This window comes from Diuraphis noxia, unplaced genomic scaffold (assembly GCF_037042655.1).
Source record: "Diuraphis noxia isolate RWA-SAM2 unplaced genomic scaffold, SU_Dnox_SAM2 contig0005, whole genome shotgun sequence".
In the NCBI taxonomy this organism is placed as follows: domain Eukaryota; kingdom Metazoa; phylum Arthropoda; class Insecta; order Hemiptera; family Aphididae; genus Diuraphis; species Diuraphis noxia.
The window spans coordinates 14,339,797-14,475,395 of record NW_028301715.1 but is presented as its reverse complement, the minus strand read 5'-3'; the positions used below and the strand labels follow the sequence as shown (position 1 = coordinate 14,475,395).

Genomic DNA, 135,599 nt, shown 5'->3' with positions numbered 1-135,599 from the left:
AAAACTTTGGTTCATTTGAATGTTACATGCCAACACGTCATGTCGCCCAGTATAGTAATCGCCAGAAGTGAACTGCAATCAAACTCTAAAATTATTTAATTTCTGCAGTTTTCTTCTTTTCTTTCTTTTGTTATAGGTAGGTGCAATGCAAATTACTGCAAAAAACGCCACATAAAATGTACCTCCATACCTAATTTCATTTATTTATCTATTTTTTTTTTCAATTCACCAGCACATATAATGTTATGAATATACAATTGTAAAATTATTTAAATCTCAATATCTTATGCACCGCGGATCACAATATGTAAAAAAAAATACATAATATTTTGTATAACCTATTTGCGAATCTCTGCCACGATGGAGTTTGCGGTGGTCGAGACGCACGCTGAGGTTTTTTGTAACCCATTATTATTGATATGCACGTACGTACAAAAAATGTAGATCATATATAACGTAATAATATAACATTTTACCTTTTCCGATATAATAATATTCAAAAATGTTAAGCAAAAATCCTTTTGCTACTACTATATACATATACTGATTTTGTCGTTTTCAGTTTCTGTAATTTTGGTAACGAGGTTCGTGTATGAGTTTGTCACGCACTAAATTGATTTCTCAGAAGTATTCCTATTAGGTATAGTAAATATTATTAAACATCATAAATTGTTTATTGCCTATATTATATGCACTGCAGATGTACAACGCAATAACTATAGGTATATATAAGTACTATTTATATAGTTTATATGATGTCATATATAGTATATCTATGTGGTTCGAAACCTAACTGTGTTCATCGCATTCGATGGCACTTGCGTGATCTTTACTCATCAATAAAATAATATAAACAATAAACGCATTTCTCGCGTGTCTCGGCTTGTCGGCTCGGATATTACGGCCGAGTGCGGTTTACCTCCACATCGAATACAATATGTAATTATTATGATTGGCTTATGATTTTTTTTCTCTTTCACTACAATATTTATTCTCTTCTAACTGCAGTAGATACTCGTTGTTCAGACAAAATGCGTGTACCTACCTATATACACGCTTGTGTAAGCACAAAACCTGTGTGGGACCATAATACGCAATGTCCCCGAATTGTTATTGCCAAATGTCAGACTTACACTGCAGCAGCGTGTTACTATATTACTGCATTTTACAACTGCTGCAGCTGTACACCTGCAGCTATTGCGCTTTAGCAATATTATACATACATTATAATGTTACTATATATGGTATATTATGTTACGAGTGAACTATACATGCAAATTACAATCGTCGATACGTTTGGTATTTATATATACTAAAATATTATCTTATACCCGAATCGCATTATTAGATCAATAACAATTATAACGTCATAATATAATTATATGATAATCATATTATAATTTGTACATTGTATACAGGAATTCGACGACTTTTACTCGGCGAATTTTTTATTTTTTTACGTACTCGATTTTATGTGTATATGAACGATGTACCTATGGTATAGTGTATATACGTTGTTTAATATATACCTATAATAGTTTTGTTTACGATAATATAATTTTTTAATGCTCAGATACTGCAACACGTACCTGCAGCAGTTCCGAACGCATATTAGTATAATAGAATATTTCTTAATGACAATAGACTCCGAGAGAAGTGATTACAAAAATAAAAAACCTCCAATACTTAAAATACGCGACCGCAAACTGTGCTGCACAAGCACGATATTATATTTAATATGCGAAATGATGCAAAAGTGTGCAACAAATTGAGAATTTGCTGGTGCATGACGAGACTTTGTGGGATTTTCTGCGCTGAAGAGGCAAAACGTACGTATGTTGGGCCGGATAAAAGGGTTTCTTGCACGCTGCTCCGGGAATGCATCAGCCAGCAGATTTTATTTATCCCGATATATACGTACAACATACACACATATTATAATACGAGTGTAGGTAATATAATGGCCGGGGACACCTGCAGTTGCGTGACGGTATATATAAGTACGTCGTTTTGGTTATATATACATTGTAATCATTCGTCCGCCACCACCACCCGTCGTCTTCCTGCGAAGGATACGTAAAATATTACATTGTCGTACATTATACAATTCGTACGCAGTGTATTCCTTAAACCTCATCACTATTGTAGTATATATGGTATACTATTATATATTTTATACTGCACAATATATGCGTTTACGGTTTTTTTTCGAAAACGGCCGGGTATATTATATAGTTACGGACAATATACGTAATTGCTGGATCGACGTTTTTGAATTCCAAAATTTCCGAAGTAAAAAAAAAAAATATAAATATAGTGATATATAACGCGGGGTATCTGAAAATAATCGATGACGTCTTCAAAGACTTTTGCATATTGAATTATTCCCGGTGCGGCGGTGCTTATAACGTTAACGTATAATACTTCCAAAGGTGATCTTTATTATATTATTATGTGAAATATAAATGTAACATGTGCGATGACGAGTTAAATAACACGATAATATAACGACGACCTGACCAGGTGGCTCATAATATCATTAGTGTTGTAGGACCTATTCGAATAATGGTGATATTAATAACAATAATAATAATAAAGAACTGTAGGCGCGCGACGTCAATAAGATACTGCGGAGACGCTCGATTAGAATAGATGAGGTGATGAATCTCGAACATAATAATATATGTGTGCGCGTGTTCAACTATATTACCTATGTATAAATCATGATAATAATAATAATATTATGATACTGCAGTGTAGTGTATAATATGGTCGGACATCATTAATTCAATAGCACGTCCTGTGGGTAATAACAATATTGCTTTTTTACTAGCCTGGCATATATTATATTATATATATATACACATCGCAGTACCTACTAATGAACTGTATATTATAATATTAATTATTTACGCGTTGTATGAGGGTCAACCGCAACACGCGCACTGCATTCAATAATTATTATATTATACAATATAAGTATTATAGTAGATGCGTTTTATATACCTATATACGCAAAACGTATAAACTAATATACTATATATTATATACAGTGTGTTTCCTTTTAAAGGTAACACTAAATAATTCTGTCCAGTGACATCGGATTAATATGCGGATTTCGGGAGGCGATAGGGAATACATAAATACACATTTCTTGATGATTTTTACATTTTTAGATCTATCTGTGTGCGCATGCGCAATACAACTTGCATTTTTTTAAATGGAAACAGGTGTTTTGAATACCGAATTCGGATAGACCGAATTTTTTAAAGTCGATTTGGTCCTTTTTACCATAGCTTTAAAATCAAAATTGACTAAATGACAACCAGTCAAAGTTTCGATTAATATTATTGAATTTTTCACCAATCATACTAGAATTTTATGAATTATTATGAAATTGTATTTATTATTTTTGTATCCGTAATAGGTTTGCAGATATGATTAAATCATTTTAATCATTTTAATTAATTTCTCAGATTTAAATATATATATATATATATATATATATATATATAAGTATATGCACATTGGAGACGTCCGTGATTAAATGTTCGTGTATTGTTTTTTGTTCCGACTCAAAAACGGATTTTTGTTTTAGAAATGGCCGACGGCAATTACGCATTATCGGTCACAGATTAAACGAAAGGATCGACGGACGAGCAGGATCGCGCTATGTATAATATACAATAACTTTGAGCATGCAGAACTCTCGAGGGGGAAGGGATCTGACGTTTATATATTATATTATTATAAGTTATGATTTTCAATTTTATCCATCATATATGTTGGGGGTGACAACCGCGTCGTACAATCTAGTTGTACCACATACACTATATGAAATCAAATAGTCTGTGATTACACCCCTAGACATGCATTTTATGATGATAAGATACTACGGACAATAGACTATAGGGATATTACGCTGCAGCTCGAGACGCGTTCTCCGCGGGTCGGATTATCTGGACAGTATACATATCATCAATCAGCGCATAATAATATAATTATTGTGATCGCGTGCGATGTCGACACTTTACAGTGTACAGAATAAGAGACACAGACACGCGCAACCCGTTTCCGAGATGTATTATTTTGCTATACGTACCTATATACGCTGCACATGACGTGCGTTGCACGCGAACTGCAAAATAAGTGCATGCGTGCAACTGTCACTGTGTATACGCATGCACTTGCATCCTGAAGAGCCCACGAACTTACATAACCTATATATGTATATGTATATTATGTATACAGCATCGAGAAGAGACTCTCTCGTGGACGTAAATAGGGAGGCTTAGGGGGTATTAGCACCCCCAATTTTAAAAATAATGTTCGTGTTTATGAATCAAAAACTTCTTCCTACAAAAAAAAAAAAAACCAAAATAAGAAAATGCATAGCTTAAGTACCCTTAGATTTTTTTTTATTTATTAAAATTGCGCCTACATGGTGTCTCCTTACCAGGTATAGGCGACTAAAAACGGTCCATAAGACCCCGTACGGAACGTGTTTGTGTTCTTTAGCTTGGTTAGGCTTAGCACCCTAGAGGCCTAGAGAATCACCTCCTCCCCAAATTTCCATATATATCATAAACATTGAAATGCATGCACATAACTACAGCGTATGCACAATACAGAACGAAAAGTATAGTTGATAACTTTTAAATTTCTTACACCCGTCCGCGAGTAGCTATTTGTACAAACGGGTTTTCGGATAAACGTTCGATTTTCAATTTATTATATTTTTTTCAACTTTGAACGTTATATATTTTACCCACATTTAAAATCGAAGGTTATGCAAACGTTAATGCGAACTAATAAAAAATTTAGACGGTGTATAACAGTGTTAAACTACTTGATTATCGGATTATAAATATCAGGACATCAAACTTTTCAGAAAAAATAGTCCACTGTATATGATATTAAATGGAATAGAATAAGACGAATCTGTAGAAATTGTTCGAAAACTGATAACATCTCAGTTTGTTGTGTTTTACGGTTTTATATAATATCTAAATCAATATAAATATTATATATTCGAAGTTGGGTCATATGAATCGTAATTATTAAAATATTCCAAACGCTTTGTTTTGTGTTAGTTTTTATATCTTTTACATTGTGTTGTTATATACAATACACCTACATATATAATTATTATAATTTTCCAATTGGTTTTAATTATATAAGGCCAGCAAAGATAACCGGTTTGTTCTACTTATTATTAACTTCACGAGTTCAAAAACCGTATTAGTAATAATTAGAATTTAGAATGCTATTAGAAACAACAAAAATCGAATACCAAAAAGTACGATCCTTCTAAGTGATGGGTTCTATTATACGTATTGTAACAGTATAGATACAGTAATAGTAGGACAATTGTTTATATCGTCTGTCTGACAAAAAAATAAATAATAAATAGTTTTTCTTCTTCATAATTTTCTCATGGAATATATACATAAAATATAACAATGTCTTCAAAGTTTCGTTATGATGGCCTGCACATTTATCCAATACCCACCTATTTATGCATAATATGACACTCGGCGAGATAATTGCCTATATTACACCCCTTAAAAACTGTTCGACGTTGCGGCACGTGGCGCATTCGAGTTTCGACGTCTATCGAAGAGAAAACGAACAACATTGTTCGCGGTGGGCCACGGCACTTCGAATCCGAATAAATAATAATAAATGAAACCTGTCACGTACGTTTGACCGACGGCTCGCTAGGGAGTGGGACGATGGAGATGGTGGGAATAGACGACCGAACGAACTTATATATCGTAATTCCGACATCTCCGTGGCAAATACTGAAATATGCACATCAAATGTATACATATACATAAACGCAATAGCATAACAACGGAGTGCATAACTGCATATATAATTGGCCGTATAGCATTCGTATAATATGTGTCGTAAGCTTATAACAATTAAACAATACCTACTACAACTTTGATTTCGGTTCGGGTTTGCCTATGATGTACTGCTGTTACAATATTGTTGTGTATTTGTTTACTTTTCCTTCGAAAAATCGGTCACGGAGATGAGCGCTCGCCACGTGGGCTGAAAACGCTTCTTTTTCTGACACTATAGCGGTTAGGTTAGGTAAGCAATTTGGATTAAAAAAAACATATCTTTCAAGTATTCACATTTTTATATGAAAAGTCGCTTAGCTAAAAATCTTATTTTACTTGGTAATTTTCCATAATTTTCTTGTAATACGTTTGTTCATAGAGAATATTTCCCCACAGAGTTTAGTGAAACTATAAATTAGACGACTGTTTTCCTTATCCAAAAGTTCCGCAGAGTCTGTAAACGTAAAAAAACAATACATTTTAATCTCGAGAAAGAATCAAAAAATCTCCATAAAAGTATTTGAGTATTTCCAATTTTATTGTAAAATCAATGAGTGATAGAAATTATTTGTATACTATATTGTGTATAGTAAATATTATTTATTATAGTTCGTACTATAGTACTATAATACTACCACTACTACTACTTAGCTGGGTGTGTTCCTCTGATAGATTTATTTCAAACCATTATTCATTATTTATTTATTTATAAATAAAAATTAAGTTTCTGGCAAATTTTATATTTATGTGGATAGTATTTTATTATGACTTATATCTCCATTTATATATTTAATTTCTTGGCAACTCCAATACTTGTCACCTTAAACGTTTTTGGTATGTTATTCTTCTGTCTTCTCATTGTAAATAATATTAGTAAGTATTACATAATAATAATTGAAATTTAAAAATAGAAAAAGTATTCGAAAATTCGTCGTTGAATTTTAAATACGGATAGGTACTTAGAGAAAATATTTAAAACACGTAGGCGAGTACTCAAGTAGGTACTCAACAATTATTTCAACACTTACACCTACAAATTTGTATATAATATTATTATTATTACATATAGTTAAGTATAGCAGTTGCATCACTTTTTTTTTTAGAGAGATTTGGGTAACGGGCCATCTAAAGAAGTACCTATACACGGCTATACTGTTATAATATAATATTTGATTTTAACTCGTATAAATTACACACACACATATATATATACATATTATTATTTATTTAGTCACACACTTGTAATATCGGGTAAATTCCAGATACGCGGTCCAGCACCTCAACCGGTCGACCTTCGAATGGGCCCCGGATGACGCAGTGCGGGGGCTCATAATATTATAATATATATGTGAGTTGGACCAAACGCGCTTCGATTACATTCGCTGTTGGCATCATGTATAATATAACCCCACGCTCTGTTTTTTTGCATACGTGGATCTCGAAAATGGTAAAAAAACAAAAAAACAAAAAAAAATACAGAGAATCGAAGGATAAAAATACAAACAATCCTGCGAGAAAATTTGAAATATCAATTATACATATTATAATACGTGGTCATATTGGTGTTAAATGATAATAAATAATAATATATCATTGTATTAAATAAATTACAATTTACCAAATTACATATCCGGTTATACAATGTACCTATACCCAATACCTATTATGGCAGTATAGCATGTCATATTATGTTATGGTTACGGCTTATGATATTAAGATCATCGATCATCATTATTTATTTATTTGTCTCAAAAAGAATTGATATTTTTTAAGAAAAAAAGTGTTGGTTTTTTTTTTACTTCATCAAATGCATATTATAATATATAATATATGAATATATTATTTTTCTCCTATTCATCAAGGCAGAATATTTTTCTGAGAATTTTAACTTATGATAATCTATTTTTGAACAAACAACAAAACAGTTAATTTCCATAATAGTTATAACTTAAAAATTATAACCACTTAACTATATTTATAAAGTTTGGATTAGCGAAATGGTTTGGCACAGATATACTCGAATATTGAATAATTAAATGAGTGGGTTGGTGAATATGTTGTACATATATACAAGCAGAGCAAAACATTATTTTGTAACACTTAAATTTGAAGAAATGTTTTTGTATACCTAAAAATATTGTTGACAACAAATCGTAAGCTCTATAACTGACATTTTTTTTTATACATTACATACAAGATGATAAGATACACGCGTTCCAGAAACAAGATGGGAGCGCAGAAAAAGCTGTAGCAGTATGGAGTTTATAGGCACTTGGTGCTCCACTACTCTCAAGGGCCTCGATATTATTTAAATACTATACATTATTATATTATACGAAAAAGGTTGTAAAAAGTACCTATTTATGTCATTATATGGTATATGCACTCGTACATAATACATATTACACGTAACGTCATACCTTCCATTGTGTTTTATTATCACATCATGCTGCAGAATTTGGGAGTACCTACCTCTATACAATTATTATATTAGACACTTTATGTGTGTTGTGCGCGTAGCGTGGAACGAGATCTTACTCGGCTTTCTCGGGAAGAAATGTGCGCATCGGCGTAATAAACCAGTTTCGGAATTCACCGAGTCCGCTCGATTCGCCTATACCACCTACACACACTCGCTCACTCAGCAAATACAACAATAAGAAATAATCGAAGGGAGCGAAAAAAAAACCGACGTACAACGCGACAGGTGCAAAAATTGATGATGGGACCATGCGAGTGCGTACACACTGCAGCGACATATATATATAACATATATATAACACATTACACACCATCACACACACCTTGCAGCACCCTGAGGAATTCGTCGACATATTATATACAATGCAGTCGAAGAGCGTCTCTCGTGCTCGACGCCCTAGTCCTTAGGGGTCTATTCTCGGAGGAATCGAAAACAAGTTTCGTGTGCAAAAACCGATTGAAAATAATATAGTCTAATTCGATTTTGCCGAACATGCTATTCTGCCATACAGTTTCCAAACAGAGGCGATTTGAGTATAATGTTTCTGGTGCACTGCACCGCCAATGTTAGGGGGGCGGGTGGTCTTAGTTAAGCATGTGCGCAATGTTTAATTTTAATGTTCAATAAATGAAAAAAATAATTAAGTACCTAATCGTGGCTGAAACTGTTGAAAGCGTCGAGTTAAGAATATAAGGACCTTGTAATATTATAAACTATAAGCTTATAAAAAAATATTTATTTGTCATTTCTATGATGAAGGGGGGAGGGGGTTGGTGAGTGGGTGTCTATATATTGTCTTGCACCACTATAAATATAATACATTCAAACCGCCTCTGTTTCCAAATGTTCAAAATAGTATAGTAGATATAACGTGTTATATTTTTTGGTAATTTATAAGTTATAACATTTGCAGCAATAATGTACTGTCTATATAAAACACGGTTTTTGACATACGATACGTCATGCTATTATTTTACTACCGCATATTTCAATAATGTTGATGCCTTTAAAATAACAATGTAATAATACGCGACGTGTATGTAACATCATGGGTATACGTACTGTTGTGTGCAGTTTGTAGCAGGTTAACGCGTATCATATAACATTCGATTCTGTCCCCGCATTGTATGTCGAGACGATAGAATGTGAGAGATATATGTTATAGAGAAGAGAGACGGAGAGATGGACAGAAAATAACTCGTACACGGGACGACGTCGACGAAAAACCAGGAGACGCGACGACCCAAGGTCGGATGATCATCTCCGGGTGGGTGTGCGTATACACGCGTGTAAGATACTCAAATAGTTTTCTTCTCTCTTTTTACATTATATACCTATATACTTATAAATATATATATATATAGACACACATATACGAACACACACACACACACACATGGTATATATGTACAAAACCCATCAGTCATCCCGGTTGTCGGCCGCCTCGTCAGTGATGGTCCACACAGACCCTATATATTATAGTATATATAAGTTTCCTCTCCCGTCATGACTCACGGCGCACACACATCTACAATAACATCATCGTGTAGTATAAAGCAATGTCAAAAAAAAAAAAAAAAAAAAGACATAAGACATAAGCCCAAATAACGGAGTATTTTATACAAAAAATTGTTCATTACAATAGACGAATATATATGGGTAAAGATATAATTGACGCTAATCCGCCTCAAAGTTTGTCAAAAAAAGTGGTTGAAATATTTTTCATATCTTTTCCACATAATTCCAACGATACTAACGCGATTTTAAATTAAATATATTATCATGGCGATGATCGATAAATTCAATTCTAATTAATATTGATAATAATATACATCCAATAACGAAAAGTCATTTTCTATAAACGCTCCTGTATTATTATTATTATCTATATAATTTTGTGTAGATCGTAAGGGTAGGACGAACTGTCGAAGGATAGGCGACGTAAACAAGCCACGAGGAGATAACGATGATAAAAAAATGAAAAAAAAAGCAAACTCTGAAACAACAATATTTTAAACAAAAATAATAATAATCGTGTACATATATTATATACAACGTTATGTACACATTTATTTATATATAGTTAATCAACATAGGTGTGCGCAGGCTTTATGCAAAAGAAAAATAGTGGCCCTCAAAAAAAAAAATCATTTTATTACATCTAAGATACACAACATAATTTTATTGAATTTAAAAAATAATTTATTCTAAAAAACGATTCTGAGCCGTTTAACATTTTCTTTTACTACATATAGGATTCAATCTACAATCCAAGTTTTTACAAATATACTACTTAGCTTCTTTGCTCTCTCAGAATCTAAAACTGAAAATAGTTTTACATAGTAGAATATTAAACAATGCATTGTATAGAAATGAGTAGTTTGAAATTTGAATTATATTTATTAAAATAAAACGAATTATTTCTCAAAGATTAAGTATAGTTACTTACATATATATTGTGCTGTATTGAATGTGTTTAAATAATGATAAAATATTTATAAAGTTGTTACGTCTATAGTTTGGATTATCTTGCTGGTAAGTGGTCGCGAGTAAATTTACAACTAAAAAAACATTTTTTAAATACTATAATATAAGATATTACCAAAAATGCTTTGGTATGATAAACATGGGCATGTCGGGTGAAGCCGCAGACTATAATGCAGCGGCATATCCTCTGCATACCCCGTGCGCGCGCCTATGTTAATCAATGATTTAGGTAAATATACGTACATAAAGCCATAGAGAGGCAGAGCTTACTTCGTTCTACAGCTATACGGAAGACGTAATACCAACCGACTGTTGCAGGTTAATCACAGCACTGCACTCGCAGAAAAGTTGCCCTCGGTCCAGACGGTATGACGCGAATGAATTTTTCTAAATAAAATATTAAATAGGTACGCATACATACGTGAGACCGATATCATTTCGCTACAGTAATAGTAGCCATCGGGCACCTGTAGGTACCTACTACCTACACATGTGTGTGCGTGATATGCATCACGACCAGCTCGGGTGACCGATTTCGACGGTTTCTTGCCATCGCGATATTATCAAGCCCTTAAAATATGATTGTATCTCAAAGAGGAAGAGGAATTATAGTTTTATCGTTTCAAGAGATTTTTTTTACAACCAGAATCGGAATTATAAGGGAAAAAATTCTAGCGACGTGTCTCTGTGCTATAACACCAGATAATAATAACATGACTGTCCGAGAGCGTGCGGCATAATTCTTGACACGGTAGACTTGAGAAGAGTCGAAAACATTTTTAAATAACGAGTTTTCTTTAACCTTCACCACGGCATACCATACGATATGTACACTCTGCAGCAGTCTCTATAATGATATATCCTCTGCTTGGAATGTCTGTGTTCTAAACAAATATAATACAATTATACATAATCGAGTAGTTAATATACAGTCAAACATATTTTTTCAACGATCCACCACCTATGGAGAAAATCATATTTTAGGCAAATGAGTGCCATGCACGTGCCTAACTAATATTTAAAACTAGTCAGTCCAGACTCCAGAGTGTTTAATTTCCATATAAAGTTTCAGTACGAAACAAAATATCCAATAAAAGATTAAGCTTGGTTTTTACTTTACGGTTTATCTATATAACAATATAGTTCTTATATACTTACTGTCCTACTGCAACTGCACTGCTCTAAATCTAATAGTTTATAGACAAATAAATCCAAAACTACTTTATAGCGCATCCTGCACAGTATAATAATAAATTTCCTCACGTTGCTGCTTAGGATTAGGTGGTTAAAAGATATGGGTGAATATCGATTTCTGTAGAGTGCCAATAACTGCCATCATTTATATTATATTTATATAGATCGTTGTTGGACGACAATGTAACATTTTAATTCGATATCGTTTCTATACCTACCTATGTAGCTGGTAGCGTTCCACTATCATGATCCAATAATTCTTAATCGGTTATGTGTAATATATAATTATTATTTATTTATTTATTACACGGTACGCATAATTTTAACTTTAAAACAGTAACCTACGTCCTACACTAATACACCTTCAGGCTACAATCCTTATAAGCTTGGTCAATATTAAAGGACATTTGAAAGTCAGTCGTTTCAATAAAAAAAAATAAAAAATGAATTCGAGCGTCACGTTTCAAGTAGATATACCTACATAGTTATATACGATTTTGGTTTAACGAAGTAATCTGATTACTCTTGGTAAAAAAATTTAAAAAATACCTATACTGTGATGTGTTTAAATTTCAAAGTTCAATAAAATATATCTAGTCGTGATACGTATTTCAGTAGCTACCTATATTTTATATACATATACATGATAATATGTTAATATTTTATATGCACTAAACAAAAATATTATCAGACGTCGCACTGGAATTAAATCATCGGCATAAATTTGCTTCAGAACGAGGAAGAAATATCAATTGACACGTATCAATTATTTCTTATGCCTACGAGATCAAGTTAAGAAATACTTGGGGGGGGGGTAAGTTTCATTAGGTGACCTGACCTATGGGCTAAATTTTCGTACATACAACTGTATATTTATAATTAGGCCCCATTAACCCCCATGTTGCATTCTTAGTAAAAAATTTACATTTAATACCAACGCAAACGCATAATAATATTAACATTAATACTAATACCTATTAGATACATTATTGAAAAATGTCGGTAAGAGCAGTTTCCCGCCCTATACACACGCCAGAACAGTCACGGAATAATATTGATTTTAAAATATAGAGCTACAGATGAATTTATTACCAATGATTAAGTATAGTTGTGTAAGGTTTTGTTCAGTTTTGTCGCTAGACACGGTGTAACGGTGTATGAAAGACAATAATTTTTATCCACAAGGTTGTCACTTGTCGCTCACGATATCAGCTGCGTGGCTATGGTACTTGCACGATTTTTTCTGTAAATACTAAATATTAGATTAGATAGAAATTATTTGCAACGAGCCTTGACCGATTTATAGGTTACATCGATGGATAAATAATGTGTACCTATATGGTATCTAAATGATATTGTGACTTTCGGTTTATTAAACGTTATGGACGTCCTCAGGTTGTGAGACGAAGAAGGGAGGACATGGGTACAATACACAACTTAAAGTCAAGTTCATTCATGTAGGATATAAACACACTTTTTCTAGGTCAACATCTAAAAAACTGCACAACTATTTATATCAAATGTTGGATTACTATAATATGTTTAACATATTATTATATGGACAGTTCCCTCTCTAAGTCAACCCAATGAACTGAGTTAATGAAGAAATCAAAAAAAAAAAATCAACTCAAGAGACAAGGGGTACTTTATTTATTAAGGTAGATGATAGTTGATGACTATTATAATGATTAATATACACATTTCACATATATATTATTATAATCATGGAACTACTATGACTGATAACAACCATTTAATAAAATTATCATCAAGGGGCAAGAAGATACTTATTGGCTATTTTATATTAGGTATATTTTAAAATATTTTGTATGGAATTGGTGAGCAGATTTTATTATTAGTAATTAAACAACAAGAGAGGTATAAAATATATATAATGCATTCAAATATTCTTATATTGTAGGTATTATGATTTATGAAAATACAATATAAAATTGCTAACTGATGTTTACATAATGATTTAATTTTTAATCGGTTTTTAAAAGATTCTACAAGAATCATTCCACCAAAATGTTGCACAATCATGGAAAGCTTCTCTGATGTTACTAATATTAAATATGCTTACGCAGCCAACAACAAAAAAAAAAAAAAAAAAAAAAAAAAAAAAAAACAATTAATTTGATCATAATTAATTTTTCTTTTATTTAGTTATTATTATTCTTTGGTTTGTAAAACAATATTGCAATGGACATAATATGTCATTGGCTGTTTCTATGAGTCAATACACATGTCAAAATTGTTTTGGTGCAACATATAAATTGAATCGTTCATCTTCTAATCAACTATACTGTATTGTATACACACATTGTACGTTTGAACACACATTGTTGTTATGACAAAAAACCATCAAACTGCTATACCCAAATAATTTTACAATACATTAGTTAGTCACAATATTTATTTGAAAATTAGTTTGAGCACATAATCTGGAAGCTAATAGTTATTGATTTATACGGTTTCTGAACAAGGACGTTAAATGGGCTAGATATTGTTATGTATTTGTAAAAATGTTTATTAAAGTTATACCACACAAAAGCTATAAATAATATGAATAAAAATTGTAATAAGTTTACAATATTTTAATGAGAAATAGGATACAAAATGTCTATATTCTTAGGTAAAATAAAGACTGCAGATTTGACTATAATATAAAATATTTCTTATTCAAAATCCAATTACCATGTATATAAATGCAGATATTGGACCATTTAAAACATTAAAATTTGATAATAGCATTTTATGTTTTATCTGCTAGGTAGATACAAAGGTAAAAAATTTAATTTAAAACCAAAATACACAATTTATTACAATCTTAGTTTTCCCAATACTGCAGTTAACACAAACAATTGAAGAAAAAAAATTGTACACAATAATAAACGCACAACATTAAAAAAAATCAATTACAAAAAAAAATTCTAGGAATAATATAACTACGATTAAAAATTAATCTATATAAAATTTGTAGTTAATATTTTTAATTAATTATTTCTAGGGAAAAAAATATTTAGGAAGACAAACATTTACTATTCTTATTTGACTGAATTTAAAATTTGGCACAAACAAAAGTAGTTGTGATGTCCACAATATATTTTATCATAAGAATAAAAATTATATATAATGGATTTTGATTTATTAGTATTAATTTTTATAAAGGAATAAATAATAACAAATAAAGAAGTATAAAAATAATTGGATATAGCCATTGGGAGGTTTATGTTCAATAACCTCTATTCATATTCTAATACAGGAAATAGTATATTTTAAGAATTGGATACAATAATAGCATTTAACACTATTATATACAATATACTTATTGTGAATAAAACATTATAATAGCAAATAATAATAACTATAAAATAGTTTTTTAAGTATGCATTCAATTTTATAATATTGGAATGTTAAAAATCTACAATTTGTTTATTAATTTATTAATGACATTGATTAATCTCATACAAAATAGTAAGTATAAATTCATTTCTTACTATCTGAATAGAATAGATAAATGAATAAGTGCATTAGTTTAATAAATAAATGTAAAATAATTTATGATAATATATATTATCAAAATCTCATAAAATTAAAATTACAATAATTTATCATATTTGTCTTAAAAGAATACCGTTTATTTCTTTTTACTCTTGCCTAATGTGAGAGTATGATGTCCCATGCTAGAATACTGTTGCTTTCTTTTGCTGAACTCCATAAGATCATCTTCATACTTTCTTCGCTGTTCTTCCAACCTTTTCTTTTGGTCATCTTGATCACGTTTCAGTTTATCAAATTTGGCATGTAACTGCAATTCATACATTTGTATTAATAAAATTAAAAATGTTTGAACAGAAATACATATATATTAATAGTGTAATTTATATAATGACATACAAAAATATAGGATAAATAAACATTTTCTATTAAACAGCATTGCATACTTGGTAGTTATAAAGTTATAATGTTTTATAATTTGTATCTATGAAATATTTTTTTCATAAGTCATTAAATTATCATAAAAAAAATAGACATTCTTTTTTTAAAACAAAGAATATGAAATATTGATCAAAGATAATTAATGCATACAATAGAGAATTTTTAATTAAAGCTGGATATAATGCGAGACCCTTCTAAAAATCAAACAATTATTATTATTCAATTATTATTCAGAGCATGAAGGAAGAACAATCGAAAGTTAATTTTTTATACAGTAAGTTATGACATTATGTACATTAAACAGTTATATATCGTAGTAACATTTAACTATATATTGTAACATAATTAAGAATGAACTAAGCTAACTAAATATAACTAGAAAATTCCCTATTACTTAATTTAAAATTAGCATAATGCAAAAAACTAATAAATGATTATAAAATGATTTTGAAAAAGACTAATATCCATAACAAAAATGTTAATAAATGTATTAAGTTATTATATCAGGGCCAGTGTATGCTGATTGTTGGAAATAGCTTTTTCATTGAAAAAATTTGCAAAAATACAGGCAACTTATGTTAAGTTATGTACCTATTGAGAAAGCCAAACAATAAATTGTACAGAAAATTAAATCAAACCATTTTAACCATTGACAAAATTATCTCGACTGATTTTGATTTTATTGTTTTTAGGGAAAAACTTTACATTAGCTGCAATAGAATTCTATATTCTCAAATAAACTTTAAACAATGTCAGGAAAATACATTTCAAAATACTCTACGTAAAACAGTGACAGCATTTAAATTTTTAATAGAGGGAGGGACAAATTTTGACCAGTCCAAATAGGATCTTAAAAACGCACTCTCAAGCCCATAATATTTCATATTATATATTCCTTATTGCTTTCATGAAACACACATATAAATACATAACAAGTCTTCTAAATGTATGGCATGTGTAACAATATATAGCTCGACTGACTGCTATAACTTACAAGGATAGCAAAAACTGCATAATTAATTAATTTAAGTTATCAGTAAGAAACCTAGCAAAATAATTGATTGAATGAAAATCACCAAAATTTTTTGAGTTTTATCATTCTGAATTTCATGTTATTAAATTTATCAAAATACAGAAATATATAGTGTGTCAATACCTATTGCCCCATTCTAACATTAAGTATTTTATGAAGTAATAAAATATTTTAAGATTCATAGAGAATGATTAGTTAACTATTAATGTAAATGCTATTATATTAATAATTACATTTTAAATAACAATAATAATTAATTTTATTTGAATCATGAACAAAGATGCTAAAACATAGTACAATTTTTTTAGAAATATTAAATGTTATATACTTACGTTGAACAACCAAGACAGGAAAAATCTAACCAACCTAAAAATATATATTTTTATATTCTGACCTAAAAAAAAACTTTAATTTATGTTTATAGTTTGCCAAAATAAATATACATTCTTAAATAACTGGCTAGTAATAGAAAGGAATTACAGAATAAAGTGATTGTAATTTATAATACATTTACTAGCACTCATAATTTGTTTTTATTATTTTTAACAGATAAAGCAATTTATATCTTTTTCAATATTAATAGTATTTTTCCTGTTATCTCTTATCAGTCATATAGAATTTTTTTATGTATTGTTAGTATATTTTTTAATTTACTGATACATTATATGATTATTTATTCACATTGGATATAATTTAATTAAATAGATAGCAGTTGATTTATAAATTGTAATATAATGTTGAATTTGTTGAACGACATGGTCTTGAAGGCATAAGTTACGAAAGAAAAAAAATATAACGTAATATATAATAAATTTAAACTAAATGTTTCATGAAACATTGTACCATCACAATGACATGGACAAAATGTATTGGAGCCATATTGTATCATCTAGTTAAACTAACAATCTTGATCATACACAATAAATATTTTAAGTTACCTCTTTTTCAGCTTCTTTTAATTCTGCTTCTTTTTCTTTTACTCTAACAACAAACATTTGTCTCATTTCATCTTCACGGTTTTGCAGCTCTTGTAAATGATGACTACGCTTTGCTTCAAAAGATTCCTGGAAACTTAGTGGCTTATTTTCATTGTCCACATCACTAAAGCCCATCTATAAAATATGTAATACAGTTTACAAGATGCATTGATTCATTTAATTTAATTTAAATTTACTTGTTCCAAACGCATTTTTCGATACAATTCGTAGTGTTTTTCGTGAGTTTTTTCTCGCAAATCTTCCATGTTAGTTCTAATTAACATCTCTCTCAATTTAACAAAATCACAATGTGATTCATTTTCAACTGTTAATATAATTTAAACAAGTTAGTATAACAGTAAAAAAAAATACAAATTATGTTAAAATTATTCTTTTAACCTTGAACTGTTCCCCATGGATACTGACGAGCACGCACCATTTTGTTAGCAACTTTGGCAAAATCTGTGCTTCCAACAACAGCAAATGGTACATGAGAATTCATATTAGAGTTAACATCAGCTATAGTCTCATCTTCAGTAGGGCACTCATAGATTTGTACTCCATTTGATCGTAATTCAGTGATTATTTTTGTCTGATTTATGTAAGTTTAAAAGAAATGTATTAAATTTTAATAATAATAATAATATTTAAAGAGGTACACAATCACAACATATTTTCTTAAAAATAAGGTACAGATTCAGTATACTATCTATTAATTATTGCATATTGCATTGTTTAGTATGATATCTACCAAAATAAAACTATAAAGATTTAATTCCACCTTTGTGGCTGTATAATAATATTTAACCAGTAAATATATTTTATCACTACGCAATTAAAAAAATGCTAAAAACTCATGATATTTCATCTCAGCCTTACAAATATATAACATAACAAATTTTATATTCACAATGTCCATCTAACCTTTTTATTTTTTAAATTAGAGTAAATTGACTTCTTATACAACTTAAAGACAAGATTATTAGGGGTATCTCAAAGAATTTTATCAATATTTTAAATACAAAGCAAGTTTAGTTAAAATTTAAAACTGTAATTTATTTATAAATTATTATTATTAAATACTCGATTCAAAATTAAAATATTAATAAAAGTCTCAGAGATACTCTAAACAATAATCTCAAAAGGATGTTATGCCTACATGTGTTATCTCCATCTTACAAGTGCGTAACATTCCAAATTTTACACTCAGAAGATCACATTAGGCTCCGTGAATTTAAAATTTAGAGTGAATTAATAATCTCTTAGGCTTTTTATTATATTTTAATTTGAAAGCGAGTTATGAGTATTTTAAGATTTACAAACAATTTACAATTTTAAAATACTTATAACTTGCTTTAAAATTAAAATATAATAAAAAGCCTACAAGAAGCCCTCAATATTAATGTTACCTTTAATTTTTTATAATAGGGCAATTCACTTTAAATTTTAAACTCACGGAGCTAAACGTGATCTGCTCAACATAAAATTTGTTATGTTATGGACTTGTTAGACGAAGACAACACATGTGGGTATAATGTCTTCTTAACCTAACAAGAATGTAAAATTTGTTGTATTTTGAGTTTCTGAGAAGGAAACACCGCAAGCAGCTGTGGTGTCCTCTTAAGATGACTAATAAACAAGTTACTATTTAATGTCGTAAGTCAGAAAAAATAACTATGGTAGATATTGAACAATGTTTTGTACTAAAAATAATTTACCTTAAACTTTTGTAGTTCAGATTTGGAGATAGTGTCTGCTTTAGCAATAATTGGAATCACATTCACCTTGGTGTCAAGTTTTTTCATACACACTAAATCAATTGATTTTAATCTATAAAATATACAAAATAACATTATAAATTAAATAGTTTACTAAACCAAATTCTAAACTAAGTGAATCAACTATTATATTGTATTTAAATTTTTATTTTCAGAACATTTGGAGTATAAAATATGAAATTAAAAATAATATTAATAAAAAATGAGAATAGCACCTATCATGATAAAATAATAGGTAATAACCACTAAAATATTGTTAATTCCTTTTGCCATAATAATGTGGTTGCACACAAACCAAAACACATACCGGCCTCAACAACCCAAATCTCACTACTAATCAGTGCCAGTAAAACACGCAAAGTAACCATATTCTCTCCACGGACCAAGTATAGGTTAATGACATAGGTATATATATTAAACATGAATCTACGAACAAAAGTCCGGTTTATATATTATACATATGTCGTACAAGAAAACATTAATGTTATTAAAAATAATAGCAATAATTTATAATACAATTATTACAATCAATATTATAGGTAGGTACTATAAAAATTAAAACATTACATACAATATGACATTATAACTTTTTGGTCAGATTGATTGTTACTTTTAAAGAAAAAGAAAATTTCATGTCATATAAGAAAACATTAATCACCTAGGCCGTGTCCTAATATTATGTCCCACTTGTGTTAAAAACTCTTCAACACTTAGTTCGGAGTTATGAATTCCTAACCAAAAAATTATAATGTCATATTTTATGTAACATTTTTATTTTTATTGTACCTACCTATAACATTGATTGTAATAATTGTATTATAAATTATTGCTATTATTTTTAATAACATTAATGTTTTCTTGTACGATATATGTATAATAAATAAACCGGACTTTTTTTCACGGGTCTTTTTTTGTCGGACTTTTAGGTAGAATACCATTAAACACTGTGTTACTCATTTAAACATAATATTAAACATCCAGTAGAAACAAAATAAATTTTGAGTTAAGATTATTATAAGTTATAACATACCCATGTCCAGTAGGACAGATAAAATACAAACAGGTATGAACTCTTGTGTCGTGATATGTAGACAGCAAACGCTTTACTTTCAGTTCTTCTTGTAAATAATATTCAAATTGTGTATCAATGTAATCTACAATAGATTTGAAACTGTCTTCTTTATTTATTTGATCACCATAACCCACTGTCTCAACAAGCGTCAACTAAATAAATAAAATATAGTTAAAACACCATTAATAATAATATGATAATAATAATTGTTTTTATGCTTGATACATTTAACATTAATATTATATTTGTTAATGTTAGATAATTTGCTTGATTACAATTTAATGAAATAACTAAATTGACGTTGATATTTGTTATTTATATGATTATAAATTGAAAACCTTGTAAACTATCACATTAATAGAAATAAAAAAATAACTTAAATCAGTTGATGAGGTGAAATTTTTTCCCCTATTTCCTTTTATGGTTAATGCACCAGATTGAAGTATTTGTTTACTATGCAACTAGACAAAATTTAGAAATTAAATATTCTACCTAAGTTTTTGTTTTTGTACCTAGTGCATTTTTAGTTTTGATAAACATCCAAATTTTGAACATTGACAAAACTATTGGACAAATAGTTTTACTAGATTTATGTTTAGAATTTTAAAAAAAACATCAAAATCAGTTTTATTTTGATTATTAAAATTATGGCAGTAGATTGTTGTTAGGCTTATATATGAACTACATTTAAACGTCTAAAACCAAGTGTGTTATAACACTATTGAAAATAACTAAAATTAAAGCTAACCATAAAACGTTTTCTCTTTAAGATTATAATAAAACCATTTCAGTAAATAGTTAATAACCAAATGTGTTACAAAGTGAGTCTATAGATGTTTAATATTTTGATTTGTGGAGAATAATAATACCCAAAATGTTTACCTTAAGTTGAACATTGCTCTCTTGCAATTCATAAGTGTGAGCCTTGAGTTTTACATTTGGCAAATTGTGTGTGGATGGAGTGGATTCAAAATTGGTATTAAATAATGAGTCCATAAGAGTCGATTTTCCTAGACCTGTTTCACCTGAAAACATAACAAAAAATCCATGTCAAACCTACGATTAAGCTGTCTGATCGTGTATTAATCCAACTCACCAATGCACAGTATGTTAAACACGAAGCCGTTTTGAGCAGACTTATGTGTTAGCTGGTCGGGCATGCTATCAAACCCTACATGTCCGTTCAGATTGAGGGTGCGCATTGTCGACTTGTTGGTCTCTTCAACCTGTAACACAATTAGTAAAATAGAATTTACTGCCCAGGCAAAACTAAAAACACACACAACACATACCTTCGGTCTGTTCATTACTGCGGCCATGATCCTGAAGAAATGGCGTGTGTCCGCTTCAAACGATCAACGTCTGATGTCGACGTGAAAAAAATCTCGTTACTTGTTGAACGATTTCTTCGACAACGCCTATTAATTAAATTAATTACAAAAGTACAAGGCAATGTTTACTAATTTAAATGTTATTCTTATTTTTTAATTTTTTTTTTTTATCGTCAAATTCCGTCTTGATAGCGTTCGCAATGACTCATTCTCATTGGATATTTGGATGACTAAAGTAGTCGAACGCCGTCTTATCAAAAGTAATCAACCTCCCCACCTTACGTAGCTTACCGGCAGATGGCGCGACGGTGTCACCGCCATCCATTATAATATCCACGGTTAATTTTTTCATCTATACAAAATGTTATTATTATATTATTATTATGCGTTATTGTACATTATTGTAACCAGTACTAACCACTACAATAATTCGTTGATCGTCCATTCGTCCGTACACTAGAGATCATCAATCAGTGACGTGTTCGGAGGTCATTAATGAATAAAATAAAAATTACAACTACAATTTATGGTGATACGCATAGCCGTATAAGCTGTACCTATTACAGCAAGCTGTCCATATTTTATCACCGTGATCAAAGCATATTAATATATTATTATCCGGTGGCCGTTGCTCGTACAAAAATTTCTGAACCATGGTTCAGATCAGTGGCGAAACGACCGTGGTCTTTGAGAAGCGATTGCTTCTGGATTTTTTTTAAGGTTTGGAGGTAAATGTTTATTGAAAAAAAAATACTTTAAATATATATATTTAAAGTATATATATATATATATATATATATACCTATAGCCTACAGTCGGTGAGTGGGTGTGTAAATTGTAAGTTTGCTTATGGGTTATTTTAGGTTCGTTTCGCCACTGCAGGTTCAGATATTGGAACATTGTGTGCATACACAAAATATTTATTTTTATTGATGTCATGAAACTTCTATACTCAAAAATATCAACTAAATTTATGTTAAACTATAATACACTTAGTCGTTTTCGTAAAAAATGTACGTAGGTATTTATATGATTAATTATTATACATTTTATCATTATTATACACATTTTATTATTTCAAAATTGCATCATAAATTGTAAGTACTTAACGATTTTTTACGTCGTTAGTTACATATCGATGTAATATAATACATATAAATGGTTGTTGTTTGTTATATTAATCGCCTAGTGGTACGAATGTATATATATTATATATAGTAGATTTTTCACGTAAAAAAACTGTAGAATCAATGTATTATCAATAAAATTGTTTTCGTTTCAACTATTATACCTAGTTAGTCGTTCCCGTCGATAGCCGTGTCAAAAAAGAATATAATATAAGTTATACATTATTTACAGTGATGTACTGATGTTTCTATCGTGAACAAAAAAATCATCTATCATCTATATATTACCCGTGAGTTGTACGAATTCATAATTTTTTTAAAACTTTTAATGGTGAAACTATTAATAAAAAAATGTATAAAAGTGTACTCTTATAGTCTTATATTACGTTCACATAGAAATTAAAATTATTCAATGCTTATGCTTGGACAAGATATTGTGAGGTTTCAGGTGTCCAGTTGTGTGAAAAAAATAGTAAACATCGACTTGTATACAGCGCAACTAAATAAACTTGTATAAATGTATAATAATAACATTGTGCGCAACATCGTTGCATATAATATATATAATGAAATCAATTTGCATATTATAAATAAATACATAGGTATAACCATATAAATAAAGGGTTCACATAACACATAAGTAGGTACTGCATAATAACATAACCGTTGTTGTTATTTGTTATTTTTACCAAAGACAATATCATTTAAAAAAACCAATATCTCGTTTAAAATTAAAATTATAAAAATTAAAATTAAAAAGTTTTTTCATTCTGATTATTTAATATAATTTTAAGCTATTAACTACCAGTTATATTTTTCTGGCCAAATGCTAGTCTATGAATATTTAACAATTAATTAACTATTATTGAAATTAATTAATAGGAATACCAACTTGTAACCTGACTGTTATAGGACATTTTTGTATTAGGTACATTATTTTTTTACCCGAGAAACCTACTGTGATGTACTACCAACTAATTTAAAAAAATTATATTTTTAAAGTGTTTAGGTATAATTTTCATTGAATTCCGTTCCATAAAAGGACTGTGTGGAACTTTTTGGTATTTTCCAGCTCATAAAAAGTTTTTAGAAGAAGTTAATTAATTATAAAATGTTAGATTACAAAAACCTGCAGCTTCTTTCAGTATCTAAAATATATAACACTGATACAGTAAGCATAGAATGCAAGCACACAGTATAATTAGGTCAATGTCATAACAATATTAGAATTTTCGTCTTTAACTTATTTTAGATATAATTTAGATTGTACCTGGAGAAGAAAACGTAAAGTGTTTTCCATCGTATTTAAATGATATAGGTTGTTAAAGCCTATTGAATGTGCGTGTCAAAGTTAGTATAAACAAAAAAAAAACCACTCGTAACAACACAATTAATTTTACGGACAGGTCTAAGTCTTTTTACATTAATTATATGACGTATATTATATCCATGCAAGAAATAATAACTCTCGTTTAAAATTTAATCGGTGAATTAAATATTTAATTTACTTAATTAATTATATTTTTTGTTACCACCAATTTTAGTAATTCTACAATATATGCAGATGTATACAGAGTGATTATTTTAATACGAATAATTATATTACACTTCTCTATATTTAAATTATTTACGAGTAGATTTGAAATATAAAACCTAGTTTTTTGCATATTTCTCAAAATATTTCATACTTATAATATAATATTTACACTTTATATGATTGAGTATAGCATTCTTATGAACTTCAAAAATTTTTACATATTCCTATCAATTATCAAGTTATAATTCATTACATATTATTATATAATAGAGTTGGTATAGACATATAGTTAATTTATTACAAAGAATATTTTTAATTTTATATCTTGAAATTATTTAAATAATTAAATGTTAACAGAAACAAGTGATATTGGCCGATCGTACGTTTAAAGAATTGGCAAGCTGTACCTGTATAAATATATCAAATCATCAATATTATGAATTATCAAGTTTATAAAAATCAAGTTTCATAAAAGAAACTCGCAGCATAACAATCGGGTACCTACTACAAAATAGTAGTTACTACCTATTCATAATTCATTCAAACTCAGCCAAATCACTTGTACGAGTTGTACGTAACACTTACAATTAAACAGCACAGTGGCTTATAAGCGATCAAATGATTGTTATTTTATTTGTTTAGGTAAATATTTAATTCTACTATTAATTATAAAAAACAACAAATTATAAATAGGTACTACAAATTGTATACATTGATACAGCAAACGTCAAACACAAATGGCGTTGTTTGTGTCTACATGCTTTGATGGCGTTGCATAAAAACACTGTTAAGAGTTGGTACGTGTACAAAAAAAACTACCTACCTGCATTTACTATTATTTAAAAGTTTAAATTTTTAAAACGTTTATACTAATGTACGATATTGTGATCAAATATAAACACAATATTTAGATAATTAAATTTTGTTTAATTAGTTGATTAACGGAAATACAACCATACTTTTAATTAGTCCTGTGTTAATTACCAATTATTATTGATTAGAATAATTTTAAAAACTAGTGCATTTTAAAATATAAATTAAAACTATTTATTATTATTTTATTATTTTCACAGAAAATTGTTAGATAATCATTTTTAGAAATAATTGTTATTAAATTTAAGTTCATAACAATTCAATTTTATAATATAAGTACGACTGTACGAGATAAATTTGTATGTCTATTGTTTTTAAATTATTATTTTTTTTATTGAGTATAAATTACAGGTTAGATGTACTTACACGACATACGTTTTACTGTAAAACAATTCATATATATATATATATATATATTATGTATCATAATATGTTATACCGTAATTCATAATATGTCTTGTCTCTTTACCTTGTTTCATACATAGTAAAAACGAATAAATCATTATAATATTTAAAATTATAATAAATTATGATATTTGAACATTTTCATCGCTAATAGTAATAAATAATAAGAATGTAACTAATGGTTAAAATTTGCTACTTATACAATCTAGAAAAATTGCCAACACGTGACCCATATATTAAAACATTACCTAGATACTCGTAGTTACGTACTATAGTCATAATATATTAATAGTTATCGTGAATCACATTTTTGAGTTTATAAGTTTAGTTAGCTAATAATAAATGATATATAATATACATGATACACACCACAAAAATACCTAAATTACTAATATTTCTCAGTCCTTTAAAAATTCAAAAAAGCTATATAAGATTAATTTAATGTTTCAAATAAGAATAGTTTTGTTTAGAAGTTTACTCACAAGTCATTATCAAATGTAAAACAAATTTTAATTATTGATAAATTATGCCTATGAATTATATAAAAGTCAGTGAGGTTTTAGAACAAAAACATGTCTTTCAGGAAAAACTCACGCCCCGTAATAGAGTAGGTAGTTGGATTTTATTAACTTTTATTACATTTAAAAGAAAAGAACATTTTGGAATTAGGACCAAAGCCTGATTTTAATAATTATAACTTTGCAAGCTAAATATTTAGTATTTTTCAAAAGTATCTATCTAACACTATTTAAAGTAAATCAATCAAAAATCTTGGTTTTGATCCTACTTGTAAAAAGTCATCATCTTTCAGTTAAAAATAAAATAATTAAAGTCTGACATATCAACTATATAAGCGTGAGAGTTTTTCATGTGAAGTAATTTTTTTTATTTTTTATATAATATGTGTACATCGTATCAATCACTCTAAAATATATTATGTATCAGATAGTGGATAGGTGGATAAGAGAGAAAATATTTTAAGTATTATTTTAATAATTTAAATATTGTGGACAATTTGAAAAGTCAGCTCTGACACCCTGAAAATCATAAATTCTCCAAAACAATAGATATAGTTTAGTTAATCATTTAATCATTATTTTTAATTTGGATTATTAAAATAACTTCTACAAAATAATAATAAAAATACATGTTTTGCGGATAAATATTTGAAGAAAAGCTATGTTAACGTTTAAAAACCATTTCCGCAGTGATTTAATTTTTTTTCTGCGGTATAACGTTATTATATTTAATTTCATTTTAATGTAGAAATAATGCACAAACGTGCTGTGTGAAGATAATAATAACAATAAAGATCATTATGTTTTAAATTTATTTATGTATCCTGTATGGTTATTACAGGATTATATTTTATATTTTAATATTTTATCAAATAAATATATAAATCTTATCAAGTATAATACTTAACAACAATAATAATGTAATATATTTTCTAAGCTACAGAAAGCACAAATTACTTCCTAATATAATTTTAAACTGACAATATCAACACTTTGCCCCTAATATGGAGCACATGCATAATATGAGGCTGCTGAAGACATATTACAACTCATTCGGGCCTGTATAATATAAAATACATGAAGTAAATACGTCTTTTCTCAAAAATTTTTGTAATGTATCGTATAATTTGTAACATATAAGTACATGTTTCGTTTCATTATCTTTTATTAGTTACCACGACATAATTTTAAAGAGTAGAAATATATTAACTTTTTTTCCAAACTTTAAAACACATGTAATGTATTATTATTAAATAAAAAACGTATATAGTCTCATACTCTCATATATCAATATTCAATATGTGTAAACAATGAAGTACTAACGATGCGCATGTCCTACCTCTTCATAGTATAATATACAAATGAGTTATTTACGTCAATTAATTGTAAAATTAAAAACTATTAAACATGTTTGTAGTATAAGAAACATATATGGACTGAAATAGTGAATTGTATTAAATAATAATTTTTACAAAATTGTTGATTTATCTTTATACCTATAATCTTCTTTATAAACAAAATAGTTTTCAATTATTGTGGATTTAAAAATCACAAAACAAAAGTCACACAATCTATACAGAAACTACAAATATTATTACAAATTCTTACAAAGATTATAAGTTGTTTAGCTTATATTCTAAACTAAAATTCATAGGTACCAAGAGTCTGAAATATTGTAAAAATCCAACGAGAGAACATAGATGACGATTCTTATACCTATATGCTTCATAATAAGTCAATTTACTTTATAAATTAATGCTAAAAACAAATTTGAAATGCTGCACTTGCATGTATATATTGTTATCTACTTGTTATGCATTAATCAAACGGCGATAACACATTCAAGTACGACGCACGACGTCATTTTAACACATTAAGATATAGACATTAACCATTTGATTAATCAGTGATGAGTACTTATTAAGTTATATAAAGTAATGAACAAACAATTAATCGATTACGCAGATTAAACCAATTTATCGATGTAACATTCGATTGATTCAAATAACTATTAAACAAACTTATGTGTATATACCTATATTTAAAAAACGGAACTTGTAATATACCTTAAGCATAAACATATAATTTTCAAATATACAAGTATTACCTCTGGTTTATAGTGATTAAATATATTTAATACTTAAATAAGAGCATAATGTATATAGTTAAGTGGAATATTAAAAAAAATTCTGTTCGTGATTGTGAATCTAAACGCGTAAACGAATATTGAATATAAATTGAATAATTCATTGAAACATATTATGCTTCAAAACAGTTCCTCATTGCTTAAATTACAATTACGATCAAGTTTATTCGTGTAAATATATTTTGAAATAATATTGTCGTTGTATACCTATAACATGTAAGGAACTTCTTGTTTTAAATATTTTTTGTCGATTAAGTGTTGATTTAAATATTGTGATGTACGTAATGCGAACAGTGGTCATGGCGGTAGTTCAAAAGTTAAATGTGTATAAATCGTAAAAAAATAAATCATAGAGTCATGAGTTTTTCATCTATGAATATTTTATTTCGATTCATTCATAATTTACGATTTAATCGGAAAAGTAATACATTAATGAGCACCGACGCCATGGTCGTTACTACACAGGGCCACAGGAGCGTTGAATTAAAGTAAAATAATATGTAAAAATCGTCTACCTTATTATAATGTGCGTTGCAAAAACTCTACGACAAGGAGAACTTTATTGTCGATTTGACGATGATCACTTATCTGATATTCTTCTCTCCGGATCTAGCCAGCGGTATAGACAACTATTACAGACGAACATGATAATGCACTATACTGCCGAAAACGTTACGGATTTTACGAAATCTTTTTGTCGTCAGCGTCGCAACTCACAATCAACGACTAACAACGGAATTGTGTCGAAGAGCGCTCGCACACACTACACGTTGATGTTTTATAAACTTTTAAACCTGATACGCGGTTACAAAATATCCACTAAAAATTTTATAGGTTAGGTCAAGGTGGGTTTCCAGTGTTTTCACTCGCGGAAATCCATTGCTGTGATTGGTTGGTTGGGTTAGGCTACCACACGATTAACCACGTTACCGTGTTGTTATATAGCTGAAAATTGTACGCGTATTGCGTGGAAACCCGCCTTAAGCGCTCAAGCTACACCACTGACTCGTTGTGTGTGAAGTTTATTTAATTTTTATTTAAATCTATGAGATTACTGGTAGGTACCCCTATATGTCGAAAAAATCGAACTGGACCGCGCGATTGTAAGTCAAAGATCTCCATTTGTAAGTATTGTAAGTGTAGTAAACTAATAAGTAAGTATAAGTATAGTCTAAAAACCAAAATGTTGTTACGCCTGCAAACACGACTTGGGGCGCATTGAAGTTTTCCATGAACTTGCCAATGACGACGAAGGGACCGTGATAACATTATATAAACAATATAAACTATGATCGATATTAATACACGGAAAAGGAATAAATAAAAATAAAAATATAATTATATAATATAATATTATTTACTGTCGTATAATAGGTATACTGTACTGATTGTGACTACACCGCGTAAGACCTATATATGATTACTATTTATACTAATTCGTATAATATTGCGATCAGTTTTCATCCATGTTCCCTGTACAGTTTAGGTACCGATAATATAACCGTTTATATATGATGGATGTTATTTATATAGTAATAATTATATATTAATAAATGATATAGCGTGACATCCTTATAGGGTACATTTCAAAGGGTTCGCTGTATAGGTTATAAACTATTATAAAATTATAAAGTGAAGCCCACCCACTTCTATGACCATTGACCATACATTTATACGCGGTCGTATCGACATCAGAATATTGTAATGCAACGTTTATACTGCAATAAACGTACCTGCAACAGGCCTGTGCTAAGATTTTTGGCGCCCAGGGGCACAAATATAAGTTGAGGATTCACCAACAGCGATTTCTCAAGCTCGATGCGCCCCTTGATTTTGCCAAGCTGTGGCGCCCGGGGGCGAATGTCCCCTTTGCCCACCCCCTTTAACACGACCCTGCCTACTCATTAACCCTCTAACTCTAAATTGTGATACATGTATTTATAGTATTTATATTGTCATATAATTATCATGTTCAGTTCACATATAAAGCTATAATAAACAATAACCAAATATTATCGACTAATCGAATAATTTATCACACTTACGGCTCGAGATGGTCAATTATTTAATTACGCCTGTAATATACGATCGACAGCACACATAATACATCACAGTAATATTACGTTTCAGCGTGTTCGTTTGCCTAATCGGTAGGTACCTACGTCAAATATAAAATATAATATATAATATTATGTAAGTTTTATTAAAATATTATATATTCTTTATTATTGTATGGATAACACTACCTTTGAAAAAAATTTAGTTGCTCTACTGTCGTGGTTGTGGTACGTGGTCTCAAGTACACAATCGCATGCAGCAATGACACGATTTATCATAAACACGGTCGTACGTTTTTAAGTAAGCATATCACAATATATCAATTATCAATATGGTTATATTGATATACCTATTAAAACATATTATAGTTTGTTTTTAAATATGTAATAAAATTATATATTATATATTATGAAAGTATGAAACATAAATATAATGAAATAATTACATAAAAATATATCGAAATAATCTTCACTGATATGATATTTATATGATGTATACTCATCGCATGTGGAGACGACCAAGGCCAAAACCAATATCGATGTCAAATATTTGTAATTTAAAAAAATCCAGAGTTCAATAATATTTGGTTTCCACTTTAATAAATTTAATTTCAATTAGTATATCCTTACAATAGACAGAGTGGTTTTAGAACTTGATTTCGTACAGTTGGCCATAATATATTATATTTATAACCTATATTAACGCACCTCAATTCCTGAATTTTTTCCATCCAATATTCCACTTTCAATTTTCTTTGATTTTTATAAACTCGAATAATAATATCCATTTTTTCTGTTTTACTACAAAAATTGCATACACAATACCCATCATATATATGCCATAACATACCACAAATGAAGTTAAAACTAATCACACTACTGCAGATTGAAGTTATCGCAGTCATTATCTTATAGTTATATTTATATTGTATATTATGAATTTAGGTGAGTACTCTAACAGTAAACTAATTAATTATAAATATTAAAATAACCTTACATATTATATAATACTTAGTTACATATAAATATTAGGTATGTAAAAAAAATGGTCTCTTGAAAAATATGGTAAATTTATTTTTAATGTTACATGAAATTTTTAATATAACATTGTTAACAGTTGGGCACCAAAAAATGTTTTGGTACCCACTGCTGCCCATGTTTAGGTCAGACCCACATCCCTTTCTACTGGCCGTACGCTATAATCGCTACTGAATAACAGACCGGCACTGAACAGAAGATTGATTTTATATAAAACAACAACAAATGAAAAATAAATAAATCGCACCACCGCAATAAAACATTAATTTGACGAGTGAGTTTCTTTAGCTTCTTCTGTCATTATTACGAGTTACGACTTCTGTCTTACCTTTATACATCGCATTAAACTCAACATACCCTATACCATATAATATCGAAGTAAATAGAGACACATCGGACTTTGAAACTTAAACAAGATAGTAGAAAAACAGTTATGTATGTTATATACACTGAGGACGAGGATAAACAAATTAAAAAACACACAACTCGTTTGTTTTTTTTTACATTTTTATTTTCAACACAACTTTTGTTTAAAAATTAAGTATACATGCATACAAACGAAAATTATTGATAAAAAGTCACTTATAATTAATGTATGCCTGAGTACACGAACTATAAAGACTAATCACACAACATAATAATAATAATTAATAATAATAATAATATAATAATAATAATAATAATAATAATAATAATAATGATAATAATAATAATAAATAATTAATATTTTAATTTAAACAAATTATGTATTATTGTATTGTAGATTTTTTTTTATTTATTAGGTGTTTTGATAAGATCAGCTCTAGTACAACCTATATCATATTATTATATATTTTATTGAGCGGCGACCATCGATATTTCACCGTTGTACATTAATTAGATATTATTCGGATAAGAACAATAATATAATGCTGTTTGAAACCATCTCGAAGGTTACACAATAATTAATACATAATATAGGAAATCATTAGAGGGATACAATAAAGCAATTATTTATAAAATCGTTTATGATTATACACTATATAATATAGATATGGTCTCCTATTACAACACAGAGAAGTAAAAATAGGTATTCAAGAAAACAGTTGGTCCTTAATAGCGTAGTTTCAACCCCATTTTTAAATTTTTTTTTTTTATACAAGTAGTAAAACGTTTTTTGCAATAACTTAATATTTATTATTTTTTATTTTTGATCAACAACAACAAAAATGTTCAAATATTATCTGAGCACTAATATAAGCAAATACCGATTATTTAACTCCTTTTATACAATTCTCAAATAGTTTTAATGAAAAAATAGACTTTTTTGCCAAAACAACATCATCAGTCTTTGTTCAAGTACTTTTATTTTAACATTTAAAAAATTCTTAATTTATTTTTCTTGGCGCTACCGTATATTATAATGTCTACAAGTGCGTTTCGATGTAAAACATTGAGTGTTGATTTTATTACATCGCATTGATTGTTAGTATTATAATATTATTATATATATATTTTTTTTATCATTCGTTATTTGTGAATCGAAAGTTTATTCGATTTATCTGTAATTATTATATAAATACATTAATCGGTTTTCCTGAACAACACCCAGTTAGACTTCCACGCGAACAAGAAAGAGTTGTGTCTGAAGGATACAAAAAATGACGATTGTCCTAACAAAAACAACGCTTATACATAATAAAACAGTTGTGAGGCACCTAAATATTAAATACGATACAATATATGAACTTTGTTTTTGTTTTAGTCTACATAGTATTAATAATAATAAATGTATCATTTCATATTTTTTAAACTTTTTTTCACTTATGTTTACGTTTCACAAATAATAATTTAATAATAATAGTAGGTAATAATATAATATATAAAATGCACTAGCGTACACGTGCGCTTAAAATACTAACAACGCGCCTTATTTTTTAAACTTAATGTCTTATTAAATAAATAGCTAGTCTATATAATATATATATATATATAATATGTATATATATATTGTATAATATAATATACCTATTAAATAGAAATTCAAAAAAAAAAATTACAATGATAAAAAAAATTCTACCAACACACTGCAGGTGTATTATAGTATTCCACCGCAAGATATGTATACATAAAGTATATAATAATGTTGTGTTTTACAAGTACCTATAAATTATAACATAAATATGCATGTTTTCGTTCTCCGAGCTTTTGTGGGAAAAACCTTAGCGTCACGACGAAACATATATCATAGAAAATATATCGCTTCTATAGTATAAAATAAATCGTCCGGGGGACTATAGAAGTGTATAATATTTGGGTATGCATGTATAGTGTGGCTAATTAGGTTTGTTTGCTTTCTATAAGTAGGTATTATCGATTTACACGGATCGCGAAATCGCGCCAGTTTTTTCGCCTCGGATGGTCGTCCGCAAAAAGAATTTACCGAAAACACATAATATACAGGTATAATGTCAAACGGCATACCATTTCTACGCGAAACACCATAATTATTATCAATATATTTCTATGCAAAACAATTACACTAAAAAACCTACATAAATATAATATAATATATATATACCTTTAAATATATATATATATATATATATATATAACATGCACGCGCACACACACGATTATATACATATACATATATAGGTATATTGATACATACGAATAGTAATACATGTATTATTGTATGCTATATAGATAGTTATTATATGTACTATAATATAATATGTTGTCGATAATATATAAAAAAGTATAAAAATATTTACATAAAGTAGACTACACGAACAAGTAGTGTAGGTATATTATGCATAGTTATTAAAAAGAGTCCGACAGACATGTTTTTTTTTTCTTCGACCCGTTCAAAATATTTATTATTATTATCATTTTTTTTTTCAATTTTTATATTTTTAACAAGTGGTAGAGTAATAATGTGATTCGTTTGTTTGAAAATTATTAAAAAATTAAAATCGTGAGCGAAAAACAGAAAATTACATTCAACTTCCATAATAATAGGTATATATGTATAAAATTGACATACGTTTTTATCCTATATGTATACTATTAAATACCTTTATCGAACACCATCGAAGCAGTGGTTTTCACAATCGTTTCGACTAGATAGATAGATAATATATATATATATACTGTGGACATATTTTTTCATCTAAATAGGTACGTACCGTAGTAACACAATAATTTATTATAAAATATAATAATAATAATAATAATGATAGTAGTGTTAATAATAATAAATAGGTAACGAAAAAAATAGAGAAATGAAAATAAAAATTGTACGCATTGAGAATTGACACGAAATATGTTTACATAGAGAAATGCACATGTGGTATATTATAATTATTGTCATAATAATATAATATGCACGTATATAATATTATTATAATGTAAAGGTACCCGAAAGGGATGGAGTTGGACCCTGATGTGGCACATACGTAATACAATATAAACCGCTTTATTGAAGACCCGACATCGGGGAAGACCTAATATATATGTAGAAAAATCTATATTTAATTAACGGCTATCATTATTAATTAAGGGTAGTTCATTTATTCGATTTGTATATATATAGTTTTTGGTGCTTTGCCACAGATTTTTCACATTTGATTATCATAAGCTTGGCCGACACAATATATAGGTACTACAACACCCCTAAAACTACGAAGTGATAAGAAAAATAAACACGTCAGCGACGGTGAAATATTATTATAATTTATAGGTATGGAATACGAAATATATAGTATAATATAATATAATATATAATAATACGTCGATTTATCTCTCCTCTCTAACGCATTATTGTGAAGTATCATATTAATTTATTACAGTAATTTAGATGCCGTGATAGTATTATACTGTTTACACGTTTAACGATTGTATATTATGTATTGTTCTAAACGCGGGTGAGGTATATGTTCTACTTAAATAGTATATATTATTATTGTTTTTGGGTCCGCGAAGTAGACGACGACGGTCGATTATGTTCCAACGCCACGTGTATTAAAAAGCTGCAAACGCGATTTATTCTCACAACCATTTTCGCGAGGGCAAAATTTTTTTCGAAACTGGCAGACGATCCCGATTGGGTGTATTATCATGTTAACGCGTCGCGTATCATAAAAACCGCTACGATCGTGTGTGCGTGTGTGATAAATAACGATCATCAACCGGTCATGTAATGTTTAAGTGGGCGCTGGCAAGTGGTCGATATCGAACTCTATAAATGTGGTAAAATACATAACAATATAATGAAACATTATTGTGTAATACGAACAGCTACCTCCTACACGATAATTGACATGGGTTTTTTTTTTTTAAATTAATTATTATTTTAAGAATACGGTTAGAAAAAAAAAAAAGACTGTTTTAAAATATTATATACAATACTACGTCGTTATGCTGTCGAGTATACATTGTACGAAATATATTTTAAAAAAAAATACCTATAAACATTTTGTGGCGAGGTAATATAATGTTGACGATTACTATATGTTGAGCTACGGCGACGCAGCGTACCTCAATCTATATACAGCTATTGCGGCAGGTGTGCGGTCAAAACGTATGAAATAGGATACGGCAAGGTGGGTAGGTGTGTGTACGGCGCTGGAATCCATCGGCGGGGGAAGAGAGTGAAAAAGGTCCGTCGCAAAGACCGCGCATGGCATGGATAGCTTTTGTCACGGACATTGCGAGCGATACGTATGCGTGAGCCCGTTGATTTCGGCCGGATGGTTGCACTAATTATCATCATCACGGTCGGTATTGTTAATAATAATAATGATAATGGCACGTGATCAAAAATATTAAATTTTATTGATGACATCAGGTGGGGAGAGGGGATATATAATTGAATAGCAAAATTAACTGAAAATAGTAATTTATTACCACTGCAGTCTAAAATAGTAAAATATATAAAATATAATCAATCGTAAATATTATGTCAAACAAAACTTAACACGGTCGAAAAATACGCACCCTGATTAAATAGTTTTGAGTTCGGGAACCTATATTATATGATTACGTTGTATTTTAATAATTAGTGTTTGTAACCGTTACAAATCGGAAACGCTCCCGACTTGATGGTGAGCGATGATTAATGAAAACTAACAAAAATCACTTTACACGTCATCGGTGGTGGTGATGATAATAATAATATAGTAGATATATTCCGGGGGGGGGGGGAGGGTGGAGATTTCTCCTCTTGTTCCCGATGTAATATTTTTATAATTATTATTCTATTGCTATAAAAGTTACGTTGGCACGATCATTATTAGATAGTAATAATATTTTTAACTATCATTTAATATAATACATGTTGCTTACCAAGTCTAAAACATTAATAATAATAATAATAATAATAATAATAATAATAATAGTAATGATAATAATAAATTATACATAGTGTACGATTAAAATGGAAAAAAAATGCACTATTTCAACCTTAATAATACAATATTATAAGCCATTCGTCGTACATGTCAATAGTGTACTAGCTGTTCCAATGACGACTCTATATGGACATATATATATATGATAAAACGATACATAGGAAACGTGAAACCAGTGTACAAATACAGGCGGGGCGAACACTAACCTTACGCTACTAAGAATGATTATTAGTTATTACCAATATGAAAAGGCACGGTTTGTTTGTTTTCACACACACGCCGTGCCGATGTCATTACCATATTATTTATTATTATAAAATATGTCGTAATATTGTGCGACGTTTCTAATAACTACGGAATAAAATTTAAAAAATTAAACCAAAATATAAAATATATCATACAAACGTAAGGTACACATACATACTTACTTAATAATATCATCTAATATCAAGCGAATAAAATCTACGTAAAGAAAAAATAAAATAAAAATAATTCAAAACCACACGAAAAACACTGACTAGACAAAATATTTTTTTATTTTTTTATTTTTTTTTTTTAAACCTTATTAAGATATACGAAAAATAAAGTAATCGTGGAATGTATATACGCATATAATGAACGTAAGCACATAAAAAAATATATACCTAACGTATATAGGTACAAAATGCATTAGGAAGTAATAAAAATGTTAGTAGGACGTTTGGAAGAACTTACACGTAATATAAATATAGTAATAGTATGTTACTGATTGGAAAGCGACATCGCTTGGAAAGTAAAAAAATAAAATATTTTTGGAAATATGTTTTCGAAATTAATTATCATGTATTATAAAAATTATATTAAAAAAAATGTATAACAAGTTTTAATTATCTTTAAACAAAAAAAAAAATAAAAATAAATAATAAGAAATAAATAAAACAAAAATGCGCATTGCCGTATAAAAAATAATTATAGGAGACAATAATATAATGTGTTATTATTCACTGTTAAACATAATAATATTTGATAGTGTTCATATTATTGAACTTATAATATTAAGATGACGAGGACATTACGATATTACTTATTATGTTTTCTATTTTAATTTGTTTTCAAATCGAGATAACACGAACTTCAGCAACTAAACATGTAACTTAAATGGAGGGACAAGCGCAAGTTTACAAAACTATTATTAGCTAACTAAATGCCTCATTATTAATTAATATTATAATCGTCAATAATAAGTAATAATAAATTCGAAAATATCATTAAAAATGCAAAAATAATAATAATAATAATAATAATAATGATAATAATAATAATAATAATAATAATAATAAAAAATAATAATAATAATAAACGCGTAAAACACAAACACAAACACTACATTAAAGCTACATTATCATATTAATTTTATTTCTTGGTGCATAAAAAAAAAATTAAGAAAAAAATTAAATACTGTGAAGACACTATTATCCTTAACTATAAGAATACGAAAGTACAAAAAATCAATTAAGAATAAAAAGTCTAATGGAATACCGCACATTTTATTTTTTTTTTATATATAAAAAGATGAAAATTAACTAAAATTAAACTCAACAATAATAATATCCAATAACTACTTAGACAAAGAAAAACAAAAACTAGTGAGCAATCCCACTATAACAATTATTACTCCCAATTAAAAAAATTATACATTTTTGTTGATTTCGTACTTTTTGTTTGTAGGTACGTTTTATAATTAAGATTTCGTTTTCAACGCTTGATTATTAATATAAAATAACAACGCAAAATATGAGAGTTACACACAAAAATTGATTTAGTAATTATTATAATTCTAGTATAAGTTATTATATATAATAAATGTATAATTAGGACAAAAAATATTGTAAACCTGTACACGTACTAAAATATTTTTGAGTTCGAATATATAGAAATGAACGAAAAATAAAGGATAAACAACTTAAATAATATATTTTTAGGTAGGTATTTTTTCAAATAATACAGGTTAAAAAAAATATGGTGCGAGTATCCGTACATTAAGTGGCGAAAAAAAATAGGAGACTCGGAATCCGAAATTTGACTAGCAAAGTCCCATGGAAAGGAACGCTTCAACAAATCAGAGCAGATACTTTGATGTAATAACAAAAATATTAAAATTAAAACAATTAAACAAAATTAAAATTAATTTAGTTTAAAGGCATATTGGTAAGAAAACTATCCTGGGATTTCAGTACATTTTAATGAATACAAAAATAATAACAAAAATAAGTAAGTTTCGCGCACTAAAGAGAACAAAGACACTCGCTAGCCTAATTATTTTTTTCATCAACTACTTTTTAAAAGTTATGTTTAATAATAATTAATTCACATAATAATAATACAAAATAACAGTCCTTAAGTTACAAATTACAAGTCTCAGAATTTCAATCTAACCTGGTTACAATAAAATATGTATTTAAAAAAACATCCAAAGAATAAAACCCCGCAAAGTTAAAATATTAAAAACGTTAAAAGTTAGAGGTAAAAAAACACAAAAAAAAAAATCATAATTAAACAAACATGTACTGTAGATGGTTTTTTTTTTGTTTTTTTTTTTTTAACTGGCATTAATTTTTTTGTGGGTTTTAAGTACTCAAAATGTAACAGGTTTACACTGTGAATTTGCTAAAATGAAACAATAATAATTTACTCAATTAATAAAAACATAATTATGTAACTGTCCTCCTGACAGGCATTAAACGTTCAGGACATAATGATAATATATGTATGTAATGTATATAATAAACGCGCACAAACCTGCGACATTTTTTTTTTTTTTTTTTGCATAACAAAATAATGTGTGATGAGCAGTGGACACAAAGAGAGCAAACAACTTTTTTCGGGTGGGGAGGGGGAAGGAGAAGAAAAGAAAAAATGTTAACAGATTCTTTTTTTTTTGCCGAAAAAAAAAATACCGTTGACATTTTTTTTTCCCATGGCGACATGATTCGATTTAATTTTTAGGAATGCTTAATAATGAGATCTACATTAACATCGGAGGTATTTGAATGTAACGGTAGATGTACAGCCGATAGTCCTTGCTGGCCAGCACGACGGAGCCGTCGTCCATGAGGGCGACGTCGAAGCACTGAGCGTGCTTGACCTTGGACTCGAGGGCGGACACCAGCTGGCCCTCCTGCGTGAATATGGTCAGATTGAAATTGTTGTGGTTGTCGGCGATGAGTATCTCGCCCGAGGCGTTTATGCCCACGCCGATCGGATAGTTGGTGATGCCCTGGCTGCCAATCTGCCGCAGGTACTGGCCCTCGTAGTTGAACACCTTGACGCAGTGCGCCCGGTTGTCGGATATGAATATCTCCTGTTTGTCGTTGACCACCACGCCGTTGGGGAACTCCAAGTGCTTGGAGCATCCGAACTTGACCAGCACGTTGCCGGCCTGGTCGAAGATGATGACGCGCATCACCTTGCACTCGACCACCACGATGCGGCCCTTGTTGTCGACGGTGATGCCGCGCGGGTGCTGCAGTATGTTGGCGCCGAACTTGCGGACGAACTGCCCGTACTGGTTGTAGATCTGGATCTGGTGCGTGGGCGACCGCTCGGTGACGATTATGTCGCCGGACGGCTTCACCACGGCCACGCGGTTCGGGTACAGCAGCTGTCCGTCCCGTTTGCCGCACTCGCCGAACTGGAACTTGAACCGGCCCTCCTTGTCGAATATCTGGATACGGTGGTTGTTGGTGTCCGCCACGATGATGTCGTTCTGCGCGTTCACCGCCACGCCGCTGGGCTCGGTGAACTGGCCCTCCATGGCGCCAAACTCGCCGAACTTGCAGTGGTAGATCATCTTGTGCCGCTTGATCTGCGACTTGGGCGGGAATATGGACGCGGTGAACAATTTGCTGGACAGGTCCAGTATGGAGTCATTGTTGTCGATGGTTAGCGGGAAGTCCGCGCTGCCGTTCTGGAATATGTCGCCACTGCCGCCGTTGGACCACTTCTCGTACGGGTTAATGCTGTTCATACCATTACCGTTGCCACCGCCGTTGCCCCCGCCCATACCGTTCATGCCGTTCATGTTGCCGATGGCGTTCAGGTTCAGGTCGCCGATCGAGCTGGCCGAGAACGGTCCAAGGCTGTTGACGCTGTTGAACCGCTTGGACAGTATGTTGTTAGTGTCGTACTGGCCGGACGAAAGTGGGCTGGTGGACGTCAGCCCGTTGGAGTACGGACGTTCGATGATGCCTCCACCACCGCCACCGCCTCCTCCGTTTGTGCAGGCGCCATTGTTGTGCTGTTGCAGCAAGTCCGCGGGGACGCCACCGCCGTTCATGCAACCGTTGGAGATGATCGCAGAGTTGCCGTTCATCAGCGACCCGTTCGTCGGACGGGCAATCGGCGGCTGCTTGCCTGGCCCGATCACTCCCAACTCGGTGCTGGACCGCACGTACCCGAACGTGTTCCTCACGCCCACTTGTATGGCCTGGTAGTTGGACACGAACTCCAGGTCACAGATGTTCTGCACGCTGTTATCGGGCTCGTAACTCATCAGCGACTGTAGCTTGGAGTCCAGCAGTTTCTTGAACAGCAGGCACTCGACAACGTTGGCGTTTTTGGTCAGACGGTCGACGAACTCGCCGGTCTGATAGATCTTGTCCACCACCTCCAAGCCCTTCTGCGACGCCTCGTTCAGCGTCAGCTGTTTGGCGCTGTACACGCTCTCCACCTCCTTGAGCAACTCCTGTTTGCGTTCCTCGAGCATGGACCGGTAGAACGCGAATGTCTCGTTGATCTCGTTCTGCGCCTTGTGGTACTGCACCTGCAGCTTGTTCGACGTGTGTTCGATGTTCTTGACCATATTGCGGATGTCGGTCGCCTTAACCTTGCTCTCCTGCACCGTGCCGTTGAGTATGTCCAGCAGCTTGACGCCAATGTCACTCAGATGCTCCACGTCGTGCATGCTGAACTGATGGTCGCTGAGCGTGCACTCCTTGCAAACGGGCACGTTGCACGTGCGGCAAAAGTACTTCAGCGACTCGTTCTTGTGACGGGAACAGAACACGACGCGGTCGCCCACGCTGGTCGGTATGAATGCATTCTTCGTGTCGTCGCCGTTCTCGAACGTCAGACCGTGTAGGCGGTGATCTTCGAAACAGTTCATGAATTGGTGAGCCATCATGCAGTTTGCGCACAACGTTTGCTGGCAGTCGTAACAGTATGCCACCACGTTTGTGTTGAGATTCTTGCAGCCCTTGCACACGCCCGCGAACTTGTCAGGGTTGACTTCGATCGAACCGTTCACGGTAAAGTCGGGCAACAGACCGGATATTCCGCGGTTTGTAAGGATGCACTCCTGGTGACAGTTGGGGCAAGTGATTTTCTCCGGTTGATCTTGGTTATTTTCTAAGCAGGCGTGACAGAACGTATGCAGACAAGGAAGCACTCGCGGGTTTGAGAATATCTCATGGCACAACTGGCATTTGCGGGGACCAGTGTTGTTGCTAGTTCCACTGCCACCTGTGGATACGCCCGAGCCGCTGCTGTCTGAGTCGGTTGGCGAGTGGCTAGATGACAACGATCTATTGTAGTCCGGGCCGAATGTGTTGAATCCGGATAGCGAATCTAGAGACGGCGTAGGAGAAGCCATCATTTAATCCAACGGGTTTAAATCTGTAACAGAATCCAAACCGACGGGTCAATAAAATTATCAAACTATTAAAACCAAAAACGATAGATGTAATATTAATAATATAATATTTGCTTGTATTATATTACGCTTATGAGTAATCAGTCACGTAATACAATTAAAAACAACAAACAACAATAATAATATACATCTTTTCAATTAAATTTGTTTGTTTATATTTTGTGTATAGAATAAAGGTGGAAAATATAAGGCCTATACGTTTGGTGTATTTCTGAATTTTCAAACTATGAGTCATTGCGACCGATGACTATATTGCCGGTGCGGGATTGCCATGGTTACCGACGCCGCAGCATCGTCGGCACGATTCCACGGGGAGAAAACGCACACTTCCGCCATTGACCTCTCTGCCATCACCTGCGTCCACCCACCCACTGGCCCTAACTATGCAGCGCACGCGCATCCTATAGCTTTTGTGTTGACACTCGGTTCGTGACTACACACCGCCACAAGGGTCAATGAACCAAAAACATTTCCGACCGTTAAACTTCTGATGTTGTTAAAATAATACCAAAACGTTTTACTGTTTAAGCTTGTAAACAACATTATTTAAGCATATGATATATACGTACATTATACACCAATCTTTTAAGTTCAAATATAGTTCATACATTTAAATTTAAACAAATAAATAATAATCAGAAAAAAATGTATCTATTAATTGGTGATATAATTTATTATGTTATTTGTATTTTGATTATATGTAAATACAAACGGTTTTGAGAAATTAATAATAATAAATAAATTAGTATTATTTCGCCATTTCAGTAGACTGACACAAAAAGCGGTCAAGATGTTTATTTAAACACAAAAAGGTTAAGCATCTCCGCTGAAGTTCAGTTTAATTTAATTATCTACTTCAGATATTTATCTTTGAAAAGAAAACATGGAATTCTTGACACCCCCGATTCCCGAGAATATTAAAATATTAAAACAACAATTTTAAACACGAAAAACACCACTCGAGGTGGCCCGTTTGTTGGTTTTGCCGTTATTTGTCTGTTTCGCACAACAATAGCTTGAACACGTTTGTCAAGGGGCCACGAAAAAATATAAACGGCTCACCTACCTGAGAAGAAAAAAAAAATGCTTTTGTTAATACGTCGATTAACGTTATATAAGGATTAACATAATTTTTCGGACACACACATGACTGACATGGGTTTCTATACAACTAAGAAAACTATATACACAAACTTGTACCGCCGTGTATGAGAACCAAACAATTTGTAGGGTAATGAGACCGCTTATGCGTTTGTGTGGCGGTGAGGACGCGACATATAAACACATAATATGGCGGGACTTGTGAGAAATAACGTGACAACGGGGGGGCCATCTTCTGAAAGGTGGTTCCCTTGTGCACATTTTCTCCCTATCCTTTTATATTTATTAACTAAAAATATTTTAAAAGGATCCACGCCCCGCAGATTTTTAACTAAGCGGTTTTATTGCTATTTTTCCCTCCACTGCTAATTTTTGTTCTTCGAAAACCTCCCTATCCGTGGTTGTTCGCACGTCTTCCTGCAAACCAGATTCAGTTGCTGAACTACGCCGATATTATATTTATTTACCGGCCAAAAACCGTACGAATATTATTTATTATTGGTCGGCGAGGGTAGTTCAAGAATAAAACGCTTTATAATACGGGCAATACGGCGCAGCAATGCGGGGGAGCGAGTAATACGGAATACTAGGGGTCGATCGCTTTCGTTTCCACGGCAACTAGTTGTTGCTCCAGCATACGAGTATACAAAAGACCAAAACAATGGCATTACATGCTCGGTGTATATACATAGTCTACGTTCACCAAATGGCAAATATCGAGTATAATAATAATATAATGACGGGACGCGCATTTTCATACAAATACATATAATACATGCATTGTACACGCATATAGCTAATCGTATGCATATTGAAAATATTTTCAAAAATTAAATTTATATAGGTACATTTAAATATATTGTTGCACAAAAATGTTCAATATTGCTCAATATAGAGACCTTTTAGTCACGAACTTACAGATTTCCAATAATCTCAAGTAGGTAGTACCTATTTACAATATTCATAAATGACCACACTCGCTATGTAACAAATGATAATTTGATGTTTTTCGCATCGAAATAACATTTAAAAACGTAAAATGTTCGGGATCAACTTTAAAGAAGAGTAGGCAATATAATAAATAATATAGCAATCGCCCTAAATGTCGACACAAAACATTTTTTTATTTTACTGCGGGTGGTCCAAAATCTGAAGGCTTTTTAATACGTTTTATAACGACAACGGAGAAAAATACACACTCACACGCACATTCGACCTTGGCGGAATGTCTAGACGTTATGTTCTTTTGGCTCCTCTAGTCCAGCTGCAATGTACAAAACGTAGGCGGGCGGGGTTATCCTCGCACATATTATTATTTAGCCGTATAACTCGTTGTTCTTTGATTCTTTTTTATTATTGCTGGTTTTTATTGTTGTCTGGCGCGCGATTCTTGGAAAATATTTACCTGCACACATAAACTGCACGTTCTCTTAGGCGATTAATAGTGTGAGTACTTAATACAATATTATAGTGAACACCTACCTAATAGAATACAACCGAAATCATCACTATAGTATATAATTTTCGAAACAATTTAATCAAATTTGGAGGAGTACCTTAGGTATTATATCATTTTTATATTTTAATGCGGTAAGTCGGATTCGTATATAAGCAACAGGGAGAAATAATGTGGATTATTGATTCGCCTTGGGGGAGGACCTTGAGCTCGGGCGCTCGTGTGGACAACTGGGGTCGGCGACCGCTGTTCCTGACAAAAAAATAAACTTCTCGTTTCCCCTAAAAAAACACGGCAACGCGAATTGTTGAAGGGGGAGTGAGCGAAAAAAAATCAATTTTTACTTTTCAAAATCAGAAAGAACGTAAACTCTGTTCACGCGTTCACATGATTACTTCTTTTATGCTCTGATACGACCTATCGAAAGTTATGATAAACATAAAAACTACTATTATTACAGTTATGATTATTTCGTTCAAATAATCTACCTCTGAGACTTATTGTAACTCTGATGGCCGATGGGTAAATACTAGTTGTAAATTATTTATACCGCTGTTAAGTACACGCGATCGCAAAACGTTTCCGGATATAACTTATATTTTTAGTACCAAGACTTCGAAAAATCGGAACCTTTATGTTCGGAAAAAATCATTATATTTTAATAATACAGTCTTGTAATTATTATTGGCAGAAGCATTCGGTGAAACCAATGATTAAAAAAAATTTTAAAAAATGACTACTAGCTGTTAAGAGGACGTCGCACCCGCATATGTTTTCTCCGTCTTACACGCGTACGATATAGCAAAATGTGCGCTCAGCAGAATACGTGTAGCTCCGTTAGTTTAAAAATTAGAGTGAATTTATCTCTTATAAAATCTAAAGGTAAGATTGTTATCTAGACAACCTTATAGGCTTTTTATTATATTTTATTTCAAAGTGAGTTATGAGTATTTCAAGATGTACAAACAATTTATAATGTTAAAATGCTCATAACTCACTTTAAAATAAAAATATAATAAAAAGCGTATGAGGTTGTCTAAATAACAATCTTACCTTTAGATTTTATAAGAGGTAAATTCACTCCAATTTTTAAACTAACGGAGCTACACGTGTTCTGCTGAGCGTACAATTTGATATGTCGTACGCGTGTAAGACGGAGACAACATATGCGGGTGAGAGACGTCCTCTAGAAGTAACCACATTTCATTATAATAGTAAACTATTATATTGACACAGCTAATCAACTAGAGAACCGATCACATTATGTGTAGGTATAGGTACACCGAATACGTTACTAAACAATACATCTTCTCATTTTATACCCATGTTTTGAACCGGATTTTGGGTTTGTATTGTTTTCTTCAAAATCTATCATACTTCGATACCGTGTATACAATGGGAGAGGCGTCGCATAAAAGCAAACAAAAATAACGACAACATTATAGCAGTATTATGTGCCATACTGCCGTCTATAAAAAACATCAACTCAAAAACGAGAAAGAAGAAAACGCGGGGCGACGTGCCCGCTGGTAGTGGTGGAGCGGCGCCGGAATACAGTGTGACCAACAGTGTTTGTCGACTACCAGCACCTCCACGCAAACCTTAACCTTGGTGCGCGTAAATGTTGTGGTAGGTCGAAAATGAGAAAATTCGTGCATATACACGACGGCCAGTATGGTGTTAATCCGGTTTTATACTTCGCGTTTACGCCAGCGGCTACACACACACAGAGAACTTTGCCATAAATATTACATGCATTATAGTACATAAAATTATACTACATAATACCACATTATATTATTGAATAACGTTTTATGGTAGTTGGGGGTCTTCGTTTACAAACCAATACGACGAATCGTGTACACCGCACACACGTGGTCGTAGTCACGGCGGCAGTGGCGTACGTGCACACCGTGTGTGTAAATTCAAATGACTATTACACAGCAGTATAATATAATAACATAAAAACATATACATATATAAATCGATACACCATGCGCACGACCGGCTATGGAGGCGAGTTATTGTGAGTCAGTTGGTGAAAACATCACAATACTATTACATTTTAATATGATTCTAACGAAACGATGATATTATTATAAAATAATGCGAACCGCGCGGGTCTATTACGTAATCCCCGCATGGTAATCGACACGATCTGACGATCATCTTCGTGCGCGAAAAAGCAACACCGATGAACGTGCGCGGATGAGGGGATGAGCCTTTAAATATTGAGTATTATCAGAATATTAATCCGAGTGCCAAACATAATACGGGCACAGGGCAATCGTCGGAGAAGAAAGAGCGTCATATAAAACAAAACTTAATGAGCGACGGCGGCGGTGGTGAGAGTAAAAGAGAAGGATAAAACCTTTTTTATTCTTTTGTCCCGCGTGGCGCCAAATCGAGAATACGACACACGAAAACCACTGCTAAAACAACAACGGGGTAATTGTTGTACGAAAAAAACACGCATGTAAGTCTTTTGTCGGCAGCGAGTGCCGTAGAGCACCTGGCGGCGGCTGTGGTGGCCGGGCGAGCATAACAGTCACCTGCTCGGTCGTCGGTCTTTTGTTGGGTTTCGCGCGGTGAAAGGCGGCGCGCAAACTTCGAAAAAACGGTTTCAGGGCGTCGGCCGACATACACACACACACACACACACACACACACACACACATGTTTGGTCACAAAATAATAAAATTAATATTAATGTAGAAAATGCGATTCAGGTCGTCGTCGCCATAGTCGATGTATGAAATTATATTTATTTATTTATTTATTATACTTGACGGCCGGCGTCCTCCCAATTACCGCCCGAAGCTCGCTTGCGTTTTTATAAACTGCACCCCTACTATGATATTAACGATATTAACAACGTAAGTACACGCGAGTTTTGAGACGCTATAGACAGGGACAAACACATACACACGCGCGATCGTGGTGTGGTGGGAGAAAATACTTACACGCGCGATAAATGGGGTTCAGATCCGGTCTGGTATATATTATTATGATATTACACAACGCACACACGGCACACGCACACAAACCGATGACCTAACACGGCTGACAATGTTCATAAAATAATAACGCACAGTATAAACGTATAATATTATGTCCTTTTTAGTAGAAAAACACGCATTATTTACTGCCGCGTGCTTATGTATACGAAACAAAACGACATTGTAAATTATCGACGATTGCACGTCTAAAAAACCGAACGCACCAAAAGATATTATATACTATCGGCTTTAGGAAAGTACCTATAGGTGATTAACGTTTTACGACTGAAATTATTACATAAACCGATCGCTTTACATTTCTCAGTGTACGGTTCGGCGCCACACGTCAATGTGCACGAAATTATGAGCGAATTGGGTTACTGGGTCGCGTCGGGCGTTATTTCGCGCGTCCGATAAACAATCGTAAGTGTCCTCGGCCGACTGTCGACGCGTATGTCAAGGCCCAAAAGCAAAAAAAAACCACGCGAAATTCGGTGCAAAACCGAGGGGAAAAAGCCTCATCCAATGACACTCGACAATGATTATGCGGGGCGGATGCGAGGACGGCGTAAAATTATAATACCGGAGTGGAAATCGCAAAAAAACCGACCGAGGTCGTAGTGATCGCGTAGTATTCGCAGCTGCGTATGGACCACGGCAATCCTGCAGGGTGTAAAATGTCAATTTGTTGATTGCGATTTTTGGTAACCCGACTGGGAAGCGTCCGAAACTCGCGTGGCAGACGACCGATCGTGCACTAGTTACTCAACCATTCAACCAATATATTATGCTTCATCGTCGTAATGTGCGTGTATAGAGTGTAATATTATTATTATTATTATTATTATTATGTTGGGACCAACCTTCGACGGACGATGATAATACAACATAACATGACCTATTGGCACAGATAAGTCTCAAGCGCACATACAATACTATACATACATAATAATAATAATAATAATATGAGAATGATAATAAGACGCGCGTGCGATCGGACTACTTTCTAACAAAATACAAGTCGTCGCCTATGGTTACGTATTGTGTGCGGCGGCGACAACGACGGGCGTATGCGCCACACGACATAATATTATTATTTTTCTCCATTCGGTCAGATATAATATTAATACGTTTTACAGAGTTACGTGTATGCCGTGTGGTGTGTATTTGACTTGGCATGACGACGATACTATACGTGGTAGTGGAAAAAATCGAAATTAAACGACGAAAAAAAAAATGAGATTTCCGAAGAGCCATGCGACCGTCGGTCCGTGAAGGTCATCGTCGTCGAGGCGACAACGGCGTGAAAACACGCGTACCTACGATACATGTTGTGTGCACGCCGCGGTGGTGCGATCGACCGGGCCGTGGCGGCAACTAGTGGGAAATCGCGTATTAGTCACGCGAAGCGCAAGGTCTTCGGCCGGAAAACCGCGCCGCCCAGACCTGCTCGCAGCCGCCCGACGACTTTTCCTTTCTACAAGACGACTACCATAATACGCATCCACCCTTCACGCGCCTTCAACAGCCTTCACGGATCGCATGTAATCCATCATCTTCGCGTCGTCTTTGTAATTATTATTATTCAACGTGGCGTTACAGGTTTAAAAAATTACATATACCACGGGATTCTATTATCATGCAACACTAACTATTTCAAAAACAACTAAGGTTTTGAAAATATTTCATTTACATGATTTTATTAAGTCGTTACACAAATCAACAACTTTTTGTAACTTGTATTTTATATAGACTTAAAACATGAAACGATAAAAATATTTTATTTTTTAAATCTAGATTTGAAGAAATTAACTACAAGATGATTAAAAAAAACATTATAAAAACAGTTTCAATATAGTTTAAGGACATAATAAAATACCTAATACTAAATAGAGATATGCCATACGTGGTCGTTGTGTGATATGATTATTTGTATACGGTTATGAACTAACCATCGTAGTTTGTTTTAAGTTTAAACGAAAACGATTTCGAAATTATAACGCGCGCACGCGAAAATATAATAATCGCAAATACGATTAGTGTATTACGCGAGCAGTGTAACGTGCGGAAGATTTGGGTCGTTCGAGAACGAGTTGCGAAAACATTCCTACTATTGGACTACTCAGAGTGACGTAGTCGCACGCCTCGAACGTATTATTATGCGAATCGACCACACCGCTTCGTGACAATCCACACGAACGTTTAAATTATTATTATTATTTATATTATATTTCTACCATTTTTTTCTTCATTGACCGCTTCATCGATATAGCTGCCACTGTACTGTTGCCCACGTATGAAATCATCGTCGAAGACGACATAGTACGAATAATCATTATCATAATAACGAGCGCATTAAAAATTACTTGTGTGTCTATTAGAGGACCACGTTCCAATATTGTTAGCTGGACGCTCGTGTCAAATTTTAAAAACGAACACGGCGGTCGTCACCGAAGGTCTCGTGTAGGAGACGCGTGTAATAGATAAAAGGAAACAATAAAAATGATGATAATAATAATAATATAAATAATTAGACGATATAATTGTGTATTCGCGACGACGCATTTCCGCCACGTGCTTGTTGCCGCATTGGTTCTCGAAACATTGATATAATATGCTATTCATAATGAAATATAAATTATAAATATTTTTGTATGTCGTGTGAGAGGAGCAGGGGTGGCGGTGAGAACATTTGTTTCTCGAACACACGCGTCGAAATAAACGGTGTCGTCGTCGAGACGAAATGACGTAATCCGAAGCAAAATAAATGCCGTTCTCGTTATAAGTCATCCTCTCGGTATATCTCGAAGTCTAAAAAAACCATAGTCTAACGCGAATTTTTTCGTCACATAACTGATTGCGCAATTTTAGTTTTTGGCACACACACACTACTCTACTTCTGCACCGTCGTCGCCTCTTCGTTCGGTTAATATAACACACAGTACTATAGTACTATCCCCAATAATATAACATTTAATACCATAACAATAATATAGTGAAAATGTCATAACCACGCGTTGCAAGAACGGCGGATGGTAGAGAGGTCGAAATTAAACCTAACTCTGCGTAATCGTTACGCAATAATATGTTTTAGTGTAATATTATAATGCGTACAATAGCATTATACCGGAGTCCCCCTTTAAGACGTGGGCGAAAATTATTATTATTGCACGGCTAACAAAAAACACATTTTGTTTAATATCATTATTGCAATAATGATTATTGAATAATGGCATTACTTTACGACGACAACACCCGCCAAGTAGTAGAAATACTGGTTGCGGCGGCCACTACCCTGACCAGGCGGTTAACGCGCGGAAAAAAAAAATAAAAGTGGTCTGGCAGCCCTACCGAGTGCGCATTGTTTATGGACCGCGTGCGAACGACGAAGAAATAATAAAACCGGCGGTCGCGCGCGCGCACAGCGCACCACACGGTGCAAGTCGCACAACAAGCGTTGTCTGTGGAAAAAAAAATATGAACGAGCTGGAGATTCGACATATTATTATTATTGTGATAAATACCAAGCGTGTGCGTATAAATACAATATATTATTAAAATAAATATAATATAATATAATAATAATATTTTGTGTGTCGTAACACAACGATCGCGATCGATGACGTCTATCAAGAGTTCGAAATAATTCGAAAATTTTAACGTTCTTTAGAATAATCGCAATCGTGATCGAGCGATCCATAAACCTGATATTATTTATATTATTATTGAAAAGCCTTAATGATAATATTATGTACGAGCCTATTAATTTTTACGTAATTGCGTACAACAACACGTGCCGCCGTCGAGTACCTATTACTGATACGAGGAGGCGCACGCGCGTAGGAGTAAGTAACGAGACAACACGCTCGGCTAGCCCGCCGGTGAGTCACCGGCGCGACTAACACATGCGCGCCGGAGTGATCTTAAGGAAAACAACAATCGCGTGTGACCTAACGGCGGCGGTGGACGCGAAGGGGTTAGATAATAATATTACATGTGCATCGGCGGAGCATAATAATAATATATATTAGCATTAATTTAAAACGACGCCGTCACGAAAGTTTCCGCCCTGTATGCGCGACGACGGTTGAAAACTACACAACTACTATAATATTAAATAAAATTATGTGCACCTCGGATATTTGTGTATGTGCATGTGTGTGTCACCGGCAGGAAAAGTATATAAATAAACAAAATAAACCCACTAACAGGAGTAGACGTGAAAGATAACATTTAACGTATCCGGCGGACAGGTCGGGTGGATAATCCAGATTAATTAGTCGAGCGAAACGTCCGAAGCTAAAGTACCCAGGGCTAGATGGTTTTTACAGATAACGTCGACGACGCAATGGGAGGAAAAACATTCGTGTATTAGCGGCGCTATCGTCAGAGGATCGCGATAATGTGCACGCGGAGCGTAATAGGTATATTATTATGGTTTGGGCCGTTTGGAGGGACGTGGAGGTCGTGTGCGATTTTTTTTTAAATTTAAAATCAACAACTAGGAAAACGAATTATTTTTATGTAAAGCACGCTATTAAACGTTCAGAAAACACTCTTGAGTCATCAGATGATGTCATTGAACGCCACACACGCATCGCTAGACATATTAATGCTAATTAATAATTTTAATTGCACAAACATATAAATAAATCATTGGTTATATATCCGTTGAGGCGTTGAGCAATATATCATTATTTTCTAAAAGACAAAAATATCGAACGGAAATATGACGATAACACGATTTGAATTTCCGACATTACAAAAAAAATTTAGATCGACATAATGTTTACCACGTTTCTTTGCTATGGACTCAATTGCATAAAAAAAAAAACGGTACTACTATACTACAACAGTGCGTACTATACATACAACTTGAACGCCGTAGAAGATATATTTACGAGTGTTGAGCATTGGATTGAGTTTATTACTCACCAGTTTTAATGACGATCATCTGGATCAACACCAGCTGCAGCAGCAGAGACCGGTGTGTTCGACTAGTTTTCAAATATTCAGAAGGGTTATAGAATAGACATGTTTTACGGCTGCTACGAGGGTATGTACGGAATATCAAGTAAATAATCATAATATTATCGTAATATTCGTAATAGCTAAGCTAATATCTTTGAAGTAATTCGTTATAATTATAAATTAAGATTTGTATGCATTCGTTAAGCTTAAAATACTGAATGCAAACCGCAAGTCAAGCCACCAGCAACAGTTCGAATATTATTTACAACGACGACGATGAAATCGAAACAACTGTAAACAAAATCGGGTTTTGAGAACCCCTAGAGTATTTTGAGAACACGCGCCAGCCAGGTCCTCTGTGCAGACGCGCCGCATATTATTATTATATATTGCTGCGACGACGACGCAAGGGATCAATAAAACGAGACGGAGAGAAACGACATCGTCGTAGTCCGTCGAACATAACATGTGTGGAATATTATGTGTGAGTGCCATCGTGCCCCGTCATTCCAAAACACACACGAAAACACTCGCAGACGATATATACGTGTATAATTATAATAATAAATGCGACGGCGGTGATCAGAAACGCACAACCGACACAGGTCTAGCACACACACACACGCACGGTCGTCGCAGTGGTTCCAAATCTCCCCTTCATCGCCCCACCAACACCACACGACTATTACACGCCATGGAAACCACCGGCGCCGGACAAACAATTGAGTAACATATTTCATCATGGAAAATTTTCGTAAACAAAACGGAAAAGAATTCCGGGGCAAAACATGACGACGGAGTGAAAAAAAAAGTCCAATTAACGGCATTTTGGACCGCAACGTAAACATACGACACGAAATGGACCTCGTGTGTTGCCGGAGTATGATGCACAAGACGACGGCGACGACCGTGTGTGCGTCTATAAAAATAGCTATGGGTAAAATAAAAATAAAAAATAAATAAATAAAAAGGAAGGAAAACTGGTGTACCACCCGGTAGCTGATGCTTGGCACACCAGCTGGTTTTTGGCCCAAAGAAGAATATAATATGTGTTTGGATTAACTCACCGCCGCCGCCGCGTATGTATCGTGGTAATTTTCTCTCCTTTTTCTCTCTCTGTCACTCTCATCGCAACGACCACCCCTCCAGGCACGAAAAAGAATAATATACCCGACGGATTACACAGTACACACATGTGGCCCCGGCACGTAATTGTCGCTCTATTTATTAAACACGCACACGGCCGTAACCAGGGCCACCTCGAGTAGAGGAGTTTACAAAATATACAATATACGTATGTGCTGTGTGTGTAGTGTGTACCTATTTCTTATTTACCATACGATTACTTAAAAATTTACGTGAAAAAAAACATAATAACGAGTACAACTCCTAGGCAGACGACGACGATGATGATATTATACAATGTCGTTAAAGATATTATGATGAAATATACGCGCTCGTTATTATTACGATTGTGTTTCGAATAAGAAATCCAATACGTCTTTATTGTAGTACTACTACAGACTGCCAGCAACTAATATTACACCGCGGCAGCATACCTCTCTAATGTATTATGTTATTGCTTATTAAACAACGAATGTAACAAGTACAGACGAAGAATCATAACGATAAATTATTATTATTTTAATGCCTATGTTGGACTTAACGAATTCTACGGAAAAAATCTTAATTATATTCTGCGTCTATTAGTTAAGTAGTGTGTGAATCATACTACGTTGGTCCGAAAAACTTCGTAAAATAGAAATCAGTGAACGATGTATAACACAAAACGCGTGTTCGACTATAATATTATAAGAGTTTGGTCTGGTCGAATAATAAAATATAATAATAACACGCCTAAAAGGGAAGATTACAAATGACACAATGAATACCCACATAATAATCATAATCATCATAATAATAATAATATTATGTACATAGTAACGTGTATAAATCGTCCGTAGTGCGTTACTCAACAACGGGAGAAAGTCTAGTCGTCCTTGAAAACAAAAACATTGCTATGACCCTAACCTCCAAGCCGGCGGCGGGTCATTTAAAGTCCGCCCCCTACTACTACACTACTACTACTACTAATACTCTTCAACCGTCACGGACGGTTCTCGTATATTTTCGTTCCATTTTGAAAAATACGATCATACCTAAAGACATCGTCCGTTTCTCACGACCGATGTGTGTGGGTGTGTGGGAGTACCCAGTACCTGATGTGATATATACATAATATATCGTTATTACCTGTACCGCGCTTATGGTATGTACAAATAAATATATAGATATAAACGTGGGGGTAGTCGACCTGTTGGAAGGACAAAGGTATATATCTTCGGCAGAGATGGACCGTGACGTCGACGTCGACGGCAGAGGCTCTCCGTGCCGGTCGGCTGTAACAATAATTGGTGTGGGACGACGGTCGGCGGGCGGAGGAGAGCATCCGTCCGAAACAAAGAACCTCGGTCGACCGTCGCCGCCGCCTTACCCCTACCCCATCCATGAACGGGCCATGTCGGTCGGTCGGCCGGCTATGTTGTCGCGTCTGCAAGCCGCCGCCGCCGCTATTACGAGTTACGACAAAAGAAAAAAAGCGCGCGATCGTTCTTGGCGAAAAACTGGTCGCACGCGACCCCGTCCGATCGGCGCGCCGCTCAAAGGTTGTCGACCGGTCGTACACGAGTTATATTTTTCTACAACACACGACCGAGTTGAGCACTTAAAATAGTATAAGTTAATGATTATAGAATTATTACGTTCAGTACGGGTGCCTCGCTAACAAGGCTACCGTCAGACAAGACCACGTGTATCTCGCCCACGCCATGCGGTATTCCCCACGACAAAGAACTGCCTTCTTCCTCTCTTCTTTTGCCCTACTACGAGTGATAGACTTAACGCTTTTCTCTCACCCGGAATGAACACGAACGAATCAAACTCTCCAAAAAAATAACATAATTTAAATAAATTAAATAATATAGTTTCAAAACTTATTTTAAGAGAATAGTAATAATGGAGTGTGTCGTGATGGCGCGCGTGGAGTGCAAACGTTGCAATCATTTAAATCGTTTTTTATTTTGTCATTTTTCAGTTTTTATTGTTTGGAATTTAGCATTTTGGGAGAATAAAAATTGAATGCTTAACGACGACGAGTGACTTAAATTGTGAGTACTTATGATGAGTTCTCGAAAATCAGGGAACACGCGCAGCGATTATGTGTTGCGTCATCGGTTTGAAAATTTGAAAAAGAGAGGGGAAGCAACTAAAAACGACGGATTCGACAGAAACGATTTAATACCATTTCAAAAACAACGCATAGTATGATAGATTTTTATTTGTTGAAACACACGTTTTATCGAAATTCAGCAGATTATTATTTTTTCAATATTCTAAATGTGTTCATTATTTTGATTTTTTTTGTTCTTATCATATCTGTCGACGTCCGAGTCACAATTATAACAAAACGTGCTCGCTATCGCCGTCGTCGTCGTCCGACAACGATATCGTATTATATTATTATTATCATAATGTACAAGTTATAACCATTAACCACAGTATTTAAACATGAATTTACTTCCTCGGCGGCGACGGCGATGCAAGGGCACCACTACGGCTATATAATCATAATAGTAATAATATGATGGCCAACTGTGCAAAACCCCACGAGAGTTGGTAACGTGTCAAGGGCCATACACGCTGCTCCGTCGTTGCCGAGTAGGAGGACGTGAACAACATAACGCGCACAAAGGACCAGCTGATTTTTACCTGCCAACGACTGAAACTACCCCCTAAACCGACGACAACAATACACCTTGTGTGGAATGCACACCGGGAGGGTTGAAATCCGTCGTCGTGGTCAAAAGAAAGAAAATATAGGTAACCTACCAACGAATATTTTTTCGGCCGTGGAATACCATCATGCTTATACCTATATGGCTTATATATTATGTATTTATAATATTACCTATATAAAAAAAAAAAGAGACGCCAAACCGAAATTGGACGTGGACAAATTTCTATTAGGCACTAATAATAACTAAAAACTAGGTAATAATATCATTTTATCGTGTGCGTCTCTTACCTTCGACAGTGTTCAACAAATTACAGCAATTCGGTCGTCTCAATTCCATTCTGAAACACGAACAAAAAAAAAATTTTCCACATTAGTCGGGCTAAAAATAATATATTTGCGGTACACAATATCATGGAATAAGATAATAATAATAATAGTACTAACAACACCCGTGACAATATTATCGTCGTGTATAGACAAGCGCGATATATATATATATATTTTATATAAAATAACGTCAAAATACGTACACACACACATGCACATGGACGTCGCGAATTTAAGCGGAATACAAGGAAATTCCGTTTTCGCGATAAAAACGTGGGAATAATAAATGTGTGCGTGCGAGTGTGAACGGCGGGCGCGCGCGACTGACGCGACGGCGAGTCGGTGACGATTGGCGACGACAACTTACCACCAAAGTCCTGTTGTGTAGTGGTGCGCGATTGTACAGCGTGCGCGCGTGTATTATTCTTATATTATTCTGCTCTGTGTGTGATTTTTATTTTCCTTCTTTCTCTCTCTCTCTCACCGATCGGAAACGAACGCACTTGCGGGTCTTCAATGAATGATAAAAAGAAAAAAATCTAGTAGTAGTGGTAGTAATAATAATGATAATAATAATAACACTTTTAACACTTATAAAATAAAATAAAAATATTTAATAATAATAAAACAAACAAACAAACGAGCGAGGAAAAATTATTAACAAAATATAACAACTACTATACTGTAGCACACGCGCGCGTGCCAGTCGTGACGATTTTGTTATTAATGAAAATCTCCTTTTTTTTCCATTCGTTTTTGTTTCACTCGAACATTTTTTATTTCATTTTTTTTTTTGTTCTTAAAACACGAGGAAAATCAAAAAAAAAAATCAATTATAATGAAAAAAAAAACTTAACAGCGGACTAACATACACGTACGGAATTTAAAAGTAAAAATTATTATTTCCATCAACAAAACATAAACGTGAATTTTTTTTTTTAACCGGCTCGCGCACTTAAGCGACGTCTGCATGAATGACGGTATTGGAACCGGCCGATCAACTAAACTGCGTGATCGTCTGCCGCGGCGCGGTGGTGACGGCGGCGACCCGGTAGCCCAGGTGATGGGACCGAGTGCGCGTCACCGGCAGCGCGCTCTACCGGCACACGCGTTTGCGTTCGCTCACCGTCCCCACCGCGCCGGTGCCCGGTGTAACCGCCGTACCGACGGACCATCGGCTGTCCGACCGCGCTTGACCGACCATTGATTACGCGTCGTAGTTCCTTCTTTTTTTTTAATTTTGTCATTTCCACGCCGACGATAACACCATATAGGAGTCAAGTGTGCTCACCCGGCGCACTAGACGCACGGGTCCGTCGGTCGTGGAGTTCACGGAAACTCCTACGAGTGACTCGTTTTTATGGTACCTAAGTGTGAATTTGAGGGTGTTGAGCAAACAGTAATCCCCCTCCCCCTCGTTGGTAAAAAAAAACAAAGATATTAAGTTGGATAATTCAAAACCGACACCATCTTAACATGATTGATGTACGGGATTTAATTATTTCGATTCGTAGTGTACGGTTGCCAATGCAGCGTTCCGAACGTCAATGCTTTTTTACTTTTATTTTCGACGCATTCTAAATTTATTTTGATAATTATTATTAATCGCGCGAGTACGAGCTGTATCTTTACAAGCGCGGGATACGTGGGTATCGATAAAATAAAATATCTCGAAAATAACATCAAAACTTTTAATCGAGAAAAAATTTCAATTATTTTAATCGATAATATTTTACATTCAATGATTATTTTGTAAGCTGTCGAAACCGAAGAATATTTTTATTTGGGATTTAACACAACCACGTTAAATGTTTTATAAATATCATGTGCATTATTTATTAAAGGTATTTCGTTTTATCCGAAAATGAGATTAAATACCTACCTACCTAATACACTGTTGGTTATATTTATTCGTTGATTTACGTTGTTTCTGCATGTTATCTGAATGTCTTTTAGATTTATTTCCCGTGTTTATAAAATAAATATCATGTGAATATATTTTGTTATTCATTTGACATTTCAACTTTTATCGAATGGGTGAGTAATACCGAGCGCATACGCGACTACGGGATTGTACATATTTTTATCATCGCGGAACAAGAGTCTTTAATTCGTGCATGTACACTGTAAACATGATATTAAAATACGTAGAATAAAAGTATTTATATTTCTGAGCCATAAGACGGATAAACACGAACATAATATCGATAATATAATACAATGATTAATATTTAATACTGTCTACAACGTTTCAAAAGTCGTTTAATACACGCGTATAGTATCATAGTATTTCATCGTGTTTCGTGTTTGTAGTGTTTGTACAGGTTTGGTCTAAAAAGTTACTGCCGAAAGGACAAGTAATAAAAACGTACGGTGTAGATAGCAACACGTACGGTAAAAAAAGAACCAGCGCTAATGACATTATTGTATAACAAAATAATATTATAAATTATAATACATAGCCAAATGGGTATACAATATATATATATAGGTACTGCGTTAGTGAAATAAAACAGTGACAAATAACATGAAAAGCGCACATATTGTTTAATAAATTATAATATAGAAAAGCAACGAAACAACGAGGAATGAGGATGACGAATGAACATTGAACGCGCGCACGCTGCCATAGTAACTTTTAAGTGTATAAGAAAATAAGATATAGTACCGACTACACTGTTATTGTAATAACACATAAACAATATAATTGCCGTGTTTGTACACGTACAAATATTATCATGTTGAATAAAATGTACGCAACGAAAACCGGAAAGAGTCGAAGAGAGAGAGAAGTTTTTCGTGACAATAATATTATATTATTATATAGGTACCTATTCGATTCGCTCAGAGGCACACACACGTCGTTGTCGTCGCAAAGTCATAAACATCCGGACAATTTACAATAAGAAAATTATAATAACGATAAACAAATACAACATTATATGATATTATTATAAAATTATACTATTAATATTTTTCTCTACGCGATAATATATTATTATTTCATTATTGCTGCAGTCGTAATTAAAACGCCAGAGAACATACATAGTGCGGCGTGCAATAACTATAACTCGTACAATAATGATAATGATGATGATAGTAAAAACAATAATAATTTTATAATATGGAGAAATAACGAGACAATAGAGCGGCGTCGGCGCAACAATAATAATATATATAATATAAATCAAAATGGTTCGCATTTGTTGCGTGTTTTGATTTACTATGGAAATAACTACCGTCTCAGAAAGCGGAGAGAGAAACGTGGTTTATTGGCACCGAACCGACCGACATCATTGCCATCACACAGTAACATTTAACGATTCTAATTAAAAATATATATTAATAACAATAATAATAAACCTCTCTTCGCGTACTGTTACTTGCACTCCTATTCCGTCCCCTCACCTTGTCCATCTTCCGGACATCAATCGTGTGCAACAACGTACTATATTAAATTATAATATATTATAAAATGCGCGCGCCAATTACAATAGTACACGTACACAGTATACGACGGATAAAGCTCGAGAGACCGAAAGTGACTTTTCGTTACGCACCGATGGGATTTACGATTTTGTTACACTTTGCTTCCTACTCTCGCCCCGCCCGCACGACATCCACTAGCCGTTCGCCGACTTAACCGGAGAAAAAGTCGAGACAGAGAAGTTTTTAATGCTTTGACGACGCGCGACAACGGCGTCTCGCCATGCAGTAAATACACTTAGCCTTAGGTGTGCCGTGCACATTCGAAAACGTTTCTTTTTCCGCACGATAAATCATTTCCTCTCCGCCCCCCCCCCCGCCACCATCCCCCCAACACACACGTGCGTGCGCACATCGACGACACCGTCTATACAGGATAGAAGACTTAAATCTTCTTCGGGAAAACCGTTCAACGATCCGTTAATTTATCATTTTCCACGTCGTCGACTTCTATATAATATATATATATATATATATATATATATATATATATATATATATATATATATATATATATATATATATATAAGTATATAAGTATATGACCAAAAATGGACTTTGCGGTGCACGGAAGTCATAAACACACACTCATATTATGTATTATCCATACACTAACACAGCTTCACGTAGTAGAGCCTTTGCACGGCGTCAGATCTGTATGGATGGATGCTATTCGATTTAGTTTTGTATTATAATTCATAATAATGAATGACGACAGTCGACAAATGACCACGCAGATACGGTAATTAATAATGTTTATTTTTCAGCATACTTTTTCTTATCGAATGGTAAACATTATTACCATTATTATTATTATTATTATTATACGCCGAGCTCGGACATGTGACACGATAAATTAGCCCACTTTTACTACTATTTACATTGTTATGTAAAATATCATTTATAGCATTTTTTTTGCGCTGTATATCGCTATAATGTATACTATTGACGGACAGTGTACCTGTGTAATGTGTATACATAGTAATTATGAATGTAACATTTACATATTGTAGATTATATATTACATGGCGCACGTGCAGACGTGACGTTTATTATTTATCATATATGCGTGAAGAGCCTCCTCTGTTATCGATTATTATTATTAATATAATAATATTCTATAATATGTATAGTACTATTGTAGTGGAAAAAAAATAGTAATAATAATTTCGATGCTGCGCGAAGCGTTGCGGGGAAAACGTGTCAGCTGGTGTGTGGATTGCGAGAATAAAAACTTCTGACCGATCGCGGTGCAAATTATATTATAATAATTATAAATTATACAAACAACAGACGTCCACTGATTTGTCTCTAGCGGATGACACGATCGGTAGAGGATCAGAAGCGGCAGAAGTAGGAAATTCTAATCCACGCGATTAACGAAGGAGATCCACACACGAGGACAGACCAACAAACCGGAAATTCCGCGTTTCGTATGCGTTCAACATTATTGTTATAAATTATATGATACATCATAACGTGAAAATATATATTTATTATTTAATAATTGTACCTAAAATACGAACAGTGCTGAGAGGTAGATGGATATTATTATGGATGCGCTCTTCGCGTCCGGTGTGCATGTCGCCGGTTCATTGTTTCAGAACGCGGCGGCGGCGGTTCGTCTGTGGTGGACATGATCATATTGAGTATTGTATAGACAGAGAGTGTACGCGTTTCGAACGACCAGTAATAACAGTAATAATAATAATCATTATAGTTTTCGATGTTTCGAGGGGCGGGTGGGCGACCGAGAAAGATGCGCGTGCAGTGCATAATGCGTTATGGTTATACTCCGGAGGATATACCATGTATAGTGTTACATGGCGGCGGAAATAACCGGCTTTGTAGTCATCGTATGCGTACGTCATACAGTTCGGGGCGACACAGGGCTTCTGGTCGTGTGCATAATATATATAATAATGTTAATATAATATTATACGCCCTCTCTACTAACCTAACCACCGCCGCGCGTTGAGTGTGAAAAGAAAAAAAAACGGATAGCACACTATAAAGTGTCTCGGCGAGTCATTATATAGATGAGACTAACAGAGAAGGATAGGACGAGAAAGAGACGCACCTCGGCATAGGCCGAATACGTTCGGGGAGGTTCGGTCGCCGCAGGGTCGTTTGAGAGGTGCGCGTTTCACACGTGTCGTCGTGCCCGCGTAAGTATAGTGTCGCGTTTCTCGTGTGTTATATATTATTCTATACATATAGAATATTATATTATTATTATGTCCGCCGCCCAAAGAGAGGAAACGTCGGCCGAAAAACACTGCACGTGTGGTGGTGCCCGCACGACGTGGTTCGGATTACGTCTGGTCTGCTCTGGCCCGTACGTGGGAGAACGCCTATAATATATTATATACACACTACATAATGTGTGTGTGTATATATATATTATATGACACACGGGACTCCGTTACGACCTTTTTGGATTTATTATTTAGCACGTTCCGGCATAGACGCCGACAACTGTTGTCGAAACTGCAGCCGAGTGCTAAGAATCAGAATGGAGGCGTATGACCTTAGGCTCTAGCCAAGTGAAAAGCAAAAAGGCATATTATATATATTTAACGCGCGTGATGACATGAACTCGGGGGAAGGGGGGGAGGTGAATACCGACGATATTGGAATATAATCGATATGTCGGTGAAAAATGATAATATTATTGTATTATGAAGATTTCAGAAGATCGTATTGAGATTTATACTATATTTATCACCACACTCCGGTGCAAGCGATATGGGTACCATAAATATATTTATTATTACAAGACGTCTTCGGGCAGATGAATGTGAGAGGCAAATGACCAGCACTGACGAGTTTCGATTTTTTTTCGGAACAGAAGACGTAACATCATGCCGAAGTATTGCAGGTTTTCTCCCGTCCGGAGAATTGAATAATATTCGCGAGCAAAGAATCCCGCCGGATCGGTTGGCCGGACGCCTACGCCGGTTGTGGTCCAACGAATGAACACATTTAGGAAAGCGTCGCGCATTTTATTATTATAAATAATTGCATAACACAACAGAGAACAAAAGAGTGACGACAAAATCGTTGTGTGTATATTTACTATATAACCGCGTATACCATAGCCGGTATAACCAGGTAGCCTGCACGTTAAAACTTGCTCGAAACAAGATGAAACACGTATTATCGATGTTATGAAAAAAAAAACCGTCTCTGGAGTAGTAGAATTTATTCGATAATACCTACAACACGATTATAATAATCTTCATTTCGTTAATAGATGCAAATGTATGCGACTCGGTCAAATGATTTTACTTTCGCTCTTGACTCCGGAAATGTCGATCGCGCGCACAAACAAATTGCAGCAGTGTGAGAAATCTTCGGGATAAAAAAATTGCAAATACTTGCAACAACGGGTCTGACGTCATACGCATATAACATGATATAACTAATATTATAATATTCTATAGCGGCCAACAATAACGCGGCTTTTTAATGGCATTCCACCATGCACATAATCCGGTTCATTTAATCTTATCAGCTTATATGTGTGCGAAGAAAATTCCCGCGAAATGATTAAATAGTTTAGACAGGGAATAAAACGGGTGGATAAAAAGATTTCTATTTCAGCCCTTCAGGCTGTATGGACGTGAGCATTTATGTATACATTTTACACATAAATATTACAAAAACGAGACATGTAATAACAATGTTCGATCCTACTGGACAAAAATTATATAAATAAACAAAATGTTTTATCAACTATGTTATAGTGTCATTATATATTTATATGCATATAGCCTAATTAATATATATTTCTGTTGCAGTACACAGAACACGGAGCTATTGTTCATCACCTGAAAATTGTTTTCCGGTGAAACTTTTGGGATAAAAAGAATGGATCGAATATTACATACCTATATACAGGTATACCTAACCAGTAACCAATCAAAGTTCAACGTACAAGTAGTTCAAGGTTAATTGGCACTTGTCATCCGTCTAAAATAAACCTAAACCCGATTGTATATATTAAAACAGTACGTACGTATGCGTAACGTAACGAGCACTATACCATGTATAATGTCTGAATTAAATTAAGAATACGCTTCAGCTGAACAATATTGATGATTACTCGCGATATTATATTACATATATATATTATATAGGAGTACCGCATACATAATGTAGGCATTCCGTCGATTGGTTTGATCTGCGGTGCACGATCTAAAATAAACAATGAATAATGAGATCAATTCGCCGATTTTGCTAGGTGAAAAGACTATGGAGCGTATATTATTTTAATGACGACGGGTATATTATATGGTTGGTGCATAACGTAATTAAACGTGTTGACAAGTGACTGTAATATAGACGATTATCGTTTAATATACGCATAATATATTATAAACCTATTCAACAAGGTGATTGACAGAAACCTTACAGCTAAGTCATAATAATGAATACCAAAAACGACTATATCTATTGTTGTAACTATTATAACATTAATAGTAACAAACAAGTATGAATAAAGTGTATATAAGTATAAAGATTACAAATAAAAATATATAGTTCAAGTTCAATTTTAAAAAAAGAAAATCATAAACAAACGAATAATTTAATTTACAAATCTCAAGAACTATATAGTTAGCGTAACACCGAGGTCAATAATAAAGACAATATCATATGTATAATGTACTTAAATATTATCTACACAGTTGCATGAGTAGTACGTGAAAAAAACACGTTCAGACAATATAGTGCACTTGGCTGTATTTTTGAAATTCTAGAACTCGAAGATAACGAAATCGTAAAGATTAAAACCGTCTTGAAAATACTATAATATTTTACATGTATTATTGAATTAAGAATATTTTTCGAATTCCCAAGGTAAGTGCGAACCCATCATCCCACCCGAAAACCGTCGTTTTGAAAATTATGCGCGAGCGCATTTGCAGTCCATAATAATATACGCGTGAAATGGAATGAATAGAATTCATGAAATTTAAAATCCAAGCTGGTCATCGAAAAAATGTTTTATCCCAGTCGCGCCCTTTCTTTACGCGTTGTGCGACCGATGAGTATATAGTGTAGGTAATGCGACTACTGCTTAAAATAATGTGCACACGGCTGCGACGAGACGTTTCGTTTCTCACGTCCCTTTGACCTCGTCACAAACATAATATATTACAATATTATATGATATCGGATTACACTATTGTGCAAACAACCGAAGAAAACGGTCACAGGGAGATGTGTTCCTCCAACCCCGCCTGCAGCGGCGGAGATATGTATGACTACCACTTGACCCTCATCCAGCTCCAGCTGACCGGCGCATATAGCTCTCACAGCCCACAGGAAAACCCTCGAAAATCGCTCCCCCGCCGTAAGCACCGGTGACCGGTCTTCCCAGCCGCCCCCGAGCACAAAAAAAAAAAAAAAAAATTATTACCATAAAACCGCTTGACGCTTTACTATACTATAGCTACAACACGGAGTGCCATCTGCGATTGCTCGAATAACGACGACTACGTCAAAACTCAAAATGGTATATTATAATAATATCACGGGCGATGTATGGAACAAAGGACATCATACCATATATATATAATTATAATATTATATTATACAGAGCGGTGGTATATACACACACGAGTACACCTCGCGGGTTCAAAGCCCGCAGATGATCTGTATGTGTTTCAGTGTTTGTACGCGGTCGTGTGCTCGTGTATATATATATATATAATAGTTGTGTGCGAGCAGTGCTCTGCACTAACTGCGTTTCATTCTTACGTATTACATACATATATCTATATAATACATTATACATAATGTGTGTGTGTGTGTATAAATATAACAGCGTAGTTTACCCACCCCCCTCCGCACCCCCTTAACGACAACGTATTCTCCGTACCTATATAATATATTACATACATACATTCTATGCACATATATGTGTGTGTGTGTGTGTTCGACGATATACGCGCGTGATGTAGATAGTAATAATAATATTCTATTCTCGGTAGGTAATAACACAACTGGTTCCACTAAGTAGTAGTGGGTGAAGGGGCGAAGAGTGAGTGCGGTGCGCGTGAGAGTGAGAGCAACTTAATATAGTTTATGGTGATCTCTATTTCTCTCTCTCTCTCTCTTTCTCTCTAGGCGTCAGCTCGGCGAGCAGGGGGAAGCGGCTGCGTACTGGTGTGGCGGTGAGGAGAGAGCGTTAGGAAACTTTGGCAAAACCTTCGGCCGCCGTTTAATTATTATAATAGTACCCCGCCACACCCTTCATCATGATGCCGACGATCGCGAACGGGGTGGACCGGTCGTACTGTCCGTTTTTTTTTCGCGCTGCCGTTAATTAAAAACCAACAAAATCTCAGTCTCTGCGCGTTGCGTTGCACGTCGTCGTGCGTTGCTGTTACCATTGTGTACAAAATATAATACCTACATTATTATGCAGGCACGTAGTAGTATTGTTTCGTGTTCAGTCGGATTTCAAACATATATAACTCATATAACAGATATTTTTGATACCTCGGATACGGAGTCGTGACACGATACGCGACGTTACGATGAACCATCTGTATATCATAGGTATAACCGTGTAGGTACAGTTGTTGTAATATACCCCTAATACGGTCCTACCTATTTATAATTAAGTACCACGTTGCCCTACTGTGCCAGCTGCACGGTACGAAATTTAAAGCTTTTCGAGACTCTCATTCTGCTGATGGCTGTATAAATATGTATGTGGTAGTAAATTAATAATTGAGTTGAAGTCGACCGTATACTAAATAGTTTTTTAATCGATAATCGTAGTCTATGGATAGACGAATAGCATCTCAGGAGAGACAACGATATAATATGATGATATCAATTACCTCTCTCTGTTGGTTCGTCACAATTAAATTTGTGGGTGGTAGTCAGTTTAAAGTATTCAAAGATGACATATTTTTCAGAATCAAATTGTTATCATATATATATATATTATACGCATGTATAAAAATGTTAATAATAACTAAAGTTATTTTTGATCTACTTTTAAGTTGACTGTTTAGTCTGAAGCATTTTCCAATGAATATTCGAGGTAAACATTTTTATCATAAGCCCTGACGATTCTATACTCTGAAACCGTTAAAAACGTTAACTACCTACTATTTTTTTTTTTTTTAGTGATTCCCTGTAGATGGCAAAACAAACATTCGCGACAACTTAAATTCATTCGATTATAGATAGGTAGCAAGGTAGCTCGCTTTGTCGAGACCGCCGATACGACTATAATAAAAAAATATTTAATGTAAGTAGGAAATTAGGAACGCTTTCAAAACTACCTATATACATTTGCAAAAGTCAATTCCGTATTGCAGTATAAGATAAAAAGCGTATTAAATCGAATCGGAAAAGTAATCAAATCAAATCGTTCGTGAACGGTAATCTTTTTGTAAAATTTTAAACGAAGCGAAAAAGTTTTGGACAAAAACCTAAAAAACACATTATATGCTCTTTACTCGTAGTGCCGCGAGGAGGAGCGCTGAAGATGATAGAAAAAGTTATAGAAAAAGCTCTTCGCGAGTTCGTCCGACATATTATAAAACATGCGTACATCGTACGTACAATAATAATAATATAACCATCGTTGATTGTTGAGTAATAAAAATAATATTATAAATGTACGTAAAAACGAACAACGTATTATCACTTCACAAACGAGATGTGCGTTGCGGTCATTTGTCCGTATAAACTCAAATTTTATTCGATCACCGAATGACGTCGCATATTCCATAGAGCTCAACACGCGCGCATGTACACACACACACACACACACACACATGCACAAGCCACGTAAAACCATATACAAACACACTTGTTGTTCGTATACGACGCACAAATCTATATGGGCGAGCACGAGGCTTCTGTTGGTGCATTTTATGTACATAATATACGTATAGTTTTTTTTGTCCTCTCTCGCTCTTTGGCTCTGCACACACACACACACACATGAGCGAGCGCACATACTTTGGGTTCATGCTATTCCCACCCGTCGTTGCAGCCCACAACTCTCTGCAACCGAACAGTGACGAAATACCCGTTGCAGTGTATTATAAAATATACAGCCTGCAGTATAGCAATAGCTGCAGTATAAATACTACGGCGGGAGTAAGTGAACATATTATATTATTGTAATAAAATTGTGTCATACACACGGCGAAATAACCTTATGTATCGGAGATGAAATGATTTAGTGTAAGTGTATATTATTATAAGTTCGTGTATCAGCAGCGATCGGGTGTCGGCGAAAACATATTGTCCGTACGAAACAAAAATATTACATAATATATATATAAATTACCACACAATGGTTAATTCTAATTCACGACCGCACATATACATATATAATATATATATATATTAAATAGCGAAGAGACGTTAGGTGTAGGTATAGACGCGCGTTATATATATACAGAAACGGATAATGTATAATAAAGACGAAAAAATGTGTACAAGTTCAACGTACTTGTTGCGATGGTATTTAGGTACCTACAATTGCGTGTACTTGTACGTTTATTCTTTGAATTTTTTCTCCTCTCGATATTTTTTTGTGTCCGCGACTTTCTTTGTAAATGTGTGTAGATAGTTAGTTAGCGATGTGACCCGAATGAGATATTATAACGTCGCGGCCCGTGAAACGATTTCTGAACATGGCGTTACCATATATGTAATAATACGATAACTGCCAAAAGCACAAGCCAACCGACGACAGAATTAAAACCGTATTCACAGGAAAGCCCGAAATCCGTGGTTTCGGTCGGTACGTTATTCTTGACGAACCGGTCGTCCGGTCATCCGGTCTTCTCGTCCCGGTGATACTCGTATAGTATAGTCGCATGCGACAAGGGCTGACAATGACCGCGGTAACTCAATATCGTCATCATACTGTACGATATCCGTTTTCGAGTTTTTCAACAACCCGGCTCGAAGGACCTGCATAACATCGCGAGTATTATCATCATATACCCGTACCGCTATACGTATAATATTACATGATAATATATTGTATACCTAGTGCCTACTTCTCGTGTTCCAAGCACTTAATTTATTTTTTTGGCGTGTGCATTCTCGTGGACGACTTGTTCGGAACCCGTGGCAGATTCTGCTGACGGTCGGTGGGCACCGCACACGCATACCGTATATAGGTATATACCAATATCTATAATAATGCTTATATGTTTATGTAGGTAGATAGGTAGGTAGGTAGGTAGATAGATAGATAGGTATTAACTGTACCAGAGCAGCAATGCGCGGACTTAACAATAGGATATACGGCGATTATTAATAACGCGGCTTTTGTAATACGCGACACGGTTTTGGCGGTGGCCGAGGGGGATACGCAGAAAATTATTGCAGCACCCGGCGATTGGTAGCGGTGGTGGTGGTGCGGCCAGGTGAAGTCGGCAAACACAGTACACATATTATAAATATTATATATAATGCTATGTGTATATATATATATATATATATATATATATATATATATATAGGTATATACGCAGGTAGTGTATATACAATATTACAATATACATACCTAAACGCACTCGGGGCGTCATTAATAATTCCGACATTAGGACACCCTGTGCCCGCAGCAGTGGGCCTTTGCGCAGCGGGACTCTACCCGGTCGATAATAGAAACGTTTAGCTTGTTGAATCGAAAACGTCATTATTCGGAAACGAGACGGCCGCGCATACGATTGGTGGTGGTGGGGGGGTTGTCGAAGGAGCAGCTAGGGTGGTAGAGAAACACTGTGGAGGGCATATATCGGATATAATAAATACGTGTACATATTATTATATTGTTATTGTGGGGGTAAACCAGTTAAACCGGCAAAATTTCGACGGCAACGATGTGTATATGTACTGCAGTGTGTTAGCGCGGATATGGTATTGTGCCCGTGTGTCCGTGACAAATGTCGCCGAAAAACCGAAATACTATACCGCCAACAGTAATCCCGAACAATGGGACTCTCCATTCCCCAGATCGATCAACGTCTCCAATGATAATAATTATTGGACTTGACACGGAATTGCAGCGTGATACACGCTGCAGCAGCACACACGCGCATATACATAATATATGAATTGTTTTTTTTTTCATTCCATCAAAACCAGTTACACTAGCACAGATGTTCCGGTGAATAAAAATATCGTATTATTATAAAGGGAGAACAACCGAGTGTATACGCACTTTCCAATCATTCGATATAGAACGCGTCATTAACTCTAAATAATAATAATATTAATAATATAAGTATTGTGATGATGAAAAAAATCGAGAGGATTTCAATAACTGTCGCCTTTGTTGCGTAACGCCGCTGCTGCAGCACTCTCGTCGCACTCAACACAATATAATATTTTATTTTATAATAATATGTGCGCCAAGGTGGACCGGACGACGGACACACTGTATATTATATTATATGTATATGGTGTACGTATGTACAACTCAAAAATGTGTTGAATTTACGCGCCGATATTATTATGATGCACAGTAGACTATTCTGAAACAAATGGGTGGGCTTATTGGATACGCTATAACGATCACGAGTTTATCGGAAAAGTAATGATGTACAGCCATGTAGACATGTAGTAGAAGCATCAGCACATCGCAAATCATTGTTTTGATATATTATTATCTATTTTACCTATATTATGATATATATATTATATATTATTATATTATCTATATTATGATATACTTATGCGTAGTGTTTAATATTATGAAATAAAATGTATGGCTACAACCACATAATGTTTGCTGTACACTGCAAAATTGATAATGTTTACGTTCAGTGGTTCAGCAATTAAATATTTCTCATGGGAAGATATTATGCACTTTTTATGTGCGTATTGTAATGTGTAAAGTATTATTAAAGTAATTAGATTATTTTCATAAAACAAAATTAATTTCACCCTTGACGAGCGTGGATTTTTTTTCTAGGCAACGAGCTGAGAAAGGACACCATAATACATCATATAGTACCCTCTCATAGTCCCTTAGGTCATTATTAAAATAAACGCTGTAATACATACTATATGTGGTGTCAACACGTAAAATTCTTATTGAATTTTTTAATTTTAACTGATACACAATATCAAAAAGTTATAAATAGATACAATAATAGAGTACAAAAGAAAATTGAATTGGTTCAGTGTGGATATTATTTCGTTATGATTAAATTCTTATACGAGTAGGGCACCTGGAAGACGACTGACCTAATGAAGTATAACTGCTAGAATAACGACGGCCATTAAAATGGTGAATATTTTTTTTTTTTTTTTTTTTTTTTATTAGCTATTAGTATACAACTATGACAGCTCGACTATTACAGAATGGTGAATATTATAATATAATAATTTAACGTGTATCCACCTATGAATAGGTACATATACTATTACATCGAAACTGTGGGTAAACAACACGTCGAAAAATATTGTCAAGGAGATACAACTGCAGCCATCACAAAAAATGTCAACTGTACAACACACTCTCGACTAAGTCGACTATAATAATACATATATATGATATTATAGCTGTGTGCCCGCACCCCGCAGCTGCCATAATATAGTGCGAGCATGAATTTTAATTCTTTTGGATCTGTATAGAACGAGAGACATAAGAGTGAGTTTGTGTACAGTTTAAGTGCCGTATTTCTATATTATACGTATATACATGCCTATACTAGGAACATTTACAGATTCGCATATAAAAAAGTCTTGGGTTATTATTATATCCTCTGAATAGCGGATAAGATAATACCCAACACTCGTATAAGGTATTTGTATATATATATAGGTGCAGTATATTAATTATTAGTATAGTAATAATAATAATGACACAGTCATACGCTAGCACAACACAACAATAATATTATTATTATTATGATATTTTGATAAGTCACAATTATTATTATTATTGTGCAAACAATCTGCCGACATTTCAGTCGTTACTCGTTTTTCACCGACCAAAACAACGTACAATTTACAACTGTGTACACACCACGTAATAATAACATAAAGACATAAAGTACAGAAAAATAAAGTCACTTACATATATATATATATATATATGCTTAATATTACGTATAGTTGTACTGGCATTTGCGCAGCAGTGCCCTTCCTACAGGGTCGACCAGGAACGATGAGGTGCACAATTTTTTTTCTCGATTTCGTTCGACCTCAGAGACCGACGACAATGGGAACCGAAATCTTTACTTTCTCATGGAGGCGTCTCGTCCACCCCTTCACCGACCTTGATTCAATAGGATTTTTCGACTTGATTGCACAACGGCGTCTATATACTACGCTTAAACTGCCGCAGTGGCATGCGCACATATTACCCATCATATCATATAGGTACAATGTCTGCACGTTCGTCCTGGTTAATTTATGTACCCCGTTTATTTCTCACTTGCTCACTCGTTCCTCTCTCACTCGGCGAATCACGGGCCGTTCGTGCGCATGGGAGTGAGAAGCGAAACAACACGCCGCCGTCCGTCTACCTGCGACTTTACATAATATGATATATACGTGTACCTAAATATATGTATATACCCGATACCGTAGACCTTATACCACACACGCGGATAAACGACATACAAATTATACCTATATATATATATATATATAACATACACATTGATACTGACTGCACTAGGTACCTCGGTCACATTTCGAGTGTCACAGACAAACGAACCACATGCATTGTTACAAGTTTCGAAGAGATAAACTCGTTTGGAAACGCGTTGATGCAGTGTAAAATCTGTACATGAAATACGTGTAGGAAAAGTCGAGCGAGTGTTGGTAAACGTTCGCAGTTCGTACCTCCAAGCCTAACGAATGCCGAACGGACGCGCTAAATTGAAGTCTATCTGAAATTGTCTTCGAATTTTATTTAAAAAAAAATAATAAATATTCGTTTGTCATATTATTTTAAGGACAAGTGTCAAAAGTTCTGTTCAGCATCGAATAAAAAGTAAAATCATAAAAAATAAATACATGTTTTGGACTCCCGAAATAAGTATCTACGACCTTGCTCGGCTAATGATAATATTATGCAAACTACTGCTAAAGTTCCGCCGAGGTTATATATTATTATACGGAGTAGCGTGTCAAAGGTGAATTATCGGTTTTTATTTTTAAGTGGACGGCGTCTGGGGGTGTTCTAAAAATATCTTGTCTTAGGTCATACCTACGCCACGCATCAAATTGTATATCGAAGATTACAATATTATTATTTCACGTGCGCTTCCGCAGACTTTTACACATGGCTCAAGTAGTGAGGCTTGGGGCGGGGGGGGGGGGGCTTGAACCCTCTAAAAATATTTCAATTTCCACTCAGTTTAGTCTTCATCGAGTTTAAGTAAAATAGATTTTTATACAATTATTTTGAAATTAATAAAAACCAATAGCAATCATTGGAAACAAAAAAAAACATATACATTTATTTAAAATTTTGTGTTCTGGTTTAGTATTTCTGATAGGAGATGTAATAAACATTGACGATTATAATTGTTGTTTTTTCAGTGGAAAATGTGGTCATGTGGTGAGAGAATAATTTGACTATAAAATATATTATTTTAACTTCACAAGGAAGTATACCTTATTTATTTTATATATCTACGTATGTGTGCTTGTTTGTCAACTGCTAGATTTCTTTTAAAGATTTTTAAGGATTTGAATAATAGTTTGTACCTATAATGGTAAACAAATTACAGAAATTAGTACATATTATTATAATACAATATAATATTGTAAGTAACAATCGACAGTAATTGTTTCGATCATTGTCGATAATTGTTCCGCTATTGGTGTGAGGGTAATGGCTCTACCCGACATTTTTTTATAAATCAAATTAATATTATAGGGAACTTGATTCTGTTCTGAATAATTCCTCACCCCGACACAAAAAAAAAGAAATTGAGCTATTTTTATAATAATACCTACGGGAGACTTCTGCAGTGAAATAATATTGTCGTGCGAGACAAAGAGACTTCATTTCGACTAGTATAATACTATTGTCGTTCGTACATTTGTCGCGATCGTTTTCGTCCGAGATTCGATGCCAATAAAAATAATAAAAACATTGTGCTTTTGTATTATTTCGAGCTGCCGCGGCGTATATAGATGGCCGGAAATCTCTCGTCCCGGAAATGATTCCGACCGTGCCGGTAAATATTATTTATTATTATTATTATTTTTTTCTCTGAAATAGCGTAGTGTTAACCACGCCGAGCCCGAAAAAAAAAACAACAACAAATCGTCAAGACGGAGATGGACCACTGCCAAGTCGAATTCTGGCGAAATGACGAAATATTCGAATGCACGTAAACCGATACAAAATACCGCTTAGGCTCGGTTTGATCTGTGAATAAGAAGAATTACGTACCCAACTCACATCAATCTGTAGCCAAAGAATAAGATAATATGATGACGGTGGACACACAAAAGTGATGTCGATCGATCAATGGACAGACGTGTAAATGATCGTTCGGATCTGTTAACATTTGAGGCGTGACAACAATATTGTTGCGTGCGATGCGATTTACTGTTGCAATATTATTGATTTGGCGCATACCGTGCAATAACAGATAACAGTAAATGCATTACTAAATAAGTATTAGTATTATTAGATGCGGTGATGTCATTTTTCAGAATTTAGCGTGATTTAATGCAAAACGATTTACCATTAATGGTAGCTACTCTTTTTGGATTAAAAATAAATTATACAACATATGCAACGAAATTTATATTATAATTATTGAATAAATTATCGTTTCTTTTTTAATAAAACTGATGCACATAATGTACATAACACACATAATGCAAAAAGAGTTAAGGACTAGCTGCGCTTTTTTCGTGAAAATTCAGAAGCTAATAAGAGTTGATTTAAAAGGTGCTACTTTTGCTTACAAATCGCAATGTACAATAATTCATATGTTTTTGAAATATCGCTTTTATTACCCATTGAAAAAGACAACCGACCATCAAAACGTTGTGTTTTGAGTTAAAAATGGCGTCAATCATCAAATACAACAACAAAAATCGTCAGTCATGATGGGAATTGGGAATGCACAGCCTTGCAAGTAAACCACTCTGGGGATATGCATATTGTTCGAAAATCCAATTATCCGAGTAAACCAATTACCGACTGGCGACTACCGATTCTAATTATAAGTTTTAGGATAAATTAGAATAATATAAAAATACCGAATTTATGTTGTAAAATAATTCCGAAAAACATAATATCAAAATGTAGTACTTGTCGATAATTTCTCGATTCCAAAAATTTTTAAAAATATTAATAGACGCATTTCGTAGTACCTATTATAGTTGTTTGTGACACATTATGTTATCGTACATCAAATTCTGAAAAACAGTACTCAACAGCGGCGGCGGGGATTTTCGGGAATCGAAGAGATCGCGATATTGAAAACGTTGTGCGTTTTGAATATAATAAAAATAATATTCGATTGCTATACGTGTGCCTGCTTATATCCCAGAAATCAGTTGAACCGCACGATTCGGAGAACCGGTGTGGTCCACATCCCTATTGTCAACGTCGTCGTCGTCGTCGTATTATTTTCACCAGAAAAATATTATCACCGAGACCTCAACAATCGTGCACGGGTAACCGCATCCGATATACCATATACCTAGCCCACGTGTTTAACAATATACAATATTATATTCAATGATATTGTATATAATCCACTCGACCCGCGACGCGGTTGTCGCTGGTAAGTGTGGGTTACCGGCGCAGGTTTTTTGTGTTCTTTTGGTTATAATGAATACACAATATTGTTAATAATTGAAACATAGGGCGAGTGAACGAAATAATACCAACAAAGCCGACGACGCGCCGCCGTTGGTGTTTGCACAAATCTCGCGGAACGCCTTTTATTTTGGGTTTGTGTGTTGGTACAACAACAACCACCCTTTTCATAGATATTATTTATTATTATTATTACGATGTTATGCGTGTTATTACCGTCCGACGTTAATATAATACATCCGTATGGTATACCTACTTTTGAACAATACCTTCGTGAAATCGAAATACCGAAAATTATAATAATACATTATTATTATTTTTTAAATCTAAACGCAGCTCCGGTTATGCGAGTTCAACAATAATATTAATCGTTATTATGATTGATTAAAATCCATCAAACACGAAACCGCATATTATTCGACTCGTGTTTATATGACGACGAGATACCAAACGTGGTTTCATTTGCTGCGTTTCTCCAATACACAAATGATACCGCAATGACACTCCCCCCAATAATAATATCGACTTAGTGCCATTAGCATATTATTACTATCGCTATACCTGAATAATTATACCGTAATCAGAGTGTTTACACCGGGAATCGAGCATTAATATGGGATTTTACCGTTGTGTACCTATAAATCCGAATGCTGCACGCGATTTGTCACGAATTAATTACATAGGTTTCGAGGAATAAGCAAACGAAAATAGATCTAAGTGAATTCTATTAAAAACCTCTACACCTCAAAATGAATGATTAATTAATTAATTAAACAATTTATTTGAATATTATACTAACAATACAATATAATGTACCTAATAACTTGATGTTTTAATTTTTCATAAAGTTACAGTTTGGAATTTTAGGTTCAAAAAAATGGCGTCGCGGAAGTATTGCGAAAGCAGTTCCCGCGGCGCCGTTGGTTTCAAACTGAAAAAAAAAAGGTTCAAAAAAGTTAAATATAGTGTAAATATACTATCCAAGAAAAAAAAATACAAATTATTCACATTAGGTGTATTCTCTCAAAATCAATAAATATAAATTTTCTTGTGCAAAAATAATTTATAAACATCACAATTAATTCACAAAATATGTATGCAAATGCTAATTAATTTTTTTTTATTATTCGCGAATCATATTAAAACATTTGTAAAGGCAAATATCAAAAATTAAATTACAATGATAATAAACAATTTACATTTTACCTTACCATTTTTTCTCACAATTTACAAATATTATGCAAATGAAAATGAATATTTTCCTTGCCTGCACCTTGGATTATCTCTAATATTGAAAGAAGTTCACATTTTTTTATTATTATAAAATTGCATAGGTAAAATATACGATAAATTGTAAATAAAAAAAAACTCAAATATCCTGCTCCGGGTTGATTAAATTTAATCAGTTTGAAATATTATCAATCTTAAGTTCTTTTCGCTTATTTCGATATCGCACGTTGTAATTATGAAGAAAGCTTGACATCGCGAAATTATATTTAAGCCCAAGACAATAATATTTTTATTATGTACAAAAAATACAATAATAATATGAACACGATTGATCTCGCGCGTCAGTAATATCTTTTTCGAATAAACCTAATTAACCTAACCTAACCGTATACACGACGTGGCCGCCGAGCGGAAATTATTATTATGTATGTACACGAATCATTGATCCAACCACTCAAGAATCAACCGGTACGATGGTTAATATGCAGGTGATGACGATATGAAATGGGAAAGAAATGAGTGGGTTTCAAGTACAGATATTATAATGCAACAGAGATTTATATGATATGATTTATGGTTTCATTTTTTTTCCACAATATTATATGTTCTTTATCTCCGTCGTTTTTTTTTTTAAATTTTTCATCCGTTTACGTATACCTACAACGAAATGCAATATTATCATTCCATTGCGTGCAAACAATTTCGCTTTCCGATATTATGTTTTTTTTTTCTGCTTCTGTAGCGGTTCTTCTATTGACACGCGGATCCTATGGCGTTCGGTTTCAAAGGGACGCGTCGTGGCGCGCTCGGCTTTCGAAAAATATTTGATTTGGACGTAGGCATAATACACATACTACGAGCGTAACTGCAAGGAAATAGTCTGGGGAGTTGTCGAGATATTTTGAATAAAAATAATCCCAGAACGTCTCGTTAAATGTATTTCTGTATCGCTTGGTATTTTTTTATCTGGTTGCTTTTACGCTGCAGTCGTCACTGTACATAATAGGCACATAATAATATGTTACAATATTGAATAACATATACTGTCGTTTTGAATAAAAATAAAAATCGAATTTCGATTGGTTGACGAGACTATAAGTAAATCCGTTGAGTTTCCGTTCGGATGAATAATAATAAAAATTAATCTCAACTCGACCGTTACAACTTACGAGGGTGGTTTAGAAGGGGAGGGGGTGGGAGTTTTTGACAAAAAATATTTATTTTTTTAACGTATTCGGATCGATCCGACGGCTATATCATCGTCACATATGCGCTCCGCTTTTACACACATAAAACACGCACACGACGACATAATTGTGGGTTTTGCAATCTCATTTGTCTTTTGTCCGTCCTTCCTGCAGCGATGAGCGCCTAATGAGGCTGGTGAATTTTTTCTCCATTGTTCGCGGGAGACAAATCGTTCGGTTCTCGAGATAAACAAAAACTATGGCGAAAAAGCATAAGCGATTTCTGCCTCCTCTGTATTAGGTATACAGGGTGAGCCCTATTGATTCATCAGACAAGAACGCGCATATACCAAATAATTAGAATGCAATCGCTGTGCAGGCGCCGAAGTCGATTATTTATTAATAACTCATCGATATAGATCACCACCACGAAATTTACCGACACACGGTGTACACATCCTTCGGAGACCATTAATCTGGATTTAACTTTTGAGTTAAATCGCTTAAAAACCTTTTATATTTTTATTTGTTTTCAAAAGTTTAACCAATATAATAATATATATTGTAACACAAAATTAATGTCTGCCTACTTAATATGGCGTGTGTTCTTGCACTAAACGTATAAAGGTTATAATATTTTTTAACTATTATAATATGATGATTAATATTACAATATGACTCATTATAGTTGATTTGTTTTTCTTCAAAATTTATATACCACTTAAATATTCAGCATGATGAGTCATCGTATAATAAATAATATTATTAATCACCCGAAATCCAACTACCCTCCTGCAAATTGTATATGTGTGTATATTGCTGAAGCTTTCGTAAATAAGAAAGCATCCAATCATCAAATACACAATAATGAAGATATACATCAAACAATCGATTGAAATATCGTGATTTATGATGTAATTATATGTTTATCATTAGAATCTCTAGACAGCATAACGGTAGAACTTTTAACATAATATTATAAAGTTTACGTCCAATGGGTGTCAGGGTACGTCCTATGGGGTAGATAACAACCGACCCGCACCGCCAGGAATCTACCCAGCTTATATTATGGCGACCGCATAACATGTACGTGGTAGGGATCGGTGTTACCGATATGTAAGTATTTGGTACCTTTGGTAGGTATAAAAAATGTCACGCGGCGAGATCGACTAAAGGCGGTCATCGATCAACGGGAATATAAAAAACGAGGGACTATCAACACGGCCGTCGTCGTCGTCATATTATACCGCCGATTAATGTCGTACGTCATCCGAGACGTTTCTCGGTGTCTGAGACGTCGTTTTTTCTCAATTCCGTTTTCCGTGCAGGTAGGTATTATAAGACGAAGAATAAAAAACGCGAAACGGACTGTTTGTTTATTTTTTTCACTGTTCCCACCGAGTGTGAGTGACAAACGAGCACTGCGCTGTGAAACAATGACGGACGTCAGACTTTTAATAACAATAATTAATTATTAAACCATACATCGTAATAAATCACACAGCCATAAAATAATATTATTAGGTATTTTATTATGATAAACGTGAAGTGCTTGTTTTGTATTATAGTGTATTACTTGAACGTGTCCGTCGGCGGCGGCGGTGTTTCGCGAGCGCATAATAATAATATAACGATATATAACATAAATTATTATGCAATATTCAGCCGATGCATTCATTCGTGGTGCGCTGTCGATAATGCACGATAATGAATTGGTATTGTCTATTGGTAGTTAGTACTATATAGATATAATATCGTAACCGACTCTGCACACTCATCATATCGGATCACGCCATCACGGTAATAATAACAATAATATCTCAAGTCGCGTTTCTCCGGATTTCTGCAGTCCGTCGATCTTGTGCATATACATAGGTAATTTGTATTATATATTATTTATATACGGCACGCAGAACGTTTTCGTCCTGTCGTGTATTTTATAATATTATCGTTTGTCGCTAATTGGGGTACACTGTATATTATGTATACTACGCACTGTATCCTGCAGTACACGCTGCGTGCATAATCGTATACCTAGTATAATATTTTGACGGGAGTTATGGTGGTTTAGCCGCCAGCCGGCTCGATCGAGCAGTCATGCGATTATATTTTTATAATATCAGTACGATGTTATTGTTATGAGTAGGGCGCTCGGAAGTTGTAGGAATTGCATATTGTTCTGTATGATCTCAATTTATAGCAGACCTATAGCTAGAAATTTGAAATATACAATTGCGAGTTAAAAAATTGAAAATTGAAAATGCATATTTTGCCAATTTTAGCTAAAAAGTGAATATTTCATTAATTCTATACACCTCGTTTATCGTTACTGTTGATTGTACACGATTGATGTTTGACAGTGGTCAGTGACAGTTTCGTTTTAAACGTCGTATTGTTAGTAGGTGAAGTGCGTATATTTTTGGAATTCAGAATAATATTTTTGCATATTTAACAATTTTAATGCATATTTTGCAATTTTTTCGTGCATATTTGCATGCATATTTTACCTTTTTAGCTCCTACAACTTCCAAGCGCTAGTTATGAGTGTACGCGCTGTACACAACTTTGTAGAACTTTCATACACGTACGACGGCGGCGGCGGCGGCGGCGCATGAATCATATTATAATCATCACGAAAACCACAAATCATTAAAATAATATTACAAACGAATTGCTCACCATATACAGACGACAGACCTATACCGGTTGACGCCATCACTTCGAGAGTAGGTAGCACATGCTGTGGCGGGACACAGCACCATTGATATTATTTTAGTGTTATTATTTTAACCACATTGTTGTACCGTAAATATTGTATATTATCATGTTGCATTTGCGCGCCGCACTAAAAACGTGGTGTACTTAAATCTGACCAAAAATATATCATAATCATAATCGTCGGATAGCCCATCAAATCGCTAATGAAATAAATATTTAAAAAGTAAAGTCTATACATCATTATTTTAAAATAGTTTGATAAATATAATATATATTATATCGTCGCGTTCGAATAAGTAGCAACGCATCATATCAATTGATCCATAAAATGAAAAATTATGAATCTAAAATTTAAAATATTAATTTCTGTATTGTTGTCACCTTTGGCGTTTGACGTGAACCACAAGCTCACCGTGGTGTATTTAGTTAGATATTATTCATATAATTAGTGTGTCTTATACGCATTTTTATTCCTACATCGAAATTTTTGCCTTTGCCATAAAATAGTGTGTAAACAATAAATGTGAAGATTCGACTAAAAAGGGTCGCGAGCAGAAAATTATTTTCTCGTCATAATTGAACATTTTGTGTTTTGACATATTTTATAAAGATTAAATGTCGTATGAACGAACGGGCTACGAAGGTTTCTAGCACACTAGTTAGTCCAATAGGTAGACACTTGAAGTCCACACAATTTTTTTCTAACGTCACAAACTACAATATACGTTAGTTGAAAAATATTGTCTTGTGTCGTAATACGAGTAATAATAGTAAATATCTAATTAAAAAAAATAAAAAAATATTGTGCTCGTACAACATTCAATGAAATTAATAATTCGTAGAAAATAATAATTAAATTATTGCACTTTGGCATCATTATTGCTACTTGATCGCTATTTGTTAGTTTTACATCAAACAACGATTGCCGCTTTAAGGAAAACAACAATATAAATTGCCGACTTATATTTAAACGTACATGTTTTATTTTTATTTTTTTGAACACAAGATCGTACAATCACGTTTGCGGGGCATAATATATAAAATTCACGGTATATATCATAATATTAATATTATGTAACGCTATGGCACGCAGGTTTCGGGCAACCACTTGTATAACTTTTCGAATTGAACTCCCGCCGTATATGCTACCGAAATACATTATACGCATATAACAAGAATAATAATATTATATTATACTACGGTCGTAATTTTTGAATCTATATTATAATATTTCGTATACGATGTCATTAAAATGACCTTATGATTAATTAATAACAATTTATTAATTCCGGTCTGCGATAATAAATCCCGCCGGATACCACACGCGTACTACGCGAATGCGGAGCGACGATATCGCATATATTACACATATATATATTATATGTGCACACACACACACACACACACACACACACATAATGTAAGCAGATAAAAAACTCGGATCGTAGAAAAAATAAATAAATAAAAATTACGTCCGAGGACCGTGGGTCGTTGACACTCGGTCCCTATCCGTTCTTTTGTTTCAAGTACGGAGGAGAACGCTGCTTTGAAGAATGCGTCGCTGCAGTGGTGGTGGTGGCGGAGTCGTGACGCGCGCGGGGTGGGGGGGACTATGCCGGCCGGCCGTCGAGCGCGTTGCAGCGACAGCAACAGCGGCAGCAGCAGCAGCAGCAACGGCTACACGCACACACACACGACTCCCCCACCGCGTAGGTACGACATCGAACAGGTGTTGTTATTATTGTTATGATTACGATTAAATAATGTTGTGTTTTCATCACTCACCTTGACTCATCAAAAGGAAACGGAGTGACGCTGAGAAACCGACTGGAAAACAACGGTGTGTTATCCGTAATTCACTGCTGCCGACGGGACACGCTCCCGCGAAACGGATATTGTTTAAAAATGCGCTTGTCGTGACCACGGTATTCCGACGATATTGTGCACGTCGGTAATAATAATAATAATAATAATAATATCTTCTTGACGATTACGTTAACACGGACACCGGTCGATGAAAAACAAAAAAAAAACTCTTTTGTTTAAAACAACAATAACAACAGCGACAACAATAAAAGTATATTATACTATATATATAGTGTTAATTCGTACGGGGATCACAAGGGACTAGAATCGGTTGAAAAAATAATATAAACAATTAAATAATAATAATAATAATAATAACGTTTTATATTATATATATATTACGATAATTTATAATAACATATTTTAAGTACCGCGGAATAATTCGTTTTTGTGTACCTACGTACGAGCCGGAATCAACGCACTCGCGACGACTATAATATACTGCACGATTGTTATTGTGGAGTTGTTGTCTGGACAAAGTCTGTGCGCACGTATAGAACAGTAACAATATTTATTTATTTGGACGAACGTTGTGTGTGCAACTTTCTGACGCGCGGTCGGTGTCTCGCGTTGGGAACGACTAAATCGGCGTGAGCGCACACGACAACTGCTTGCCGGCGGCGTTGTTTTATCCGACGGGGTCCCTGCCACCGCCGCTGCCGCTGCCACCCCTTTTCCACTTCGCGGAGAGGAAGAGTCCGTCCACGCGTTACCCGCCCGCCCTTACGACGACGACGACGTGGGGCGGGAAAAATATAATACCCGATTTCGAGGATCCCTCCCGTTGCCACCGCCGCACCAGCCGGCCACGGTACGGTGGCCGGCCAACCACCCCTGTGCAGCGGTGGCGGCGCTCTCCCCTAAAGGGTGCTTTGGGCGAGGGTGGCGGCGGCGGCGGCTGCTGCGGCGGTGGGGTGGAACGATCGCGCGCGCGATTGACAGGGACACGCGGAGGCGGCGGTGGCGGTAGGGCGGCAAGCCGTCGCGCCGGGGGAACACCGCCGCCCCACGACTGGTTAGGGGTGCGCGCGCGGTCGATACGCGAAACCATCCCCTTATCGCCGCCGTCTCACCCTCGTCACTCGCACACACCCGACCGCCAACGGTTATCACCGTGCTTTACACTTTTTTCGCATATATTTGTATTTTAGTTTTCTTCGTTATTTCCCCTGCAACGCGACGGATAGACTAACTACAACTCACTCTTCCCATATGCCCCATACATATATACGTATATGTACGATCATATCAAGCGTAGTGTGCACGGGGTCGACGGTGGAAGAGATATTATATACTTTTGTGTTTGATGTACTTCCGCCATCCGAGGTATACATATATGTATGTACCGCATACCGTGTTCTGGTCCTAAAAAAGTGTTGCACGGTCGTCGTCGGACGTTTAGGTAATTTTTCCCAAAAGAGTTGTATGTATGTTGTTGCCAGTTTTCGTCGCGCATCATATATTAACACGCAGTGGCGTACGCAGGATTTTAGTTCGGTAAGGGTTTTCAATATATGTTGATCAGTGACTCGTGGGGGGCGAAGCCCCCCACACCCCCCACTATATAGCTAAACTAATAAATATAACCAACATTATATAACACATAATAATTCTTTCAAAATAAATTCCTATTTATGTATTTAATCATCTAAATTCTTAAAATGATATAAAACATTAGATAATAATTATTAATTAGTATTTATAAAATATTAAAATATTATATTATAAACAAAATAATAAAATAAGTGAACAATATATTCATGAATTATATTTATTTATAATAAATTATAGATTCAGTCTTAAATTTAATCTACGATTAGAATATATACGTAATATTATGTATGTAAATACGTTTAATATAGATACGAGCGCACAACGTATAATATGCACAATATACTGTGTGGCTACAAATTACAACGATCAGAGGTTGTTTTTCGGATTTTATAGTTAAGACATTTCTTAGTTGTACGATAAATCTTTGTTGCACGCGCTACCCATATAATATGTATGTATAAGATGTATAAACTAAACATAATATTATACTTTAATTTAATATACCTACGCCGGTTGCGTCAGCTGTGTATAATAATTAATAGGTCTCGACGGTTGTAGAAAAATAAAACACTGTACTATATTATGTTTAAACACGTAATATAAAATAAAAAGTGGCAACTACGCTGTTGGTCGACTTGGGGATTTAAACGCGGGTCGGATGCGAGGCGACAATAATTTTGAACATGCGTCGTCGGTGCTCTGATTACGGCCTATATACGCATTGTACAGTTTATGCATAATGCTATTACATATATTTTGTGCCTTATAATAGTACTTACAAAACGGACACAATTTTTGTATCATAATATTGTCTGTTATACATAATATTAAACAAGCTGCAGCCTGCGATGTATATACCGCGGAGATCTGTTACCGACGCCGTTCGTTTGAAATTGAACAACAATTTATAAATGTCGCGTATATTATGCTTATGCTTATGGTTATATTGAATTCGATTTGACAATGTGTGCGATTAAATAATAGTGTATTATACTTTTACGTGCTCCGAGTTATCAATAACCGCATCGTTTAGCTGCGAGCCATCATGACAGCTGAAGAGCTACAATAGTGCGCGCATAATATTTATTTTTTTTCAACTTCTGTAGCTTCACGATTAATCACTATATAATCCCTCACCGTCGTCGCAGCGTGGTAGATTTATTGAAACGTGTTGAAGTTGTGAATAGAAAACTAATGGCAGTGCAAACCCGAGCCTAAATTGCCGTATAAATTGTTTATATCTTGAACATTGTTATAATTGCTCAGCTATTATATACAGACACACGCATATACCTACATAGATATAGTGTCACAGACATGTATATAATATATAAAGTCACGTCACTGTATATAATATGTATATATGATATTATATATTGCGCACGAATAACAAAATATACATTAATAATTGAGGTGTTCTCACAATACAATCAACAAGTGACAAAACAATAAAGAACGAAAATAGTACTTCTAACGATTATTTAGCTATTTAAGTGAATACTCTCATGTATGTATGCACATCGTTTATATCGCATATACATAAGACGCACTTAAAAAGCAGACACGTAATATATTCGATGACACGCAATAGACAATGATGGTAATAATTTTATTTTATGGACAGTATTGCAATCGATCTTTCAAATTTTACAGTTGTCTGCGATCGTTCATACATTTTAAAAGGAAAAAATGTGATTGCTTATATATAGTTTTCACCATCTACCAATTTTCTATTCAACCTATGTACCCTGAAATATTAATGTTACTTTTTTCCATACGTTTTTTAAATGAAAAAAAAGCACTCGATATTATTTAAGCAACCTGTGATGGGTCACGGTTCCTGTCAGCAGGCGAAAACATACAGTGATGGCCTTATAATACATAATATTATTATGCGGTGAATTGTTTGTCAAATAATGGACATTCATGACCTAAATATTTATTATTTTTAAAATCTATATAAGGCCAATTATACAGGGCTTTGAATTTGATTTTTTTGTCACTTCACAGGGTCGAAAATATTGATAGTTGATCATAATAAATAATAATTTAATTTTCAATACAATTATGTATTTAAAAAACGTATTTATACGGTATTAAAAACAACAATCGTGTTTCAGAAAAGTACACCAAAAATATCAACATTTTTGTATTTTTGTAGGTAAGTTTACGTTAAATATGTGCTAAAAATTACGTATTCATTAACACTTTACTTGAAATTAAAATACATTTTACTCAAATCATGCTGTCAAAGGACAAAGATGTATAATTTACAAAATTCCCGTGTTTTGTTCCTGTACGTCTAATTTTTTTCTCGGCACAAGACAAACAAAATTCTTCCCGAGTCCTGATCAATTTCATAATCACTCATTACACATTATATAACGTGTACAAATTAAATATATTAACTTATTATGGATAATTGGCATATTGTATAATAATTGAGACGTAGTTTACGCTTTTGAATATTACAAATTTGTCATTCAAATATTCATGTTTAATTTGAATATTCCATTAGTTTTTAATTGGCAGAAGAGTATATTTCAACCAACTTCTTGAATTTACGCTTATTAAAACATATTTTAATTAATTAAATTAATTTTATGTATAATTTGTATGATTAGATGTATTATATTATGCACATGCGTGTAGAGACTGATTAATAATTAAAACCAAATGCATTTCAAACATTTCTCAATGAATATGATTTTAGCCTTTAGAATAATTTATGATAATATGCATTTTGAATTTTTCTAAAATTTTTCCTATAATATAAAATTAGACTCTTAATAAGACATATTTGAAAAATACTACTCTGAATTATAATATTTTATTAGTTGACATTATAAACTATAATATAGTCTACTAGACTATATAAATAGTCGTAATTGGAACTGTTGAATAATTTGTATCTTATTTTATTATTTTAAATCATTGCACTAACAAGAAACAGGAGAAATGGACATTTTATACTTTTAGGTCTTAATGGTCTTATACCAATGTTGAAAACCTATACACGTTTATTAGGTGCTGGTAACTGCGTGAACATTGTGCTTATAATACCTTAATTCTACAATCATCATTAATTTATATAAAAAAAAAATTAAATTTCAGAACAAGAGTGTAGTTAACGGTAACTAAAAATATAATAACAAAAAACGAATAGCATTGCATTTATATTGGCTACTTAAGTCATGATAAGACGATATCTTCATTATACAAGTGTTTATTTTGATTGCATTTTAGTAACGATCTTAATGATAACAAATGAGTGACAAAAAACCAAATTATTTTACAATTTCATTCAATTTGAATATCGCCATATCGTTCACATAAGTTCATAACGTTTTAATATGTTCTCGGATTAAATATTTTTTTTCATTTTACTCTAATTTATAAGGTACAAAGAATGAAAACCAGTTTTTTTTTAGAAAGTATAAATAATTTTTGGGCGGTCAAAATCTCCTCGCCCTCTAAGTCGTATCAGTGATGATGACCTTAACGAATTATGAATTTGAATTTTCCCACTCTGCCCCTGCTCTGCCTGTTGACCATATCATATTATTATTACAGTTTGACGAAGGTGCCGTATAGGTATTAGGTATACGTATCGATTTATTTATCTGTCGTGTTTTATCGTTCAGTTTTTACTTCACAGTATGGTTCGAGTTACGTGTTAAATTTTGTAACGTCGATTTACTGTAAACATAATGATTATAATAATATAATTTATTATTTTCTATTCAAATAATTACCGTATACCTACCTAGTATTTTTTTTCGTTACATAAAACGCGGTTACGGTATAATTATTCTCATTACCGACATCATATTGTCATCCGTATAGTGTGTATGTGTGAAACATTTTTAGTGTCCCTGTCCCATTAAAACAATATATATTGCATTACTAAATAGTTTGCACGCTCAAACTGCTCTGGAGATCTAATTTCAGAGATTATACACGATTGATAATTAATAATAATAATATAATATACTACAGCAGTCTTCTTTGTGTACAATTTAATACATTATTATTATATTGTCGAATATTGCACAAGTAGTAAACTCTGTTGCGTAGTGTGTACCGACTAAACATTTTAGTTGTTTTTTTTATTTTCGAATAAACACGGTAGATGGTATTGTATAGAAAATAGAATTATTATTTTTAAAACCACCTGTGGTCGATAAATAATTCGTGCTTGTATAATGCGTATATTATTATTATTATTATGATAATAACCTTCTCATTAGTCATTAAATGTTGTTTATTGAGTAAAAAAGACGGCAGGTGGTCACTAAAAATCATTTACAGCGACAAATGACTATAGTGAAAATGTCTATAATATGCCGATATTGACGACGTGCTCGAGGCTCGTTAATACTTCATTAACTAAGTTTATGAATACAATATTATTAATTATTATACACATTTGAATGTTTTCGAAATTGTATTTAAATAATATTATACCTGTGATGGAGGAGGAGGAGGAGGAGGAGGAGGAGGCGTACAATCAATCAATATACCTATCAATGAATAAATAATAATATCATCCACATAATATTTTAGTGTTTAATGTGGTAAACTATAAAGCGCGACGATCGTTTTTCGTGTAGATATTTTATTAGGGACAATATTATTTTAGAGTCGTTTAGCAATTATTTCCATGCGGGTATGAGTTTGGACGGTCTCGTCGATGATGTATTTCGATATTAGAATTATTGAGAATACCCGAATAACCGATAAATTATCTCTACCTTGTTAGTGGTCGGGAAATTTGGCCGAACATAAAATGTACACGCGCAAAGGCCAATAATGGAGTACACATCGTACACAACATTACTTTATCTAAATGTCGGGTCATTTGTTTTCCATTTCTGATAGTGGGCTATTGACAAATTACCGTCGTCCGAGATAAACACACACTCGACCTGTATATATAATAAAATAATGCCAGCTCTATTTTCGTGTCGGTAATTTTGTTTACCCGTAGAGCACTTCTTCTACGAGTAAAAATATTATTCTTGCGGTTCGAGATGAAAAAAAAAAAAACGAGAAACTTACGAGGATTCCACTCGTTTCTAATGGTGCGATAGTAGTTGTTATTTAGGTAGTTATAATTTGTTGGAAAAAAATATAAATAGGGTGTAAAAACTTATCGTACCGTCTTTGTCTATGTTACATACGTCGCTTGGACAACATATTATATATATATATATATTATAATATTATACAATCTAATATTATCATATTATAATGTAATGACCATGCGCTGACGCGTGTGAACATCCGATTCCGTGCGTTATTTTTTTCAAGGTTAACCGTAGGACGATCGAATTAATTCCATAATAATATTGTAATATAGAAAACCCGTAAAATCAAAAATCGAGATAATCGTAGCGGGTTCCAACCAGAGCACACAGTACAATGTTACGATATATTATTATTATTATTATTATTATTATGGTATCACGTGGCGGCCGCCTAAACGACGTGTAATTGTTATCGGTGACTGGGGAGGGTTCTTGAACTTTGACGTGTTCGAACGGGCTGGAAGTTCGCTGCGGAGTTCTCTGGTGTTGTACCATTTTTTTTTTTTTTTGTAATTTTCCATTACAACCGATAACGAAAAAATAGATATCGTAATCGAACCAATATGCGTTATTTATAATCGACACACAAAACAGAAAATGCAGATATTCGAAGATATTCGACACATCCGCTTCTACACTATTTCTTCAATATTTAATAGTTTTAAATCCATATCATTATATAATTTCGTCTGTGTGTGAGTAAAGAGTTTACACGTTATGGGCTACCTATATTATACATGGTGCGCAGTTGCCAGTTGATACGACCGTGTGCGGTGTTTGCGGAAAACTGTCACGTTCGACGGGCGGTGAAATCGAACTTTGAACGCTCAGCGACCGCACCAAATCGACCGTGCGCCGGACACGTATTTCCGAAAACAAAAAAAAAACGAAAAACCGATAGAACAAAATAATAATAAACGACTATACATATTTAAAGGCCGTCTCGTGTATGCACGTTCAAATGTTCAATATTCCATTATAGGCGTCCACCGGGAACATTATTAATATACCATCATCATCATATCATTATATTGTACAATATCATCGTGTCCTCGCGTTTTCCACCACCTGTCTGACAAGGGCGCGCGATCGCAAAATCATTTTACAAAATGTATAGATCATTTTTTTATAATAACGCGAAATATATTATTATACGAATATTGTTATTATTATGTTTGTCGACCGCCAACGCCAACTGACTGTTTTCGCGCACACGGAAATCACATATTTATTATTTACGTGTAGACGGAAAGTTTGCCGTCGTCGTCGTGGTATTTTTCTTGTCGACAATTCGTACCGGAAAAGCTCGCGGCGATTGACGACAACGAACACAGCGGTAGGTACGCCTCAATGATTATTACGGTTTTTTTTTGTTTTTTTGGAGGGGGCTCACGCGAAAATCGAATAGTATTTTTTTCGTCAAAATTATCGCTCGGTTATTAATAAGATAAATACGACAACATTCAGACGAATTTCATGAAATGTAAAGATAATGACGTTATCATCGCGGCCGCGTGAACCTTACCTTATTCTTGTCAGATGTTTTGTCGCAATTAAACTCGGACAATAATTTAAACGTCGGCGGAGAAGAACACATAATATCATGACGTGATTGCGAGACAATACGTTTTATATGCATAGACTGATAGAACAGCTAGACGGAACATTTTTAGGTATGATATAACGTGTGCAAGTGGGCGGAGTTTGATACGAGGACCGAGCGTTGAAAAATCGCGGAAATAATTTTGAATATTCAAATATAATATCTATAATATTACAAATTCATCAATTACTCATAGAAGTTATGAACGATTGAAAAAATATTATTCACAGACGTAGGTTAGGTTATTATTATTACTTATTAGATTTTTAATGTTTAGAACATAAGGCAGTACTATCACGGTATCGCAAATAATTGTCACGATTAAAGATATTCAGGTTGCACATCTTAGATCATATACTATGGATGTAGCCACTCGGTATATTATGCTTGTGTATCAGATTTGAAGCCAAAATGACTGAAAACTCTAGAGCCTTGGTTATTACTGCGCATGCGTAAATGACTAATAATAGTATAGTATATGATATTATGATCATATTATTTTTGTGATAATTTATTAACCAATCAGAATTACGCGCATGCGCACAAACAGTCGGGGCTCTGGGTTATTCTGGCTTCATCCATATTGTATATATATGATCTAAGTTGCACATCGACTACTGATAAGGCGATATACTATATAACTATATGACTATTGCAATAATTAATGTGTAGCGCTCCAAGCGGAAATATTCCATATTATAAATGTTGTAATGTAGGTATATCTTAAATCGTGTTCATAATATTATTAAAATTCAGTAAATACGAATACCGATTCACAGTCACTTACAAATATTACGAATACCGATCTACGATTAATAACAAATATTGCGAATACACTTGTCATTCGAATAAATAAAAAGGCGGTAAAGTATATTATATCACCTGCAAATTATCATAATAATATGCGAGATACTTTAAAATTAGTTCTGCATTTTGACACATGTGCGCTAGTAGTTAATTATTTACAGCTGTTTTATTATATAGTCACTTTGTAAATCAATCTGAAAGCCGTTTATTATAGGACGATGTGCAACCTGTATTATCTTTAATCGTGCTTATCATTTAGAAAATAATGAAATCGAACCATTGCTCTAATTGGCTGTCGTCGGAATAGTGCCATATCTCTCACTCTTATGATAACACTCTTGCTTGTTGTCTCTCCTAATCCGTTTGGCACGATCACGCCTCCCAGTCCGCGGGGCAAATGTTCCGTCTATTTGTTTAAGTCTACAAACACTACAGTTTGAATAATATCATAAATCGCGACGAATGTCGTCACCGTCATCGTCGTTTGGGAAATGTAAAATAAATCGATTTTGAACGCGAAACGATTACTAAACGAATATCGGTCTGAGCGTGCACATCCGATTGTGTCAAGTCGAACGCGAACCGATGAAAACGTATCTATTTGTGTACGCGCAAATAATTTCCGTACTCATTTATTATTATTATTATTATATTATTATTTATTACGTAATTATATTTCACGTGCGATGGCGAACGAATATTTTAACATAATATAACATTTGGCAATGAATATTATAATATTATTATAAAAGCGCGCTTTACACACAATAATTGACATCGATGTTTAACATTGTAAATCGCGAAAAATCGATCGAAATTAACAACAATGGACGGAGTAATCAGCGAAATAAGAATTAATCGATATTACTATAATGTATAGGTCACGTGGCGAATAACCTTTGTGGCTTTTGATTTGCACTTAAAGATAATAATATACACCTACCTAAATAATAATATACTGGCAATATTCGAGTTTGGTAAAATTATTGTCCGCCGTATTTTCCAGACATCGTGGCGACGACGGGCACACCGGCACACGTTCAGATCGTGCGCTCGGTCACACCACGCGCTACAGAGGTCATCATCGTTAAATATAAATTAAATATAAATTCACTATTTTTTTTTTTTTTTTTTGCTACTTTTTGATCGATACAATGATAATAATACGCCGGACGTCCGGGCGACAATGATTATTTTTGATTTTAGCCGTCTAACCATTATACTATTATTATTATTATTATTATTACCATCAATACATAGTTAGATACTTAAATCGATAGTCGCTTAAATAATATACGTGCTTGACGTTTTGTCATGGCGTACCGAGAAGACAAGTATTATGAGAAGTGATGACGATGATGGTAAAATCACACTCAACTATATACATATATTGATATTTCCTATTGTTTTAAACAAATAATTTATTCGATGTACCTACTTAGCGCTAAATAATTATACATTACATCATAAATACAATTAATAACGATTGTATTATAATACCACAGCGCTTGCTAATAATAATTGTCGTTTTGAAATTGATAATTGTGACCCGTTTTGTGTGCCGGGAGAGCGCGTGCGCAATTAATTTCGGTGAGATCAGAACACTATGCTTATACAGTCTCGGGTCCCGGTAAACAATTTAATTATATGTATTGTATAAGCGATTTTGATATTGTTTTTCATTTACCTCCCTCTAATTCCTGCTTCGAGATTTATCAGTTAAAAGTTTAAGGCGTATACGACGACGACGACGACGACAACGACAACAACAACAACAGCAATAACAACAACAACAACAGCAGCAGCAGAAATAACAACTAGCATAGTTGAACTATGTATATAAGTCGGTGTTTTGATCCATAAACGCATAGGCATGGGTTCCCTAGAATTTTAAATTTGTTTTCCAAAGCATTATTTTGTAACGTGTCGATTTGGTAAACATATACATAGATTACTTTTAAAATGTATAAAAAATCTTCTTTTACTTTTTAAATATTAATGATTTCCCCCCCCCCCCCTAGGAAAATGTCTGGGAAGCCCGTCGTGCGTTTAGGTGAACTATGCGCGCGCATTATGTTCTAATATTTTCGTTTTATGTTCTAATTATTTTGTAGATTGTATATTATTATAATATCATGCGCTACCGGATGTGAAAAGTATTATAATGGCCGGTAAATTTCAAAAATTGTTGGCGAACTTGGAATAGAGGAGAATAGGTATTATTGACAGAATTGATTTAACATTGACATTGAACAAATCAAATTAGTCTTGGATCTAACCGCTCCACGGTCTTCGAACCTTGAATGAGTACAAGGACCCCTCCGGGCGACTTAATTTTCGCATACGAGTTTTTTTCTTTCTCGTAATAGCTCTGAGTGTGTGTGTGTGTATGTGTGTGTGCGTGTGTGTGTATGTGTGTGTAATACGCCACACGAATACTACGCGCGAGGAGATTCATAGTTCATCACATTATAATGTACAGTCATACTATATATTATTATACATATTATATTCATCAGTTTCGTTCGCGCCAAAAACAAGGACGTATATTATTTCTAAAATTGCAGAAATATTATTTTTATCTCCAAGCGCGGTTCACGCGTGTCGAGGTTACTGTAAAAATCGACTGAATAAAATGTACCACCACCTCAGTACGTCTGTCGTTATTACATACAACCAAAATATTATATTTAACGACTTTTTTTTTTTTTTAATACCTGTCTGTCAAGTTAATATCCGCCTTCTTCTCCCACCGACTGCAGTGTTTGTCCGTCGTTATTCGCGTGGTATGGCACTATTGGATCAACCACTACCTACATCACTTTGTGTTACATAAAGTCAACGTCGCGTTATCTATGTATTTCCGCGAAATATACGACTTTTGCGGACTATTTTTATCGAAAATAGAAAGAAAAAAAAACCGCGTCGTTTTAATTTAAAAAAATATATATACACCTACTGTTAATTATTGATATGATTTTATTTTATATAAATAAAACCAAATGCACCATAGTAGTAATATCGAGGTGAACTTTTTATGGGTTAACGATATACGAATGAGTATAATATTGATGAAGCTTATCCCTACAAACACGCACGTCATGTTAAAATAATATGTCATCGTTATATAATATAATATTATTTATAAATTTAATTAAACGATCGAAACATAATAATTCATGCGTTTCCTGGTTCATAACTTACGCACGGGCTTGATGAATTTAGATATTTTAAATTTTAAATTTGAACTTAAATCGTTTATATGGGTACCTGTTTATTATTATTATTATTTTTTCATTGTGTAATTTGGTTTAGTTTAAGTTTTTAAGTGGATAATTTTAACTAAAAACGACCTTTGAATGTGTTTATAAAATGTTTTTTAAGACTTGCAAAAGTGATTTGAAAATAATTATGATAAATTAAACACGAATTTATCAACATTCTAAATTTTAAATTATGAAAAAAAAAAACAACAACAGTTACTTACAATAAAAATATACACAATTTAATATTAATTTTAAACATAACTTTTAATTTATTCAACTATCTATTTTAACGTAAACAAAAATATCTATCGATTACACTGTCACCCAAGGAGACGAGTAGTAAATCCCGTGAAATTTCCACCAAAATCTAGTGAAGTGAAACTGCAGTGTCCAGGTACGAAAATCACTGAGCCGATTTTTGTGTTAGTTTTTACTAACTGTTCTCGTTTATAACTTTATAAGAATCATACTTTTGAAGGTAAAATACAGGAAGATTAATCGATTTAAAAAAATCAAGGTATTTTGAGAAAACAACTGGCAAGGTTAAAGTCTATGCAGATTTCAAGTAAGTAATAACTGTAAAGAGTTTGCAGTTAGAATATAAAGGCAAATAAATGTATCATAGCATTTTCACCAGTCTTACAAAATATGGTCCAGTAATATAAAATCAAACAATATTTTGCATTATCTTTGCAATGTATATATGAATTTTTTTTTCACAGATATTATAGCTACGAATTTAAATATATATTAAAATTTAAATATACATCACGTAGATACACATCGTATTTGTATTATATCCAATGTTTTCAAGACATTAGGTGGTTAAATTCTTTTGGTATTGGTTCTAAGGTCGAAATAGTTTTGAAACCTCAAATTTAAACTGTATACATGATGGTAGAGGCCAATGAGAACACGGCCTTCAAAACATTTCGGTATAAACGTTTATAAAAAAAACCGAATAAAAATTGAATGATTTTATTACAACGGTTGAGTACACACTGTTATGTATTCGGTCTATATACGCATGTCTGAGAAGTTTTTATTTCATCTGTGGCCGAGAGACACACAATTATTATTATTGTTAAAAAAATTCCGAGTATTATTTTTTTGACCATCGGTATAATATGCGTTTTAAATAATTGTATTATTTTATTATTATTCAAACATTAGTGTGTATGCATAGTGGTAAATGATGTAAAAATATTGAAAAAGTGTGTAATCTTAGTTAATTGTATTCATTCACAAATCAATTAATTTAACTATATCATTCTACCGTGTATTAATTTAGTTAGATTCATGATGGTATTCTAAATATTTATGGAAATAATTAACGAATGTTGGACCCGGTTAAAAGCTTATTATGTATACAGGGTTAGTTAAACTGAGTAAACATGAGGTAGGTATTATATGATTTAATTTCAGTTGGACTTAAGTAGTTTGCAACTATATTAAATATTCAATTATTTTAATTTTAAGTTAATATTGAACGTTCGGAGCTAAGTAAATGATGACACAAAGTTACTAGTGTTTTCGATGTAGAAATTTAAAAAAAAGAGTATATGATTCAAATTTCAAATTACTTTATTTTTGTATAGGTACAGCAAGGTCAAATCGTGTACATCCGTTTTCAATGCATATTGGATTCGTTTTCTAAATTTTTTTATTACGTACTATCATATCTATAGCATCATACAAACATTTGTTGAAGTACATTCTAAAATCATAAATAACATTACCGAAATGTATATGGTTGAGAATCTTGGTAGGTTCAGTTCGGATAATATGTATAAGTGTATAATCGATTATATACGAATTTTTATACACTTTATATAATATGTATAGAATAACAAACTTGTTTTTCAATTTTATTTCAAGTCAACAATTTATCATTGGTAATTATTATTTTATTTTATTGCACTTGAATTTAAATAGATTTAAAAATCGAAATCTGTGGTCTATTTTTTTGTCATTAAATTCAAAATATTCGGTCATATAATATAATCTAAAATTTAATAAATCATCAATAAATATTTTTATCTGAAATAAAGATTTATACAATTATATTATACTATATGTAATAAACTCGTCCTAAGCGAGCCAAGTCTGTGTCAGATTAAATAAATATTGATTTTGAATAGTATAAATATGATAATTCATTATTATGATTACGATATTACCTTGGTATCGGGCAAGTAAAATATATAAATGCGACGTGCACAACCATAACATATTTATAGCACCCATCATAACGTACGCCTAACAATATGAACTTTTTTATTCACCACGAAATTGTTTTGTAGGATAATGTCAATTTATAATTCTTTACGTTATATAAATCTAGTATCTCTATAGTAATCCATTATTTTTTACTAGTAGTATGTGTGTATAATAGTTGATTATATGGCTCTTCTGCAACCATCGTATTTTCAACAAACAACAATCAACAATCGGCGATTGTTATACTATATAATAATATGGTGTAAACAATTATTAATTAATGTAGCACTAATTGTCTCGGTACACTTAATTTATTTGAAACAATCTTTCTCGTGCTTATAATATCATAAAAATCGAGGTGTGCTTTCATTGATATACGCGTATAATATATAAATGTACGATTTCGTTATCGCCGTTGGAATACAATATTTCTAATGCAGCCGAAACGATATTACGATATACTAATAATTATAAAAATATGTTCAGTCTTATTCAGTGTGGCGCCGCCCGGGCAGGTAAGCAATTAACGCAACAGCATGTTGAAGGGGGTGGGTGTGTATTACTGCAGGTGTCACAGGGAAGTTTATAAATTTACAACATCAACTATAATATAATATATAATAGTCTTTAAAAATGCATTTCCTCCTTGAACTATAATAATAGCTATATTGATCGTAATAAGTGAAAATATTTTTTATAAACAAAAAATTGGGAGAGTGGGTGACTAATAAAACTGCACGCGCTCGTAAGAGGACGCCACACCCGCATGCGTTGTCTTCGTCGTACAAGTGCGAAGCATAGCAAATTTTACGTTCAGCAAATCCCGTTTATCTCCTTCAATTTAAAATTTAGAGTGAATTGACCTATTATAAAAATTAAAGGCAAGATTATTACCGAGGGCATCTCATGGGCTTTTTATTATATTTTAATTTTAAACCGAGTTATGAGTATTTTTAGATATAAAAATAATTTACAATTTTAAAATACTCATAACTCGCTTTAAAATTAAAATTTGATATAAAGCCCATGGTAATGCCATCGGTAATAATCTTACCTTTAATCTTTATAATAGGTCAATTCACTCTAAATTTGAAATTAACGGAGATAAGCAGCGTGATCTGCTGAGCGTAAAATTTGTTGTGCTACGCACTTGTACGACGGAGACAACACGTCATGCGGGTGTGGCGTCCTCTTAATAAATACGTCTGTGCACCACTGGTCTTGTAGGTTCGGAATAATTATTATTTACGAGAATATTATACACCCGTTTATACGTATATACTGTGACATAATAATATATGCGAGCCAATTTTATAAGTAAACAACGAAATTTCTGTTACGAAACTATATAAGATATTATATTTTATGTTAAATCACACGGAGAGAGGAAGTTATTTAAAGAAGAATCCATTTTTTCTATTTATCCCGCTGCTTAAAGGATCAAAACATTTTGTTGGAAAAGCTGTATACTTCTTACATTATATATGTACGTACACGACTGTGGCACCGAACGGATTTTGATTGAATTTTTATCCACGACGCATCTAGCATACCAATTGGACCTTTAGAAATTGTACCATTTCCCCTCAAACTCTATCATTTATTGTATATATTAGATAACAGGTGTATCTACGGATTTGGTTGAATTTTTTTCTTTTTACAAATAAAGAAACTTGCTTTATTTTCTGTTTCGAAAAATTCCAACGACTTATACCTATATATATATATTATATTACTCACATAATACACATAAAGAATATACAATGAAAAATTTAATTTTGAAATTCCATAAAAAATAACTGCACAAAACCAAAATATTTATTCAATATAAATATTTAAATATAATCAACGTTCTCGTGAAAATTATGCTGAATATAAAAATGAATAAAAAAAAATGTATGTAAATAATATATTATGTATAACGAAAGAATCAAAAATGATCAAGTTAAAGTTGTTATGATATATTTTATTTTACACAAATAATAAAAAATAAAAAAAATATAAACAATAAAATATAAATATGTCTTATAAAATAAATATTTCAAATATTATTTTAAGATATTTAAATATATTACAGTGCATTTATCATTTATTTTGTAGGTTATTTTATGTTATATAATTATGTTAAGATTTAATCTCTTTTGATGTTCATTTTTTTTTTTTTTTTTTAATTGTTTTTAGTTAGGTCAGTTGATTAAAATGTTCAGTAAAGACTTTTATTATTCGTCGTTTGAATTTAATCAGAGGGTATTGATTATTGATTATTATTATTATTATTATTTATTCTTTTTGAGTGTCCTCTGCAAAAACGTAAATTATTACTCTCTACAGAAGACACCATTATATTCTCTGTATGAAAAAATCAAGTACTTGATTATCAATAATTGTTATTTTTATGTAACAATTATTAATTGATATCATTATAACACTGCCGAGTTTACAAGCACAAGCAGGTTTAATTTATTATACTATATTATCATAATAGTTGCGTATATTATCATATTAGACGTAGAACAAATTAACCGAAAAGGTAAACGTATAAAACCTGTACATTGTGATTAATTAGTGGTTTCGACATGGGGGAGGGGTGAGCGGGGCAACAAATAATATAATAATTAGGAGCCTATATGAATGGAATTGAACGCTTTCGACGGGAAAAAATTTACAATCTTCGTAGTTAAACTTCGCAGTATTATTTTTCTGATGATTGTTAACATGTCCACACAATGTTCAGTTCAAAATGGTATTTCCTATTATTGTTATTATTATTATTATTATTATATACACCTAATATTCATCGCACACAAGCGTAATTGTTGATGGTCGGATGGAGAAAGTGGGTGAAATGAAGAAAAACGACGCCCTGCCAAGCGAAGGCACCCCCGCTCACATAAAATACGTTACATCTAGTGTAGGCGAATTCGAGTATAAAATAAGCTCTGCGTACTTATCGTCTTAGTTTTATTTTTGGGTGACTGGGTAGATTACATATTATTTGAGCGTTAAAATGTCTGCCGTCCTGGGGCTATAAAATCCTAGTTGCGGCACTGAGGTCTGGGAGTACCTAAATATATACATATGTATACATCAGTATATATAATATAAATAGATATTGTACAGATCGTATTTTACGAAGAGGAAGAGGGACAAGAGGGTACAACAAAATATGGATTCTTGCATTTATCACATCACGGGTTCATTTTCTGTAACAGAGGGGCTCTGCCGATGAGTTTTGGAGTAAAAAGAGAATAAACATTTCGAGTAACAATGAATATTATATTGATTTAAAACATTGATTGAGAATTATTGTGATTAAAATAGATATTTTTTTTTTATGTAACAATTATCATACAAACACATAACTTTACTAATAATAATTGTTAAAATAAAATATATTATTATGTAGGTAAAATAAAAAATGTTTTTTAACTTTTATAAAATTACAAATCCATTGAATAACTCATTTATCCATATTAAAATATAGGTCTGTATGTGTGTAATGTTTCAATTCACCCATAATACTTTATACAACCTTAAACCTTAAACCATAAACATTATAAATGATTGTAATTTAAATAACAAATCAACAATACTGTATTAGTATGTTATATATTTACATATATTTACAAAGGTAGGTACAATAATACACTAACGGAGAAAGAAATACGATTATGTTATTGTGTTATCACGTGGAACATCACGATGGAGGCAAATTCAGAACTACTTAATTTTAATATACAAGTGTTGGTTTAAAATGGGGCGAGTCAATTCCGTAATAAATGTGCTAAATCTTTTCTTGAAATTTATTTTCAAATCTAACAAGACGTAAGAGTCGACCAATCGCAAAATACACTAAAAACAAATAAATCATAATATTATTGCAGTCCCTAAAATTGAGTGTAGTACGAAAAGTGCAGTGTGTGGTACGAAATTTAAAAGTTTGTTATTCACATTAAAACTTTATAATAATATTATATAACATTTTAATATAACAATATTAATATATGATATCAGAAAGTTCTTTGAGCACAAAGAATAATAAAAAAAAAAAACTATAATTTACATTGGTATACTTAGTACAGGTAATTTAAATTTATTTTTATTTATTTAATGATATTATTATTTTCACCATGCATTTTGAATACTAAAAATGAGTTTCATACAATTTATTTTTTCAGCAAAATTTTTATTTCACAAATGTTTTTTTTAAAACCTTCGGATTTGTTAAATAGATGTTCTACTTTATTCAAATAAAAATCATTTATTGTAAATATATACTATAGATTTGACTGATTTGGGACTATGCGTGTAGTACGAACATTTGTATATTTTAGGCTTTTAGGGACTGGATTATTGTGACTCGAATCCAAACAAACATGGTCGACTCGCTTCGTAATGCATAAGTTTAAGTACTAATATTGTACATAGTTTATCCCAGGGTCGTATTACCGCTTAGGCTGTTTAAGCTATAGCCTAGGGCGGCAAATTTTAAAGGTCGAATACTCGAACAATAAAACCTAACGTAACCATGGGGCTTTTGCGTATATCACTTTTAGAAGTAAAATATCAATATGTAAATTAGGTGATACATTTTTTCAACCTATATGGGCGGCAAAAATCTCGATCCGGCTTTGATTTATCCATCTAAACGTTTTTGGTGTAAACGACTCGTCATTATGCGTACAATATGCAGAACGTCATCGACTTGACAAAACCATTTCGCACACTTTCACACGGTGGACAGCGCTGCATCATTAGCTCACCGCATACTCGTCTCCTCGGAGAAGAGAGGTCTCCTCCGAGCGCGGGTTGGCTGGCACGATGGGATGGTACAGCGTGCCTTGCCCCAAAACATATTATTTTATCCGATTTGTTTTTAATATGATATCGTACGATTTTGTTTCTTGTAACTTGGTACCTATACTTTGGTTTTTTACGATTTTTACGCATGCCCCTACAACATTTTTGTCATGTTTTGCCCTTCAAATTACGTATAGCATATATTATATATACCGTGTCCTTTTTTACCAGTTCGCGCCGGCCTCTCCTCGATATCGCCCCGCATAGGTGCCCTCCCCTTAATGATAACAATCGTTGAGGAATCGTTCCTCGACACACCGCGGACGGATATGTTTCACCGCGTTCACCGTTCGGGGCAGGGGAAAACTGCCGCCGCCGCCGCCACCGGTGCATTGTCTGTCGAGTCAAAGACTTTAATATTATGTAGATGTGTGTGTGTGTGTGTGTGTGTGAGTGTGAGTGTATTATAATGAGATCTCACCGTCACGACCGTGAGAGAGCTCGGGTTGATTTATCGTGAGCAGCCAATCCAATTATTATACATTGGCGGCGGCGGCGGCTGAAGGTGCTGTGTGTGAGCGAGCAAGGCAACAAGGTCACCCACCTCGCCGCCGCACGACAAAACCCGGTCAACGCCGCCGCTCGCGCGAGTTTATAATATTATTTTCTTCTTCTTCTTCTTCTTCTTCTACTACGACTACGACTACGACTATTACCTACTACTTCGCTGCAACTCCTCTCCGCGCGAGTTGACCCCACGCCCACCCGTTGCCTGTGTCCAGGACATTATTTGCACCGAGCCGCCGCCGTGTATACGTACAGACGACCGTCTGCGGCGGCGGCGTCGTCGGTACCAGAGTTGGATGACCAGCGGCAAGTTTGAAAAAATAAAAAATAAATAAATACGAAAAGAACGCCATATGTGCGAGCTCGTCTCGCGGTAAACGACGCAACATTACGCGTATTCGTATCGTAATAATAATGATATACATTATACAAAATAATGAAACGCACGCGAGATGTGCAACGGCCGCGTAAACAAGACCACTGCCGCCAAGGTCGTCTCTCTTTGTGTACATATTTTTTATTACTATTATTATATACGCCATCAACCCACACACACACTTTTTGTTCGGCGGCGGCAGACTAGTGCATATATACGCACGTGGCACGTATATTTGCAATAGGTGGATGCCACTTGCGTCCCGAATCGTAATCAGTACCAATGAAAGTTGTGTTCGAACGATATTATTATATTATCACACCTGACATACATATAGGTATACATGAGCAGTGGTGGATTCAGGGGAGGGTACGCACCCGCTGTCAATTTTCTATCAGCAATTTATTTGCATGTAACTACGAGTATCGTATAAATGAAAAATTCAGTTAATAAGAATAATATATACTATACCTACAGCATGCAGTCATTTTTGCATTCAAACTTCAGATAAAAAAGGATTTAAAGCTTTAGTCTCTAATAGATATAAGTACTATAATTAGGTTGACCATTATAAGCTATTAATTAAATTTAAAACTATGCAATTTATACGTGCTCACTCACCCCCCCCCTTCCTATCAGTTATCTCGCCACTGTATACGAGTATACGATATAATATATTATGGTCTGCAAAATTATAATATGGTCAAGACAATATTATGGTCACTGCTAATATTATTGCGGTGTCTAGCCTACCAAATTTTTTTTTTTGCCTGCCTAGTTACGTCACCAAACGATGCTTATGAACTTACGCCGCGACGGTAACCACCCTAACAATTCAATCAAATCAAACAACAAAATTCAGGAAATACTCAAATTTTCTAGTAGCTGATACATTATATGTAATTTTTGTTTTATAGACCGTAGTACACATTTGTTCCTTGTGGGACACATATACAAATAGGGCCTGGTATGCTCGTATAGTACTATATTATAATATTAATATATCTTTTCTTGTGTATACTGAAGAATATTACAACCAATTGATATGATCAGTGGCGGCGTGAACTTTTTTTCCTATGAAGCAACGACCTCAAATACCCACCCACCAATTTTTGAGTACTTTGTACTTTACTTTTCACTTATTTTAAATGCAGGTCATATTATGTTAGACTATGCGAGTATAAATTATATATACAAGTTTAGCCGTCTATAGGTCTTGAAGACTGCAAGAGTCATTGGGATACCCATCTCCAATATTTTTCGTGAGGTGGTCGCTTCATAATAAATATAGAGCTATTCACGCTGTTGATTATTATGTACCTATTGAACAAATTACAATATATTATAAGGTTTAAGTCAACATCCAGCATCAGTAACAGATCTACATAGTTATAGTAATAACAAAAAAATATGATTTTCTATAAACTGTCAATAATAATAATAATAATAATAATTCATATAAATAAGTATGTTAAGATTTAAAACATTAAAACCAAAATCGTTTTTTGTGTACATATAATTTTATTTATAATTTTTTTTCATATTAATTATTATCAATATCGATAGCTTTATGTTTTATTGTACACAAAATAGCAGCAATGTAGTATTAAAACCAATACGTGTCTGGCCAGCTGCTGAAAAGGAAACAAGATTTCAATTGAATTTAATACCCGTTTAATACGAGTAGACCATTTTTGGGAGTCTGCAAGTAGCATACAGCCTAAAATAATCGTTTTTTTCTGAATATCAAAAATTCGTGAAATAGTTTAATAACGGTGTTAAAAAATACGTCTAGTTCTCCTTTTGTCTGCAGCGTGTGTTCGTTACCGGGTTCGTCCAGCAGGTCACGTCAAGTAATAGCGGCGTTATGTACACAGACATTTTCAACAAGGGAGGAAGTGAAGGGGTTATTTTTCCCGTAAAACGGTTTTAATTTTTTGTTTCTATAGTTTATTCATTAGAAACTTTCGTGGAATAATTTATAAGAAATAATTTATAGGTATCTATAAATATTAATTAATAATTAAAAGACGCTTTCATGTTTTTAAATGTTATAAAAAAGGCTAATGGAGGTTTAAACACTTCCCCTTCTCTTCCAACTACTACATAAAAATGGTAAGTAATTTTATAACTACGATATCATAGCAATAATTACCTAAACCTACTCTATAAACAAGTAGCAATAATTTAACACTTTGAATGACGAAACTAGAAAGATCACTAGGAGCATTGCAATCAGTCGTCACTCTGACATATATTTTCCAACTGAACATCTTTTCATGTTCTCAAGTAAATTATTGTTAAATACAATATTTATCAAGTTGAATATGCTTTTAAATAAAATCACATTCAGGACACTGCAAACAGTTCGTTTTAAAGTAAATAATAAGTTAAACACTGATTCAAATATTAAACTAATCTGGAGTCATTATAAATCCGGATAATGAGGTTTACATTGTTTACAATAATTTACCTTATTAATGATTAAAATAATAAAAAAGTAATATAAATGTTCTCATAAAACTTCACATACATTATATACAAGTAACATAATTATACTTATTTTAGTGTTGTTTATCTATAGGCTGTATATAAGATAGCAAACATTTTTTTAAATTTAATTTTTACAAAAAGCGTGGTTTAAAAAAACAAAAAATAATTTATCATACTGTTTTTTTTAACAATTGAATCTAACAAATATTTGTTATTAAAGAGGCAACGTAAAAAAAATATTTATACTATGGTTAAAACAAATATTATGCTGAAAATTAGGTAAGACTGGTATGAATAGGTATGTCAAGATCTTCTAAAATAAAATACGCTGCAGCGTACAGGCTGAAGTGGTTTTGAGTAAATACTTATGTCATAACTTATGCAAATAACTAATAAGTGAATGTGGTTGCCGGTGGAGCAAATAGTATTAATAAGCCATGTTTTATATTATACAAAATTTCGTTTAAATGCGTTTTAAAATATACTATAACGAGTTAAAATAATATATTCTTGAATTACATCGACAAGCACGACGAATGCATTGTATTTTATTTTAATATTATATAATTGAGTGAGTGTACATAGTAATTAACGGTAGGCGAATCTACAATAATTATATCATAGATAATATTTAGACAAAATGTTAGGTAATTAATTATAATAATATGTTTTGATTTAGTAAAAAGTAAAAACGCATTGTTTATGAAACTGTAATCTATAGAATTTTAGAAAACGTTTGTCAGACACAAGTAGGTCATTGTTGTCTTATAATCCTAAACGTTGGATACAGACAAATTATCTACAGATATTCATTGATTTTTACTATTTAAATATGATTGTTAATAATATTTATGTAATATAGTATCATACACGACGTGTTATATATTTATATTAATAATATATTATAAGGGATTTCAACATTCATCTGTGCATCTGTACAAGCTGGCAGCTGTATAAGTAGATAGAATGTCAGGTTAGGTTAAAGTAAAAGATATAAAATTTCTTGAAAGATGACAGATGACAAATATGTCAAGGAACCCTAGAACGAACCCTTTAAAAACGCTATCAGGCAAAAGTATTTTCAATTTTTTAATGATAGTAATTTTAAACTTTTTATAAAAAGTATTTCATATTCATAATTAGTTAGTTATATATATTTACATAACGTTAAAAATTGAATTACGCATAGGTATAACATTTTATCAATTTAAGTATAGGTATATTTCATTCTCTCTGGAAAAAAAACAAATATGTACTGCTGCATTTCTAGACATGGCTCAGGCCTTTGATAAAGTGTGGCACCAAGGCCTCCTTTTCAAACTGAAATCTATCTTCCCACCTTACTACTACCTATTATTCAAGTCTTACCTTGAAGACAGACACTTTGCTGTGCGCTCTGGTTCAGCCTTATCTGAAATAAATCCCATCCATGCTGGAGTTCCCCAAGGTGCCGTAGCAGCCCCACTTTTATTTAATCTATACATTTCCGATCAACCCACAACTAACCATACGATCACAGGCGATTTTGCCGATGATAAAGCCATTATGGCGCTTCACTCAGAACCAGAAATAGCGTCCAACCTCGTACAAATCCACTTAAATCTACTCCAAACCTGGTATAAAGATTGGGGAATCAAGATAAACGAGTCAAAATCCACCCACTGCACTTTCACTTTAAGACCAAGGAACTGCCCTACCATAACCCTTAATGACTTACCCATCCCACCCACACAAAATGTCCGATATCTCGGCCTCCACTTGGACCGTCGACTAACCTGGGCCCATCACATCCACACCAAACGTATCGCACTGAATAACCGATCCCGTCAACTACGTTTCCTTCTAACATCTAAACACATCAATCTTAGCAACAAAGTACTTCTATACAAACTACTACTAAAACCCATATGGTCATATGGTATACAACTCTGGGGTTCGGCCAAACCATCGAATATAAAGAGAATTCAAACATTTCAATCAAAATGCCTTCGACAAATTACCAAAGCACCCTTCTATGTCTCAAATGATACACTCCATAATGACCTCTCTATTCCAACAGTACAACATGTAGCCAAAACTCTGTATAAACGATTCCATTCAAATCTCTTCAACCACCGCAATCCTCTAATCTCAAACTTATTTACTCCCAGAATCCCAGGTGACCCTGGAAGACGTTTAAAACGCAAATGGTGTCGGGATCTCCTGACTGAATAAAACCCATCCACAATCTCAAGAAGTTCCATCGCTGGATGGATTCTTCACTCAAGTCATCAGTCCCTTTTATTTTATTTTATTTTATTTTAATTCTATTTCTTATCAACACTTATACTCATTGTAAAAATATATTTACAGATTGTATAATAAAACAAAATATACTATAAAAAAAAAAAAAAAAAAAGTATAGGTATGTGCGTAGATTTGATGAATATCGTAGACATTAATTTTTTTATAAATTGTTACGTTTGGTTATATTTAGTAACACATTTATAAAATACATTCATACCGCGAAAATTAATTAATCATAATGACATGACAATTTTATTATTATTAGAACAATTAATATTCTTTATTCTACAATTCTATTTCTACATTATGTAACTATACCTAGAATATAAGTAAAAGTTCATGGAAGTAAGACATTGCAATTAATAATTTAATCATGTTTTCTATACTACATCATGTAATATAAATTTCAATAAATGAATTATGATATAAATCAATATTTGTAATTGTCACTGTTTTTGAGAATTAGATTTAGTTAAAACTTTAAAGGTGAAATTGCTTTAACATTTTTTATACCAATTATACCCGAAGTCCCGTTTTACTGACTAAATTATATTATTAATTAAATAAGTAGTATTTTATTTTTCATATTATCTTTACTTTGCAGTATTCATTTTACTTTTCAAATTCGAAAACAAAACAATTTCATCTATTCGTGGTTTAGTTTAGGTCTTCAAGTAAAAGTTTTAATTAAATTGTACTTAATGAGATTTTAATTGGTAAAAACTTTTTTTTAATTTTTAGAATTTTATATGATGGTTTTGTTCAGAAAAAAAGTAATTTCTACTTTGCTTAATATACTTAGTTTGAAAAAAAAATTGAATTAATGTATACCAAAATAATAAAATATATGGTATTCATAATATTGAGTTTTATGTTCCAAATAGAATATGAGAGGCATATAAATCCAGAAAGGTTTATGCATATTTTTAAATATCGTATGACGATAATAATAACTCAGTTTTTCAGTTCTTTCGTAAATATAGAACAACAGAACCTGCAGTCCTGGACTCTGGATTAACTGTTTATCATAGACGTTAAAATAAAATACGGTATTATAACATTAATATACATACGAATGTAGGTACTTGCAGGAGATTATTGTTAGAAGTTTAACAGTTGACTTGTTCAAGAATATATTTTGTCGTAATCTAAAGCTATAAAATTAAGAAAATTAAGTGCATTTTTGGATTACAAAACACTTTAATTCCTTAAGCTAATATTTAAGCGAAACACACAAATCGAATAATTGAATAGAGTTAGTGCACCATACATTTTTTGATTTATAAAAAGCATAATATGTGACCTTGTTGAAAACAAACTAAATAAAATTGCATGAAGGTGGAAAATATCATAAAAAGAAATATTGAAAAATGAATCCATATTGAAATTTAAATAAACAGCGTATTTAGTATGATGTAGGTACTACAATACGTAAGTACTCGTCCTAATGTAAAATTTGATTACCGACTACCGAGTATACATTAATAGGTTAGGTTGTATCTTTTATATACATAAAAGATAAATTAAAATAGTATGATGCTATACAAAACCGTACATTGGTCTTTTTACACTTTTTGTGCGTTATTCATAATCTGATAAAATATAATGATTTCTTCGTCACTAAAAAAGTAAATAATATTAAAAAATAATAAATGTGTAGGTATTTGGTACATTAACTTGTGTTATCAAATAAGAAGAAAAAAATAAACGCTGAACGCTGAATGTTGTCATAATGATGCTATGAATTAATGATAATATAAACATAGTTATTAATATAAAATAATATCATCATACTGTGTGATATGTATTACTTTTTTCTTCGTAATGGAATAACGAAAAAATTTAAATTAAATATGTAATTTTCTATAAATGGAATAAATGTTGAGGTCACTGAAATTCCACAGAGTAATGAACCATCCGTTTTGTCAATTCATTGTTGACGCCTTGACGGTTTTATGGCGATGTCATAATATTATGGGCGCAATAGCATTACGCAGTGATAACTACATACAAGAAAATGATGTTTGAGTATGACGTGTCGACGATCGATATTCCACGTAGTTTTAAAAATATGATTCCTATTATTTTTTTAAAAATATTAATCGCATACTATATTTTAGTGTATTCGCGATACATTCTCGCACAAGCTAACGCACACCGGCCAATTCGCAGTAGTATAATTTCTTTGTACCCGAGATTTTTCGATGGGGGTGGGGGGGAGATGAGGCTTGAAAATAAAAAAATCATCTAACGACACCCGGATTGTTGATAATATCAGTTTAATAGTAGTTATCATTTACATTCATAGACTATGGTTGTAATGATTAGGTAAACAGTAAACACAACATTTAAGATACTATATTAAATCACGGGTGAACATAAAAACAGATAATAATAATTATTTCGGTCCGTTAGCCCACCTGCGTACGCCAATGGTGTGGTGTACCGTAGCCGAAGTCGTACTGTGGTGGACATGTGTCCTGGAGGTTAGGCTCAGGCGGAAATTGCATACACGAGTAATAGTGTGTATACGAACAACTATTGCAGGTAAAGGTCATCGAGAACGTATTTTTGGAAAAAAAAAATACAATATTATCACACAATAGATTGGATAATATCTAACATTAAAGACAAGTTTTGACAGCAATAATATTAATAATTGTATTCATATTTTAGATTTATGGATTTTAGAACGTACGAACTACCTGTTCATTATCTAAACAAATACATAATATAGTATATCGAATTTCTAAGGGGGTGGGTTGCTAATGTTTCTCAGCTCCCCCCCAAGATCTTAGCCCGTATATAGTTGGGACAGTAACAGTTGGCACGTAATCGCCGAAAGCATTTCAATACCAATTATATATTGTTTAAAATAAACACGGTGTCGCTATAAACGGCAGCATTTCAATCGGCTATATTATGCGTTTTACCACCCCTTCTGCAGGTCCGCCAAAGTTGCAGTATACACGACGAGCGGCCAGTCATGCATACCTCCCCCACGTATAACTATTGCATGGTATTATATTATAATAAAACTATTGTAAGATACATATTATAAAATATTATATACATCAATACAATATAGCATACCTATATGATATATAGGCACTACACTTACCTATATCGACGGCAGATGAAATGGAAAGCAACAACCGACACGAAACGGGAACGACTGTTATTGTAGTTGGCAGGTATAATGAATAATATTGCGACGATGCGGCATATGGGTGTGAGTATTATTAAAGTTATTAGTTATTAGTTACTACATAATATTATTATTATTATTATTATTTTCCGCGTAAGCCCGCGACGCAACAGAATTATTCGCGAAATAAAAAGAAAAACAACCGACAACTCGGAGCGAATATCGGCGCGTGCGCGCACGGAAAAAGGCGTGGAAGGATGGACAGCGGTAAATACCAGCGCAGACCAGTAGTGACGACTGGGGGATGGTGTGAGGGGCGGAGGGAGGGAAAAAAGCGAAAGAACACCCGCGGGTGGGTAAACCTGCAGAGTGACACGATCTATATGATACAGCCGGCGACGGTGGCGGTTGTACAACAGCAATAATAATAATAATAATAATAATAATAAATTACATAAATAATCACGACGATAATAATAATAATAATAATAATAATAATAATAGTAACAACAATAACAACAACAACAACAACAACAACAACAACAACAAAAACGGCAATAATTATAGTGTGATTATCGCGCGAACGGGGAGCGTCTTCTCACTCTCAAGGCGTGTCGACTGCACAAAGCACGACTCCGGAGTGCGCGACGCGTCGTCCAAGTTCAATGTCAAAAACGCGGTCGGCGCATCCCATCCCCTCGCCGCTGCCCGCGCTAACGTCGCTAAAGCCGCCACCGCCGCGCCGACGGGTCTGCCGGCGGAACTTTTTTTTTCGCGGCGCGCGCTGTATAGGTACTTATATATACACATAAAATCACGAGCACACCAATTATCTTATAGCCGCAGTGCTGTAGTCCTAAAAAAAGCAGACGGTACCTATGAGTGATAATATTAAACATTTATATACTATCATTAGGTATCACTTTGGTTGGAGGGTAAATAACACAACACACATACATTGATATTGTATACAAATTAAAATTAAAACATGATCTGTATATGTGTATTTAACATATATACCTAAACAATGTAATTATGTAAAATATTGTACATTACTATGATGGTCATAGATGCCGCGGATTTTGTTTTGAACTAATAATAAAAAAAAAAATTTTAACTATATATAAATTATGTTTTTTACAAATCGTCTGTCTTAAGTGATTCTTATAACATTCTTAGTTTTTCCATCAAAAATATTAATACTAATCTATAATGACTTTTTATATTATTTGGTAATTTCACTACAACAGAGAGTATACGACCTTAATCAGAAGGTATACGGAGTTTATTAGAAATGACCAAAAAGCATACCGCCGTATAACCTCCACTGCAGCACTGCTTATATATAGGGTAGAAATCTACTCGTAGATCGTCACTGCGGAATATTAATGAAATATGAATGATGTCAAATATTATCATTATTATTAAGATAGAACGTAACACAATGTTGGCATTTTTTGTCGTCTCCGTCTTACAAGTGCGTAACATGGCAAATTTACGCTGGGCATCATCGTTTACCTCCGTCGATTAGTTTTATAGAAACATTTTTGTGAAGCGAAATCTGGGATAATTATTGTTTACACGCCCCAAAAATTTCAATCGTATTAGAACAATGATACAAAAATACGCTAAATTATATGTATAGGACATCTGAATTAACATATTGACAACCGCTTTAACCGCTACTATACCTAGTCGCTATAACTCACTTCCTATACCCACCCGCCGATTTAAGTAGTGAAGCGATCGCTTCTCATGATATATGAGTTCGGTGCCACCGTCAAGAGAATTATATATGTGTTTTCGTGTGGGTTTTTTACGATAGTTCAATTTTGTAGCATGCTATGTGTATAGGTATATAAAAAAAAGCGTAAATTTGAAAATGCTCAAAGCTCACCCAAAAACTAAGTTATCGTAAAAAACTCACATATTACAGACACAGATATAATGTTCTTACCATCAAGTCTCATAATAGGGCAATTTACTCTAATTTTTAAACTAACGGAGTTAAACGTGATCTGCTAAGCGTAAATTTGCCATGTTGCGCACTTGCAAGATGGAGACAACAATTAATATTTGTGTATAGCGTTCTCTTAAACCATGTCTTGGCTCGAGATATTAAGAAGAACTAAGAAGTGATATATGTGTTTAGAAGTATACCACAACCGCGGTTGTTCTGTGCCCTTCGGCCGATTGCTGTATGATATATATATAATAAATTAATATTATTGTTGTGGAATGAAATTGAACCGTTCGAATAATAATATCGTACTTTGTACTCACATTAAAAATATCATTAAAAATCAAACAATCAACAAAAAACGTTGACAGCTTTACCGATAATCGATGTACACAGACTATTATCACAGATAGGTAATATAAATGTTTAATATAGTATAAAGATAATTTATTATTTAGTTTTATCGTTTTATGTAATCTGTGCACTGTGATACTATCATGATATATACTTTCCCATGGCAGAACGCGTCGTGCCGAAAACATGAGTCACATTTTGAACAGCTGTCCAAGAAATGTAAGCCATTATGTTCACCACCAATCTATATAGTACCTACCTAAATATAACATACCACCGCTGAGCGTTTTTGATTTTTTTCAGACAATATAATATTGGCTTCTGATGTATAATAATAATGATGTAAAACAAAAGTCTATAACTATATATATGTCTATGATACACAGTCAACAACAATCGCTCGTGTGTCATTTATATAGGTACTTTGCATCGTTATAATTCCCTTCACACGTTGTAGTGTAGAATTCTGCATTAATCGAATTAATGTCTGATCAACTTATCATAGTATCAAACAAGCTGATGATTGTATCGTGTCGTCGGCCTATATATAAGTACATCATATTATTTATATGTTTTATTGAAAATCGTCTGCAGAGACGTCGTCGCATAACGCGATCATTTCACCGAGGTTTCCCAAATTAGATGTTTAGTTGTACAACCCTTTACAAAAACAAGTGTTGTTTAGATACCAACTTACTTGTAACAAATCACTCAGAAAGTATAATGTTTAAACTGTTTGTTAATTTGTTTCTATTTAAAATGTAACATTAATCTGAAATCTCAATCAGACGATTTCAGCTATGAATGTCTGAACTGAATTTCAGAACGATGTGTCGTCCGCCGCCTCATAGATTACTAGACGTATTGAAAATTGAAACTTGACCTACTCGATAAAACATTATTTTTTAGTTTTATCTACACAATTATTATCTGTACTTGAAAAATTGAATCAATAATAATTAAAAATTTTTATATATAAATATGATCACATAATAAAAGTTATTTATTTATTTACTATATGATACAAAATTATTAATTATATGGAAATTCAAAAGAGTTTGTTTTTTAAATGTAAAAAATTCACAATTGAGTAATGAGTATTAAAACGTGTTATTATATTTAATATTAATAGTCTACTAACACACAAAAAGGATTACGTAAATATAGTGACTCATATTATATTAATAAATAAAACACGCTCTCCATAATGCTCTTAAAAATTGTCTTATTTTTTAAAAATGTATGATATATAAGTACCTCAAATACGAGTAAATTTCAATGTCATTAAAACACTCAAAAATACGTAATTTATCCTACCAGATATTGGTGCTCGGTTATTATTATGGTCAACGAGATGTTTGAAAATTTCCTTAATTAAGAGCTATCAAAGAAGAATTGATTAAACAAATATTTCTATCTAAAAGATTTGACTTGAAAATTACGTTTTAAAACAATATCAATAACATTATATTAGGTACAACTCAATAATATACCTATTGCATATATTCATTTTACAAGGCACAGGATGGATCATAAATTAAGAACTAATGCGTTTTCGACTTTCTTAAGACGAGTTATTGAAATTTAAACGATTAACATTTTTCAACATTATTTGTAGGTAAGTACATATGAGAGCATGTGAACAGCATTAGAAATAATACAATACTGGACAAACTGTGAAAACAGTGCATGTAACATCCATACTGATTCTGCAGTCCGAATAAGTTCGGTGTATTGCGAAATTTCGTGTAACGTAGACTTCCGACGATATTTCCAAGGTATGCACGGTTAAGATTACCCCATGGTGGCGTATAGGGTAAACGAAAAAAAAAAATGCAGGGGTTGAACGGCGCTTGCGCCCGAGCTTTTTAGGGTGGCTTTTATGAGAGACCGAGAGGGGAATGCACTCGCACACACACGCACATGTACACGCACGCACGCACACGAACCCTGCAGACGCAGACAAACGTGAATTCTATTTCTACCGCACAGTTCTCTCTGCTATATATATATCCATCTCTCATTCACCCCCATACACAACTTTCTCTTTCCCTCGAACTGTATTCCTTCCCCGCTTACTCTCAATCTTCAGCACTTACTTTCCATATCACCATCTCTCTCTCTCTCTAACTCACACACACACACACACACACTCACTCTCTCTCTTTGCCAACCAACATCACTGTTGTGCGTGTGTGCTGCAGCAACGCACCAATGCTGTAGTATATATATAAGGAGGAATATTGCCAGGAGCTTGGCCCCTTATTAAACTCGCACCCTCTCGCCAAATACACGTAACGGCCACGACGTTACGCACATATAAATTATTCGGTCCCCATATAATGAAGGGGGTGGGAAATGGACTGGATCCCTTCGCAGTCGCCGCAGCATGTAGCAGCGGTGGGTTTTATCTACGGCGAGACGCTCTCGCCCCGAAACACCTGGGCTTGCCGCGATAATTTAACTTTGCGAAGAAATTTTAAACGCAACCCTCCACCAGCCCACTCGCCATCGTTGTTCGGTACAGTTAGGATATAATATGTATGTATCTAAAGTGCGCCAATAAACTTACGGCAGAATTTCATTACACGCACCAAAACAAGTGTTTACTGTTGCTGCTGCTGCTACTACATCGAGCCGTTTTCTAGGACCTCACTCTACATGTACGATGTACCTATATATGTATATATATTGGACATATATATATATATATAACTTGTCGGGTACTCAGGCTCGAGTGCGCCTATGTTATACGCGAGGATATTATACAGTTATTCAGTCTTGACGTTCGTTTTCAACAGATTTATCAACGCAAAATATTACAATAGTTCAATGAAATATTGATTTGCTTTAACGCTTGGACTATATATATACGCGTGTATCTACGTTATATCATCGAAATTGCAATAAAAATAATCTTACGATTATTAAATATTTTTTAATCTAAGGTTTTTAATTGATTTTTGAAATAATATACATTCAAATTCAAATAAATATTTGATCCTTTCTGAAAGAAATTCTTGTCAAAAGTATTCTTAAATAAAGTGTGCTTTTATTTTTTTTTTATCGCTTTCATATTGCACATGATATTACTTTTGTAGACAGGTCGTTATTTATAAGTATTTGAATTACTGTGAGTCTAAAAATAAACAGACAATCAGAAAGTACTTTCGTCTATTATTTTTCATAAAAATTGTGAATTTTATATCGATTGACGACTTGCATTGTGTGTGCGTGTATGTGTTGAGTATATATAGAGTCTCAATGTGTATAATAATTTGTATAATAATTGATATTGTTTTATTTATCAAAGAGAAATAAGTCCATGGTTATCATTTAAAGTTGTAGTATATAATTAAAATTACGAAAAATCGAAATCAAAATTTATTTTAAAAATTAGCAAATAAACATATATTGTATAATAATATTTTATATCAATAATAACGATGCACTCATATTAGAATAGTGTAATATGCCTTTTTATTGATCAACCGGCAAACATATAAGACATTATAGTAAAATCACAGACAAAATTAAGTTATACATTTCTCTTTTATACCTATTGATTTTTTTATATTTGACCCATAATTTTATGTTAATTAATAATCCATCAAATGAATATTAATTAATTAGCTTTAATGTAATTTGTTTAGTGAGTGTTAATGAAATACCTAGTAGGTATTATTGATAAGTATTATTATATCTAATACAAAGTAATAACTAATAAGTCATTCTGTCTTTTGACAACGGATACAACGGTACCTAGATTAAATAACTTTTAGCAGATTTAACTCAATATTTGGTTTAACCAACAACACGTCATCCGTCGAATTTAATCCATTTATTTATTCACGAATTCACAGTTACGTTTTGAACAAAGTTTTGTTATACTATGTTTAATATAAATCACGAACCTTGAAATAGAATATCGAATCACGCGAAGTCTTTTTGTTATGATTTATTTATCGTAATTTAATTTATAAACTTTTGAACGTATTTCAAATTCATGTTTTGCATATTGCAAGTAATAAGTATTGTTTTTGGTTTATAGATTAAGCTGGCGAATACATAGAATATTGCGTTGTTATATATTGGGTGTAACAGTTTGGAAGGAAACGTCATTGTGTCACCGCAATTATTGAACGTAGTTCCGTTGCAACTATAGGATTCAAATTCACATCCGTAAAGTTAGTGCATTTTCCAACTGTATTTTCCTACGTTGTTATATGCTCCGAGAAAATCCGTTAAGTTCCGGATAATTACCGTCCAGGCCCAAGGTTTTCAGACACCGGAAAAAGCAATATCCTGAAAACTTCATGACCGTCTGCTTCATATATAGGTACCTACACCGTTCAATGTTTGGATCGTACCCACAAGGGGACTAGGCTGCACATAATGGCACTGCACACCGTACGCATTAAGCTTAGTCAACTCGAACCGAATTTATTTTTATTTTTTTTATTCCAAACGTGCAATGCGAATCCGATGAACACATAATCGGCGAAGAGGATTCTTCCTAAAAATAATAATATAATGTGTGTTGGGAGCATTTTGTACTTTGGATTAAAACGTTTACATGCGATGTTTATATTGTTGTCCTGAACGCTTTTAGATAATTAAAAATGAAATGTACTGAAACGGGTTTAAAATATTATTATTGTATACATTTTTACAATACACAAAAAGTACATTCACACTATAGTAGGTATACCTATAATTGGTTTGGTTCAAAGTGGTCATTCGCATAAAATACGGACGTGGCTTCGCAATAATTTCACACATTGTTCAAAGGGTTAAAACGGGAACATCAATCGCTGACGAACGTAATGATTACTATATACCAACCACAGGGTACGATGAGCTATATACCCTATCCCTCGGCCATTCATTAAAACGTTTTGACTAATGAGCGAAACCCGTCGTCAGCATGGCTCGTTGTATTCGACAAATCTGCATGGACGACATTTATCCAAGAATTAATCATGCGCTATCCGTTCGGAGGTTTTAAAAAAAAAAAAAAACGAAAAAACGAAATAATGAATTATTTTCGCTAACATTCGCATTCGTAATTATTGTGTATATTATTTGTATTACATATTGGCACGAAATAAAAATCACGCCAACATAATTACTATATTTCAAATCACATTATATAGCCTTTACATTGGAGGATGGCTGCTTTAGTATTTATAATTTTATTAAAAATGTATTGTTTGATAATTGTTATTATCTTTAATTATTGTATGTTTAAAAAGCTGATGATAAAATAAAAATAAAAATATTATTTTCAAACAGCTGGCTTATTACTATGTAAATATGTAATATATAATATACTTTATAGTACCTATAACAAAGATCCTTATTGTGAATAAATCGTAGGTACGTATGATATTTTAAAATTGCTGACTCTTAACATATTAAATTTGTAATGAGCATTAGAAATTAGTCTTTAAATTATATATAACATTTCAAAGGTCAATGCACTTCAGAAATGGTTTAAATATGATTTGAACATGAAATGTATCGTACCATATAGTTATGTAATAAGAAAAGTTAATAAAAAAAACATTTTTGTAAATAGTTCTCAAAACAGGATGGGAAATCTTTCATTGTATTTTTATTTGATTCTACCTTTATAATCTATTCTATTGTGCTTTTTAAAATTATGAGGAATTGGAAGTTTTATAAACAGATTTGTCATGGCATTTACAGAACTGGGACACACTGAACTATATTGTGGAACAATTGAATCAATTATTCATGTTTCGTACGATCTTACTGAAATAGCTTGCTGTAGGACAAAATGTGCATAATACATTACAATTTACAAGTAACAAATATAAAGTGTCTTGCCTTATTATATAAGAACGCCACAACACAGATCATATTCGGGTTGGCTTGACATTATTAATTTAATACAATTTGGAGATATCAAATATAATATTATGATTGTTTTCTTTATTTAACGAAACAAAATATGTTAAAAGTATAAATTTTATACGAGGATATCCATCCAATACCTGCCTACAATATGTTGTTTATAAAACAAATCTAAAACACCTACATAAATTCCTACAATGTATTATAATATAATATTTTTTTTCTTCAGAATATCGCAAGCTGTTTGTTTGAATAAAAATATCAAGTTATGGCAATTAACAAAGATTTAATGTGATAATGAAGGCATCGCCGTCATTAGTGAGATTTATTTTACCTTATTTCCTACCTGTAGTTAGAAAAGCTTAAACTGACGACGAGGATTACCTGATAAGCAAAGCAGTACACCGAATACACGTTTTATGAGTGGATTTGTATGATTTTGGTCGATTAAGAAAACATTTATAAATAATTGTTACTGCTCTAATACTTAAAAGATACGAATAACTGCCAAGTCGTTTTAAATAAAGGGATCTACTATTGGTGATTTTATTGAATGCGATGTTCTGAAATAATTGTTCAATTTTATTTAAGCTTCATTTGTATACATACAGATTTACTTTGACATGTCACTTTGCGTATCGTTTAGGTTTTACTTGGGTTTGTGAGTTTTCAAAGTTAGTATCTAACTATTTTTTCAATTATTAACCATCGTCGATTCACCTGCAGCATTAATGTGTATTATCGAAAAGGAATGAAAGGATAGGATATGACGTCTTACCTGTATACATAACAATTAATTTATACTCGACAAAGAAGTACCAACATTTTTATGAAAACGTCGAAAATATCCCTAAGAATAAACCAAATGAAATAAATAGATGAAAAATCTAGGTATCATTAATAAAAATAATATATTCACTCATATTATACTATATAAATATTTAAAAAAAATGTTGTTTCTATAATACCTAAGTAATAAGTATTTAAACAAAATATGTTTGTGGACTCTTGCTATATTATATTATATCTGTCCGTATCATATAAAAAGTGATGATGTCTCTGCAGTGTTGGGCATTTTGTGAAGAATAGGAAACGAATGAGTGTTACGAAGAAAAAGTTAGTTAATTATAATAATGAAAAGTTACATTTGATGAGTCACGTAGACTTTGCAAAAAGGAAATAACGAAGGAACGCCAGAGAGATAAAAGTTTCAGGAGAGCGAGAAAAAAGTGTCCATGGGGGGTGGGGTCGTAAAGTCGGATAACGAATATTTTCAGGGTCTGCGTTTAAACACGAAGCAATAAATTATGTGTAACAACTGCATTTATAATAAGCAAAATTTAATTACAAGTGTATGCTGCAGTGAGTCGCTTTTGAACAGGTGAGTACCTATATATGATAAAAAACATTTAATACGATTTTAGGAGTCGTTAGACCGTTATATAAAATAATAATAATTATACTCTGAGTATAACTTTACGTATATCTCTATATTTCTATTGACGATAAACTATATTCAAATTTCATACAAAATCATTAAACATTATACCTGGTAACTATCCAAGTGTTAACCTTCAGTGTAATCCAGTGAATATATATAATGAAAACATATTTATGTATTCATGTTTGTATGTATTATTATTGTATTGACTACGCTTATATTTACTGGCTGTATAAATTATTTTTATTATTTATAAATATAGCGGGTCGACTGTGTATGCACATTGAAACAATGAAACGACTCTGGATTATTTCAATTTAAAATTATTTGAAATTTGATAAAATATACTTAAATATTGATCTTAAACACTTTCGTACCGTCATTTTCTTACTGAAAAATAGTATAAATATTGAAATTTATTCAGCAAATGCAAGTTTCGCGATTGACTGATAACATATTATAACCTTTCGTAGTGTAAAGCGAGCATTGAACATTCGTTTAAGACGTCTGAGCTGCGATGTTAATCTATATTTTAATTTGAAGAATTATTAGTTGTAACACTGCAGATAATATGCGCAAAGACCAAAACCATATGCGCGTGCGAGAGAGAAATGTGTGTGCGAAAAAAATTGTTTTGTTCAAGACGTGTGAAATACATTTATTTTCCGATTGAGTACATTATTATCATACATGTATACAATAAAAAATTAAAACCTTATGGTGTGTGAAATTGCGAGTGCACCTACTAAAGGTAATATCATAAACCGATGATGCATTAAGATATAACTAGGATATTATAGAAGAAAAGAAACCAAACTTAGCGAAATAAAACGAACAACATAACGTTGGAAAAGCACAGCAAATCTTAGCAGAAAAGAAGAAGTATTATTAACACGTCTAAGAATAGGACACACTCGATACACACACGGTCCGCTAATGAGCAGAGAAGAATGAACAAACCCGGGTGCGCAACGTGCGGAGTGACTATCAAACATAATAATATAGGTACTCGTCGTCTCGTCGAATGCTAACAAACTGCAGAAGCTGCAAGAACCGAACACAACATCCCACAATATCTATTATACCAATCACTAGGTCCAAACGTATTATCAGCCATCAAACAGACACCATAAACTTCATAAAAGAAACTGAAATCGGAAATTTATTGTAAACAAGTAATGTAAAATAATAATATGTAAAAAATTACCTATGTAAAAAAATATGTGAAGAATATTCTATGTTAGGTCAATGTAATCAAACGTCAGTCAATGGTCACCACCGTCGAGACTTATTTCTAACAAAAAAAAAGAAACTTGGATTTATGATTGTGGAAATAGTGATTAATAATTAAAATACGTACGACGTTGTCATGATAGCCACGTGCAGTGGGCCGAAGGGTGACTTGTGTGTGCGTGTGTGGGGAGGGGAGGGTACCTCGGCTGTGCCTGGACACTCAGATTTTTTAATCTGATTAAAAACTTAAAATTTAAACAGATTTTTTAATAATTAGGGCCCTTAAAATTAATCCCCGTGGTTTTAATACGGGCTATTTTACCTGTTTTAACTTTTAACTACCTACTAAATAGAATGTATTATTTTCTAAAATATGTGGTAAAGAAAAAAAAAAATGAATAACCAAGTTTTCCGTCTTTTTATACAAATAATTTACCTAATATACGACATTTTACGTTTGCGTGTAAGAACCAATCTTTTATAATAGAAATACCTACCAATCAATAAACTGAAAAAACCAACCAATCAACCAGTCTAGATATTTTTTTCCATAAATTGTTATTAAAATAACTATTATGATTATGTATCATGATACCTATATATTATATGAAAAATTCAATAAATATCTAAAAATATATTATAGTGATTAATTCGTCACTCAACTTGTCAGGAACTCGGGAGAGGCCTTAAGTAAAAATTGGGTCCCAATAAAAATGAATTATAGGTAAGTAAGTATCATCTGAAATTCAGGTTTACGCACGCTTATGGTTAACGTGTATAAAACATTTTGAGTTTGTCGATAACTTTGCGGAAAAAATCATTTTTGAAAAATGAACAATGATGACTAAATACATATATGATAAAATATGATACATTATAATTATTATATTTATAATATTTATACATATATAGATATATAATGATATTTTAAGCATGTTCAACCTCATTTTTACCTTTAATAGAGTACATTTATTAAGATTCTGATTTTTAGAATTTTTAAGTAGACCATAATATCGAATTTCTGATATTTTATTTACTACTTAAGGAGTATCCTGCGGCGATACCAACTTCGCACACTTCAAACACAGGGGGCTTAATTATTATTAAGGGGCTAATTAAAATTATTTAGTTGATAATTTTTTTTTTGAAAATTTTGATGTATCTAAATTAAAATTCTAATGAGTAGTTTTTGAGTTAATACTGATAATAATCCTTAATAATGGTTTTATAAAAATAAAACTGTATGTAATATTTTTATTATACTTGGAACATTAAAAAAAATTATTTATATTGATAAACCATTAAACTAATAATATATATTATTCTTATAACACAAAGTTACATAACTCAAAAGTTATTAGCTTGAATCTTGATGTATCTAAATCAAAATTCTCAAAATAAAAATCTGCTTATTAATAAAAAATAAAAAAGGGAAGTTCCTATATTTGAAAAACTTGAAGTTTGTTATCAGGATAATCCTGCTTAAATGGTATACAAAATGTAAATGATCCAAAAAATGGAGTCCAATTGTATTTAAAAATTCCGACAATCTGAATTTTAATATATGCGTGCAGATTTAACCGTAAAAACGGGATGAGTATCATGCTTAAAAAACCACACTGTATATACGTAAATTGGATATTTGTATGTATATCATTTGTAGTAAGTTGGGTTTGAAGTGTGTTTTGGGCACGAATTATTATTATACCAACATTTTTATTTACGCATCCGAAATCCGACTTAACCTAATACCGCACGTGTGATGATTCGTCAATATCGTCGCGAATCGGACGACATTATATGGGCATACGGTTTACATAGAGAATTCAATGGCATCAGCGACTTGATCCCTTCTTTATTCAGCTAATAAAAATAGTTTATTCTATTTTTATATCATCAATACAGGAAAAAAATCGATTGTTTATACGAATGGAAAAGTATATATTATAACGACGCACACCGGCCACGGCATACTACGGTTAACGTGTGAATTTTTCGAAATAATAACCCTGAAAAAATATGGTAGTTTCTGCAGTTCAGCACAGGCATACTTTAGTCCGGAAGCACAATTCTGTATTCTAGCTATACATGGGTATATTATATGTATATAATTATTGTGTAACGATGCCTTAATCGTATATAGGTATATTCATTTTTTGTTCGGAATGAATGCAAAAAATAAATAAATCAACGCAGTGATTAAAAAAATAAAAACCTAACGAGTATATGGATATGAGCCTATATAGTCTAAAACATTTTAATCTTTATTATATAGCCTTCGTTGTTTTTCGTAAAAGACTTCAACTGCAGGTGCTGTCCGCGGCGGTCTGTCCGACCTGCGAAATACGCATAATATAATAGTTTATTATTTTCGGTCTAGACGATCATTTTTTGAAAAAGATATCCTTAAAAGAAAAAAGTAAAAAATTGTGTGAGTGTAGTTGATGTAGGAACTGAAAATACGTACGGAAGTTATTGTTTTATTATTGTGCTAAACGTTATATATATATATATATATATATATATATATAATATATATATTATATACTGCATTGTCTCTTTTGTTACCTGGGCTCAGCGCTCTTTTATTATTACCACTTTTTTAATTTCATTTATTTTTTTTAAATTGTTTTCTTTTAATCGCTCCAATGAAATCTGGCGCGAAATCTCCATTGCATTTCATCGCAGTAATATTCGCACACACGTCACGTTTTTCATCATTCTATCGAAACATATCGGAGGACTCAAAAACTATCATAACCTACTCACTATTTTTCAGTTTCGCCGTTCTGTTGACTGCCTCTCCTTATGTGGACATCAAAATAATATTATAAATATTAAGCACCGAGGTAAGCACGAACTTCAGTATTTCTTATATTATTATCATCATCATCATAAAACAATGGTTATGCGCAGCAAACTATAGGGACCTATACAAATATACATTTCAGTGGGGTTATTAATACTCATTATTGTTATGGACAATATTTCTATAGAATACTGTAAGCACTTACTGCAGATTAGTGGTTACTGGTTACGGCTAAACTTTTTGAAATTTTATGAACGCGGAGTGTATAATATTATCTCATCAATCGGGTACATAGTGTGACGTGTTTTTATTACAGGCAGTGGCGTTTAGCCATGTACCCCTCCTCTCCTTGGAATTTTTTATAAGTGATGCCCTAACCATGGTTATAGCAGATAATGAAATAATATAGTATTTTTTATTTATCACATTTAAAATGTATCAGCACATGTTAATGCTCATGTTTTGACATAGTTAACAACAATATTAACATTTAATAACAGTGTATAGCGTAAGTAAGTTACCTAATAAAAAACGCGAGTAAAAAAAAAAAAATCAAAAATTTACGACGACACTGTTACGGTGGTTTAAACAGGGCTAAGCACCTACAAACGATATAGGTAGTAGGTACAGACAAATACTTATTATATAGTAGAAAATCGATTAGTTATATGAATCGGTACTTTGTTAAATACTTTAAAGCACAAGAGTGGTACAACAATATTATTAACAATATTTATAATGACACCGTTACAATATGTTTGTACAAAAATTTACTTATCGGAAAAAAGTGCGCCGAGAAATTATTTCGTCCTGAGCGGGGTAGTACTATATGTGGCCCGCGAGCCCTGTGGCCTCCTGTCAATATAATATCGTAATTTATTACATCAAATAATGCACTTGCGGACTTTATAAGAATTACCTATATTATAATAAACGCATTTTGGTACGTATAATAGAATATTGTATAGGTGGTATAATAATATAATATTATTAAGGTATGATAATGAATAAGTGAACGAAATATCAAAATCTTGTACGTATACGGTGTAAAATATTCGATCATTAGTAAGTATATTAAGATTAACGATTACTTACCGTCGTGTATTTGAACGTTTCGGTGGTTTCGTCGAAAACCGAAGACACGAACGTTTGTGCAGCAAAATCGACACGCACGCGCGTTACTGCGATATAATAATATTAAAAAAAAAAATGTTTAAAAAAGAAAAAAACGAGAAAACGATTAGTAATTATTATGTTATGGCATTATATTATATTAAGTCGCGCATTCGGACAATAAAATTGCAGACTCGTCGCCAAACAACCTTAGATCACAATTATTATGATATTATTATCTAAGCAAATAACTAACGACAGTTGACATATATGGACATAAAAATGTCGTGCACTAAACGATTATATTGTAATAATGCCGCGAGAGAGGCAGCGAACGTCAGCTGATTTGTTTGACACGTGACGGTGTGATATATAAAGCACCTTTGTATAATGTATAATAGTTTGATGTCATCCCACGGTAAGTATATTATTGCTTTTGGGTTTTCCGAGCAAAGCCGAATTATAATAATATGCTCACTTCCTCGTTTGTACACAGTACAAATGAGTAGGCAATGAACACGGTCTATTATAACACTTTTCATATACAATATAAATTATATATAAATATAACATGTATATTATGATGTCTACCAATATTCACATTACCCCCAGGTTCGGGTTCAAGGGGGGGGGCTTAGGGGTAAATCCCCTCTTTGGACGTGCCATACATATATTATATGTACTGATCACGATTGTCGTATTGTTATAACTTCTTATCACGTGGTATTTTTGTTGTTGTTACTACAATTAGCCCCCCCCCCCATTTCATATTTCTAGATCCGCCCCTGATTGCCCATGATATCAGTGGTGTTTTTTTTAAAGGGGGGTGTCATAACAGATAGGTACATGAATTTGTGATCATTTTTAGTGGATCATCGTTTCATAATTTGAACAGACAACGAGTTCGATGAAAACTGATTATCTATGTGTAAAAATAATCCATCATAGTGATAAAACCCTATATTGCAGAATTCATTTCAAATACCGAAAACAACACTACCAAAAACAATGCAACTGTAAAATAACAGAAATTCAATATTTTTTATTTATTTTGCATTTAGTTGTAAACAACAAAATAAACAAATTATTATGTATAAGTGTAGTGCTGACGAACTCATGAAATTATTATGAAGTCAAATTTGTTGGCTTGGGAGAAAATAAACATTATTATCGTCGTCTGCAACTTTTTTTATCAATAGAACAAAATATAAACTTGAAAATCTTGTAAAAGTCGATAATTAGCTTAAGCGCACTTTCGATTGTTTATTTAGGAAGGCATGAAAGTCTGGACACATTTTTGCCTTACATTGTTTTTCTACTAAAAACGTTTAAAAAAATATAAATTTTCAAAATCAACATAAGCGCATTATTAATATCGTAATTTAAATGATTAAATTAAACGATTGTAATGTTTGATTCCGGGATGATTGGCCGACTCGGTTTCCGAAAACATTTCATCGGAACAATATATTATAAAAGTTTTTGGCAGTGTGGTGTGGCCTCCCCCCACTCACCATCGAATTATGCTTATGATAATTAAACACACCTACCTTAGCAGCAGAATCCTGTGAAATATTTTGAAATTATTATGAACGACACGAAAATTGCAATAAAAAATGAATGAAAATGTTGCAACAGTACTCTTAAATACGTCATTGATTAGACTTCGACTAATTTTTATATTACTTGAAATATTATGTTGTGTCTAGATGATCTGTTATCAATGACGTAGGTACATCTACTATTTGTTATCATTCGCTCAAATGCGAACCACACAGATAACTGTCGCGTGTATCTATCTAAAACGTAAATACAATAATCTTTTAGAATTTTTATAGGATTTGTAATAATAACATCGAACAGTCTATATAAGTAATTAATAATAATAATAATTCATAGTTGTTTTTGACGTACTAACAGTATATTATAGTAAATATATAATGTGTTTAATAAATAATAATATTCTCCGCAGATATTTTTGTTATTTTGCACTGGTTAGAATGTTTAACGATATTGTGGTAAGCGCACTAAGCGGGTTTGGTATAGTTTAGGTCCAATTAAACAGTTTTTATTGGAGTACATAGACCAGCTTGACTTTTTGACTATTCATATTCTTTTGGCTGACAGATATCATACAAATTTAATTATAATTATAAAAGATTATAATTTATTTTGAACTTTCGGCGTTTTTTTTTCATTTTATTCATTTATTTTATTATGTTTTAACGATTTTTAAAACATAATAAACTTTTCTTAAGCTCATTCGTATAGCACTTATTATTATTTGTTAAAGTTTTGTTTCACTGATGCTTCAAAATAATTCATCATACCTACCTATTACATTATTAACAGATGTTAGTTATATGACTTAGTTCTAGGCGCGTATTAAAAAAAGTCCCACAAAACATTCATATTTGAGAAAAATTAAAAATATTTAATTATTATCGAGAGGACAATCCAATATTAAATTTAAAAGAAAAACAAATTCGAAAAATATTGACTTGCCGTTTTTAAAATCGCTGTAGTTGGATTGTCCGATTGTGCGTGGGAATCAAATTGTATTTGAATTATCACCTCGACGATACTGCTGAGATGTTTGTAATTTTGTATATAATTTGTAATTATAATAAACGAAAAATGTGTGTGTAGTTTTGCTCAGTGTTGAAATATATAGTTATTTGTAAAAGTGATAAGACATATTTAACGTTGTTTCTACGAGTATGATTGAAAAAATAGATTCTGTTAAAAATACAGACAGTAAATAAACAAAATATATTACACTTATAAATAAATTTTCAAATCTTAAAATAAATTTATTCATTTATAAACTACTTCTCATTTCTCAAGCTTTTTGGACACAACATATTAAGTCAAAATAAAAATGTCAAATAAAATTCACACGAATACTTTAAAATATGAGTATAACTAATGTATTATAAGATATCAACACCTTTTATAAAAAATTGATTAAAAAACAAAAAACAGCTGATAATAGATTATTGTAGAAAAATATTTGTGGGTGATAATTCAAGTCTTAAATTATGAGGTAACGGTCGGTCAGTGATCGGGTCAGAAAAATGATAATAAATTTACTTATTATTTTTATTCTTTAGTTCTGTCCATATTTAATTGTATTATATTTACAAGTTATACAACGAATCAGCAGTTTTTGTATTTTACAATATTTTCTTTTTTTTTTTAACACTGTCATAAATTATTTGACAATTTTTATGGAAACAAATAATAAAGTAAATGGAACTAAGTGGGAGAGTAGTATTGCAGTGTTAAAATATAAGTATGAAGTATGTAGTTATATTATTGTGAATAATTTAATTGTGCTTCGAGTGACTTTTTTTTCCATCGAAAAATTGAACTTTTTAAAATTAAAATTAAAATCATAACAATATTTTTATACTAAGACGAGTGTCGCCAGTCTCAGTGGGCTTGGTCATTGACTGACAGTTTTCATCTGTATTCTAACATTTATTATGATATTTTTAAATTACACACTAAACTAAATTATGATAAAATTACATACATTAATATTTTTTTATCTAAATAATATGAGACTTATGAATAAAATTAAAAACATTGATTAGATGCGTAATTTAATTTTTACTAGCAACCAACATAATTCCTATATAATCTTATTTTTCTCAGGAAATATTTTGACATTTTGAATATTTCAGGAAGTAAAGTATATGTAACAATGGTATTTTAATAATTTATAAATTGTTTGTAAATTATTCATACAAAAATAGGTACATAATAATATATAGCATGTTTTCAAGTTCTTTCACGGTACCATTGCAGGAAATCTGTTTACAAAAATGAAAATAATATATACATTTAATTTCGTTCTTTTGTGTAAATTACTGTAATATATTATAGCCTACGTTACCTACCTCAAATTAATTGTTACGCTTGAACAAGTATAAACAGTTAGCAGACTGAGTGTATTTCATTTAATTTAACTTTAACTTTTGAAACCCAAAAATGAAATAATAGCAGAGCAGCGAAAACTGTAATCATTTTTTGTACGTCAAGAGAAATAAAAAATAATATAATATTAGTACACGCCGCGGTATGCAAAATTAATAACGGTATGTTATTGAATTATATAGAATTTATGGGAGTTGGATTTAAAAACAATTTAACAAACACATTATCTATATCTATCTACTGTATTTATCATACGATAATTGATAAATTATTTATAGCGAAACTGCAAGCGCACAAAAATAATACTTATCATTATATTTCGTATGTGAATAATATCCACCAATGTTTGATTAGTATAATATGTCATATAAAACTTTTTTTTTGAACAATAATTGTTTTCTATATTATGTAATAAATATTTTGAATTATTTATTTAAATAATTATACACACAGTGCACTCCTAGTAGGTTTAGGTAGGTTTTGTTAATTATGTATTTTCGTTTTAATTCTTAATTTTTTTTAAACTTTAATATTCCATAATATACATAGTTGTTATGCCACTTGACGTTTTATAAATTATGGTAAGGTGTACCTGTACATAGGTAGCCTACTTAGTTCGCAAACAAATGGTTACAACATATTTGTGACATAATAAAACATATGCTGTTCACTGAAATTTTGTATTTTATAAGACTACATTAAATTATTTCAGCTTTAATAAGTTTTTTAGAATTAAAATTACTATAATTTTTTCGATGAAATGCAGAATTGAATTTAAATCAAGTTTTGGTTAAAACTATTATATTATATTGTTATCTTGTTTGAAACGCAATTATAAATCGATTGAAACTTTTATTTTTTAATAGAACGCGTGTTTGCAGATTACGAGTTTCTAATTTATTAATGAATAAATAGTATAAACAATATGCGCACAAAAACTACCCCGCTTAAATATTATTATAAACATTAAAAATATATATTTTTTAATAAGCTGTTTATTTGTATTGTTAAAATTCAAGCGTGGGTTGATAATTATGGCTTTTACCTTTTTTACTGATGTACCTGCGATAATACTTAATTGTTTTATGGAAATGAAACTTTTACCAACAATGGCCATATCTACCTATATCAATAATAATATATTATGTATTATAATGCTCATTTACATTACCATGTTAATACGGTTGGGTATTAATAAAACAATAAATGCTTTTTAATATTTTTAATATAATAATAAGTAGTAATTAATGAATAATAATTTTCTCTGTGTTAAAAAATGAAGGCCAAAGTTTCTTTTTGAATAAAGGAAAAAAACCAATTTATAAAATTATTTTATTTTATAACAAGAAAAATCACACGAGATGTACGATGAGTGACGAGATCTCAATAAAATCTATGGTCTAGACTCAACTACATGTCCATAATATTATGTAAGTGTGAACATATATATTTTTTAGAATATGTTACTAAATGTTTAACTCCGTTTATCGTCCTCTTCTTTTTTGCATTTAATAATTTATTGACGATCTATACTTTGTCTGAGTGTACAAAGTACATTTTACGTGTAATGCGTGAAAAAAGAACTCAGAATTGGGCCACTTGAATATGAATTATTAAGTCGTGATAACTGGATTTTATTTATTTCTTAAATGTTGAATAAGTCTGTGGACATTGTATACGGTTGGCGATTCCGTTGGTGTTCCATATTATATAGTTAAGGATGCTAAGTTTTAGGATTTGTTTTTCCAAAGCTACGGCGAGCAATGAGATCAAAGGATTTATTGATGACTTTAAATTATTTTTAAATGTAGCAAGTTGATCGTTCGTTAGAGATCCTTTGAGGCACCTATTATAGTGGTTGATTGATCAGAAGTTTTTGTGTGAGCGGAGGGAAGTCTTTTGAGTTGATCTGTGCGGTTTATTGTTAGTGTTAGAAATTCATGACTGAGGTTTTTAGGTCCATGATTAGCTGATTGGTTTTCTCAAGATGCATTAACTTTAAAATAATAATTTAAATTGTGTTTGACATCTTTTCCAAAATTTGTTTGTAAACTTTTTTAATAAATTACTATTACTGATGAGGGCTTATTTAACGCGGGTACTCAATAATTTTATCGAGTTATTGTTTGTACCTTTGTCAAACATTTTGTAAATTGAATACAATATTCTTCATAAGTTGTTCTTACTGCTATTAAAAAATATCAAAAACACTTGCGTACAATTTTTATTTTTTTTGCAGGACGACATATTTTAAAGTTTAAATTTTGACGAAAATTAATTTTTAAACAAAAGTAACTTATATTGTTTGAAACATTTCGATTTTATACATATAATATTATTATTTATTTTCCATGCTCAACGAATTTTTCAAATTGTTTGGACTAGGTAATTTTAGATATTTACGCTAAGGATATTTTTGTTTAACATATATAACAGGGGTTCGCCAACCCCGGAACGGTTGCCAAAAGTGGCATGTTTGTCAAATTTCAATGGCACACGAAAAATTCAAATTGTGAAAAATTATGATATTCATAAAATATTGTTTGTAAAAATTCAATGAAACAAATTATATACATTTAAAAAATTATAATATTCTTATGTATAATTGATTCTGTTACTATATTTATTATGTTCTATTTGTTGTATACAAACGTTGGCCACTTGAAAAACTGTAAAACCCTCGATTGCTAGAATTTGGCACTAGACCCAAAAAGGATCACCACCCCTGACATATAAGTTAATAACAATAATATAATATTTAATTACTTAAGAACGACACAATAAACGATGTTTTTGGCCACGATATTAGTTTAACAAAGGTATAATATATACCTATATATATTGTATAATAATATACAATTACGTTATACATTATATAGTAATTTAGATAAATCATAAAAGTTTAACATAATTTAATAAATTCATAACAGTGACCTACTCGACGTATACCCGAAACCTATACTGTTTAGAACACGTAAAATTCCTCAGATTTTATTATTTCTCGTGACATAAAAAAAAAAATAAAAAAAATGAATGTTGTACAAATTATTATATCAATAAATTGCACTTTGATCTATTATGTTCGTTAACCGCTGTTGACTGTTGTCGATATTATTTCATTCATAATTATATTATTATTTTCAGCAACAAACGAGCGTAAACAGAATGTAGGTGTACCTATAATAGTTACTAAAGTCATTGATGATTGATGATTATTTTAGACTATATGATATTGTGTTTAAATCAAATAACGTGCCATGAAATCGTCGTAACAACCCAATTTACCAGTCGAAAAAATTTAATGATATTTTCATAACAATGTTTCAAGTCTGATTGCAAGAAAATTTTATAGCCAATAAATCTTTCTCAATTTGTCCGTACTCAACTCCTGTATTGTTCAAAGACCTCGATACAAAACATGGTTAGGTGTATTATACCGTTTCGTAATAGTTATAACTTCTACCTACAGCGCTACTAGGCGCATTACAATAAATTTCAACCAGTGATTTCACATCAATATTTAGGTGGGTAAATACCATACATATACTATAAATAGTAAAACTTTATTTTCAGTAATAACGTTTTTTAAATTATTGATTGACTATAGAAAAGTAGGAACATAATTTTTGACTAAACCAATATTATAATATTATATTGTTTCCATAACGGTTTTGTTAGTGTAGACATCATCCCATAATATCACTTAAAACCTTCGAAGTTAATCTCCGCTATCTGGATATTTTAATAATTGAATAACGTTTATTTTTTTATGGACTTGTTTCATTCTATTTTTTTGTTTAACATCATTCAAAAGTAGGTACTTAAACTACCTTTTATATACAATATTGTTTTTCATTAATATTTAGTTTTATAAATGATTATGTTTTATAACGATATGTTTTATTCATGATTATAGAATCATGCTTTTTCAATTAATTTTGTTTAACTATAGTGCCATGGTTTTCTTATACAATGTATCCTCACTCGTCATTATGTCAACCGCATAAATGTCATAAATTTTAAATATTTTTTCAAAATAATTTTAGAAAATCGTCTGAAACGTTTGTCGAACCAAAAGAGGCTCTTAAGAACATATAATAAGTACGATAATATACAAATAAATACTTACCTATAATATTAGTCATCTATATTTTAAATATGGGTAGGTACGTGATAGTTTTTCGTCAGAAAATTAGTGTTAAATTAAAACGGTGGAATGTCGTCGACTGAAGTAAAAACAAAAAAAAAAAAACAAAAAAAAAACGATAGTTGAAATAATATTTGAAGAGTTAGAGCGTAACGGCATTCTATTAATAATATTGGCGAAAACCCATACATAAAGTCCTGAATATTTAGTTGGTGCGTAACTGCGTCACTATTCGCGGCCTTTAAAACTTTGTAAGAGTTGATTCTACTTAAATTCGTTGACGTCCGAAAAACATCAAAATTAAATCACTCAATTTTTCATTACATAAGTGGTCTGCTACTTATACGTTTAACGTTATTCGTTTTATCTTTAGTACACTATGATTTTTTCATGAACAACGGTTAGTGGTATATTATATATATATATACATACTTTATTTAGGTAGTTGGTACTTGGTATAATATTATGTAGACAGTATTTTAACGTCGAGTTCATTGCTGGTATATATGTATATATAAATGAAGAATATAATTTTTTTTCCGTAATAAATAATTGAAAATAATTAAAATATAATATCTACGACTTAATTACTGCGTCGGCCGCTGCCGTTTAGGATAATGGGTGTTCACTTTATATAGTT

General features: G+C 32.7%; 2 protein-coding genes across 5 annotated transcripts; both read right to left on the bottom strand.

Annotated features, from left to right (window-relative positions):
• Positions 1–14,413: 14,413 nt before the first annotated feature.
• On the bottom strand, positions 14,414–22,342 carry Septin2 (septin 2). Its single transcript, XM_015524958.2, has 9 exons — positions 22,110–22,342; positions 21,914–22,043; positions 21,700–21,842; positions 20,776–20,969; positions 19,686–19,797; positions 18,367–18,559; positions 18,165–18,292; positions 17,929–18,102; positions 14,414–15,826 (listed from the first exon to the last, which is right to left on the bottom strand). Exons 1-9 carry the CDS (start codon positions 22,134–22,136, stop codon positions 15,656–15,658), a joined length of 1,272 nt encoding a protein of 423 aa, XP_015380444.1. The 5' UTR covers positions 22,137–22,342; the 3' UTR covers positions 14,414–15,655.
• A 9,996-nt stretch (positions 22,343–32,338) lies between these two features.
• On the bottom strand, positions 32,339–112,669 carry brat (tripartite motif-containing protein brain tumor). Of its 4 annotated transcripts, none has more exons than XM_015524982.2 (3): positions 112,054–112,669; positions 57,543–57,592; positions 32,339–42,894 (listed from the first exon to the last, which is right to left on the bottom strand). In XM_015524982.2, exon 3 carries the CDS (start codon positions 42,872–42,874, stop codon positions 40,247–40,249), a length of 2,628 nt encoding a protein of 875 aa, XP_015380468.1. In that variant the 5' UTR covers positions 42,875–42,894; positions 57,543–57,592; positions 112,054–112,669; the 3' UTR covers positions 32,339–40,246. The 4 variants fall into 4 exon arrangements, with proteins under 4 accessions (XP_015380468.1, XP_015380467.1, XP_015380466.1 ...); XM_015524981.2 differs by lacking the exon at positions 112,054–112,669 and adding an exon at positions 83,790–84,474; XM_015524980.2 differs by lacking the exon at positions 112,054–112,669 and adding an exon at positions 57,949–58,597.
• Positions 112,670–135,599: the final 22,930 nt, after the last annotated feature.

What these genes read in the sequence shown, in the direction of transcription:
- Septin2 (XM_015524958.2), bottom strand. Translation starts at nt 22,136, where the DNA reads ATGGCCGCAGTAATGAACAGACCGAAG. An exon ending in AGAGCAATGTTCAACTTAAG is followed by an intron (nt 20,970 to 21,699) that starts GTAAACATTTTG and finishes TTATTTATTTAG; the next exon opens with TTGACGCTTGTTGAGACAGT. An exon ending in CTGAACTACAAAAGTTTAAG is followed by an intron (nt 18,560 to 19,685) that starts GTAAATTATTTT and finishes TACATAAATCAG; the next exon opens with ACAAAAATAATCACTGAATT.
- brat (XM_015524982.2), bottom strand. Translation starts at nt 42,874, where the DNA reads ATGATGGCTTCTCCTACGCCGTCTCTAGATTCGCTATCCGGATTCAAC.